Raw genomic sequence first — 136987 nt, forward strand, 5'->3', positions numbered from 1 at the left:
AATAACCATTTAAATGGACATATTCTATTCTAAATAAGCAACTAAATCATCTGATCAATACCCTGTAGATATCACCGTTCAATAGGTATATGTTTATCTTTGTATTGGTACCAAACTGACTGATCATGACATAATCAATACATACGTGTATAGTGACCCAGACCCTCAAAATGTCAGCTGATCAGACGCCAGGTAATCGTCAGCTGATCAAGTTTTATAAAAATAAAAAAACCTCCACCCAATCGGCACGTCAAGGCCCACCCCTCAGCTACAGCCAGCCAATCAAATGGCCTCATTCTTTTCATTGGTTTAAAGACTTGACTCCTGTTACTTGAGTTTGAGGTTTGTGAAATATTGATTGTGCAGGTTCGTCGTACGCCAGGAGCTCCGTGGTAACGGCGGTGAAGTTCACCATCTCTGATCAGCCGCAGCCCATCGACCCGCTGCTCAAGAACTGCATCGGTAAACATTCTGATCGACCTATTGATTATTGATTTCCACTGAAATATCAGCAAAACATTGAAGACGGATTTATTAGTTTAATTTAATCTCACTTGCTATATTTTTGAGTTACTTGAAACATTAGCTGAAGTTCTGCTTCACTCACCCCGTCCTTCTCCCCCCCCCCCTCAGGTGACTTCCTGAAGACGCTGGAGGACCCCGACCTCAACGTGCGCCGCGTTGCCTTGGTGACGTTCAACTCGGCCGCCCACAACAAGCCCAGCCTGATCCGGGAGCTGCTCGACTCGGTTCTGCCCCAACTCTACAACGAGACCAAAGTCCGGAAGGAGCTGATCCGAGAGGTGAGGACGCCACGGCGTGCGCGGGCTGGGCAGGCGTGGCGTGGATTGGTCGGTGGCTAAGTGTGCGTGTGCAGGTGGAGATGGGCCCCTTCAAGCACACGGTGGACGACGGGCTGGACCTCAGGAAGGCGGCGTTCGAGTGCATGTACACGCTGCTGGACAGCTGCCTGGACCGGCTCGACATCTTCACCTTCCTCAACCACGTGGAGGACGGGCTGAAGGACCACTACGACATCAAGGTGGGCGGAGCCAGTCCCAGGACACGCCCTCAATGAATGTTTATTCCAGCCACCGGGGGGCGGTGCAGCCAATTGGACATTTTTTGGGGGCGGTTGTGTTTTTTTTCCTTTTAAGACCTTTTATGATTAGAACTGAATAAATCTCACCCCCCGCCCCAAATGGCTCCTATGAAAGCACAGGAGAGGGAAGGCCCCCACTCGTTAACCAGCGGCCCTCTGGTCGCCAGGGCAACGGCGTCACTGCTCAAATACAGGGGATACGATCAGGGGAGAGATGATGGTGGTGGTCGTCCCTTTAGATGCTGACCTTCCTCATGCTGCTGTTGGTGGTGATGATGATGGTTTTTGATGATGATGATGATGGTGGTGGTGGTCGTCCTTTTAGATGCTGACCTTCCTCATGCTGCTGTTGGTGGTGATGATGATGGTTTTTGATGATGATGATGATGATGGTGGTGGTCGTCCTTTTAGATGCTGACCTTCCTCATGCTGGCCCGGCTGTCGTCTCTGTGTCCCAGTGCCGTCCTCCAGAGACTGGATCGACTGGTGGAGCCGCTGAGAGCCACCTGCACAACTAAGGTAGACCTGCACCAGTAAACCCCATCGGGGGGGGGGGGGGGGGTGTATTTAATCAGAGTCCTTTAACATCCTCGTTGTTGGTATTTGTTGTGTAGTAGATGTAAGACGTGGAAATACTGCGGCCCGTGTCTCTGCAGGTGAAGGCGAATTCGGTGAAGCAGGAGTTTGAGAAGCAGGATGAGTTGAAGCGGTCGGCCATGCGAGCCGTCGTGGCGCTGCTGACGATCCCCGAGGCCGAGAAGTCGCCGCTGATGTCGGAGTTCCAGTCGCAGATCTCGTCCAATCAGGAGCTGGCGGCCATCTTTGACTCCATCCAGAGGGACTCCAGCTCCGCCAACATGGAGTCCATGGACACCAGCTAAGAGCGACGGACAAACGCATTCCCCATGATGCAACACGCCCCCCCCACCCCCACCCCTCTTATTACTGCCCCCCTGCTGCTGGAGCGCAAACCCTGCAGCATGTTCCCATAACAGGACACGCACACACACACACACACACACACACTTACACTTAGTGACACACCTAGTAACGATGTTCCATGATGCATTGCACTGAAATCGGCTGTGGGAAAAGAAGGAAGCAGACTGACGAACCGTGAAAACTCACACGGACAAAATCAAAGAACAAAAAAAGAAAAAGATGTTCAATCTGAGGCTTGGAAGCTCCTCCCCCTTCCTGTTTGTGTTTACTTGCGAGGCCGTCTGATTGGCTGATCTCCCTGTTCGTCTTTTCTTTTGGGGTTACTCCAGAAAGTTCCACAGGTGCTGTGCTGTAACCTGATTGGACGCTGCTGAGTGACTGACAGTTGGCCTGTTATCAAAACTGACCAATGGGATAACGGCCTTTTATTGGCTGAAGCTGTGGTGACCAATGGGAGAAGACCTCTCTGTTTGGTCTGTTATTTTTTGTGAACGATGTTGGCAACCAATAAGATGTTTAAGTAGGGGTGTGTGGGGCTGAGTGCGATAACGGGTGGGCGGGGTTTTTACAGTTTGTGGACCAATCAGCTTTCTTTGTTTCCCCCTGATTCAGTAGCCCCGCCCCCTACTCCCTTTGCTCCTTTGGAGGGAGGAGGGGACAGATTATTGGACCAGGTTTCCATCTGACCCAGCTGGATTTGGACCGCTGTGATGTCCGTTGCCACGGTAACGCGATGCCCATTCAGTCTGACCGGTTTCGTTCTCTGTGCTCCTGGTCTGGTTTTGATCTGGCGAAACCGGTTTGGTCCGGTCGGGACTCTCCACTGTTGTTTATCGCCCAAGAGAAATAAAAAAGGGTCCATTTCTGCCTGGCTTCCTCCTTCCGTCTCATTTCTTCTTGTGTCGCGTCATGCGAGCAGCGAGAGGCTTCGGCTCTGAGCACCTTCACGCAGGCGTGAGACAAATAGACCTTGATAAATGACAAAGTGCCTTCAGTGTGATAATCATCCGGTTATTTCCATCCACAATAAACAGTTTGACATTTCATGAAAACTAAAGTCCTACAGTATGTCTTCCCTTGATATTAAATTGATCAGTGTGTAAATATAAATACATGTAATAAGTAACGAACAATTTGCGCACTGAAAATCTAAAGTGGGGTTATGAATTATGCCAAACTGTACTTCTACCAGAGATGTGTGAAAGTATGAGGTGAAGTCCAGGAGCAGCAGAGGGAGCCAGGACGCAGTTCTCCTCACCACCCAGCAGGGGTCCTGGTGCACTTTGATGTGATCAATCCAAACCACTTCCTGTCCAGGCGGCAGAGCGCCGCTCTGACTGGACGATGGTGACCCCCGTCGGGGCGGCAGACCAAAGGGGGGACGCTCTTTGGTCTCCTAGCAACGGCTGAACTGCTGCGTTTATTCTCCTCTTTGAGATGCAGTGATTCTGTTTGCAGGTAGAAACTCTCACTGATTGTAATGAATGTTCCTAAAGCTTTTATTCAGAAACATTCACATCACTTTTTGTCTTAATGTCCCTGTAAGGCCTTTACTTTGAAATGAAGATGAGATATTTGTTAATTGCTGTTTCTAATTATTCAAAATCACTATCAATCAGTTTCCCATCAAAGCTTAATACTACATTTTTATATACGTGTATGTGTATATATTTAGTTCTCACTTGTATTCAGATTTTAATTGAAATTGGCACTAATTCATTATTTCTTCAAATGAAGTATACTCAACTTAACTTTTTTGACTTTCTAATCTAATCTGAAAGGTTTTGTTTTCATGACAAACAGTGTAGAAAACCCTCTTAACTGTCCTAAATAAACTCTTTAAAGTCCCGAGGTTCTCACAGAACTTGTGATGATGTCATCGATGTGGGTTCAATAGTTCATGCAGACGGAACCTGGGTCACATTTGACTGTTGTGCTGATAACACATAACACTTTTACACTTTTACTTTGTTGTGTGTACTTTTACTTAAGAGCACACTCACTGAGGAAGTGTCAGAAAGGGAAGCAGCTCGGGTGGGGGAGGGGACGCTATTCTTGGTGACTACTTCCTGTTTGGGTGTGGCTTCACAGCAATGTAGTAAACAGTGTGTGTGTGTGTGTGTGAGGGTGTTCCCGAAAACACGCTCCAACACGCTAAGTTGCTCTCTTACTCTGCAGTAACACACGCACACACTCTGAGGATGCTGTGGTTGGGTTAATCACATCCAGAGTTGCTTTGACCTTTGACCTCTGGTGTGACCAACCACCAACAGCAGAAGAAGTGACTCGTTAACACATATCGAGAGTCACATGATCATTTTCGACACAAGTGAGACGTTTATATTTGATCGAGTTAATTAGTTTGCTTAAAGAGGTATTCAGAGAGTACAAATATACCACAACTACCTTTGGGATGTATCACATTAAAAGGTACACTGTTTATACCTCTGGGATGTAGAAAACTAAAAAGTACCGTAACACTTCTGAGTTTTTCCAAGGAAAATAGAAGCCAATGTAACATAACTGCTTTTAGTATTTCTACTCCGCAGAAAACTACAATACAGTTGAAACTACACGAAAAAAACAGGAGCCAAAAGGTGACGACGTTAACAGAACCCGGATGTAAGTGTGAAAGGCCGGTAAAATAAAAGTATCAATTTCTGATATTACCAAATTTCCTGTCACGTTGACACCAACTTTATCATTCTATGAAGCATTTGTTTCATGTTCATATTTTTGCTTGCTGAGTCACCTTTTTTGCAAAAAAAAACATGCATTTTAGCTGCTTTGTACTGCATATTAACGGAAGATGAATTATATATCTTTCATCATCTAAAGTATTTTTATACTAGTTAACTTACTATAATAACACTTCAGCACCAACGTATTAGTATCACGTCTTAATTTGCAAAATGAGAAGCAAAAATGTATGCTTTATTGCGTTTTTGGAATAATTGAGGTGATATATTATATATGTATATATATAAGTGTGTATATATACATGTATATATGTAGAAGATACGCCAAATTAGTGGAGGTTCCAAAAATAATATTTTAGCATCGTGAGAATCCTTTCAATAGGATTTTCCATTTGTACTATTTATGTTGTTCTTTTATTGTGAAAGGGTTCCCCAGAAGCACTGACGTTCACTACGTGGAACTTGACGTCAACGCGCCGCGGCGGCAGGAGGGAGCGGCTCTGGTAGAGCGACGTAGAGAGAGAGCGGGAGAGAGAGAGAGCGAGAGCGAGAGCAGCGAAGCGGGCGGACGGACGGGTGGATGACTGTAAGTACCGCGGCATTTCTCTCTTTTCCTTCTTTCCCTCCCTTTTATTTAATCCCTCCATCACGTAGATGTAGCTTAACACGGGGCGGACCGGGACAGATGGGGTTCACGTCGGGGGGGGGCGACGACAGGCTGGTGCCGAGTCGAGCCGGGCCGGGCCGGGCCGGGCAGGGTGTGCGGAAGCGACCGGCGGACAGACAGACAGGCGGACGCAGAGGCAGACAGACAGCTCCGTGGGGGTGATACTGTGTGTGTGACAGACAGCGGAGCTAACAACATGGCGGCGGTGTGTCCGTCCGTCTGCACGCCGTTTAAAGATCCCCGCTTGACACTTCCGCCCCCCGCTCGGTTCCTCCAGCGGGGCCCTGCCGCCAGGTTTGGCCGGGTAGGGAGCAGCGTGAGGCGGCCGCGGAGCTGCAGAACTCCCGCTGCTCTGCTGGAGGAAAAGAAGAGAGGAAGTAACTTAACGCAGACTGCGTTGATCCTGTCTGTCTGTCCCACTGTCTGTCGTGTATGGACAAGGCCTGGTTTGATTTAGAGTCAGAATCAAACCAAGCCTTGATAAATAACACACACACACACACACACACACACACACACACACACACACACACACACACACACACACACACACACACACACACACACACACACGCGCGTCCCCTTAGTCAACCACAACTAGGTGGGGCCTGTCAATACTGTGTTTCTTCTCCATCAACTTTACTTTAGTAGATGAACATCACGCTGCTTTGAGTGATTGATTATTAATACTTGATTACTACAGAGATCATCTGACTGATTGATTTAAATCCAGGACAGTCACGTGACCACCTGTTTGATATATAATAAATGTATCATAGATGTCTTCTAAACTTTGGGATCCGTTAAACGAAGCTTTGCCTGAAATCAATATATATATATATATATAAGAAATATATTCTGCTTCTTTGTTTTCAGGCACTTGTAAGTGAGAAATTTTAGTCCGATAAAAGGATCAATCTAAGGGCATCTCTCAGAGGAATTGATCATTAAAACGAGCTTTAACAAAAAGCTTTTTGAGGATATTAATCACTTTGAACAAAGCACCTCTTCTAGAGGACTACGATGTGTAAATGAAATATCCGATGAATAGATATTAATGTCATTATAGTTCATATTATATACAAACGGTGCATTATTTAACATTGACTATTTCTTTTTAGTAAACGTTTGATCTTCACGAGGTTAAAATGTAAATATATTCTGTGATGGTAAATCAATCAGGTTTTAGAAAGAATAATCAGAGTCATCTTTGTTGTTCACACATTTATATAAATATACAAGAACCATAGTTAACAAAGACAACGTGAAGAAGTAGAACAGGTGTCCACTGAGGGGGACACTACAGCAGGGACACTACAGCAGAGACACTACAGCAGAGACACTGAGGAGACACTACAGCAGAGACACTACAGCAGAGACACTACAGCAGAGACACTACAGCAGAGACACTGAGGAGACACTACAGCAGAGACACTACAGCAGAGACACTGAGGAGACACTACAGCAGAGACACTACAGCAGAGACACTACAGCAGAGACACTACAGCAGAGACACTACAGCAGGGACACTACAGCAGAGACACTACAGCAGAGACACTGAGGAGACACTACAGCAGAGACACTACAGCAGAGACACTACAGCAGAGACACTGAGGAGACACTACAGCAGAGACACTACAGCAGAGACACTACAGCAGAGACACTACAGCAGAGACACTACAGCAGGGACACTACAGCAGAGACACTACAGCAGAGACACTGAGGAGACACTACAGCAGAGACACTACAGCAGAGACACTACAGCAGAGACACTGAGGAGACACTACAGCAGAGACACTACAGCAGAGACACTACAGCAGAGACACTACAGCAGAGACACTACAGCAGAGACACTACAGCAGAGACACTGAGGAGACACTACAGCAGAGACACTACAGCAGGGACACTACAGCAGGGACACTACAGCAGAGACACTGAGGAGACACTACAGCAGAGACACTACAGCAGAGACACTACAGCAGAGACACTACAGCAGAGACACTACAGCAGAGACACTACAGCAGGGACACTACAGCAGAGACACTACAGCAGAGACACTGAGGAGACACTACAGCAGAGACACTACAGCAGAGACACTACAGCAGAGACACTACAGCAGAGACACTACAGCAGAGACACTGAGGAGACACTACAGCAGAGACACTACAGCAGAGACACTACAGCAGAGACACTGAGGAGACACTACAGCAGAGACACTACAGCAGAGACACTACAGCAGAGACACTACAGCAGAGACACTGAGGAGACACTACAGCAGAGACACTACAGCAGAGACACTACAGCAGAGACACTACAGCAGAGACACTGAGGAGACACTACAGCAGAGACACTACAGCAGAGACACTACAGCAGAGACACTACAGCAGAGACACTGAGGAGACACTACAGCAGAGACACTACAGCAGAGACACTACAGCAGAGACACTACAGCAGAGACACTACAGCAGAGACACTACAGCAGGGACACTACAGCAGAGACACTACAGCAGAGACACTACAGCAGAGACACTACAGCAGAGACACTACAGCAGAGACACTACAGCAGGGACACTACAGCAGAGACACTACAGCAGAGACACTACAGCAGAGACACTACAGCAGAGACACTGAGGAGACACTACAGCAGAGACACTACAGCAGAGACACTACAGCAGAGACACTACAGCAGAGACACTACAGCAGAGACACTGAGGAGACACTACAGCAGAGACACTACAGCAGAGACACTACAGCAGAGACACTACAGCAGAGACACTACAGCAGGGACACTACAGCAGGGACACTACAGCAGAGACACTACAGCAGAGACACTACAGCAGAGACACTACAGCAGAGACACTACAGCAGAGACACTACAGCAGAGACACTACAGCAGAGACACTACTTCTTCTTTGTCATTTTTTAGTTTTGTCCTTTCATCCTCTGGATTGTTTACTTGAAAGTAGACATCTGTATTAAAATAGAATGAATAGGAATTTGCGTCACCATAGCAACCCGATTGGCGCCATCCTTCCTTCTGTGAAGTGAAAGTATGAAAGGGTTCAGACACACCATTGCATTCTGGGGAAAATAACACAAATGGCAATTTGTCAGAATGATAAGTGAGAGATGTTAATGTTTTGGTCCTGATGTCACTCACTTAACCACACCCACTCTCTGCTCATCACCATGGTAACCCCTAGTGCGCGTGCGTGTGTGTCTTGTTGCTGCAACAGCAAACACAGCGAGGCATGACCAGTATGTAAAAGCCCACATGAGGGCACCTAGCAACAGTAACCAGGAAGAATTCCACCGCTGTGCGTGATCACGTGACCTTCCTCTGTTTTTCATGAACACACAACCAGATGAATGCTGGGTAATTGTGGGCTGTGTACCTCGGTTGGTGTTTTGATCTCATCAAACACTTGGAAATGATTCAGTATTGAATTAAGAATACATCAGATTGAATGTTTACATTTAAGTAATCTGTCTCTGTCCTGTCTCTGTCCTGTCTCTCTGTCTCTCTGTCCTTCTGTCTCTCTCCCAGCAGACAGACAGACAGACAGGATGCGTGAATACAAATTGGTAGTTTTAGGATCAGGAGGAGTTGGAAAGTCGGCTCTGGTAAGTAAATCTTCAGCAAACTTCATCTCGTTAAATAGAAATATGAAAGACATTCACTGATATTTATCAATGCTGCTTTAAATAGAAGTACATTATAATTGAGATACTACAGTGGCGATGGTGGCGCATGGCGAGTAGTGCAGTGCGCTGGGGGCCGCAAGTTTGGTGGTACGAATCCCAGCTGCCCCATGTGCCGTGTCCAAGTGTCCCTGAGCAAGACCCCTGACCCCCAACTGCTCCCCAGGCAAAAAATGTAATGCACGGGTTATGATGCAATGTACGTCGCTTTGGATAAAAGCGTAAATAACATGTAATGTAACGTAATATAATAATCAAAACCTTTTGGAAGAAACTCATCCAATTACAAAATCTATCCCAATTTATTAAGTTATTACATTTATATTTACCTCGCAGATTTATTTTATTTCAAAATAATAAGTTGATTTGGTCACTGCTTCACTTTGAGGCCTCAACTCCAAAAGGATCCAAATATATAACACTGCTGGATGCAGCACACACACACACACACACACACACACACACACACACACACACACTACAATGAAGTGCTTCAGTCGGTGTATAATGGAGACGTGTCAGTGTGTCCCATTAATTCCATTCTAGTGACTTCCAATGAGAACAGAAGTTCCATTAACCGGACTGGCCTACTTCTCTCTGCCTGTCTGTCCCTCTGCCTGTCTGTCCCTCTGCCTGTCTGTCTGTCTGTCCCTCTGCCTGTCTGTCTGTCTGTCCCTCTGCCTGTCTGTCTGTCTGTCCCTCTGCCTGTCTGTCCCTCTCCAGACCGTCCAGTTTGTCCAGGGGATCTTTGTGGAGAAATACGACCCGACGATAGAGGACTCCTACAGGAAGGTGAGACAGCTTCAGCCCGCCTGTGTCTCTCCTGATGGGACACGAGATGCTAACATTAGCCGCTAGCTAAGGACATATCAGGCTGCACAAAAGAGGAGAAAGAATATAAACAATCAATGAAAACCACAAGTCAACGTAATTAAAACTGGGCGATTTTAAGGCTTTATGTAAAACGATTCAGTTATGAAATATAAATGTATAAAATATCACATGTTTTAAATATCTGAGTGAATCTTTGTCTCTGTGCAGCAAGTCGAGGTGGATGGACAACAATGTATGCTGGAGATCCTGGACACAGCAGGGACAGTAAGACCCGTCTTGTCTGTCTCTTTGACCACCTGTCTCTCTCCCTGTCCACCTGTCTGTCTCTTTGACCACCTGTCTCTCTCCCTGTCCACTTGTCTGTCTCTTTGACCACCTGTCTCTCTCCCTGTCCACCTGTCTGTCTCTTTGACCACCTGTCTCTCTCCCTGTCCACCTGTCTGTCTCTTTGACCACCTGTCTCTCTCCCTGTCCACCTGTCTGTCTCTTTGACCACCTGTCTCTCTCCCTGTCCACTTGTCTGTCTCTTTGACCACCTGTCTCTCTCCCTGTCCACCTGTCTGTCTCTTTGACCACCTGTCTCTCTCCCTGTCCACTTGTCTGTCTCTTTGACCACCTGTCTCTCTCCCTGTCCACCTGTCTGTCTCTTTGACCACCTGTCTCTCTCCCTGTCCACCTGTCTGTCTCTTTGACCACCTGTCTCTCTCCCTGTCCACCTGTCTGTCTCTTTGACCACCTGTCTCTCTCCCTGTCCACTTGTCTGTCTCTTTGACCACCTGTCTCTCTCCCTGTCCACCTGTCTGTCTCTTTGACCACCTGTCTCTCTCCCTGTCCACTTGTCTGTCTCTTTGACCACCTGTCTCTCTCCCTGTCCACCTGTCTGTCTCTTTGACCACCTGTCTCTCTCCCTGTCCACCTGTCTGTCTGCAGGAGCAGTTCACGGCGATGAGAGACCTGTACATGAAGAACGGTCAGGGCTTCGCTCTCGTCTACTCCATCACGGCTCAGTCGACCTTCAATGACCTTCAGGACCTCCGGGAGCAGATCCTCCGAGTGAAGGACACCGAGGACGTACGACCCCTCACACTCACACACTCTCACACACTTTTTGCTCTGTTAGTGGAAAAATCAATACCACAAATTTAAGAATTTAACATTTAGTTTTTGAACCATTTTGTCCAAATGTGTAAAAGTCATCACATTTCCAGTTGTAACCTCCAACTGATGTAACTAGATAATTGTTATAAATTATTATTGGATTAGTCTGTTCATAGTGACGTCTCTATGGTGACCTCATGAGAGGTCGATGGGTGACTCCTGCTGGTCGCGTTGTGGTACTGCAGTTACCTGCAGAACCTCACAGTGAAGATACACCTCTGGTGTTACCTACCAGAGCAAAAGCGCCTGCTCCTTTTGAAACGTCCACCCAATCAGTGCTAGGCTAGGCTAAGCTAACGTAGGCTCAAAATGCCGCAGGTTCCCATGATCCTCGTGGGGAATAAGTGCGACCTGGAGGTGGAGCGGGTCGTCGCCAAGGAGTCAGGCATCGGCCTCGCCCGCCAGTGGAACTCCTGCGCCTTCCTGGAGACTTCGGCCAAGAGCAAGATCAACGTGAACGAGGTGACCCCCCCCCCCCCCCGCACGCACGCACACATGACTCAGAGGGTCTTGCGCATGTTTGTTAACGGGTTATATTAATGTTTATGTGTACATGCAGATCTTCTATGACCTCGTGCGACAGATCAACAGGAAGAGTCCAGTTCAAGGGAAAACTCGCAAAAAGTCCAACTGCCAACTTCTCTAATAACAGGTACGTGTCTTTTAATACATTGATTGAAATGAACTCAAGTGTGAATATTTAATTGATCTTCTCTCTCAAGTTTCCCGCCAACCTGACCGACAACCAACCAATCACAGGACATCTTCCAGCTGGCCAACCCCCCTCCCCCTTTTAACACAACCCACATCACCATCAACGTCAGCCACCCCTGAACCCCGTTGCCGTGACGACCACACTTCCCATCCCTGTTCACCTCGCAGTCCAAACAGACTGTTGCCTTGGAAACACTGGAACCAAACTCCAAAAGACTGCAACCGGCCATGATGATGATGATGAAGATATTGAAATGGAGGGATGGGATGGGGGGGGGGGGGTTGTCCAAACAACTGCCCATTTCCCATCATGCTCTCTGCTAGGCCACTTTGCCGCCTTTGCCTTTAATTTGACGTGTTCATTTTTTTTCCAACTGGCCTGAACCTGTGGATCCATTCAGTGATTATTATTTGTATTATTATGATTATGTGTGGAAAAAAATATATAAAAGTCAGTTAATGTTTTTAATTTTGCGGGGTCCGGGGGGTTAGCGGGTGCAGCAGGTCAGGTGGTCAGCTCGCCGCGCGCCGCTTACTTAAGCTAGCCGACAGCTTGGCAAAATCTAGAGAAAATGCTAACTTTCCAAATATGCTTATTGCCACAGCTTTAATTACGCTTACGTAGGTTGAGGCGCTCTGGTTAGCATCGCAGCGTTTTGTCAGGTGTGAGTATTTTAAATACATTCCTCAGGAGGACAGAATGCTAACTATGCTAACGCTCTCCTTGTGGAGTGTCAACATGGAAAAGCTAACAAAGCTAAACATGGCGCTTGTAAACAGCGATGCGTTTCCAAACATCAAAATAAAACTTGAGTATGGAAACAGCCAATGTCAGATATATTTGGTGAAGCTAACAAGGCCACTTAAAGTGAACAAATGCCACCTGCCGTGCACCTGTGCTAACCGTTAGCGTAGCAGCGCGGCGAGCTGACTCCAGACCTGCTCAGGGTGGACATGTTGCCTTAGTCAGCAGACTCACACTGGTCGTGTGTGTGTGTGTGTGTGTGTGTGTGTGTGTGTGTGTGTGTGTGTGTGTGTGTGTGTGTGTGTGTGTGTGTGTGTGTGTGTGTGTGTGTGTGTGTGTGTGTGTGTGTGTGTGTGTGTGTGTGTGTGTGTGTGTGTGTGTGTGTTCTGTCGGGCAGCCAACAGGTGTTGTTGATGTGATTATAAATCAAACTGTTACCTGAATGTTAACTCAATCGAGAGGGAAGTGCTGTAATACTCAATGCTACCACGTTAGCATACACTGGGCGCAGCGGTAGCTAAAGTGTTAGCATGGACGCCCTCTTCCGTCAGTGTTTCTTTTTTAACAGTAGCGGCCATTGAAAGCGCCCGAGAGGCCGTAGTATGCTGGCTTAAAAGCGGAAGCCCCGCCCCCTAATATATTTGTGGGCGTGGCCTGTGAAGCATCAGCCACAAAAAAAAGGAACGTTTTGCTTACCTGTCTTTGTGTGAAATGTGAGGCTCAGTGACCACTGTGAGTACTGCTGTGCAGTGTTGTACTACCGGGACGTAGTACTGACCCTAACCGTCAGTATCCGGTATCCCGCAGTACACCGTCATGTAGCATGTTGATGTTTGTCAGTTCTCAGTCTGACCTCCGGGGGGCGCTGCGACTGTTTGCATGCCCAGCGGGCCGAAGGGTCTGCTTGCAGCTGTGATGCATCATTGCAAATGAAAAAACTGGTTCCATGCTAACACGCTAGCATGCTAACAAATAGGCAGGCCAGTGACACTTTTCGGGGAAACTCACATCATGACTCCTAGATGTCCCACCTGTCCTCAGCCAATCAAATCAGCGCCTGCGACCTCTTTGGCTTCCGGTGTTTGTACCTGCGGAGCATTCGTCAGTTCATTGTGACTTCTGTGGCAGTGATGATTGACAGCTCAGCCCAAACTTGTGTGTGTGTGTCTGCATGTGTGAAGAAGGTTGGGCAGATCCAGAGGCCTCAGGATGCTCGGTTGTCAGACATTCTTTCACAACGTTCCACTTTGGGAGGGTCGGCCCTCGAAGACGTTCCCGGTGTTGAGATTGTGACGTTCAAACTTTCTCGCTCCACCTTTCATACAAATTGTCCAAAGGATCCCGATGGTTCTCTCGAGGTTGTCTGACAAACGTTATTGTGTATTTTTTCACTTTTTTACAGCGAGGCTAGCGGTTTCCCTCTGCTTTCATTCTTTGTGCTAAGCTAGGCTAAATGCACCCTGGACCTATTTCTGAAGAGATTTAAGCTCTTCCCATCTTAGTTTCTGTAAAACGTTCAGAAGTCGCACCGAAGGGACGAATGCGACCGCAGCCAAAAGGCAAACTGAGTCATTTAAAGAAGAAATGATTTTACATTACTGAAATAATCTGCTTCATTTTCTCTGTATGGCATGACCAGTGAAATGTAAAAGGAACCAGTTCAGCCAGTGCAAACACCTGGTTGAATTCCCGTTTCCAGTCTGCTGAATCATCTCGGAGTTTTAACTGGGAAAAGATTGGTCTGAACTGGTTTCTTCCCGTACAGAAAGCCTGAGGGGGGGGGAAGCCAAATGTAAACTAAAAACTAAAAAGCCTTAAATGAATAAAAGTGGTGCGATTTTGTAACAGCAACAGTGATGTGGACTCATTCTGGATTAGATTTAGAGACACACTAAGCATAGATGGAAATGTTAATATAGTTTGACAAAAACAAAATCTATATCGACTAAAATCCTCAAAATATTCACTGTTGGTTTGTTAATGTTGTTGAGGGGTTATCATTAAAATAACTACATTTATATTACTGTATTTTTTTAGGCTTTAGAATGATTACTTATCGGGTCGTTAGACAGTAATTATAATTATTTTATTCTGGTTTTTGAGGGGCCATTATTTGTATTTGCAAAAGGGCTCATTATTATTATTCAAATATTTACCACCCCTGTTATTGCCTTAGGTCTTTCGGGGGGGAAATGACTATTTTGAGGGGTCTTTATTTCATGTGTAAACGGAACGAAGAAAGTGACGTCACGCCGGACGCTGAGCTGCCATGGCAACGGCGGCCGCCCGTTCCTGTGACCGGAGCTGGGGCGCAGCCGCCTCGCGTACCGGTCCACCTGGTTAACGGGTGGAGCTCCATCAACCAGCTAGTTAACGAAGTCCAAGCGATGACGAAGGAGCGACTTCTCGCGGTGTTTCGTCGGTGGCGGAAGCGCCATGACCGCCCGCTTCAAGGTAAGCAACAGGTGTTAGCATAGCTAGCCCAACGAACGGATGCTAGCGAGCCTAGCTAACGCTACGTAGCCGACGTCTTCTCACTGCGATATTCAAGGCGGGTTGGGACTAAAAGTGGCCGCTTTGTCCCCCGGTGCACGGGTCCCGGTCCCGGTGTACCGGACAGAACCGTGCGGGACACCGCAGAGATTAATAGGATGTAATCGGATGTAACGTTAACGAGCTAATCCAGCTAACAGGTGTTCTCCATTCTGGATTGTACTGCAGTGACGTTAGACGGTGTTCATTTAACAGTACAAGTGCTTCAAGTATACCTCTGGGATATAATCTACTGAAAGTACTATGTGTAGCTCTGGGATATAGTATAGCACAAGTACTTAAAGCACCTCTTAAAGTACTATATGTAGCCTGGGGATATAGTTTAGTAGAAGTACAATGTTATACACACATGTATAGCTAATAGATATTATTGCAATAACAAAGTAATTATCAAGACCAACATTATTTTGTTTTTCTAGCTGCTTTTGATTGTTTAATGGAAATATTAATGATGTCATTTTTTAAACCGCTTCTTTGACATTAAGTTTAATTTGACCAATATTCAGCAGCGACTAGTTGGATTCATGAAGTCTCACAACACAGCATCAGCCGATTGTGTGTTTGTTTCAGTGTCCCAGTGAATACCAGAAGAGCTTCAGGGCCCCCCGGTCCAGAAGTGTGTGTCCTCAGCGCAGCGCCCCATTGGCCGGTCTGCGCTCCGACCAGATGGGTAGGAACCCTCCAACGGGCTCTGATTGGACAAACCGTAGTCTCCTCTGTCTTTGTTCATTTTGTCCGTCTGCCTGTCAGGTATCTGCAGAGAACCGGCTCTCCAGCGGCGTAAAAGGCTCGGTCCTGCTGGTCCTGCTGGTCCTCCGGATCCACAGAACTGCCTCCCTGAGCCCGGTGCACCTCCTGCTGGTGGGAAACCTCTATTACACATGTTCTAAACATACATTAAGAGCTACTGGTTAGCGTGCTACAATGCTCATGTTTATGGAATGCCGTTTTAGTCAAAATTAAATAAATGAACAAATACACGGTAATGCATAATGACACTGCATTTCATAATAAATAAATGAATAAAAACACGGTAATGCATAATGACACTGCATTTCATAATAAATAAATGAATAAAAACACGGTAATGCATAATGACACAGTATTTCATTTCACGTTCTTATATGCAAATCAGGGGGCGTGGCTATCTATCACATTCAGAACAGACGACAGAGCCGTGTGACGTCGACACCGCTAGCGAACGCGGAAGCACCCCCCCCCCCCCCCCCCCCCCCCGATCGAATTGGGTCGCCGCTTGTCATTAAGGGGTAAAAGTGGGTCCCGGAGCCAGACAAGTTGAGAACTACTGGGCTAAGGGACGTGAGAGTGTTGACATAATGGAAGACATCGGTGGGCTCCGAGATAGCATGCTAGCATTAGCGGATCAAATCGATCAACATGGGTTATCTGCAGATACTATTTTGACACATATTGAGGGTTTTCTGGAAGTACTAGGGCTTGCGGTTCCGACTTCGGCAGCTCTAGACAAACGGCCCACCAGTTGAGAAACACTGCCTTAGCCAGCCCTTTTTGCACACGTCTCCGTTGTCTGTTCTGAATGTGATAGATAGCCACGCCCCCTGATTTGCATATAAGAACGTGAAATGAAATACTGGGTCATTATGCATTACGGTGTCATTATGCATTACCGTGTTTTTATTCATTTATTTATTATGAAATGCAGTGTCATTATGCATTACCGTGTTTTTATTCATTTATTTATTATGAAATGCAGTGTCATTATGCATTACCGTGTTTTTATTCATTTATTTATTATGAAATGCAGTGTCATTATGCATTACCGTGTATTTGTTCATTTATTTAATTTTGACTAAAACGGCATTCCATACATGTTAGCATGTGAGGTAACAAGTGTCCTCCTCCTTCATCACCAGCCTCTAAGAGTCTCTCAGCTCACAGGAAGAAGACGGCCCTGGAGCGTAACCCTCCGACACCCCCCGGACCACGAGCCGACCCCGGATCGGGGACGCAGGACATGGGACCCGCTGCAGACCCTGGATCAGTCGAGCCAGGAGCTGCTGGAAAATCTGGTGAATACATATGGCATAAATCTGCTTTTGTTATTGTCTCACTTATAGTCTACAAATATTCAGAGTATTTATGCTTTTGCTGTCCCCTCAGCAAAGCCCCGCCTCTCCGAGCTCGACAGCCAACCCCAGCCGAGCCAACCTCTGACAGCGGCGCCTGACGGACAGGCCAAGGAGGTCAGCCAAAATGTAGCCGTGTACAGATTCACCTCCTCCAACACAGGTGTGTCTCTGTTAGACTCACCTTCATTTGTGTCGCAGGTTCAGCATGCTCTGCGCTGGAGGGCGGGACTTAAAGGTCAAAGGTCAGGAATTCAACGGTCAGAGTACCGCAGACAGTTCGGCTGGAAGAAACCTGCAACTGCAGCTTCTCCCATACTGGCTGCAGAACAGGTACACAATTATAGTGATGATAATAATACTGTGAATCCAGAGGGAGACTTAATGTAGTATCTGCCCTACATATATATATCATTATATACTCCTGTAGTAGTAGTGGTAGTACTGCTGTGGATCCACTAGATGGAGAGGTCGACTGCTGTTTTGGAAGCACAGCATCACTTCTGGTTAAGGATGTAACTAGTTCATTTCTCACTAGTACTTAGACTAAAGAAAACTGCAAAATCTGTAAACAAAACATTATATAAATTATATATCTATATAAATTGACAGTAAGATGCATGTAGAATCTGTAAATGATGAAAATGTTCATTTGTTCACACTACAAATAACCGTAGCTGACCTTTGACCCTCTCTGCAGATGCTCTACTCCGGCAGCAGGTGTGTGCCGCCCTTTAAGAAACACCCCATTACCTTGGAAACGGAGTATAGGCGCAGCTTCCGGGGTCTGGCCCCCCCACCCGAGCCCCGCCTCCGGGAACACCTGGAGCATCATCAGAGAGCCCCGCTGTTCCACGTGCACATGGTACTCACACACACACACACACACACACACACTGTATAATATAGTAAGAAAACTCGGTTTGGTTTGTGATGCATTGATGGAACTTTTGAACCATAGTGCGTCTGCTCTTCCTGATGTCATTTAGCTTTTCACAATAAAAGTCCTGACAGAAGTCTCCTCATCTTCAGACCAACAAAAAGAGGAGGGAGGAGTCAATGAGGAAGACCCGCCCCAGAGAGGATATCCCCGCTCCAAATAATGATCCCAGGTGTGTGTGTGTGTGTGTGTGTGTGTGTCATGTTTAATAATGTCTGTCCGACAGAGTATGAGGAGCTTTTTGTTTTCCCCTCCACAGGATCCCAGAGGGAGGCGGAGCCACGGATGGCGACGCCCTGCAGGTCAGAGTTCAGACTAATCGAGGGGGGGGGTGCTATTTCCCGTATGAAGCTGCAAGCCAAATGAGATGTTGCACTTTTACTTAGCCTAGCTTAGCATTAGGATGGAAGTGGGGGAAACTGCTAAGCTAGCGCTAGCTGAGAAGTACTCAGAACTTTGACTTGGAAAAGAATAAATTCCACAGTTTAGAAACACTCCCTTTTTATCCTTATTAGCTCCAAATGTGTGTGTGTGTTGGGGTTTTTTGATGGTTACCTGTCCTATATCTTGAAGTACTGCAAAGTAAAAGTACCCATTGTGGTGAATATTGATCCCTGTAATGTTGCAGATCATCACCTGCGCTCTGAGCCGTGCAGAATGGAGGTCATCTGATCACTTTGATTGATGTGGTCGTCGGGGGTTTTGATCAAACGCTGCCCGCTAACAGTTAGCCGCGCTGCTGCTCATGGAAAAGCAGCGTGTCAGCCATCAAACCACACAGCTTCATTTCAGGGAAACAGCCCACTGCTATTCACACACGAAGGTTCCCACCAGCTGAAGGGTTTCGGGGGGGGGGCGGGGGGGGGTGGGGAGGGGGCTGCTTCTTCGAGATGAATCTGCTTTCTGCCTGAAATCAGCAGATATTTAGGAAACTTCAGCGAGTGAAGCATCCTCTGCAACCTCTGAAACCAATGAGAGCACTTTCACGCCTCGTTGTGCAACGCTGCCAGCGATACGAATCACAACAATCCTTATCAGTTTAGCTGTTTCTGTGTTTTTGTTCCCTCAAAACCAAAAATGCTGCTCAACAGCATCGCTACGTCGATAAAACACTGTTGTCCTGATAATGCTTCTCAGCCCTAAGAACAGGAGCCCTAATGCTGCAATAATTTACTAAATGAACATCATGCTGCATTGAAGAAGACTTGGTCACTACACAGAAGTAGAGTCATTTCCTCATAGACGTCTATGGGAGCAGAGGAGTCGCCCCCTGCTGGTCACTACACAGAAGTAGAGTCATTTCCTCATAGACGTCTATGGGAGCAGAGGAGTCGCCCCCTGCTGGTCACTACACAGAAGTAGAGTCATTTCCTCATAGACGTCTATGGGAGCAGAGGAGTCGCCCCCTGCTGGTCACTACACAGAAGTAGAGTCATTTGCTCATAGACGTCTATGGGAGCAGAGGAGTCGTCCCCTGCTGGTCACTACACAGAAGTAGAGTCATTTGCTCATAGACGTCTATGGGAGCAGAGGAGTCGCCCCCTGCTGGTCACTACACAGAAGTAGAGTCATTTCCTCATAGACGTCTATGGGAGCAGAGGAGTCGCCCCCTGCTGGTCACTACACAGAAGTAGAGTCATTTGCTCATAGACGTCTATGGGAGCAGAGGAGTCGCCCCCTGCTGGTCACTACACAGAAGTAGAGTCATTTCCTCATAGACGTCTATGGGAGCAGAGGAGTCGCCCCCTGCTGGTCACTACACAGAAGTAGAGTCATTTGCTCATAGACGTCTATGGGAGCAGAGGAGTCGTCCCCTGCTGGTCACTACACAGAAGTAGAGTCATTTCCTCATAGACGTCTATGGGAGCAGAGGAGTCGCCCCCTGCTGGTCACTACACAGAAGTAGAGTCATTTGCTCATAGACGTCTATGGGAGCAGAGGAGTCGCCCCCTGCTGGTCACTACACAGAAGTAGAGTCATTTCCTCATAGACGTCTATGGGAGCAGAGGAGTCGCCCCCTGCTGGTCACTACACAGAAGTAGAGTCATTTGCTCATAGACGTCTATGGGAGCAGAGGAGTCGTCCCCTGCTGGTCACTACACAGAAGTAGAGTCATTTGCTCATAGACGTCTATGGGAGCAGAGGAGTCGCCCCCTGCTGGTCACTACACAGAAGTAGAGTCATTTCCTCATAGACGTCTATGGGAGCAGAGGAGTCGCCCCCTGCTGGTCACTACACAGAAGTAGAGTCATTTGCTCATAGACGTCTATGGGAGCAGAGGAGTCGCCCCCTGCTGGTCACTACACAGAAGTAGAGTCATTTCCTCATAGACGTCTATGGGAGCAGAGGAGTCGCCCCCTGCTGGCACTACACAGAAGTAGAGTCATTTCCTCATAGACGTCTATGGGAGCAGAGGAGTTGCCCCCTGCTGGTCACTACACAGAAGTAGAGTCATTTCCTCATAGACGTCTATGGGAGCAGAGGAGTCGCCCCCTGCTGGTCACTACACAGAATGCAGCTTTAACACTTGAAGCTTTGACTTCCCGCCTTCGTCCAAATGTAGATGAAGATGTTTGAAAGTGGCAGCCTGTGGGTGTGGCCTAATTCCGCTGGTTGCTTCCCGTCCAGGTGAGGGAGCTGAGGCTGAAGGCCTCGTCCTACCGCCGTCGGGCCTGGGGGGCCAATTTTGACAGAGACCATCTGAGCCAGCTGCTGTCCGAACACAACGTCCTGTGGGAGCCGACGGACACCACAGACCCCCCCACGCCTCACCTGACCTTTGACCTCCTCGCTGACCCGGGCAGCAGCGGCACCTCCCCCGTGGAGGCCCTGAGCCCGGCCAGGTGAGGGAGCTCAGAGGAGCCCACGCCGTCCCAAGCTGGACACCGAGGGGAAACACTGAAGTGTGGTTGTGCTTCCAGAAGCTCCAGTAAGAGGCCTTCTGTTACGAGCTCCACCCACCGAAACACACCAACACCTCCAGGTCAGGCCACCAGAGAAGAAGGAGAAGAAGGAGAAGAAGGAGAAGAAGAAGGCGACAGGTAGGTGTTTGAGTAGGAAACCAGCGAGCCCCCCTTTGATGATGTAAGAACATTGGAGGTCTGTGTGCAGACGTTATTCCTCCCATGTAACAGCAAGGTCCGTTTGTTTGTTTGTTTGTTTGTTTGTAGTGAGGAGGGAAGGTTACCGACTCCGAGGCTGAAGATGAGACCGGTTCAGAGAACTCACCATGACCTCACCACGCCTGCCACCGGTACACACAACGCCTTCTGAGTCACTGACCTTCTGACCTCACACCTGTAGATGCTTCAGAAAGGCTCGCTCTTTTTATTGTTTTTTTTGTATCTGTTTCTTTTGACCTCTGACCTCTAGGAGGAGCTATTCTGGTGGGAAAACTGAAGAGCAGTGCCGAAGCTTCTCCAAACAAACAGGTAATATTATTGTACATCATATTATATCACTATACTGTATCATAATACTTTCTATAACGTTATACGTTACGTTTCAGAGGTGTGGGTCAGATGTTTCCTTGGCCGACAAGCCAGTCCGACTGAAGGAGGCGTGGTCTGACAATGGCCCCGCCCAGGCCCACACTGGCCCCGCCCTAAACCACAAGCAAGCCACCAGTCCTGCCTCTAAACCAATCAGGACGACGCAAACAGCCCCCATGGCCCCGCCCCCACCACACTGTATCCGAGGCACGCTGAGAAACGCCGACTTCCAGCACAACGGTGAGACACTCGATCAATTCCACTATTCATGGATCTGTTTTCTACAGCTAAAACCAAACATTTATAATCCATCAATTCATATTAATCAACAAATTGATTCGTTCAAAAAAGTCAATAAAACAATTTAAAACGCTGAAATGTAAAATGTCTCTTCTGAAGTTTGTATCAAGTCACAAAAGAACCTGTTTGATCCGATTGTTTGTTTATCTTTGTTTTGATCAAGATCTCCCACAAACAGACACACACACACAGGGGTGGTTAAAGGGGGTTAAAGGTGGTTTTTGTTACCACGGTTACGTCCCATGGCAACACCTGCGCCTGTAGTAACTTCCTTGGTCCGGGTCTCCCAGGTGAGCTGGGTCTGAGGTTCAGGGAGCTTCGGTGTCCAGGTGGAGGCTGCTGCTCTGATGAAGGTGAGCATTTAAAAAAAGAATTGACTTTCATTATTGATTATTGTCATCACTGTTTGAAACCTTTCTCCCGTTGCCTAGACGACCGGCTGTCGGTGATGTCGTGGCGCTCCGCGGCCTCCTGCTCCGCGGCCTCCGTCGTGCTGCAGCGCGCTCAGAAGAGACAGGAACACTTCTGGGGGAAGAGATGACCTTTGACCTCCAGGGCCTTTCAGAACATCGATCAGTTGAACAGTTGTTAGAATAACGTCATTTAATATGTATTTTTTACACAGTAATAGATGTTTTTATAAATTGGGTCATAATGTTTGTGTAGTAAGTTTCTCTGATACATAAAGCATCAAATGGTTGACCTCTGACCTCTGACCTCTCGTTTGTTTCCTCCTGACAGAAGGATGTTTCTCTCTCGACATCACAAAAACTTTTCTCTTCCTCTGAATGGCTTCAACGCGTCCTGATGAACTAATCATTTAGTATTCAAGTTTTTACTATGAAATGACATCACGTCAAACTAAATTACCTACAAGAACCACAATAACTGATTTAATGTCTGTAGACTCAAGTTTAACATTTGTAATTATAACATGTAAATAAAACAATTTTCTACTTGATTCCCAAATGTTGAGGTGTGAAGATGTCAGATTTCAAGACTATATGAAATAATACTGTCACATTTAATTTAATCTTTGGCAACAAATGTGTTGAGTTTTTCATAAAAGACACATAATAGAAAAGAGATGATGGTGATCAATGAAGTTCGATTCAATCTGTTTGTTGATCTTTGCATTGATCTGAATCTGCGACAGAAGACAAATGTAGAAGTAAAATAAGAATGTTCCTCTGAGGTTTGGAGCAGGAAGTAGCAGAGTGTACAAGTACCTCAAATATACTTCAGTACTGTACATTTTAGTAATATTTTTAACATCACTAAATATATTCTATGTAGAAAGAACAAACATCGGCATCACTTCCTCTCACAGCCGATCACCTGGCAACCTGACACATTTACACACACACACATACACACACACACTGTAAATTCCCCTCATTGCATCGACAGACGGAACAAAGTTCTCTCCGGTGATGATGTCATCCTGTGACGTCATCACCGTGGAACAACAAAGATCCGTAGTCCAGTCTGGAAGATTCAATCTTCAGGAATATCATTTTTTACCTTCTTAGAAACTGACTCTTTTATGTATTACCTATAATACACACAAGTTTTCACTTATCTTTTCATGTAATTGGCGTCTGAGTTTGCGGCTGCTCTTAGCTCCGCCCCCCTCATTCCACACATCATCTGAACCAATGGAGACATCCAGGATGCTCAAAAGGTTTGTCCTCAAAGTCTACAGAAGGACGTCCTCTTTGTATTATTTATTTCTAAATATATTGTACGTGTTAATTTACGGTAAAACATTTAATTGAATGGAACAAAATCCCCAAATACAAGAGAATGAATAAAACCGCATAGATAAAGACAAACATTCATAAATCGGAATAAATAAAACCTATAATCAACGGATGCTCTAAACATCACAAGAACAAATGAGATAAATTTGTATTCCTTACATTTGTATAAACTAAAGATATTATGGTTGCTGGTGGTTTCCCTTCTGTTCACTGGTTGCTCCACTTCACCTCCTCACTGCGTGTTGCAACAGGTCTTATTACGCTTTCTGTGACACACTAGAAATATTAGAAATTACTTTTGTGCAATAGAAGCAACAACTGATGAGAAATCAGAGCGGAAACAATTTGATGTGATTGTTGTAAATCGGCTTATTTGATGAAATTGCACTTTCATGTTTCTTGTTCTTCTGAGTTTGTTCTCTACGGTGGAAATGCACTTATTGTAAGTCGCTTTGGATGAAAGCCTCAGCTGATTGACATGTGATGGAATGATTGATTTAAAAATACGGTAAAAATCTGTTTGTTTTGTGTTACCTGATTACAGTGGAAACGCATGTATCCGTCTGTGAGGTATTCACACGCACACAAACAAGATGAATCCTAAAAATAGAAAGAGAAACTCAATCCTTTAACAACACAAAATGTTGCAGGAGATTGACACCAGATAGAAAAAGTGTTTTTAAAAAAGGGGGGAAAAACCTCTGTGACATTGAACGTTCACCCAGAGTCTGAGGTCACGACACCATCATCACGGCCTCATGGAGGTGTGTTCCTCAGCTGGCTTCCTACAGCTGTATGAATCTCTCTCAACGCGTTTGTTTTCTCGGTTTGGATCGATTGGTGGTGACAGGAAGAGCCTCTCCTCGCTGGTTGGCTGCAAAGGTCCACAGAATCTCTTCCCATAGTCAGTCTGAGATCCACTCGGGGGGGGGGGGGGCACTGTTACTGCGTCTGGGGGCAGAAGGTCTCTCGTGAAGTGGATGCTCTGTCGTGGCGTCCCACAGGGCTCGATCCTGGGTCCCCTGGTTTTTCTTTATTTAAAAGGGGACATCATCTCCATGCTGAGTCCCAGAGAAGCTTTAAGCTCCTTTGACCATTATGCAGCCTTCGTTTCATCACCGTAATACTTGACTTCTCTCTTCGGAGAGATTGCATGAAGGACTTCATATTGATTTGATTTCTTCTTGGAGCAGAGGCCCTGAAGTCTAAGCTGCATTATTGTTTTCAGAATCGTGCTTTCAATTTGTTTATTTAATCATGCAGAATATTATTAACATTAAAAAGAAAATCCTGCATCTGAAAACATAAACTCTGTTTGTTTTCGGTATTGCATCATGCTTTAACCTGCTGTCATTAGATGATGAACAATGATGCTGTTGTTAATCATTACAAACATAATAACGCACGTACTCGGGCTTTTTGGACGAGTTGGACGAGTTTTCCTTCCAAGGGGGAAGTTTATGGAACATCTCGTCTAGCTTTTGAGGTTAGGGAGGGTGTGTGTGTGTGTGTGTGTGTGTGTGTGTGTGTGTGTGTGAGGAAGTGATGTCACTGGAGAAGTACATGTAGATTTTCTTTTAGAAAATCGTTGACAAACATTATTTAGTGTTTGTCGTCACTGACTGTTAATTTCCTCCCTTTGTGAGTGACAGTAAACACAGATTGTAACAGCTCAGCACTGACCGTGCGTGTGTGTGTGTGTGTGTGTGCGTGTGTGTGTGTGTGTCTGTGTGTGTGTGTGTGTTGGGGTTTTTTGATGGTTACCTGTCCTATATTTCTGCAGCGGTGGGCGGAGGACTGATTTGTATAAAAAGACGCGGCTCCAGAAGTCTTCACACCAGCATCCACTGACAGGTGAGCAAACACACACACACACACACACACACACACACAGATGCAGTGGTTTAATACTTTAACGTTTTATTTATGAACCTTATTAATTATCTAAAATCTGTTTTCTGTCTTGCAGTGAAAGAAGAAAATACTCTGACTCCGACTAACTCGTCCACCTGAACCATGAAGCCCGCCGCCGCCACGCTCGACTCTTTCCTCCGTCCGGCCGCCGCCGTCCTGGTGCCGCTGCTCCTGATTGGCTGGGCCGGGGCCGCGGCGCTCCCATTGGACAAGCCGCTCAGCCAGCCGCTGAGAAGCAAGGAGACGTACCAGGCCGTCCGCGACGTGTCGCTACATGTGAGTGGTCAACTTAGAACGAAATGTTACACTGGTTTGCTTATTGGGATTAATAAGTTATATTTTTAGTTTTTGCATTTTTAATCATCTCACTTTTTGAGTTGAGATTTGTGATATGTTAACTATTATATATTATTATTTTATTCATCCATTAACTTGTAAGCAGTATTGTATTGCAACGTGAGTTTGTTCCTTTGCTCAAAGGCTTCATATTTGATTCAATATATTTTATATGTAGAAAAGGAACCTGCAAAGTAAATTTAAACACTTAACAGTTTTTCCTGTGCCGATGTGATGGGTTTCGGGACAGAGGATGTTGCATGTGTACAGACTGTAAAGCCCTCTGAGGCAAATTTGTAACTTGCGATTTTGGGCTATACAAAATAAAATGAATTGAATTGAATTGAATTGAACACTTTGAGGAGCGTTTCTTAGCATTACTGATGCTAATGCTAATTGATCTGTTTTTCCCGCCTCTCCAGGCTCAGACCCTGCAGACGGTCGAAGACTCCAGCCACCGACTGATGCCCCGAGTCAACACCAGCCAGGTGAGAGTTGTTTTGAAGCCCCCCCCCCCCCCCCTGGTTACTACCAAGAAAGGAACAATTCTAACATTGAACTTCTGACCTCGGCCTCTCAGGACCACCTGAAGATCTGCTGCCTCCACGCCAACATCCTGGACTTCTACCTGAACAACATCCTGCACCAGCGCGACAACATGCACCCCAAAATGCACCGGCTGAAGACCGACCTCCACCGCGTCAGCGAGGACCTGCAGACTCACGGCTGTGTGAGTGTCAGACGCGGCGTTGGGCCGGCTAGCTTAGCTTAGCATGAAGATTGGGGGATTGGAGCGATGAAGGAGAACATTGATTCAATGGAGATTATGAATCCGATGCTGCCGATCTTTTATGCTAAGTCATCATTCGTACTTATGCCACAGACAAAGCAAAGCGCTAACCGCCGCTAACTGCCGCTAACTGCCGCTAACTGCCGCTAACTGCCGCTAACTGCCGCTAACCGCCGCTAACCTTCCCTTCCCGCCTGTCCCTGCAGAACGTGACTCACTTCCACGAGCATCATCACGCTGTCGAGTTTCGCAGGAAGTTAAAAGCGGTGAGAAATGGTTTTAAATCTATCACATATTTATTGTCTTGAACTAAATAGCGATCTTTGCGTCTCTAACGGCGGTCTTTGTCTCTCAGATGGACGGAGAGCAGGGGATGATCAAGGCGGTGGGGGAGGTGGACATCCTGTTCTCCTACCTGCAGGACTTCTGCATCCAGCCGAGGAACCGCACCAAGTCCGACTGACTCGCCACCTTCGACCACTTTTATACTCATATTTATTATGGAGATCTTTCATTGAAGAGCAGTTTTTTGATACCGTATTTAATTTGATTAGTTATTTATGTATTTATTGATGCGTGTTTATGGCTTCGTATCATGAAGGAGTTTCAGTATTTAAACGTTACACTCAATAAACTGTTTGTTACGATATTCACCGAAAACGAATAAAATTTGCTTTTGAATATGAACGTTGGCTCGTCTCTCTGCTGGTGTACTAGTAGTAGTATTACAGTTTTACAGTTTTGGATCACTTACACACTAAAATAATAATAAACTAAAAGTATTACACTATTAGCAAAACATTACACTCAAGATGCAAAGCATCAGCCCATATTTGCACAACATTGTCAACCTCTACACACAGTGATTTGCAAAACACTAAACACACTTAACATACATTACACACAAAAATCTATCATGAAGTCATGTCCTTGCAATACCAAAGCACTGACTGTCAAATGAGCACACTGTCCAACCAATTGCTTCAACACAGTCATCAGGTGTGCAAACACCTGTTTGCTTAATTGTAAACACACCAGTCAGGTGTAAAAGCACTATAAAACGCAGCAGGTGAGTTCATTGGTCTTCAAGCACAATGGAAAGAGTAAGACGAGGACGAGGACGAGGACGAGGACGAGGACGAGGACGAGGAGGAAGCGGACCCAAGAAGGGGCTCAAAGAGGACCGAATCTGACAAATGAGATCCGCGCAACACTGGTTGACCACGTTGTCAACCACGGCCTGACGCTGAGGGAGGCTGGACTGCGAGTTCAGCCAAATCTAAGCCGATATACAGTGGCAAGTGACTTTCGACTGGAAAATAGGTATTGTAAAAATATCATATCAAAAACGTCTGCACGGTTTCAGTAACTGCTTAGAGTACTGTATTCTATGCACTATCAGCACTTCTGTTACCTTTTCTTGTTTATTGTTACAGTTTTTTTGGATCGCTTACACACTAAAATTAAAAGTATTACACTATTAGCAAAACACTGCACTCAAGATGCAAAACATCAGCCCATATTTGCACAACTATAAGCACATTGTCAACCTCACACCTGTTGCAAAACTCTACACACAGTGATTTGCAAAACACTAAACACACATAACATACGTTACACACAAAAATCTATCATGAAGTCATGTCCTTGCAATACCAAAGCACTGACTGTCAAATGAGCACACCGTCCAACCAATTGCTTCAACACAGTCATCAGGTGTGCAAACACCTGTTTGCTTAATTGTAGACACACCAATCAGGTGTATAAGCACTATAAAAAGCAGCAGGTGAGTTCATCGGTCTTCAAGCACAATGGAAAGAGTAAGACAAAGACGAGGACGAGGACGAGAAGAAGGACCAGGACCAGGACGAGGACGAGGACGAGGACCAGGACCAGGACCAGGACGAGGACGAGGACGAGGACGAGGACGAGAAGAACGACCAGGAAGAGGAAGACAAGCATGTGCTCAAAGAGGACCGAATCTGACAAATGAGATCCGCGTAACACTGGTTAACCACGTTGTCAACCACGGCCTGACGCTGAGGGAGGCTGGACTGCGAGTTCAGCCAAATCTAAGCCGATATACAGTGGCAAGTGTGATAAGAACATTTCGACTGGAAAATAGGTATTGTAAAAATATCATATCAAAAACATCTGCATGGTTTCAGTAACTGCTTACAGTACTGTATTCTATGCACTATCAGCACTTCTGTTACCTTTTCTTGTGAAATGATTGTACTATTGTATACTGTTTTTTTTTTCTACATAGGATTGAGGGTCAGGGACGACAAGGGGGAAGACCTCCTATGTTCACAGAACAGCAAGAGAGGGAGATAGTAAATCTGGTTTTGGCCAACAATGCTATAACACTCAAGCAGCTCCAAGCTAACATTGTCAATGACCCCGCCATTTTCAACGATATCCATCAGGTCTCAACATCAACACTGGCACGCATCCTAAAAAAAAAACCATATTCAAATGAAGCAAATTTATAGAGTGCCTTTCGAGCGCAATTCCGAAAGAGTGAAACGAGCGCGGCATGATTATGCAGAGGTATGTATTCACTTTAGCAGTGTGATCTTGCATACTGTCTCATCATCTTTTACTGTAACATGTCTACTAGATCTACACTGAACTACACCATTTTGCCTGACACTGTTTTTCAGAGAGTTTTACAAATGGATGGAGAGGAGATCCAGCATGAGTTCATTTATGTAGATGAGGCTGGGTTCAACCTGACGAAAACACGAAGGAGGGGAAGAAACATCATTGGCCACAGGGCTATAGTCAATGTCCCAGGGCAACGTGGGGGTAATATAACACTCTGTGCAGCCATTACACAGCATGGGGTCCTCCACCGCCATGCCCATATGGGCCCTTACAACACAGCACTCATTCTTGCATTCTTGGACCAATTGCACAACATAACTGCATTAAATCAAATCGATCGTATGCAATACATTGTTGTCTGGGACAATGTGTCTTTCCACCGCTCTGCTCTGGTTCAGAACTGGTTTCAGCAACATCCACAGTTCACAGTCCTATACCTTCCACCATACTCTCCATTCCTCTACCCTATAGAAGAGTTTTTCTCTGCTTGGCGGTGGAAGGTATATGATCTCCGTCTCCAGGCTGACGTACCCCTCATCCAAGCCATGGAGGACGCCTGTGACCAGATGGAGGTTGCAGCAATGCAAGGATGGATTCGTCATTCAAGACGTTTCTTTCCAAGGTGTCTTGCTAATGACAACATTGCTTGCGATGTTGATGAAATTCTCTGGCCAGATCCAGCTAGGCGAAGAGACAATATCTAGTTTTTTAATGTAATGTTTTTTTTTTCATTTACAATACGTAAAGTGACGCTTGGTTACAGTATTATGGATCTCCATGTCAACATTTTGGGCGTGTTGAGAAATAAATGAGTATCTTCAATCAGCAACATTGGTCTTGTGTAGTGTTTGGTGAATTTACATTATATTTGTACTTTGTTGATGTAGTAGCCTACTCTAATCATAAGAAAGTAGAAGTGCTAAAAGTGTTTTAAGTTTATCACAGTAGAGTGTAACTCGTGCAAACAGAGTATAGTAATGTGAAACGTGTGTGCTTCATATGGTAACAAAGTGTGTTTTTTAAAAAGAAGTGTATAGTTTTAACAAGTGTGTTTAATTTTGCAAAGGATCTTTAGTGTTGTGCTAATTGTGTGTAGTGTTTTGAAAACACGGGCCCTGTTTTGAAAATTGTGCTTTAGCAATCCAAAAAAACTGTAATTATTGTACAATTTTTTTCTACATAGTATTGTGGGTCAGGGACGACAAGGGGAAGACCTCCTATGTTCACAGAACAGCAAACGAGGGAGATAGTAAATCTGGTTTTGGCCAACAATGCTGTAACACTCGAGCAGCTCCAAGCTAACATTGTCAATGACCCCGCCATTTTCAACGATATCCATCAGGTCTCAACATCAACACTGGCACGCATCCTAAAAAAAAACCATATTCAAATGAAGCAAATTTATAGAGCGCAATTCCGAAAGAGTGAAACGAGCGCGGCGATTATGCAGAGGTATGTATTCACTTTAGCAGTGTGATCTTGCATACTGTCTCATAATCTTTTACTGTAATATGTCTACTAGATCTACACTGAACTACACCATTTTGCCTGACACTGTTTTTCAGAGAGTTTTACAAATGGATGGAGAGGAGATCCAGCATGAGTTCATTTACGTAGATGAGGCTGGGTTCAACCTGACGAGAACACGAAGGAGGGGAAGAAACATCGATGTCCCCGGGCAACGTGGGGGTAATTTAACACTCTGTGCAGCCATTACACAGCATGGGGTCCTCCACCGCCATGCCCATATGGGCCCTTACAACACAGCACTCATTCTTACATTCTTGGACCAATTGCACAACATGACTGCATCAAATCAAATCGATCGAATGCAATACATTGTTGTCTGGGACAATGTGTCTTTCCACCGCTCTGCTCTGGTTCAGAACTGGTTTCAGCAACATCCACAGTTCACAGTCCTATACCTTCCACCATACTCTCCATTCCTCTACCCTATAGAAGAGTTTTTCTCTGCATGGCGGTGGAAGGTATATGATCTCCGTCTCCAGGCTGAGGTCCCCCTCATCCAAGCCATGGAGGACGCCTGTGACCAGATGGAGGTTGCAGCAATGCAAGGATGGATTCGTCATTCAAGACGTTTCTTTCCAAGGTGTCTTGCTAATGACAACATTGCTTGCGATGTTGATGAAATTCTCTGGCCAGATCCAGCTAGGCGAAGAGACAATATCTAGTTTTTTAATTTAATTTAATTTTTTTATTCACAATACGTCAAGTGACGCTTGGTTACAGTATTATGGATCTCCATGTCAACATTTTGAGCGTGTTGAGAAATAAATGAGTATCTTCAGTCAGCAACATTGGTTTTGTGTAGTGTTTGGTGAATTTACATTATATTTGTACTTTGTTGATGTAGTAGCCTACTCTAATCATAGGAAAGTAGAAGTGCTAAAAGTGTTTTAGGTTTATCACAGTAGAGTGTAACTCGTGCAAACAGAGTATACTAATGTGAAACGTGTGTGTTTCATATTTGAAAGTGTGTTTTTAAAAAGAAGTGTATAGTTTTAACAAGTGTGTTTAATTTTGCAAAGGATCTTTAGTGTTTTGCTAATTGTGTGTAGTGTTTTGAAAACACGGGCCCTGTTTTGAAAATTGTGCTTTAGCAATCCAAAAAAACTGTAGTACTATTAGTAGCAGTAGTCGTACTGGTAAAACTAGTTGTAGTATTATTACTATTATTGGCAATAGTAGTAGTAGCAATCGTAGTAGAAGTAATAGTAATTTTGTAGTTTTTTATATAATTATTGTGAATTTATAATAAAGTTAAAACATCATATATATATATATATATAAAAAACAAAAGTATCTGAGATTTTAGTTTAAGAGCTCTTTGATCCTAAAGTCAATAAATACACACAGAGCAGTAAAACGTTGCGTCAATCAATCAATCAATCATCAATCAAACAATTACAAGTGATATTTACTGATCTGAGGCGGAGTCAAACAATCACAGTGTAATTCTTCTGATTTCATTGAAATGTACGAATTATATGTGTTCAGAAATTAAATCAAATTATATTTAAATTGCATTCAAACGAAAGTGTTATGAAGGAATTCTGTCTGTAAAAATAGGTAAAGAAACATGAAAAATCCCCAATATTTGAATAGATGATTCCTATTATCTGTACATGATCAGTTTTATGAGATTATCTGACAACACACACACACACACACACATGTGCACTTTATATCAAACTGGTGCAGAAACCTGCAGCAACCTCAAGAAGACGAGACCTACTTTCAATATTGTGGCATTTGTCTTAGCTCATTGTGTGTGTGTGAGTGTGTGTGTGTGTGTGTGTGTGTGTGTGTGTGTGGGGGGGGGGGGGGGGTATGACTCGTCACCCCTTTCTTGAACAAATAATTTGTTCTCAGTCATTTAAGGTTGCGTCTCCATATTGTCACTAGTCTCACCTGCAAAGAAATTAAATGATTTCAGAAACCAAAAGAAACATTTGAGAAGAACAGGAAGTGATGCTGATGATGATTGTTTGATAAAACAAACAGATGATTAAACATTATTTAAATTACATCACATGTCATTTAGCTGATGTTTTTATCCAAAGGGACTTACAATAAGAGCATTTCAACCATAAGGAAACTCAGAAGAAACAAGAAAGTGCAATTTTCGTCAAATAAGCCGATGTACAACTGGTTCTAGATCAGATCCATTATGAGTCCAGTTTAAGGTCTACGGTGTGTTAGTCTTTAGTCTGAAGAGGTGTGTCTTTAGTGTGAAGATGTGAAGGCTCTCTGTGGTCCTGGATGAGGCAACTACTGGTAACCAGTGAAGAGTGGAGTAGTGGAGGAGTGTGGGAGAACTTAAGGTTGAAGACCAGTGGAGCTGCTGCATTCTGGATGAGCTGCAGAGGTGGAATGGAGCAGGGAGACCCGCCAGGAGACAGTTACAATAATCCAGGAGATGACAAGAACCTGAATCAGTACCTACGCCTCTTTCTGAGTGAGAAGGGGTCGTGTTCTCCTGATATTGTAGAGCGTGGCTTCAGGTGGTGAGTGGACCTCCACTGAGAGATGTCAGGCAGAGATCTGCGTGAGGGAAGGAGAGAATTAGTTGGGTGTCATCAGCTGAGGTAGGAGAAACCATCCGAGTGAATGACGGAGCCGAGAGAGATGGTGTAGATAGAGAAGAGGAGGGGACCCAGGACGGAGCCCTGAGGAACTCCAGCAGTAAGAGGACAAGGTTTCAACACAGATCTTCTCCAAGTTACCCGGTAGGTGCATCCATCAAGGTAGATAAAGAAGAGATTAATACAAGTCTCTTTGGGGTCTAAAATGGACATTTAGATTTTCATTCACCCACCTGTCCGTCCAGCCCTCCATCAGGTCACATGACCTCTATATAAGCCTCTATATTCACCTGTCCCCACCTCCCTCATTAGGTCACATGACCTCCTCACCTGCATTTCATCCCCATTGTTAGTCTCCCACTTCGGTCTCCTGCTGGACGAGGGCTAGATTGGAATCGTCAGATGTTCTCAGGAAGGTTCCTCACTGGGAGAAAGGAAGTGAAGTAAAGTGAAGTAGTGAAAATGGCGCCATGATAAGAGCTGTTGAATGTCTCCAATACAAAGAAAAGGAGCTTCAATGGTTCCTTTCTTAGCTCCTTGAGCATAGGATTCCTTGGGGCAGCGGTATTTAAATAGTAACGTATCATTGGTCCGTTCAGGAGGAATAACGATCATGACGTAGAAACGCAGATCATGTGAGTAACCGTTAGCGTGACTCATGTATGTTAATAAAGTTTTACTTTGAAGCTGGTCGTCTGCCTGACTCACACCGTAACGACACATGAAGGCATCTCAGAGGCTTCTTTGTAGCCTGCATCACAACTACGCAGCTCAGTGGAAGTGGAGCCGATCCCTAAACACCGCCTTGTCCTTTCCTAACTCCTCCTCAACGCTCCTAACCACCTTTCCTTGACCCCTTTTTCCACAGAGGTCCAGGATTAGGGGTTAGGAAAAGACATTAGGAGGTCTCTGCGGTCCATCAGGACCAAGACCTCTCGCCACACAGTTTTTTCCTGTCATTAGTTGGTCTTATGAACCGAATACTCTGCACAGTGGTTTCTCTCAGCATGCAAACATATGGACATACATTCGTGTTTTAGCCTACTTCTCCTTTTGTATTGTTGTTCTTTTGTATTGTTGTTATTTTATTCTTATATCGCACCAAGTCAAATTCCTCCATGTGTAACACATCTGGCAATAAATGGCTTTTGATTCTGAATCTGATTTCAATTATAATTCAATTCCAGCCAATAAAAGCTTGTCATGTTGACTAAGGAACAGTTAAACTAAAAACCAAATCTTTTCCACATAACATTTTTCATAAAATAAAATGTAAAAAGTTTTCTATCCATTGAGCTCCTACAAAAAAAAGCATAAAGGAGAATGAGACTTTGAACAAAAGACAAAAACATTTTGGGGAAACTTAAAGAAAAGTCCGGTGCAGAGCAGGACGTGTGAATTTCTATGATCCCTGCTGAAGGGAGGCAGTCTTACCTGTGTGACATCATCACTGGGGATTTCCCCAGGCAGGTGACACCAGGATGAACAGCAAACTTCCCACCGCGCGTGTGTGTGTGTGTGTGTGTGTGTGTGATTAGGATCATTTAGCTCAGCTCTTTGTGCAGAGCAGACAGTAACAGGAAATAGATCACATGCTGGCGTCACCTGTAGAGCTGCACAAACACCTGAGGCCCCCAGATAACTCCAGGTTATTCACGCCTGCAGTTACTTCCTGGTTCAAAAGTGGGACCTTCTGATATGCTGTTGCCTCATTGTGGTCAGTGAGGCAACAGCATATCCAGGTGCGCTAACTCTACAACATGAGCCTGGTTCATTTTGAGCCCGTATTCGTTTAATTTGTCATCTTGGCAACATTAAACTACAGCTGATTGGTTCCCCAGAAGCTCCTGTTTGTAACAACAAATGAAACATAAATGTGGCCATTGTTTAATTCAATTGCTTCAACCTGTTGAGATAACTAGCTTCGTATTCACCCTCAGGCCTGAAACCTTTTTACTATGCTACATCTAATAATAGCATGTGGGATTGTCCGTCTCACCTATGGGCGGGAACAGGTGCTTTAAATCCTCCTCACAATGACGTCACGTCTGTGAGGCAAGTGGGGAAAACACATGTCAATGTTTGACTTTCTATTCTGGCTCTGGAATGTTGGAGCAACGCTGCAGTTCAAGGTCTATTTTTATCTCTTGAATAGCAGAAGAGGGATGTAATTGCTGCAGGTTGTGTGTTTTTACCTCATCCAACCAGCAATGTGTAGCTAGCGTTCTCTTTGTTGTTGTGTTAAAAAACAGACATTTAAATTATATTCTCTTTAAATTTACTGAATCTCTTAATGTAGACTTTTAATACAATTTAAATTGCATAATTTATGTAATCATGTATTGATTAAAGGTTCTTTGACGTTAGTGCTATTTGGCAAACATTAGCATGCTAACATGCTAAAGTAAGACCTTGTGTTAGCCCTCTGCCTCACAGCGTGGTTATTTACTTTCTTCATCCATCATTCATCCTTCATTCATTCTTCATTCATCCATCATTCATCCATCATTCACCCTTCATTCATCCTTCATTCATCCTTCATTCATCCATCATTCATCCTTCATTCATCCTTCATTCATCCATCATTCATCCTTCATTCATCCATCATTCATCCATCATTCATCCTTCATTCATCCTTCATTCATCCATCATTCACCCTTCATTCATCCATCATTCATCCATCAATCATCCTTCATTCATCCATCTTCACCCTTCATTCATCCATCATTCATCCTTCATTCATCCATCATTCATCCATCATTCATCCTTCATTCATCCATCATTCACCCTTCATTCATCCATCATTCATCCTTCATTCATCCATCATTCACCCTTCATTCATCCATCATTCATCCATCATTCATCCTTCATTCATCCATCATTCATCCATCATTCATCCTTCATTCATCCATCATTCACCCTTCATTCATCCATCATTCACCCATCATTCATCCATCATTCATCCATCATTCATCCTTCATTCATCCATCATTCACCCATCATTCACCCATCATTCATCCATCATTCATCCATCATTCATCCTTCATTCATCCATCATTCATCCATCATTCATCCATCATTCATCCTTCATTCATCCATCATTCATCCATCATTCATCCTTCATTCATCCATCATTCATCCATCATTCATCCTTCATTCATCCATCATTCACCCTTCATTCATCCATCATTCATCCATCATTCATCCTTCATTCATCCATCATTCATCCATCATTCATCCTTCATTCATCCATCATTCACCCTTCATTCATCCATCATTCACCCATCATTCATCCATCATTCATCCATCATTCATCCTTCATTCATCCATCATTCACCCATCATTCACCCATCATTCATCCATCATTCATCCATCATTCATCCATCATTCATCCATCATTCATCCTTCATTCATCCATCATTCATCCATCATTCATCCTTCATTCATCCATCATTCATCCATCATTCATCCTTCATTCATCCATCATTCATCCATCATTCATCCTTCATTCATCCATCATTCACCCTTCATTCATCCATCATTCACCCATCATTCATCCATCATTCATCCATCATTCATCCTTCATTCATCCATCATTCACCCATCATTCACCCATCATTCATCCATCATTCATCCATCATTCATCCATCATTCATCCATCATTCATCCTTCATTCATCCATCATTCATCCATCATTCATCCTTCATTCATCCATCATTCATCCATCATCCATCATTCACCTCGATGGATAAAGTCGAATGGAAGAGTTGATGGAATTTTCCGTTAAACAAACGTACTTCTGCTGGAAACTGGAGCGCCTGTAGAATGAGCTCTCTGATGACATCAGGACTGCAGAGAGCCTCTACATCTTCCGTCGAAAACTCAAGACACACCTTTTTAGACTCTACCTTGAGTGTGTGTGTGTGGGTGTGGGTGTGTGGTGTGTGTGTGTGTGTGTGTGTGTGTGTGTGTGTGTGTGTGTGTGTGTGTGTGTGTGTGTGTGTGTGTGTGTGTGTGAAGAGGTTTTGTTGGAAGCCGTCTGTTGACCGGAGGAAAGACACCGTCTCGTTATCGGGGTCAAACTCATGAAGTCGAGTTAAAGAAAAAAACTACCTGCAGAGTCACTGCTTCCCGGCTAAGTCGACCAAAACCACAACCTACTTCTATCTGACCACACATCTGAAGGGTGCTTACCAAAGTGAACCAAAGGCAGGGAAATCGGATCAGACTTCTTGCAAAATACCATGGACGCAAAAACCTATTATTCGTCATCAACGTTTCTCAGACGCTTTGAAATGTCACAAAAGTCAAAGGTGGAAGCCGCAGATCCTCAGGCCTGACGACAGAAGAATTGATTCTGTGTAGTGACCAGCAGGGGGCGACTCCTCTGCTCCCATAGACGTCTATGAGGAAATGACTCTACTTCTGTGTAGTGACCAGCAGGGGGCGACTCCTCTGCTCCCATAGACGTCTATGAGGAAATGACTCTACTTCTCTCTTGATTTATTCCCTCAGTAAACATTGTAAACATGAGTTTATGGTCTAAGTCTCTAGTTTCAAGTCTTCTTCAATGCAGCATGATGTTCATTTAGTGAATGATGGTCCATTTAGAGTCAAACAGACCATGAAGCAGGGGATGCTTTAGGGCGGGGATACACAATGATTGACAGGTCTCGACCGGAGTCATTCACTGGTTCTAAAGCCAACATGGCGACATTTAAACAACATTTAAACTGGAAGCTTTTTAACGCCGAGTGACGTCACCACAACTGAACTTCTAGTCTACAGTGTCTGCACTTTTGGTCTTAGAGGGTCTCGATGCATTTCCCAGCATGCACCGCAAGGGCCGATCACCTGCTAATCAACAGGATGATTTGACAAAAATCCTTCCTGCAGAGAGGTCGGTGTGGTTGCTTGACCTGGATACTGGTCTGACTTTGACACACACGCTTTTCCATGACCTGAGCTTTTCTTCATTTGACTCAAACATGTATTCATCCATTTCTTCTTCTACCTCTTCTTCTTCCGCGGCGCCGGCGTGCTGACTCGGTCTTTAATCTGCGTCGGATGGAGAGCAATCTGGCGCCTTCTGAAACTCGCTAAGGAGGGAAACAAATCCGCCGAGTTAGAGTTTCCTCGGCTGCGTTCGACCGAAGCCGCAACCTACTTTTATCTGTCTGCACATCTAAAACACCAAAACCAGGTTTTCACCAAGAGCCACCCGTTAAAACCAACAGGAAATGACATCACCATCGACTCCGGCGGTCGGGAGTGGGAGGAGAAGAAGAAAGAACAGAACTAGGAGGAGAGGGAATGAGGGGAGAGGGAAAAGGAGATGATGGTAGGAGGAAAGGGTATCAAGAAGGAAGGAGGCAACAAAGAGGAAAACCAACAGGAAATAAAACGAGAAGAAGAAAGGGGAGACAGGAAGGATGGAACGAAAGAGAAGAGGAGAGTTTACAGAGCGTTAAAGAAAGAGAGAAAGGGAAACAAAGCAGAAAAAGGGACAGGGATGAGAAGTAGATCACATGTCATTTATCTGATGCTTTTATCCACAGTGACTTACAATAAGTGCATCTCATCCACAGAGGAACAAGGACCAAGAAAGTACAACTTCTTGCAATAAGCAGATGTACAACTTGTTAGAGATAAGAATCAAGTCCAGTTTAAGGTCTACAGTGTGTTAGTGTTTAGCTCTTTGTGGTCCTGATGTCATCAGAGAATAAAGAGGAGAAAAAGAGGAGGAGAGGAGGAGGAGACTGTAGATGACAAAGATTGAGGAAGCAAAAGAAGAGAGAAAAGGAGCAGCGGGGGGAGGGGCCAGTAGAGGAGGAGAGGAGCAGTCACATCAGCAGGGAGAGTTCTGGGTAACTTTCTGCTGTGACTCAGGGATGTTGGAAATTTCAGAAACTCGAGAGAGGGGGTCAAAGAGGAAGAAGGTGAGGGGGAGGAGGTATAAAGGTGTCAGGGAGGAGGCACCTGCTGCAGTTGAAGATGTTCCTCCTCCCCATCAGGACCTCGGCTCTGGCGCTGCTCCTCGGCCTCGTGGTCGTCGGGATGAACGCGGCGAAGCGACCCCTCACCTGCCGGCAGGAGATCCCTCCGGGGCTGATCCGAGACCTGTGGAGCCGCACACACCTGCTGATCAACAAGCTGCCGGTAGGATCAATACCTCTGATCGGTTAGCAACCAGCCAAGATCAATATATTGGTTTACTACTTTAAGACATTATCAAAAGACTTATTGATGCGTCAATCCATAGCTAAGTTGTTTATTTTTATAGATCTGTAAAGAGTTTATTACATTTTATTTTATTTTTATTTCATATGATAAAAATCATAGTATCTGTTATTGATTAGTCTCTCAAAATATCAGGGTCATACTAGGTCAATAATAACTCGTATTGATACTGCAATGCCTTTGGTTTACCACATGTAATCTGATCTGAGGTCATGATTCATATTGATGAGTATCAGCTGATGTTCATCTCACACAGGAAGTGAAAGTAAAAAGCTGCAGTTCTGCAACCAGATCAAAGTGTTTGATCAGATCAGAGAGCAGAGGAAAACTTTCACATCATACTTTGAGACTACTAGTAATACCCACTAAAGCAGTGGTTCTCAACTGGTCTGGCTCATCAGCCCTCAGGGAGCGGTTGTCTTTGCGGCCCCGACTCAAAACATGGACGGACGAGCCGGCAAAACAACCGACACTCCGCTGCATTAGAAAAAGTCCCTTCAAAATAAAATCACATGAATTATTATTATTATTATTTTTTTTTTTAATTTTCCCATGCAACGGCCCGCGACCCACTAAAAACGACCCACCAGTTGAGAACCACTGCACTAAAGTACATGTACAAGTACTCACAGTACTGTATCATTTAGTCACTTTAACTTGAGATGCAGTTATTTCAGTTTTTGTGCATAATGAGTTTCTGGTAATACTTCTAAAGTACTTTAGTAGAAAACAAAATGCATAAAATATTTCTTACAAAATTCAATATTGTTGGTGATATTTTAAATATTTCAGCCTCTCGTTTTTATTCCTTTCAATGCAAATGTAAATGATATTATTTTATATATCCTTTGTGTCTACTCTCTTTTACACTTTAAGTAGATTAAAGGAACCTCGTTTTGACTTTTGAAGAAAAATGCCATAAAAATCCGAGTAAAGGTGAATGTTTGTATCCGCAGAAAGAAGCAAACAACCTCAAGAGACTTCTGCCCAAGTTCTGCACCGACTGTCCGGAGGTCAGAGATCAGTCCACATTCTTCACATTCTTCACATTCTTCACATGTGTTTAGATGTGTAAAATGTTCTTTTTTAGATGTGGATTTCGATGCTGAAGCTGATTGAACCTGTCTCTCTCTCCTCAGCGTGTGATTGGCTGGCTGGAGATGAAGGAGCTGATGGACGTCTACCAGAGGAACGTCTTCGGCAGGGTCCACGTCCAGAATCTCCTCCCCCCCCACTACAACGAGCTGCTGTACCGCGTCCAACACACACTGCAGCACTGCGTGAGTACACAAGTACACACAGTTACACACTGCAGTACTGCGTGAGTACAAAAGTATGAACACACTTGTGCTCAGACACACACACAGAATACCCAGGCACAAGTACACCCATGACACGCGTGTACTTTGTGTTCAGGTTTCTTCCTCTAAATCTTCAGAATGGTTTAAAATCATCAAGAAACTGGAAAGAAAAATCCAAAAGGTAAATATTTACATTTTGTACAACAACTTCTAGTACCGGTACTTTGTACACGATAGTGTAGTAGATATATAGATAGTATAATTGCCATTGCTCCTGCTATACTACCAATAACGTGCACTGCTACTACTATTATTGCTAAGTATTACTCCTTTGGGAATTACAAGCACTTATTTTGTTAGATAATACTAAAGGTAGTACTACTCATAATTCTCCAGGCACTGGTAGTATTATTGACGCTACTACTACTGCTAATACTAGTGATACTACTTACTACAGGCATGAATACCACTTGCATTACTACTTGTATAAGTAGTAGTACCTTTGGGTAGTGTACCTACTTACTCTGTGAAAACATCTAATACTTCTAATACTACCTGTACTACCTGTACCTCAGAGGAGAGTCAAAGGAGCGCTGAAGGCCATCAGAGAGTTTACCTTCATCCTGAGGTGGATGGATGAGCTGAGTCAGCACCGCACCCACTAGAGCATCTTCATCATCATCATCATTACGACCAACCTCTTCATCCTCATCATCATTACGACCAACCTCTTCATCATCCTCATCATTATCACCAACCTCTTCATCCTCATCGTCATTATGACCATCCTCTTCATCATCAATATGAACAACTTTTTCATCATCATCATCATTTTGACCAACCTCTTCATCATCATTATCTTTGTGACCAACCTCTTCATCCTCATCTTCATCATCAAGTTCGGGAATATTACCATTTTTTACGGATTGATTTGTTTTTTAAATATTTAAATTTCTATTGAAATACTCTATTTTCTAAATAAGTTATTTTTTCACAAAGTATTTATTATATTTGCGTGTTTGTTAAAATAATTGGTTTGTGTTGAATTTGGATGAACAAAAGTATTTTTATATGAATGATTGTATGTTAATATTTAAAGTGGAATAAACTAGATTTGAATGGATTTTTGTACTCCGTTGCCTCCCTCTGCTGGTCAGGAGGAGCTACTACAACACGAGGACAGGTAGTGACGTCACAAGGAAAGGAAGCAAGGCAAAGGAAGCAAGGGAAAGGAAGCATGAGAAAACAGGTCAAGTCAAAGGAAACAAAAGGGAACAAAGAGCGAAAAGGGAAAAGAGAAAAGAAAGGACGAGTGTTTGGAATTTCAGGTTTATGGAATTCTGAATTTAAACAACGGTTCAAAGGCAAAACTGAGTCACGATTTGTCCGCTTGACACTCAGCAAAGTCTCCGCCCCCACTCCGCTGACTCGGGAGGTGAGACGCTCGGCTTTGGCCTCCTCCAGCGTTTTGTTTTGGGACTTTAGAAACCGAATGAAAAGTCTTCAAAACTGTTAGCTTAAATGCTAACTGCTACTAAAAGTTTAAAACCTCTCACGTACATCAGAGGTCAGGGGTCATCCAACTGAGCGGCGCTGCGGCGCTGCAGGTGGGAAATTCAACCCTCCACCGCACCAAGGAGGATGTGGTGTGTGTGTGTGTGTGTGTGTGTGCGTGTGTGTGTGTGTGTGTGTGTGTGTGTGTGTGTGTGTGTGTGTGTGCGTGTGTGTGTGTGTGTGTGTGTGTGTGAGGAAAAATACCCGTCTGGTTCAGACTTCTAGGAAACACAGAGGAGATGTAGGAGACCCCACCAGTTAATTCCAGTGTATTAACATTACTTAGAAAGCCAACTGGCAGTTGCGTATGTGTTTGTGTGTGGGTGTGTGAGTGACAGGGTGGCAGAAATTATTCATCCAGTCTACAAAAAAAATCTTTAGACTTTTTTCATCTGTAATTTTTTTTTTGATTTTTAAGTTCTCAAATTCTGCTCATGCTTTTGATTTAAGTTTCTCTTCTTTAACCCAACCGGTGTAACCATGGAAACAAACGCAGTGTGTCCTACGCACTGTTCACGACTTACTTTGAAGACTCGAGTATGGCATTTCAGACAATCAAGAGAGAAGTAGAGTCATGTTCTCATAGACGTCTATGGGAGCAGAGGAGTCGCCCCCTGCTGGTCACTACACAGAAGTAGAGTCATTTCCTCATAGACGTCTATGGGAGCAGAGGAGCCGCCCCCTGCTGGTCACTACACAGAAGTAGAGTCATTTCCTCATAGACGTCTATGGGAGCAGAGGAGCCGCCCCCTGCTGGTCACTACAGAGAAGTAGAGTCATTTCCTCATAGACGTCTATGGGAGCAGAGGAGTCGCCCCCTGCTGGTCACTACACAGAAGTAGAGTCATTTCCTCATAGACGTCTATGGGAGCAGAGGAGCCGCCCCCTGCTGGTCACTACACAGAAGTAGAGTCATTTCCTCATAGACGTCTATGGGAGCAGAGGAGTCGCCCCCTGCTGGTAACTACACAGAAGTAGAGTCATTTCCTCATAGACGTCTATGGGAGCAGAGGAGTCGCCCCCTGCTGGTCACTACACAGCTTTAACTCATGAAGTGTTTATGATCAGATTGTGTCTACATATAAGTATACACAGGGTTCGAAATGAGGGGGGTCTTGGGGGTCCCGGACCCCCTATAAGTCATTAGGGACCCCTAATTAATAATTAATTAATAAACCCCTATTAGAATTTTTTTTTTAGATTTTGGGGGGTCCCCGACAAATATTTTAAAAAATGATTGTGAAAAGGTCTTTAGTGACTTTTTATATTCATAACAATAATTAACTTATTTCCTAGTGTAATTGGGCAGCAATCAGGGCAGCCAATAGCATCACAGATTGTTGTTGTGGTCTAAGGCGCAGACACGTCGGTTATTGTTGAACGCGGCAAAAACGAAGCCTCACAAAGAGTGAAATCCCTCATGAAAATCCTGTAAGTGCTTCGATTATGTTTATATCTCCATAATAATTGCTTCTTATAGTAAAATATTTGGAGTTGGTGTTCCTATATCAAAAGTTGCATTAACTAACTCAGATAGCCAGTGTAACGTAATGATTAGAGTTTCTTGCTGTACGTGTATGAAGCCAAACAAGCTGCCAGCTAACAGCAGCACATTCACAAACATATTGATGAAAATCTACGAAACGAATCACAAATCCATTGCAGCGTTCACGATTGTATGAGTGCTCTCTTAATGCTCTACGCAGTGAGCTGTGGAGAGTCACAGGGTCTCCTGTGTGGATTTACTTGATGATTTTAAACCATGAAAAACATCCCAAGACCATTATCCCACCTTCAGAATATGTCAATATAATTTTGCCTGCAGTATAGTGTAGCAAGGTAGTCTTCAGTATTTTTTATAGTTACATTTTAGGGGACCCCCCAAGAGTCCTAAGTCATTACCTGAGTATACATATATAAATATAAGTAGTTTCAAAGTTTTTAAATGTTGCTCTGAAAGTTTCACAGATCAAGATCGACAAGTCAATGAGGAATAATCGTAAACTCGATGTCCAACAATATGATTTTTTCCACCATCGAATTGTCTCTAAGCGTACTGTTTACTTCAATGGAACATATATTCATATGTAACTCCTATGATTCAGAGGAAAACCTGAAACCACCAAAAGACACAGATCAGCGGGAAAATCTGTCGAGATGACTCAGCACATTTTGGGGTAAATCGGAACTTTGCATTGTGGGTGATGCTGGAACATAAGAAATATAGCAATATACTTACGTGCTTTAAGCTTCAAGTCCCAAAGGATGCACATTTCTATTTACTTAGTTCACATATTTGTTTGATGTTTCCTCACACAGGTTTAAATTAAATGAAAAGCAAGAAGCCTAAAATGAGCTGCATTGAGGTGTCCTCAGATGTCCTCTGAAGCCTGGAGACCTGATGGAGCAGGTCACACATTTCTTTCGTCGAAACACATTGCAGTTATGAGCTGATTAGTGTCTTTATGCTCTTCAGACCTCTAAGGTTCTTGCAGACAGCTTGTGTACATGCAGCTTGCACACAAAATGCACATTAAGCCAAATGTGGGTTTATGCTGCAAGTAACCACACACACCTACACACACACACGCACACACACACACACACACACTCAGTGATGTCACTAGCTTAACCTGAGGCTAGCGTGTTTTGCTATGCACCAAATGTAAAATCTGAGCCTGGTCCCCCTCCCTGTGTGTGTGTGAGAGTGTGGTCGTGGATGGAGGTGAATGGAAACCTGACCAGGGAGTCTCCTGTGTGTGTGAGTTTAGCAGCAGCACGGCGAATTTTAGAAGAAATCTGTTCGTCGATGCCGTTGCTGAAAGCCCACAAACCACATCGATGCACAACCACACAGAGACACAGACACACACACACCGTGAGACAGGCAGGGACGCAGACGCCTATATATACGTAGACCGTAGGTCAACAGACAGCATCACCGACTCGACTCAGCCCTCCGCTCTTCTTGCAGAACAAACCACGCTGCGCCGAAGTCAACATGTCTCAAAAGGGGTCTTCTCTCTGTCCACTGGTCCTACTGGTCCTACTGGGAGCAGCGATGGCGGGTGTGATTCCTGATTTACTCGTTTCCGAGAAATTGCACGAAACCCTCAATTCCATAGCGGACGTGCTGGTGAGTTTTCCCGGGGCGTCCCTCAGGGCTCCATCCTGGATCTCCTGGGGTTTCAGTGCTTGGTGACTAAAGGGATTCGATTCAAAAGAACGGCTTAATTTCAGGAACCGGTCTTCAAGAGAAGATAGATGATGACCTTTGGTTTATGTCATCGATGACCTTTTACAACATTCAGATCCTTTTAGAAATCAAGGATTTTGATTGTTTTATTGACCATCATTTGTCGTATTAGTAAAAGAGGAAATAACACACAATAATAGATCAACAAGTTGCAGAATGTCAAGTGCTCACTGACTTTCCGTATTTCTGTGTACTGCAGGTCTAATAAAGTGTATCAGTGAGGGAACGTGTTGCTTAAAACACTTGAACAGGAACACAAATATTGAAGTGTGTTTGTTGTTTGTGTTTTAGAAGCTGAAAGAGTCGGACGTCGGAAAGAAACCGCTCTTTGATTCTGTCATCAAGTGCAACTCGTGCCAGGTACACGCCTCGCGCCTCCTGGGCTACTTTGACCTTCCATCCTGCACCTTCTGCTCGTTGGACCTTCTCCTTTTGTCCTCATCGTGACGTTGGTGTTGACTCTACTGAACTGTCGCCCACAGAGAAAAGCGCAGGTGATGAACGCCACCCTCAATGTCTACAGCCGGATCTTCTCCAGCCTCCTGCAGAGCGAGCAGCAGGCCAGGGTCCCTCTGCTGGACCAGCTGAAGTCGGAGGAGAGGACCCTTGTGAAGTCGGCCTTGGGGAAGCTGAAGCAGAAGATGGAGGTTCTGGGGAGGTGCTTTGGCCAGCTGAACCCCGACAAGGAGGACGTGCTCAGCAACCTGATGAACATAACGGTGGGTGTCGGTCAGACCTTCCAGCCTGGTACAACAGCAGAATATTCATATTTGTAGATTGTTTCAAGGATTAAAGTTCTGCGTAGTTGAGGGCTTCGCCAATCTGAGCATTTTCATTTTATTCCTAGTATTGCGCTGAAGCTTTTAAATCCTTTAAAATAGATTTTTACATATATATAAACTTAAGAATGTAAACAATTAATAAAAATCACAATTAAACAATTAATGATGAAAATGATTCCATTGTGCTTTTTGTTGGTGTTCATCATTAATGTCTCCTTGCAGGTGGACGACCCCTTGGTCCAAAGAAAGGCTCTGGCTGAGTTTAAGTCGGTCTACCAGGCGGCCGCTGTGATTGGCTCCTCCAAATGTGGACACGCCCACTCCTCCTCTGATCATTGACGTCACATTTATCAGCAGCTCTGACTCAGAGTTGTCTCTCATTTGCATAATCTAATGCTTTTTGTGTTTATTTATTTTTCATTCTATTACACACTTTTACAGTTTGACATATTTATTTAGTTATTTAAAAATGTTTTACTTCAGGTCGGTTCTCAATCCAGTCACTTTTTATTTCGTAATGGTTTAATGTATTTTTTATAAACAATTAATTTAAATTAAGTTATTGATGTCATTTTAAACGATTGTTTGAATAAAAACAGAAATCAGCACCAATCAAAGCTTCATTTTATATTTTCTACACCATTTTCCAATTTTTTTTAACAGGAGAATATTACTTCTCTGGTGCTTTCATCCGTTTTCCAAAAATCACGTATTTCAAAATGTTGCAAAGGAAGATGATGGTGAAGACGATCTTTGTATTGCAGAAGAGTTCATTTCCCTCCCAGGCTCATTTGACCTTAAATTAAATCATAATTTAAAAACTTGGAATGTTAACAAAATTATTAGAACTATGAGGTAACACGAAATGAAAACAAGTAAAATACAAGTATCTCAAAGTACTTCACTCCATAAAAAACAAGATTATAACCAACTTTTAAAAAGAGAAAGAAAAATACATACGGAAAAAATAAAGAAAGTAAGAAAAAATAAAGCAAAGGAAAAAAAACGACACAAAAAGACAAACGGTGACATCACAGTGACATCACTGTGGTCCCCGGCTCCTGCACCAATCACACGGGGGACTTCCCCTCAGTGACGTAATGTGTTTTATGACACATTTGACATGTTTTAGCGTCTTTGAAACAGTTTGAGTTTTTACTGAATTTTGACTCAATCCATCCGTCTCCTTTGTGTTTGTGTTCCATAATGATAATAATAAAAAATATATAAATGATGAGCAATGAATCTGTTTTTTCTGAGATCTTTTAATTTCTCCATGAATTTAGTGGATTTGTGTCTCGGAGGTGTGACGTGTGTGTGTGTGTCTGTGGGGGAGGTGGGGGGGGGGGGGGGGGGGGGTGCGTGGGGGGGGGGGGGGGGTGCGTGGGGGGGGGGGGGGGGGTTCCCCTCCACAACCAGAGGACGGGGCTTTTCTCGCCAGAGAGAACCAGTGACGCAGAAACCAGAAGAGGAAAGAGAGTTCTGAAGAACAGAATCATGGGGTGGAGCGAGACGCAGAAGCCTCGTGTCCATCGGATCCTCTGATCATGTGACCTGCAGAGACGTCCCGTGTTTAATAGACAGCGGAGGATGAATTTTGCGCGTTTGTTGCAGTTGCAGAGACCTTGTTTGAGTCGACCAGCATCCCAACTACCAAATATTTAGTGTGTGTCCAACAGACCACAAAGCACGTCGTCCTGCAGGTAAAACGTTAAAACTTCATTTAAAACCCAGGGGGTTTTATTTTACTTTTGACATTAATAAAAGAAATAAACATGTCAAAGTTAAATAACTTTTTAAATGAGGATGCACGACACTCAAAGGGTGACATGTGTGTGTGTGTGTGTGTCTTCCTCACACAACAGGGGTTACTAATTACTCAGGCATTACCCGATGTTTGTCTGGTTCACCCTGAGAATAAAAGTCATATCTTTTGAATAAATGTATTAAATCAGGAACCTCAGAACAAAAGAATAAAGTCAGCAGTGGAAAATCACCAAGTTTAGATGGATATTTGAAATGAAACCACTGTAAATTCCCTCAAAACTGAAACAAAAATCCACTTGTGAAACCTCTTTGCAAGTGTGTGTGTGTGTGAGTGTGTGTGCGTGAGTGTGCGTGTGTGTTCCCCACGTAATGCATGCATCCTCACACCTGCAATAAAAAGATGAACCGTGCAAAACGATTCGATATAAAGAAACACAACGAGCGTCTGGTCCAAAGTCACTGGAACGTGTGAACTAAAGGGTCAAACAGACCATGAAGGAGGAGATGCTTTAGGGCGGGGCCTAACGCTGATTGACAGGTCACTAAAGCAGGGGATGCTTTAGGTTGTCTGTTTTTTGTCTTTTACACTTCATAAAAGTTCATTATTATAAAATTGGTGGCTCCCTCTGTCCAGTGAAGTCCCTGAGACACTCGTCTGGTGTCTCTTTGTTCTTCTCTTGTCTTCGATGCAGCCTGCAGAGCGTGAGCGGCTCTTACTGCTCCTGCAGTTCCTTTCTATTTGTTTCCAAATAATGATCTGATATGATATGTGTATTTATATATTTATATAAATAGTGTAGCTGACAGGAAAAGCCTCATTCAGTTTCCATTAAACTCTTCTGGGCATTACACACACTTCACACCCAGCCAGGGTGTCAGCTACATGACATCATTTCCTGTCATCGTCTGGCCCTTCAGCCTCTGCTGTTTCTTCATTACACCATTGAGTTTGAAAGGATCCATAAAGTTCAGGCTGCTTTCATCAAGTTTGCTGCTGTCCCGTTTAAAAATGTGTTGTCATTTGTAGATATTTGAAGGTGGCGAATCAGTATAAAGTATAAATGTTCATCCTTCACGTTGCTCGTTGTGTCCGTCCTGCGTTTCTTCATTATTTACCTCTTCATTCATTACGTTCATTACACTCATTTCTGTCTTATTCAATGCGTCTTTCACTCAAAATGTATTCTTCTGTGGTTTGGTAGAAGATCTCAGGGGTTTGATCATCGCGCTCCTACAAGTGTCCTCGAGCCAGACCCCCCCCCCCCCCCACAGTGCTTTGTGTGCACTTCCCAGCAGCGCTTCGCTCCGGCAGGGGTCACACCCAGGGGTCAAAGTCATGTGTGTGACCTCGCCTTAGAACGAAGGGTCCGTCGCTTCCACTCGAACGTCTCCATGCGTTGGGCTGCAGGGCCGAGCAAGCGTCCCCAGTGAGACCAGTGACCTGCGCCCTGCACCCGGCCCATGTGGGTCTGCAGCTCGCTGTTCGACATGCGTAGGTGGGAGACCCCTCACACACTTCTATGAAGTTTGGTGATTTAAAGGAAACAGCAGAACCACATTTTCACACCTTGCGCTGCTTCGCTCTCTCTCTCCCTCTCTGTGTCAGTGTCTCTCTCCCCTCGCGTCTCTTATAAAGCTTCACGTGAAGTCAAACTGCTCCACACGACTCAACCACGAGTCCCTCGACCCTCAGAGACATCGGGTCCTTTGTGCTCCTTAAGCGGGGAATCGTAGGCTCGGGTATCGAACCGGCGAGCAGCGGGTGTCACTGTACAAGCGGTGATTGAGATGGTTGCCATGGTGACAACGGTGACGGCGGTGGTCAGTTTGACCCTGTGGTTGATCACGTCTCAGGTCCGAGGCGCCTACATCCCCTCAGACATGAACGAGACCATCCAGCACCTCCTGGGTTACTATGTGAGTACTGCAAGCTACTACTACTACTAGTACTACTACTGTGCTTGTACTACATTGGTATTTGTTGTGTAGTACTTTAGAAACTGTGAGTTTCACCACAAAAATGGTTTACTTTATGTACGTTCTCATTTAATTGAATGTAGCCTTCAGGAACCGGGGTGTTGACTTCCTTGATGGTGCATTCAAGGACAATCCAACTTCTGAGTTTCAACAGTCAGTGGTGAAGGATAACTTCCTCAACTACCGTGTTTACGCTGTATTTTGGTCTTCTCTGCTTTGCAACAGATGGCCGACATATTTAAGATGTCAGAGTGTCCTTGAATGCACCACGAAGACCAGTATTAAAAACTTTAAATTGACAATTAAGAGCAAAAAGAAACTAAAATTAAATGAAATTAATATGTTTGGTTATTGGTTATTATTTTATAAACTCTTGTTAACAACAAAACCTCATTACACATTAATGTTCATAGTTTTACTATAAGATATAAATCCCTTTAACACTTTGCACCTCTAACAATGATTTATGTCTGTTTTTTGCAGAAGATTTCAAAGAAAGACATTTTTAACGGGAAGCCCGTCTTCTCCAAAGATGCAGTGGCCGGTGAAATGGGGGTAAATAAAAATCTACATTTGGGAGCATAAAGTCCGGATGTCGACTGAAATGTGACCTTTAAAACAACAGCTCAATTTTTCTGAAATGCGTTCTGTCTGTTTGGGATCAGAGGATTAAAAGCTGCTTCACGAGCTGAAGACACAACTCTTTCTTATTCATTCTTTGGGCGAGCGATGCTAGTCGTTTGCTTCCAGTCTTCATGCTAAGCTAACAGACACAGAGAAACCTTTGACCTCTGCACGCTCTCCTGTCGGCCATCTTTGTCATTAATGGCTGAGTCAGCAGCACCGAACAGGTTCTTTATTGCACTGTTGAGGTTCTTGTGGTTTTTTCCGCTTCCTGGTCGCTCCGTGCTCGGTGGTGTGGTTACCAAGACGAGATGCACATGAGGTCGAGGCTTTGCTAGCCGGGCTGTAAATAAACCTCCAAGTAGATGGAAATCAGATGTGGATCAGAAGGTCTTAAAGTGGACCAGGACCTGTTTGTCCTCGGGATCACGCTGGGTTTAACGTCTCCACGGCGACGCACCCTGGAAGCTTGTTGCTTTCTGATGAGCTGAAACCCCGTTGAGTGATGTGGGAGTTTGATTCTAATGATTCAGATTCAACGGGTGGCATTTCCCTTCAGACCCACAATGCACCTCATTCATCCCCAGCGTGGGAAACCACAGAGCTTCTCTCCACTGCGTGAGCAGGTCTTCACAAGTTAGTCAGGCCTGAGAACCCCCGTCTTTCACTTTTTTAAAGGACGACCTCACAGAAAAGATGTTTGATACCATCTGTTTTTATGAGGCTTCCTTCCTGAAGACCTCCGGAGGTTATTTGGATGAGACAAGTTGTTGAAAGAGGTCCACAAAGACATTTTCCAAATGCACGACCCATCAGTGAAGCTGTAATAAAAGCGATTTGAAGATCAACATCACCAAGGACACGTTTTCTGCTTTCTCTCTTTTAGGCAAAACGGGTGTTTATGGGCGGCGTTTTGGAGACATACGAAGAGCTGCTGGGCCAGATGCTGAAGCAGCTTCCCCCCCCGACCCCCCGGGCAGCCGAGAGCAACGAGCGTCCTGCCGCCGCCGACCCCGGAGACGACGCCAGGGCGGAGCTCACCTACATCCTGGACAAGGTCCAGAAGCTGAGAAAGCACCGCTACCGGGAGCAGGAGAAGTTTCTGCTGCGACTGAGCGCCCTCAAACACATCCAGGTAGGGCGACCAATACTCGCTGAATTAAGGCTTACTGAAGGTCTACGTGGTCTACAAAGGCCTTGAAGTAGGATTACTGAAGGTCTAAGTGGTCTACAAAGGCCTTGAAGTAGGCTTACTGAAGGTCTAAGTGGTCTACAAAGGCCTTGAAGTAGGCTTACTGAAGGTCTAAGTGGTCTACAAAGGCCTTGAAGTAGGCTTACTGAAGGTCTAAGTGGTCTACAAAGGCCTTGAAGTAGGATTACTGAAGGTCTGAGTGGTCTACAAAGGCCTTGAAGTAGGATTACTGAAGGTCTAAGTGGTCTACAAAGGCCTTGAAGTAGGATTACTGAAGGTCTAAGTGGTCTACAAAGGCCTTGAAGTAGGATTACTGAAGGTCTAAGTGGTCTACAAAGGCCTTGAAGTAGGATTACTGAAGGTCTAAGTGGTCTACAAAGGCCTTGAAGTAGGATTACTGAAGGTCTAAGTGGTCTACAAAGGCCTTGAAGTAGGATTACTGAAGGTCTACGTGGTCTACAAAGGCCTTGAAGTAGGATTACTGAAGGTCTAAGTGGTCTACAAAGGCCTTGAAGTAGGATTACTGAAGGTCTACGTGGTCTACAAAGGCCTTGAAGTAGGATTACTGAAGGTCTAAGTGGTCTACAAAGGCCTTGAAGAAGGATTACTGAAGGTCTAAGTGGTCTACAAAGTTTGTTTGGACCACAAAGGTCTCACATCTTTGGAAGGTCCATCATAAACGTGAGATGCTGATGAACTTTGTCGTTTGACCCCTGCAGAAGGATGACCTTCTTGTCCAGAGCAAAGCATTGTGGGAGCTGCCGTGGCTGTACGAGGAGGCGAGCTCATTGGGCGAGAGGAGGAGGAGGCGCCGGCAGACAAAGAGAAGCAGACGTCCATCAGGACGTTAAGTGATGGATCAAAAACGGATGAAATAAGATGAGGAACATTAAGAAAACAGAAAATATATTAAATTTGAACCGGCGTCCAGTTTTAAATGTTTTTCTGTATTAACGTTTCAAAAGATATTATTTATCAGTAGATATATATATATATTTATTACAGTGACAATAAGCCTAAAACATGTTGTTGTCGTTTTATACTTGAAAGAAGCGTAGCGGTTTAATCCTGTGAAATATTCATGGAACCTAATTATTTGTTTTCAACTTAATCAATAACCAAATCAATCAACTATCAGGAAGTACTTTCTACTCATTTTTTACACAAACTGAAGATTCAATGCTTTTAATGAACTTCAAAGAGAATCTTGATTTATTTATTTGTTGGTGGTAGAAAGTACGCAAGTTAAATACTAAGTACTACGAGTGAATATACAGGTGAAGTACTGAACTGTGCAGATACTACTACACTCTTCAGGGATATTTGTATTTTACTGACAGGTTTTCTATATTTATTGTGTATTTAATGTATCTATTTAATAATCACACTGCTGTAGTGTTGATTATTTATTGATTTTATTTATTGATTGGCTCATGAAGACGAAATCACACCGAATAAAACTAAATGAACTGCACCTTCTTCTTCTGTGGTGATTCTCAACCATCAAAAGGCCGTAAAACCTTCCTGTCCTGCTGAGCCGTGATTGGTGGATTCTGCCCCTCCCCCCCCCCCCTCAGCACAGAGGAAGGTGAAGCTCTCAGATGTGATGATTTTCTAAATCATCAGGTTTTATGTAAAGTAAACTATGGACCTTTGTACCTGGGGGGCAGGTAGCGGTGTGGTGCCATGGCGCTGCTTCTGTACTCCATGTCACCTGGTTGTAGATTAACGAATGACTGCTTAAAAAGGCCCAATAATATAGATATGAATATGATGAGAGGTGTAGATTAACATTGATTCATTACACTACAAACCGGCTGTGGGGGGGCGGGGGGGTGGGGGGGGGAGGGGTATTGCTGCAACCTTCCTCCAACCCCCCGCTGTGACCTCACTTCTGGTAAATTGCAGGTGGTTCCTTTACTGTAACTGCGCAGCCACCTTTTACCCACAATGCACTGCGGTGGCTGTGCTTCCCCAGCCTGCAGAGCCGTGCAGAGAGGAGCTTCAGGGCCTCTTCAGGGCCTCTAGATGTTCAATCCAGGTGTTTATCAGTGGAGACGCAGACTGTCAACAACACACTAAACAAGACAACAAGAGCAGATCAATAAGTGACAATGATCCATTTCAAATGAATACTGAACAGGACCAAATATTTCCCTCAGAGATGAAGTAGAAGAAGAAAGTACCACAGGAGAGAGCCCCCTCCCACACACACACACACACATGCCTTTTAATTGTGTGGTTGTTTGTGTGGGGGTTTCAGTGTGAGTCAACTTGTTGCAGAAGCTGCTGCTGAAGAAAAGAGCCGCTGACGCTGTTATAAATGTGTGTAATTATTTCTACATGAATACACATGTTTACGTGTCTATATGCTAAAGGTGTGAATATTAACACAACAATAATAAGTGCTTCATCTTCTGTACAAGCAGGTTCTGAAAGTGCTTCACAATGAAAGAATGTTAAAGACCATTAAGATAATAAATATAAATAATATATAATCATCAAACAATGAATTAATGGAACAATAAACCATCCGTTAAAGATTAAAGTAATTCTTATGAGGAGATTATTATTATTTACCATTTCAAAATGATTATGAAAGTACATCTATTTTAGATCTTATATTTTCAGACTAATGTTGTTAAGCTAAATAAAATGTTTTAAAAGGTTTGATGTGTGTGGAGAGACGATGTGATGATGTCATAGAACATGATTAATGCACATGGACATTAATGCAGCAAAAAGAAGAGGAAAACCAAACTAACAGATGATTCGGGCTTTTGTTGGAAGGGTTTTTGAGGAAAGGTTTTTCCTCCAAGGTTGTAAAGTTTCAGTGGAGATGCTGACTGTAGTGTCATGACACACACTCACACACACACACACACACACACAGACACACACACGCCTCAGACAGAGATGCACTGTGGCATTTCCATGAAACTATGAGTTGTTTCCTGTTGCAGAGGAAGCTCTGAGCAGGTTCACAGTGACCACAAAGGCACCAGAAACAAAAGAGAAGAAGACTCAACATGCAAATTTAACATTATGGATCAAGAATTGTTCATAGTTTTAAAAAAATAAGCAAAAGAGAATATTTCTCAGTATTAGTACTTGGAGATAAATATAGGAAATAATAATTTCCATATATGAATATTTATAGTTTTTTCAAATAAAGGGAAATAAAATACAATTCATAATACTGGTGGTTCTTAAAAATTAATAAAAGTAATTAAAGCTGCACCTCTGCTCCCATAGACGTCTATGAGGAAATGACTCTACTTCTGTGTAGTGACCAGCAGGGGGCGACTCCTCTGCTCCCATAGACGTCTATGAGGAAATGACTACTTCTGTGTAGTGACCAGCAGGGGGCGACTCCTCTGCTCCCATAGACATCTATGAGGAAATGACTCTACTTCTGTGTAGGGACCAGCAGGGGGCGACTCCTCTGCTCCCATAGACGTCTATGAGGAAATGACTCTACTTCTGTGTAGTGACCAGCAGGGGGCGACTCCTCTGCTCCCATAGACGTCTATGAGGAAATGACTCTACTTCTGTGTAGTGACCAGCAGGGGGCGACTCCTCTGCTCCCATAGACGTCTATGAGGAAATGACTCTACTTCTCACTTGATTTATTCCCTCAGTAAACATTGTAAACATGAGTTTATGGTCTCAGTCTCTAGTTTCAAGTCTTCTTCAATGCAGCATGATGTTCATTTAGTGAATGATGGTCCATTTAGAGTCAAACAGACCATGAAGCAGGAGATGCTTTAGGGCGGGGCCACACACTAAGCTCCTACAAATAAATTAATCAGTTTCAATCCAGGTTTCTTGTTTTCAGTTGTGTTTTCATTTAAGAACTTCCCAGATTGTTTTTACTTCATGAAAGTTAATTAAACCTTTTTTTTCAGATGCCGACGGCCCAAATGCCAAAATTGAAGATTAAAAACGGCAGCCCACAAACCGATGGGTGACCTCTATGTCTACTCCTTATTTTTTGAAAAGCCAACACAGTTGTTTATGGCTTATCAGTACCAGACCGGCCCATAAGTGTGATTTGATTGGACACACAGGACGATGAATTACACAAAGCGTCCAATCAGCAGCGAGAGAGCTTAGGTGAGTTACAATGCAGTACCTTTCATGGCCACTAAATGGTGCTCTATGAAGACCTTGTAATGAATGGAATAGAAAATACTTATTTTAAACTGCACTTATGTTGATGTCAAAATGTTGTGTTTAGAGAATGTTGAAGTCTACTAAGTTCGTAGACTGTTAAAGCATCGGGATGTTCAACAGGCTCCCAACTGATCCACAGGAACAAGTTCAAAGGCATTGAAGTATACTACAAGATTTATCTAATGACCAACAGTCATAACAAATTTTACAATAACAATACTGTAAAACTCTCTGCTGGCATCAGGAGGAGAAACTATGGAAGTACAAGCAGAACACAGAGCAGATCCACTAGTTTCATTATTAATCTTCTAATGAAATCTATTGATTACTACTAACTACAGTATTGATAATAATTACAATTAGATAATGATAATGACATTATTAAGAAAAAAGGATAACAATGATGAAAATAATAATGATAATAGTAGTAGTAGTAGTAATAGTAATAATGAAATAACTGTGTGATGACAGCTTCTAACCACCAGGGAGCAGCAGATCCTGATGTGTACTGCAGGTACTGTAACTACAGTAAGACTGAGTCAACGTAGTAAAGACACCGAGTCAACATAGAGAGACAGAGACGCTGGAAATAAACTGACCTCTGGCTTGACAAATCTGACACCTTGCGAACACACACACACACACACACACATATACACACACACACACGCACACATAGTTTTCCATTGGTCCTGACCTCGGAGAACCTGAAGCAGATCAGTGAGCGTTTGCTGGAGTTCATTTGAACAGAGAGACAGTTTCCATAACTGGTCCCATTTTATTTAGGTTCCAGAAGCTTGAACCTTCGACACCAACAAAGAACTCTTACTAAAAGTACTATCACGGTTTAAAGTACTTTGAGTTATTAATTTAGTAATGAGTCCATTGCTATAAGCTTACGGATGGTAAAGGTGGACATCCTGGTCTTTAAGACTGATGCAGAATGTTATACCTGGTCTAAAGGTCTTTGTCGAGGGTAAAGCCTGGTCTAAGGGTCTTTGTAGAAGGTTAAGCCTGGGTTAAGGGTCTTTGTAGAAGGTTAAACCTAGTCTAAGGGTGTTTGTAGAAGGTTAAACCTGGTCTAAGGGTGTTTGTAGAAGGTTAAACCTGGGTTAAGGGTGTTTGTAGAGGGTTAAACCTGGGTTAAGGGTGTTTGTAGAGGGTTAAACCTGGTCTAAGGGTCTTTGTAGAGGGTAAAACCTGGTCTAAGGGTCTTTGTCGAAGGTTAAACCTAGTCTAAGGGTGTTTGCAGAGGGTAAAACCTGGTCTAAGGGTCTTTGTAGAAGGTTAAACCTAGTCTAAGGGTGTTTGCAGAGGGTAAAACCTGGTCTAAGGGTCTTTGTAGAAGGTTAAACCTAGTCTAAGGGTGTTTGTAGAGGGTAAAACCTGGTCTAAGGGTCTTTGTAGAAGGTTAAACCTAGTCTAAGGGTGTTTGCAGAGGGTAAAACCTGGTTTAAGGGTCTTTGTAGAAGGTTAAACCTAGTCTAAGGGTGTTTGTACAGGGTAAAACCTGGTCTAAGGGTCTTTGTAGAAGGTTAAACCTAGTCTAAGGGTGTTTGCAGAGGGTAAAACCTGGTCTAAGGGTCTTTGTAGAAGGTTAAACCTAGTCTAAGGGTGTTTGTAGAGGGTAAAACCTGGTCTAAGGGTCTTTGTAGAAGGTTAAACCTAGTCTAAGGGTGTTTGCAGAGGGTAAAACCTGGTCTAAGGGTCTTTGTAGAAGGTTAAACCTGGTCTAAGGGTCTTTGTAGAAGGTTAAGCCTGGGTTAAGGGTCTTTGTAGAAGGTTAAACCTAGTCTAAGGGTGTTTGTAGAAGGTTAAACCTGGTCTAAGGGTGTTTGTAGAAGGTTAAACCTGGGTTAAGGGTGTTTGTAGAGGGTTAAACCTGGGTTAAGGGTGTTTGTAGAGGGTTAAACCTGGTCTAAGGGTCTTTGTAGAGGGTAAAACCTGGTCTAAGGGTCTTTGTCGAAGGCTAAACCTAGTCTAAGGGTGTTTGCAGAGGGTAAAACCTGGTCTAAGGGTCTTTGTAGAAGGTTAAACCTAGTCTAAGGGTGTTTGCAGAGGGTAAAACCTGGTCTAAGGGTCTTTGTAGAAGGTTAAACCTAGTCTAAGGGTGTTTGTAGAGGGTAAAACCTGGTCTAAGGGTCTTTGTAGAAGGTTAAACCTAGTCTAAGGGTGTTTGCAGAGGGTAAAACCTGGTTTAAGGGTCTTTGTAGAAGGTTAAACCTAGTCTAAGGGTGTTTGTACAGGGTAAAACCTGGTCTAAGGGTCTTTGTAGAAGGTTAAACCTAGTCTAAGGGTGTTTGCAGAGGGTAAAACCTGGTCTAAGGGTCTTTGTAGAAGGTTAAACCTAGTCTAAGGGTGTTTGTAGAGGGTAAAACCTGGTCTAAGGGTCTTTGTAGAAGGTTAAACCTAGTCTAAGGGTGTTTGCAGAGGGTAAAACCTGGTCTAAGGGTCTTTGTAGAAGGTTAAACCTGGTCTAAGGGTCTTTGTAGAAGGTTAAACCTAGTCTAAGGGTGTTTGCAGAGGGTAAAACCTGGTCTAAGGGTCTTTGTAGAAGGTTAAACCTAGTCTAAGGGTCTTTGTAAAAGGTTAAACCTGGTCTAAGGGTGTTTGGGTGATGAGAACTTCTGCCTTTGATATTTTGATAATACTTTATTTTACTCGAGTATTTATGCAGGAGGTATCGAAAGTTGACCAGTTTAAAAAAGACTTGAGTACTTTTGTTAAAGCAGTGGACAGTGGCAGTGGCTTGAAAAGTCAACATCAAATCAAATTTACAACCTTAATTTGAAATTCTGGTTCCTGCAGATAAAGTACAATCTGAATGATATCAAATTCTCATCTCAAGAGTCAAAAGTCCAAGGTTTACACCTGCAACGCGAGTGGACCCGGTTTAACATTTGGACAGTAAGTGGATATTAATTTGGACCCATAATCCCTTGCAGCAAGTCACACACTATCAGGTTACAGGTGTGTGTGTGTATGTTCCTGCTGAGCTGGATTCAGATTTAAATAGAAACACACACATCAGAGCTGCAGCTCATGATTAAACCTCCACAAAGCGACCGTCTCTCGTCCAGTGTTCCTTCAGGTTTATGCCTGAAGGAACACTTATATTTACTGTATTTAATCATTTTTTACATCTTCCGTTATCCCTATTTTAATAAACACAATTAAAAAGCAAAACAAAATTGAACGCAACTAAATACGATTAAATTGAATGTTGTTTTGTTTACTTTAGTTTCCTTACGATGCATTAAATGATTCTGTGATGGATGGGTATAAACAACCCAGCTGACCTCTGCACTTCTAATCGAATGTATTTGTGTGAAACCTTTGTTACCTTTATCGTTAAAATCACCATTGTTTTGAGGAAGTGACTCACTGATGGATCGATCTAAAAGACAAGGGCAGCACGTTGTTATCTCAGCTCCACCGTCAGCCAATCAGAGGCCCAGGTGAGTCAGCAGGTGTTCAGGCAGGAGGCAGTGGTGAAATGTGTACTAATGTGTATTAGTACTTCTGCATTGTCAGTGTAATAAACTAGTAAAAGTACTGCTGTTGATTTATTTTAGACAACGTAAAGACTTTTGAGTGTGCGATGCATTGAGGACACCTGCACTCCAACTTAAGCTCTCTGCAAAGCCTCAGACAAAAACAGCCTTTTTACTTCGTAGTTGTTAAAAGTTTCTGGTCTACTGTTGCCTCTATTATTGAGTTAGTGTGGGATGTTGCGTAACTTTTGTGTCTCAAAGGGTTTGTTTCGATTCAAGTCCCAAAATAACACAAACACACTAATCAAAGAAGGCAGCGCCTCCCGTGCTTTGGGAGGTAGAATTGCTGTTTTTGCAAATGGAGTCTGGTGGAACACTACAAAGGGATTCTGAGTATTTTAGGTAGTTTCTTTTTTACGTGGCTGAATTAGGTTTTTAGAGCCCTTGAGCCGGGCTGCGACTGCTGCTCTAGGCTGATAGCATGTTGGCTCGACGCTAGCTTCTATAATTAGCAGCCATGTCCTTCCTGCTAATCCCCGCCCAACTAATATGGGGCACAGCTGCTCCAATCACATGGCTGCTCCTCGTTACCATGACAAAGTCATTATCTCGTCAATGACAGGCGAGAAAGGGAATCCATCCACGTCACATCTAAGCTGTAACGAGAACAAACAGAGTTTCTGTTGGTCTGTCGGTTAATAATGGTTTAGATTAGTTAATCTAAATTTGAATTGTATCAAAATGCAACATTTGGGGTTTTCTATTATTTTAAATAAATTATGTTTTGGGCCGTTTTGAAAAACAATTTTGTCACCGAAGTTTTGGGAGAAAATGGCGGATTTGCTGTCATTTCATTTACACAAATACATTATGATGGAAACTAAATGTTAGTTGCAGCCAGCGTCAAATAAAGCTGAATCGTGTCAACCAAAACATATCAAAATGGTCTGTGATGCAAAGACAGAAAGGCCCACAAAACTGAGACTTTTAATGTAATTTGAGCTGGATGCTAACATCGGCATGCTAACGATGATAATGCTAATATAGCAGGTGTAGTGTTTATTATCGTAGCTAAGTGTGCTCACATTAGCAAATACAAGCAAATATATTCGCTTTGCCTGTATTTCTACACAAACCGAAGCATTGAAAAAATGAAATCCAAGGTCAAGTGACTACCAAAGTAGTATTTATTTAGTGAGTATACACGCAAGTGCTGTTGGATTTTAGCGTCTTCTGCCATGTGTGTTAATCCAAACGCCGCTAATTACTAATTACTTCTTGCCTGTTGTCATGCAACGTCCCCTGAGCTGTGATGTCACATTATCATCCTTCTCAAAACACTGCATTCATTAGCGCCTGTGAGTGAGCCTCCTGGGTTGTCATGGTAACCGCCTTCTAATCACAGGACTTTTAATTGCCAATGATTAAAATACTTTTACTTTGGTATCAGAGTATTTTTTATTCTAAAACCTTGAAACAGGATTACATCAAAATTGAAAATCAAAAGAATTGAAGTAAAAGAATTTCGAACATATGCTTTGTGCGTTTTTTCTCAGAGCCGACTCTGAAAGAACAATACATGAAGATGAACAATGAAATTGTTTTATTAATAATAATAATCATTTTTCCACCACAATAAAATTGAACCAAGGCTCACTAGAAAAGTGTTGACTTCTGTGTTCTGTACAGTAGATACAGTACATACAGTACAAAACTGGCTGCAGCGTGGCACAGCAGTGCACCGCCCTCTCACAAAAAAACATATTATTCAAACATTTATTCAACATATTTACAGATAAAGTCCACAATAAAACCAGGCTGGCGAACATCACAGTAATCCAGCGCAGCTTTACACCAACAGCGTAACCCTAACTCTCCCGCTAGAAACAAAAAATGGCTATCATGGTAACGAGCTGGTAGGCTAGTTAGGCAACCTTGCTAGCTTGGCAACAAAAGGTGGCAGGCTAATTAGGCAACTTAGCTAGCATAGTAAGACGCTGGCAAACTAATTAGGCTACCTGCCTATCATGGTAACTAGCTAGCAGACTAATTAGGCTACCTGGCTAGCGTGGTAACAAGCTCACAGACTAATTAGACTATTTAGCTAGCATGGTAACAAGCTGGCAAGCTAGTTAGGCTACAGGCTTCTGAATGCTACCAAGATGTCAGTTAAACCAGACTTCATGATTCTGTGAGACTGCAGCCTGTTATAATAGAACTTTTTGAAAACATAACGCTATCGCACATTCTCCTTTCCGTACTTGTCGTGCAGATGTTAGCTTCTCTTGTTGCACTTCTGTTCACTTGCCTTCTGCTTTCTGTCTTACTTCCCGACCCGTCTGTCTGTTTGAGCAGCTAGCTCTCAGCTAGCTTTGTAAAGGAATGCACTTTGGTAGATTCAAACCAAATGCCCTGGGTGTTAGTCACAACAATGACAACAAAAAATGATAACAGTGCTAATCATAAAAACAATAACTGAGCAGTCTGAGGTACCAACAAATAAAAAAAGTAGTAGGGACGCATCGATTGCCAAAGCGAATGAAGTGTTTAAATATAAAAGTGAAAATGTTGGCAGTGTTGGAGTACCACACTCTGAGACGACAAGGTGGAAATTAGCCCTGTTTATATTTGTAATCGCTTTAAAAAGTAACTACATTTATTTTCTACAAAAAGGATGTTTTTGTTGGGCTTTGTTAGCACTTAAACTTTGTTGTCATTAATAGTTGCGTAGAAAATGGAGGTTGTATTAAAGTGATTAAATTTGTGCTCACTCAAAAATAGTGTTTTTTAAAAACTTTTTAATAACAATTTCTTTCCCCTTGACACAGTTGGGTAAAAAACAAACAACAAAAACAAACATCGATGTCGGCACACAACTTTACAATCGGTGCGTCCCTGCTTTTAAAAAACACTTTAATGCTAAAAGCTAACAGGGATGAACTCGTAACGTGCTACTAGCGGTTGGTTAGCAGTAAGCTAGGGTTAGCTTCACTGTAGAGAAAACAAAGGTCAGTGCAGCAGCTAGCGCCTGGACGCTAGCGGTCATTCGGCTAGTGTTAGCTTAGCCCTGTCGTCAGCAGGGGTTGTCGCCAGTCCATCTCCGAGGCGACAGGCGGCTGATATGTGTCTGTACATTGTGCAGCCATGTTTCACCCCCCCTCCGCAACACACACATACGCACTTAATGTCAGTGTTAATCAGATTAAAGCTACATACACAGTTTGTGCGTTGGCCACCGTCGTGACTTGGTAGATTGAAAAGTAACTGGTGAGCGGATAAAGTTCGGGCTTCCCTGGCCTACTGCCATGTCATAATTGTGATCACCTGTAGTGTATTTTCATCACTTCACGTTCCTCTTTTTCTGGCGGCTGGGAAAATATAGTGTTAAGCCTTTTACTAATAAAGACCTTGTTCTACTGGCCTTTATATTTTTAAAGGAATATTTTCTCAACACAACCAACCCATAACTTTAATAATTGTTGTCAATTGTTAATCATTTATTTACTTTTCTCAGTTTGTGTTTGATTGTTTGAAACAAAACCATAATATTTTAGATTTAAAATCATCTATTGCTTCATGGTCACACTTCTCTATGGAGTTGTGTTTATTTTGTGTGAGGTCAGAGGTCGCGAGGGGTTCACAGGGTGTCTCAGGGCTTTGCTGAAACGAATCAACGAGGACTTCGGCCGCCAAAACTGACTTTGACACAAGTTTCAATTACATCTGAATGACCTGCCCACCGATGTCACCGCAAATGTCTTGTTTGTGTGTGTGTGTGTTGTGGGGGTTAGTGTTGTCATGGCGACGAGATACTGAAGGCACAAGGTTACGACTCCCAGCGCTCTCTTTAAAAAAAAAATTAAAAAACACAATCAACCAATCAAATCCTTAAAAAACAAACATATAAACATTGGAGCGGACCAGCAGGTGGTGTCAGTGTTTTACACCATCACCTCCGTCTGTGTTACACGTCACTGTTGTCCCATGTGCAACAGTACATCACTCCTCCTCCTCCTCCTCCTCTTCATCAACCGCCCCAGTACGACTTGAATTCCTGTGGTTGCGTTCAGGATTTTCTTTCATGTCGATATAGGTTTGTGTGTGAGGGAACAAGCTTTAAGAAAAAACCTTTTGCTACGTCAACACACTCAAACTCACACACACACACACACACACACACACACATTCAAGTATACGGTATGAACTGCACATGTAGTAAATATCTAGATTAGATTCATAAATATTAAATTGTTGTAAATAAATAACTCCCCACCCTCCCTCCCCGATCACATTGATAGCTTGACTAAACATTATTGTTATTTTTGGATTGTTTTCATTTCATCTGTACCCTGAACACTGTGTACTTGTACTACGAGAGAAAACTCGCTGTGTAAATCCATGTTAGAGATAGCATAGATAGCATCAGGACCCAGTCACACCAGGAAGTGGCAGATTCCTTCATTTTATGTTAGCGATAAAGCTACATATAGCAGCCACTTTAGGGTTCGGGGTTGGAAGGAGGTGGGAGCGTATCCCAGAATGCATCGAACATGACGCCAAAGACCGCAAAGCAGGGTATGATTAAGGGCGGAGCTACACGCTGATTGACAGGTCCCTATTACAGCATTTAACAACTTTAACCCCTTCACAGTGTGTTTTTTACTTCATCAAAGGTAATTGTAACAGATTGGTCTCTTAGAAACGTTGGCATTCCGTTGTATTTAGCTCCGCCCTTATGTGCCGCTAATGGTTCCAACAACCAAGATGGAGGACTCAACCGTGACTAGGTCCACTTCTTCTATACAGTTTTTTATAATGTTTTTTGTGTTTTTTAACTGATATGTTCAATGTCTAAATTCTCCACAGAAGTGTTTTGTTACTTTGAGAGAAAAAAAAACCTGAATTGAAAGCAGAGCACCGTTGACTATCAGTCACATGCTAACGTTGCGTTAGCTAAGTTGATCCTCCCTCTTATGATGCTCCCCAGGCTTTCGCCCAGAATAAAAACCACAACATTGTCGCCCTAAATAATTAGCGAGGCAAAAGCATCCAGTTTAACCTGGAAAGAAGCATCTCGATACAAACAGCTGAGTCTTCTTGGAGTTCTCAAGCTAGTGGGCGATCTGCTGCGGGGCTAAAGTTACATCATCCTCAGACCCAAAGCCTCCATGCAGCACGGTTTTAATTGATTATTGGGGAAACACATCCAGCTGTGGATGCTACATCTTTATGGAAGATTTATATATTTAGCAACTTGTTTTGTGCTGACGAAGAGTTTTATCAGCACACTGAAAAAAAAAAATTTAGCTTGTCTTTCCATTTAGCAATAATTCATCAAAGTGTCCATTTGAAAATGGCTTCAATTGTTAAAATATTTTCAAAGCAAATGGTCCTGAATAGTGGGAAGTTGACAACCATTATATAGTTATTTTGCCATCGTGTCTTTGAGGTTGTCATTGATTTAATGTCAATGTACCTTGGGTTTAGCTGATTGAAAACTGCAGCCACAGTTATATTTTTTCAGACTTTGGTTGCTGACCTTCCCATTTCTTTTCAGATCAGGGCCTTTGATTTTAACATGACTGTCCCTGCCCATTAAACTTCTTTTTCATTCCCATCTTCACAGCCCTTTCATATCCTTATCGATCAGGTTTGTTTGATCAAAGAAGGAAGAAAATGGATGGGACTTAATCCGATCACACAATCAACTCTTCTCTTCTTGCTAACCTTCTTAAAACAAAAAATAAAAGGCTTAAAAACTCTCCTACGTCTGTGATCGTAAGGCTGGGCAGTGCTAACAGGCTATGGCTAAGAAAAGGCTAAGGCTAGCCACCAGACTGCCAAAAAAGGCAAATAGTTAGCCAGCTACAGGTAGCTGACTGCTTCAAAGTTTGTAAATTGTTAGCAAAGTGACACCATAAGACAAATAAACAACTAACTAGTGGTAATTAACCAGTCAACAGTTAGCCAGCTGACTGACACCAAGCTAGCATGTCAACACAAGCCAACTACACACTTTAAAACAACAGATAGCTAAGAAAGTTAGCCCGCTAACAGGTCGATGGTTCAGTTAGGATTGATTCATTGTCATTCAAGTAATGACAAGTGCGACATGTTCCCTAAACTGATCCATAACAAAATGATTTCGTAGTGATATGAGACAAAGATTAGCATGCTAATCGTTACCTTTTGTGCAGCTGTTTTTTAAGTATTACAAGGAAATATCTGACTTATTTGTCACTAAAGCACAAACATCTTCAACGGTAAGCAGATAAAACCTTGTAGGACAGATTATAAGAAAGTTGTTTTTGGTGTCGATTTATCAGATAAAAACATTCTGTGGTAAAAACATAAGAAAAGCTTTGTTCCCTCCCTCAGCACCATGTTGTTTGACGTGTTTCGGAGTGTTTCGGAGCTACAGGGTGGAGTGTGCTGATTGTCTGAGCAGCCAAACTGGTTTCCCGGGCGGTTTAGCTCACGAGCACGGCCTCATGACTCCCAGCGCGGCGAGCGTTGGGGTTGCGCCCGCTCTCAGCTCACCAGCTTGGGCAGCACCGTCCTGGGCTGGATGTTCCCGTTGGCGTCGGTGATCGCCGCCAAGTTAGTCCTGGTTTTGGAGGAGGAGGCGGTGGTTGAGGAGGTGGTGGCGAGCTTGGACAAGGAGGTTATGGCGCCGTCGGCGGTTGTGGCGGGGCCGCGTTTGGAGGAGGAGGAGGAGGTCTTGTCCCCTGGCGCGGTTCCCGTCGGCGGCTTGGGGAGTCGCCTTCTCAGCCACGGGTGGCGCAGCGCCTGGCTGGGCGTCATCCTGAGCACCGGGTCCCACTCCAGGCACTGCTTCAGGAAGTCCAAGAACAGCGGGTCGTCTGCTCCCTTCAGCGCCGCGCTCCAGTCCTTGCTGCCAGGCGCGCCGCGCACCTTCCCCCGCCGCGAGCGGCCGGCGTTGAGCACGGCGGTGCCGTCGGGCAGCGTGGTGACGGTGCAGTAGCGCGGGTAGCCCTTGGATGACACAAAGTTCTTGGCCCTCTTGGAGGCGTCGAGGAGCTTCTGGCTCGGCATGCCCAGCAGCTCGATGATGCACGCCAGCTGGTCGGCCTCGTCCTCGCCCGGCAGCAGCGGGTAGCCGGTCAGCAGCTCGGCCAGAATGCAGCCCAGGGACCACATGTCGATCGGCATCCCGTACCTGGAGCCTAGAGGGCAGCGACCTGGCCGTTAACACCTGGAGTGGCTATGCTACTCCACATTGCCCTTCACATGTTCCCAATCGGATTTTAGACGTATTTCACAACATATTGGATTATGTTTTTTATTTAATTCGTTAAGATTCGTTATCCATCACAAACAACATTTACTGTGGCTGTTAAATGTGTTCGATGAGATTGGAAGCTTAGCTTAGCTTAGCATAAAGGCCAGTAACACCTGGCTAGGCTTTGTCCAGCAGTTAGGTGGTTACAATTTGGCATTACGATTACATAAGGCGATAACATGTGATTCGTTAACGTAGGAAAAGATTGCAAAAATACTTACCTACAATTCTTTGGTAAAAGATTGAATATCGATGTATAATTACGTTGCGTTACGTTGTTGAAGAGCAGCTCCGTTAACTGAGCTGTGCTTCCTGTTCTTACCTAGAATGACCTCCGGCGCTCTGTAGAACCTGGACTGGATGTAGGTGTAAACTCTCTGATGTTCGTAACAGCTGGAACCAAAATCTATAACCTGCAGGGGGAGAGAATTGGTTTCAATAGATGGATTGATGACTAAGACCAACACAAAGGTCCAAACCTCCACATCTCCGCCCCACCTTGATGCCGCTGCGTCCCTGCTGCTTCAGCAGGATGTTCTCGGGCTTCAGGTCGCAGTGGATGATGCGGTTCTTGTGCAGAGAGTCCAGACACTGCAGGATGGAGTGGGCAAACTTCCTGACCAGCGGGAGGCTGAAGCCCTGGAACTTGTTTTTCTTGATGAGCTCGTACAGGTTCATGCTGAGCAGCTCGAAGGTCATGCAGATGTGGTTGCGGAAGGTGAAGTTCTCCAGCATGTGGATGACGTTCATGCTGGAGTCCTTGTCTTGCTTCCTCAGGTGCTCCAGGATGCGGATCTCCTCTGCTGCCTGGCGGTGGAAGCGCTTCTCGTTGCGGACCATCTTCAGGGCCAAGTGGGTCTGAGACCGGTGGTCGAAGGCCTTCACCACCTGCAGCGGTGAGGAGGAGCACGGTCGTATTCAAGAGTGATTTACAGTCCCAATGGTCAATTCTATTCTCCTTATCAGTATAACTAGTAGCCGGCACATGTCTACTGTACTACTAGTAGTACTGATGGTACTGATGGTACTACTAGTGCATAGTGGTACTGTTACTACCTGTCCAAAGCTGCCCTTGCCAATGACCTTCAGGACCTCGTAGCGGTAGGCGATGTGGTCGTGTGGAACGTGGATGTAGGATCCCTGATCGTCATCGTAGCCGCCGTTGTTGGCTCCGCCCAGGACCCCCGACCTCTTCTTAGCATTTGGGCCGACGAAATACACTGTTGGGGGGGAGGGAGAGGGCGGTGACTGGTGGACGGTACCAATGGGATAATTCATTTTCTACCTGTGGGGGTGTCGACCCGCTCACCTTCGGGGTAGCTGAAGACCTCGTGGTGCTCCAGAGAGGACATCTTGGACATGAACTGCTTCATGGCCTGCTCTGGTGACAGGCAGGGCGGCTTCGGCTTGCCCTCCGTCGACTTGTTGGAAGAGGCGCTGCCCTGCCGGCAGTGGTGGGGGGGCTCTGGGGCGGAGGGCTGGCGGTCCGGCAGCGGGAGGCCCGGCCGGGTGGAGCCGAGAGGAGCCAGGCCGTTGGGCTGGGAGGTCAGCACCGGACGCTTGTTGGTGTTCTCCTCGTACAGCTGGGTGACCTGAGACTGAGACGACAGCTGGACGGCCTGCGACATGGCAGCTCTCGGGCCTCCCTGAGGAGGAGGAGGAGGAGCATAGAAACGTAAGAGGAGGAGCAAAAGAGATGTCAGAGGAGAATGAAGAGAATGAAGGGAGGACGGACAGAGGGAGGAGGAGAAGACTATGGTCAGAAGATGAGGGGAGGAAGCTTATCAGGTGAGAAGAAAAGGACCAAGAGAAGGGAGGTGAGTAGCAGGAAGGAGAAGGCAATAGACGTGTGAAGTTCAAACCGTAAGAAGGTTTGTGACGTTTTGAAAACAACTGTTAAATCCCTGATGTTCTTGAACACGACACCAGAGCCTGTTTGTGTGGTTACTTAATAAATGAATAATGTGTCACCTCGTTCACTCTAATCAATAATAACAAGAGAGACAGCTGTCTCATTGTCGCTCGCTAGGTGAGTCACTCCCCGTCGCCGTGGTGACCAACACACCTGTGCCCTTTCAAATAATAGACCACCACACACACACAGCAGGTCTTTGACTTGAGCGGCAGCACACACACACATCAAACATGTAAATGTCCCGCCTCTCTCTTTAAGATGATTGATTATCTGATTGGTTTTGCCCGAAGTTAGGATTTATTTTTAGAAAATAAACAAAAGCCGTAACAGGGAAAATCTGCTAATCCTAACATTCACCTTGGAGTTGTATGGAGTACAGATGCTGGATCATATATGTGTATGTGTATATACACAGATATAAATGGTGGACTATCAGAGCCTGCAGTGAAATGAGTACTACATGAAAGTAGCGTGGTGTCATAGACACAGCGTGCAAAGCTGTGTTTCTTAACAGACTCCCTCACAGATAGCGTCGTACCGTCAGGTTGTGGTTGCGGAGTCGAGGCAGCGCGCCGGGCGACGTCGTCTGAGAGCCACCGTGAGCCGGAGAGAAGACCGGCTCGCCCACTTTGCCTGAAGATATAATAACAGAAATACAGAGATTTAGTATTCTTTTATTTGTGTTACATTAAAGGTCATTGCAAGAACACAGTAAAAATATAAATACATAAATGAACAATAGAATAAAAATACAAATATATTTGTAATTCTGGTAGCATACCAAAATGTACCTTCTTGACACGATTTAAAAACATCATCTTTGGGACACTCTTACTAATACTACCATTTTACACAAGCAGAATACTGAATGCAGCAGAGTAACACGGCTCCATCAGAACACCGCCAACATGTTTAGTCGGGTCGCCAGGGCTGACCTGTGAACGACATGAAGGAGGGTCCGGCCTCTCAGAGGACACGGTGTGTCCATCGATGTCCCCCCTTAACATACCGAGCGTCACATGAGACGGACACCAGGCAGGGTTATGGTTTCCCAACACGCTCGTCAAGCTCCCAAAATACTGGAAAGCGATTGGAATCCGTCCCACGGAGGCCGAGGAGCGACTATCTCAGACACGTGACCTCAGTGTTCTGAGGAGACAAAGAGGGTCGACCCGACACAAACCAAAAGGGTTCCGGAGGTTTCTTCAAACCAGAGCTGCTGATTGGTGGAAGTTTGTCTCGATGCTAGCGAGCAGTAAATGTTTCAGTGTAATGGTAAGGGTAACTGATGTTTGTCATTGACCCCAAATAACTTACATGATCCAATCTACTGGTTTTGGTTTTTTAGTTTGGTTAATAATGTAGATTTTTATCACTGTCCTATGAATCCTACAAACTGTGAAGATGTCCTCACCTACGTGGACAGAGCTACTTCTTGTTGTGAGCTGTACCCAGCATGCAGTTTTGCTGGGTAATTTGATAAAAATACAACTATTAATGTTACAAATGGTTTATGTGGGTTAAAGAGTGTTTATTGCGGGTTATTCATTGTTGTTATAAAGTTAAAACCATGACCCATAACACGTAAGACAAGAAGACTGATCTGTTGTACTACTTTTTACAGGTGTTCCTTGTGAAGTGGACGATATTATATATTATATTATAAATAACACTGAAACCATAGCTGCAACCTCCTTTAACCCCTGCATGTGTCCTCATACTGTGGTCAAAGGTCAGAGGTCACGGCGGACCCCTGTCTTCATGGGGACGGTTGATAAGCCTTTGAACAGCTTCCTCTTCCAACATTCTTATCTGGTTTTGCCACAGAATCCCAATCTGGGTCCAAATAGTTAGAGTAAAGTGACTCCGATGTATCTTCATGGATTCATCGAGTAAACAAGCAGATGAAGCTTTAAGTGTCCAGCGGGACAGATGGCCTGTGCCCTAATCCCGCTAACGAGCGGCTAACGAGAGGCTAACAGTGACGCATCGACCTGCTGTAATCCGGCTAATGACCGAGGTCACAGATAAATCGTCCCAGTATTCTGACGCTTATCAATACATCAGACACACGGCGAAAGGTTTCCAGCTCATCAGATGTAAAAATATCTCTAATATCTTTGAATATATATGAACATTGATGAGCATCTTTAGACAGTTCAAAGGTTCAGAGGATGAATTAAAATGACAATGATCCGTAGTTGAGACATTTTCCCTCTGTAAAGTCTCACCTTATTTTTATTTATACAAGCTGTAGATTTAATTGTTTGAATGACTAAATGATGAAGTCACAAACTGCATTAAAAGCAGTCTGATTAATTGATGATTAACATTTATCACCTCTCTCTCTTCTGCAGGTTTTCTCCATAATTCAGAAATATTTACTTACTGTCACAGAAAACAAAACAAACCGCGAATAAAGAAAAATGAGAATGAATGAAGTAATTTTTTCTTTAAAAAATGACTCCAGATGTAAGTAATCATTGATAAGGATTCAATGAATCGCTCTACCAAAGATAGTGATCATTATTTTGTATCATCATTAACATAACGGTTATTTCTAATAATAAGGTGGCACTGTTTATAAGAGCAAACACACACTACAGGAGTGTGTTTAACTCCACTGTACTGTGCACGCTGTGGAGCACGCTGCCGTGTACACAGACCAGTACCAGGAACCAGCACACATGCAGGATCCCCAACAGGCGCTCTGAATGCGAACCCGACACCCGAGCTGGGAATGTCGAGCGCGCTGACATGCTGCTCGACAGAAACAAATAAAAAAATACATCTGCAGCAACATGACCGCACGCATGCAGATTACAAAGTCCACCCATTGTAGATTAAACTGGCCGCTGTTAGGATTTATATTTTTTCAGGACCAAGTTGTAAACTATCTACCGGTTCTGAGTTTCCACGGTAACAACAACTACATTGAGTATAATTAGAAGTCTGAAGGCCTCCTTCTCATCCTCAAGTCCTTGTGAGAAGTCCCTCTTCTACAGCAGCACGGAATGTTCACTTCTCTCTGCTGCATTTATTCAGTTCACAACAAGAAGCCACGTCTGCTCCCATAGACGTCTATGAGGAAATGACTCTACTTCTGTGTAGTGACCAGCAGGGGGCGACTCCTCTGCTCCCATAGACGTCTATGAGGAAATGACTCTACTTCTGTGTAGTGACCAGCAGGGGGCGACTCCTCTGCTCCCATAGACGTCTATGAGGAAATGACTCTACTTCTGTGTAGTGACCAGCAGGGGGCGACTCCTCTGCTCCCATAGACGTCTATGAGGAAATGACTCTACTTCTGTGTAGTGACCAGCAGGGGGCGACTCCTCTGCTCCCATAGACGTCTATGAGGAAATGACTCTACTTCTGTGTAGTGACCAGCAGGGGGCGACTCCTCTGCTCCCATAGACGTCTATGAGGAAATTACTCTACTTCTGTGTAGTGACCAGCAGGGGGCGACTCCTCTGCTTGTTTGATTTGTGTGTTAAATCATTTAAACTCTTCTGTGCTGGGTTTATATTTTCACTATGTATTCTCAATATTATTACATCACATGAAACCTTTACAGTTTAAAACTGGGAGATGTAATAGAGATGCATAAACTGTCCCACAGGAGACAAAGAGCCTCTGGCTGCAGACTCAAACCACTAATGAACTGGTTATGAAACCAGTATCATGGACACGTGGTAAAGTGGAGGAATGAGAGACCACACGAGAAGCATAGAATACATAGTGCTAAAATCTACAAATATATGAGTGAATAATCAAGGATAAACAAACAAGGTCAGTAATGTTCATTATAATAAAGTACATATAGTTATATACAGTGTACTGACGGCCCTTTGTTCTAAATACTACATGGATCCTCCTTGCTGTTTATTCTGCGATCTGTCTATTTGTATATTACTTGTATATTACTTGTATATTACTCTCATAGACTTCTATGGGAGCAGAGGAGTCGCCCCCTGGTGGCCAGGAGAGAGAAGCATTACATGGGGGTAGTATACCTCCACCTAAAATACGTCTTTGTACTACAGTTTCTTACATATAGTAATACAGATACGCTTAGATACTGTATATAATCCCTACTAACGGTCTGTAACATTAATATTTACATCTTAACTGAGTACTAATGACTATATTCTATCAGCACTCCTTTTACGCTCCATTATGGTGGAAAGCTCCTGTGAAATAACGTTAAGTTGACAAAGCAGCAGTTAGCACAAAGCTAAAGAAGACTAACGTGTAATAATAGCTCCCTCACGGTGGAGATAAAACCCCAGAACCACTGACCTTTGACCCCTGACCCAACCGAGCCCGAGCTTTAACTTCTGTCTGCCGAGCCGCAGGCCAGAAATCACCCCAGAAACCGAACAAACACACGCTGAAAACACACCAAAACGCCCGGAATGACACCGCACGTCGCCTCCGACACACTGCCGGAAAGACCCGGAGCGACGGTGCGTTGTTACGGCGTTATTACGCGTTGTTACGCCTTGGTAACCGTCAATAAACACACGGGAAACGCTGCTTTCTGCTGCTGTCACTTCTCATCTGTTAGCTCGCTAGCTAAAAATAAACCCAACGGTCGGTGGAGCGGCTCCAACGGCTCCGCCGAGCGGCGACTTAACGGCGGATTGAGGCGGTGGCGGGTGAGGGCTGAGGCGGGGGGCTCGGGGGGGGGGAGCTCGGGGTTCGGCGGTGTGTCCACGCGACATTGGCCTGGCTCAGGCGCCCCTCGGGCCGGCTACAAAGGTTGTGCTCACCCGCTGGGAGGACCGAGGTTCCGGGCTTCTTGGTCAACATGGCGGCCGCTCCTCTCCTCTGGACACGGACGGACGGGGGACGGGACGCCTCCTCTTCCTCCTCCGTCGGCTCCTCCTCTTCCTCCTCCCTGCTCCTCCTCTACTGTACTGTAGTGCAACTACAGTATGAGATCAGGTGTAGAATACTATGTATAGTATGGTATGCTACTATGGTGTACTATATAACAGTAAAGTATAGTGCATATCTAATATGGTATCTGATATAACATTAGTAGTGTTTTAATATAGTAATACAGTATTGTATATCGGTATAATATAGTACTGTTGTTTTATAAAGTACTATTGAATACTTTTGTATAAATATTATATAAATTTAGTAGAATACATTATAAAGGAAGTGCAATTTTTTGTAGTTCCTTTTTGCATTTTTTGTCACCTCTTGCATTGGATCTTTAGGTTTAAAGGCCTCTAATCCTCCTTGGTTGTTGAGTCGTGTTTTATTTTGCAACCACGGAACAGGAAGTGAACACGTCTGGACTATATATCTGATATCTGAAACCTGTCAATCAGCGTTAGGCCCCGCCCTAAAGCATCCTCTGCTTTATGGTCTGTTTGACTCTAAATGGACCATCATTCACTAAATGAACATCATGCTGCATTGAAGAAGACTTGAAACTAGAGACTGAGACCATAAACTCATGTTTATTTCCAGAGGAGTCGCCCCCTGGTGGCCTTTGGAGAGAATGCACCACATTGACTTCACTCTTGAGAATCAGAGTTTTTCTGATACCGGTGCACTTTTCCACTGACATAGGCAGAATGTCACTACACTTACCTATTTACATGTTCCCACCAGCTCTCGGCAGAAAAGCAAAACCGTTGTCAAATATTACTGCAGGAAACCATGGCAACAGTACTGATTCTTCTCAATAGGTTGGTGCCGATGAAGGCCGAGGTGCTGCAGGCCGGACCGGTGCTCTTTTTACGGCGTTCCCTGCATGAGGACTTCAACAGCTACACAAAGTGTGATTGTTTACTTGGTTTCCTGGAGACCATCAGCATGTTTACACTAGAAACACAGGAGAGAGAGTTAGTTGACACTTGTGCGTGTGTGTGTGTGTGTGTGTGTGTGTGTGTCTGTGTGTGTGTGTCTGTGTGTGTGTGTGTGGTCTCAGGTTTCACCGATTTTTGTTAAATCACAAAGAACACTTGCACATTCACACGAGCATCACCACACCTTCTTCTTGAGTGTTTTTCATCACGAGGTAAACATAACTATCATTATTACTATCATCGTTAATTTAAAAAACACAGATTAACAGATTATATACCCAACCTATATTTTAATTTCTGACTCATAAACGCATCAGCAATTCATATTCATATTTGTGAACTATTGTTTAGTTAGTAACTTTGGCATGATTTTATTTTATCGAATGTATGTGCTATTTATTCATAACACGTTATAGCAGTTAATCACTGGAGGTTAAAAAAAATGAAAGGAAAAAACTTACAAGAAAAACTATTTTTTTAAATGTGTTATTTTAGATGAATAATCAATGTCTGTTTAGAGCAGACTACTGATCTAGCGCTCCAGCCACGATAAACCGAGGACTTCACTTTATTGTGAAAAACAACGCCGAGTGGACTCGGCGACTCCGAGACGTTCCAAGATGGCGGCCGGGCGAGGGTCGTTCTTACTGAGCTTCCTGGAGGGTTTGAGCAGGAACCGAACCGAGCCGAACTGCGGCCGAACGGCTCCGGCAGCACCACAGTCGCGTGCTGCACCGGGTCCGACCGGAAGCGAGTCGGGTCCAACGGGCGGGAAGAGACAAACGAACCCGCCGAACGGGGAGGTTTGCAGGTGACACCAGAGGATTTATTTACGTTTATTCAAAGAGTTAAACTACTTAATTATTCCACATTGTTTATTCCTCTGCTTTTATTTGTAATCCAGATGGAAGGAATATGAAACCGATTCAACTTCTCCGTCTGTAGACAACTTCATGGAAAGGTACCACAGCTTTAGTATTGCTAATGCTTTACATAAATAAATGTAATGTAAATTGAGTAAAAAAAAGAGAATGTTAATGTTAATCTATTTCTACCACCTGACCTGTCGAGGGGTGTGGCCACCACCTGTAAACTATCCCCTCACCTGTCCTTTCTCACCTTTTTCTCCAGGCTGCCGCCCGAGATCGTGCTGAAGATCCTTTCGTACCTGGACGCCTCGTCGCTGTTCTGCGTCAGTCACGTCAGCAAAACCTTCCACCAGCTCGCCGCCGCCGAGTGAGCCAGAGTCCACTCATGTAGATACCTGCAAATCAGACAATAACATGTTTCTAATGTGGCTTCGTCACAGTCCTTTTTGTGGCTTTTATTGTGAAGCCGCTTGATGGCTTTTATTGTGAAGGCGCTTGGTGGCTTTTATTGTGAAGGCGCTTGATGGCTTTTATTGTGAAGGCACTCGATGGCTTTTATTGTGAGCCAATTTGACATTTCTTTTCCCTTTCAGTGAAATCTGGCGTGAGATCTACGTCTCCGATTTTGGGAGCCAATCATGGAGGCCGAAGCCGGCGGCTGATGCGTCTCCGGGGGTCGACTCGGCGGCGGCTCGGCCGGGTCATTGGAAGAAGACGTACTTCAGGACGATCGGACAGGAGGTGAACAAGTGGAGGAGCAAGATGAGAGACGTCAACCCCAACAGCGGTTTGCCTCGGAGTACGGAGCGGGTCCTCAGGTACCACAGGAAGTCACGGCTGCAGCGTCTTTATGACAGACCTCCTCTGAGGAGAAAGACCAGTCCAAGAGACGCAGCGGGACATGAGACGGTTTTCTGAACTTTTCTGAATCTAGAATCAATGGATCTTGGTATTTGGTGTATTGTGTGGTATTATTGCGGCTGCTATCGGAGCCCCTGGTTTGATAAAGCACCTCAGAGGTGTCTGCCTCCCCCCTGAAGGAGCCTGAAGGTGAGCTGGCAGCTGACGCTCACCTGCTGCTCCGGGCGGGAGATCACGGTGGAGCCGAGCCGGGCCCACTTCTTCCAATCCTCGGCCATCGTCTTCTTCTCTGGAGACGGACGCCTCCCCCGACTCGGTCAGGTCCGAAGCCTCCGCCTGTACGGAGTCAGGGAGGGGAGGAGCCTCCGGGGCGGGAGGTGAGACGCCCCGCTACCTCGACCCCCTCCACTGGTCGTCCACCGTCAACAGTGTGAATAAAGCTTTATCCGTGACCTCCACTTGACCCCCCCCTCCTCAGGCCCGGCTGGCGCTCTCTCATCCTGCAGCTGGACGCCAGGACTCGCTGCTGCTTTTTCGGCAGAGACCAGCTGGTGACTCTGAGGCGTCTGCAGCCCGCCGTCACCGTGGCAACCTGGAGGGCAAGTTTTATTATTATCATTCCATCACATGTCATTTAGCTGAGGCTTTTATCCAAAGCGACTTACAATAAGTGCATTTCCACCGTAGAGAAACAAACTCAGAAGAACAAGAAACAAGAAAGTGCAATTTCATCCAATAAGCTGATTGAACAATCACATGGAATTTTTGGAGTTTCCGCTCTCATTTCTAATCAGTTGTTGCTTCTATAGCACAAATCTCTCAAAATAATATCTTTAGTTTATACAAATATAAGGAAGAAAAATGTATCATTTGTTCTTGTGATGTTTAAAGCATTCGTTGAGATGATTTGTAGGTTTTATTTATTCCGATTTATGAATGTTGTCTTTATCTATGCAGTTTTATTTATTATCTTGTATTTTGGAATTTTGTTCCATTCAATTAAATGTTTTACCGTAAATGAATATGTCCAATATATTATAAAGAACAAGTAACAAGAAAGTACAATTTTCATCAAATAAGCAGTTTCAAAACATGTTATAGATTAGAGCCGTTATAAGTACAGTTTAAGGTCTACAGCATGGTACATGAGAACCAGTGATTTGAACTGGATGAGGCAGCCACTGGTAACCAGTGAAGAGAGGAGGAGTGGAGGAGAACTTAAGAAGTTTGAAGACCAGTGGAGCTGCTGCATTGTGGATGAGCTGCAGAGGTGGAATGGAGCAGGGAGACCTGCCAGGAGACACTTACAGTAGTCTGTTCTGATGTTGTAGAGCGTGGACCTACGGGATGGTGATGTCGCTGTGATGTTGGGAGTCAGGTGTCACATCGAGGTTCCATCAGTCAAAGGGGGCAAAGTTAACAGTCAGGTCCTTTGTGGGAGAGTCTTACAAGTAGTTCAGTCTTGTCTGGGTTGATCTTCAGGTGGTGAGCAGACCTCCACTGAGAGATGTCAATCACACAGGCAGATTTGTGTGAGGGAAGGAGAGAATTAGTTGGGTGTCATCTGCATATCTGCGGTTATTGTAAGTCGCTTTTGGATAAAAGCGTCAGCTAAATGACATGTAATGGTGGGAGAAACCATGTGAGTCAATGATGGAGCCGAGAGAGTTGGTGTAGATAGAGAAGAGGAGGGGACCCAGGACGGAGCCCTGAGGAACTCCTCATCATACCTTTTCTCTCTGGAAAAATCATCAAATGTGAGGAACCATGAGGAGACAACAATGATTAAACTGAGATTAAATAGCTATTTGCTCTTAAATAATATATTTGTGTCTTTGAGTATTATGAAAAGTGCTATACAAATAAAATGTATTTAAGATATTACTTTTTTGGTACCACAATGGGAAATTCTCAGGATTGAGGCAGCAAAGTGAACTAATATTATATTATTATTGCACTTTTCAAGCTTCAGCACAATTTATATTTCCCATTGACTTAATTAAAAGAGGTGAAGTTATACAAAATAAAATTAATAAAATAAATAAATCATTAATTAATTAGTTAATTAGCAATAAATGAGCATTTGAATCTGAACCATTTGGAAGGGCTAATGAACGCAGACACTAAGCTTTAATATCAAGCCGTCATGAAGATACAAGTGAAAGCAAATGTAAAGTAAACTGGAGGTCAGGATTCAATAGGGGAAGTGTTTAGTGCAATATTAGTTTCATAGTGTAGGAATGTGAAGTGAAACTGTTCTTCAATCATGCAATGCTCTGTGTGATTCAGCATGTCCATCCATGTGTTTTTATATTTCTTTTTAGGGTGAAGACACAGTCGCCTTCGTCATGGTCACACTGCACCTCCACAAACTGGTGGAGAGAAGTCTGCTGGGATCTCCAGTCTGGTGAGTCCCCCCTCTGCTGGTCAGAACACCTCAGCGCAGCTTGTATCTGCCATTTCATTTTCTATTTATTTACTTTTAAATGATATACTCTTTTAAAATGATATATTCATGATAATCTCCGGGGGATCTTCATTCGTCCTTTTTGTCCCTTCCTGCAGCCCGTACTCAGAGCCCCTCGGCCCGCCTCCTGTGGGGAAATTGGACCCCGAAGTCGGGCTGCAAGGCTACTCGCTGCACTTGGTCCTGCACAACACCGGCTCAGAGATCATGAAGGGGTACTTCCGCCAACTGTGCTGTTGCCCAGGTAACGTGATTACATGTGACCAGATTATCAGGTTATGTGATTACATGTGACCAGATTATCAGGTTATGTGATTACATGTGACCATATTAACAGGTAACGTGATTACATGTGACCAGATTAACAGGTCATGTGATTACATGTGACCAGATTATCAGGTTATGTGATTACATGTGACCTGATTAACAGATCATGTGATTACATGTGACCACATGTGACCAGATTAAAATTACATGTGACCAGATTAACAGGTCATGTGATTACATGTGACCAGATTAACAGGTCATGTGATTACATGTGACCAGATTATCAGGTTATGTGATTACATGTGACCAGATTAACAGGTAACGTGATTACATGTGACCAGATTATCAGGTTATGTGATTACATGTGACCTGATTAACAGATCATGTGATTACATGTGACCACATGTGACCAGATTAAAATTACATGTGACCAGATTAACAGGTCATGTGATTACATGTGACCAGATTAACAGGTCATGTGATTACATGTGACCAGATTATCAGGTTATGTGATTACATGTGACCTGATTAACAGATCATGTGATTACATGTGACCACATGTGACCAGATTAAAATTACATGTGACCAGATTAACAGGTCATGTGATTACATGTGACCAGATTAACAGGTCATGTGATTACATGTGACCAGATTATCAGGTTATGTGATTACATGTGACCTGATTAACAGATCATGTGATTACATGTGACCACATGTGACCAGATTAAATTTACATGTGACCAGATTAACAGGTCATGTGATTACATGTGACCAGATTAACAGGTCATGTGATTACATGTGACCAGATTAACAGTAACGTGATTACATGTGACCAGATTAACAGGTTATGTGATTACATGTGACCAGATTAACAGGTCATGTGATTACATGTGACCAGATTAACAGGTAACGTGATTACATGTGACCAGATTAACAGGTTATGTGATTACATGTGACCTGATTAACAGATCATGTGATTACATGTGACCACATGTGACCAGATTAAAATTACATGTGACCAGATTAACAGTTCATGTGATTACATGTGACCAGATTAACAGGTAACGTGATTACATGTGACCAGATTAACAGGTTATGTGATTACATGTGACCTGATTAACAGATCATGTGATTACATGTGACCACATGTGACCAGATTAAAATTACATGTGACCAGATTAACAGGTCATGTGATTACATGTGACCAGATTAACAGGTCATGTGATTACATGTGACCAGATTAACAGGTCATGTGATTACATGTGACCAGATTAACAGGTCATTTGATACATAATGTGAGCAGATTACAATGTACTTTATTTACATAATGTAACCTGATTAAAAGGTTATCTAATTACATCAAATAGGTCAGGATTGGCTAATAAAATATATTGTAGGCTCTGAGACTAATAATAAATAACATTTTCTAGATTTCTTTGAGAATTTCTTTCTCGCCATTTCTTACATTGAACCTGGGATTAAATAAACAGGCGGACCCCTCCTGCTGGTTTTGTGTGCTGATCAGGTGGGATCCAGCACGGCCTGCTGGAGATCAGGGTCATCAGCAGGAACAACGTGTCCCAGCACCGGTCGCTCTCTGGGGTCATCGAGCTGCCCTGGAGGAGCGAGGCCATGGAGGGCTCCGTGGAGGTGAGGTCTCCTCCAACAACACCACCTAGACACCTGGTAGCCACTTAGCTTAGCATGAGTAAAACTAAATATAAGATTAACGCTCTTCAGCTCTTCAAGAGGGGAATAAGTTATAAAACCAGGTTCACAAATCCTGGAATTTTAAATCACATTTTTTTTTCAAGAAGAAAAAATGAGGTTCAGTCAATATCAGCAGAAAAGGGATTCAGGCTGAACCTGAACACATCGTGGTAGTAGACGTCTGACGGGGGGGTCACATGGTTCAAAAGATCACGCCCCCTTCTATTACCCCCCCCCTCCCCCAATGTTCCTCTCGTGCATAGAACTGCTGCGTCATGACGCTGACTCTGCTGGATGACTCCCAGAAGCCTCTCTGGTGCGTCAGCTCCTCCGTCGCCGTCGTCGGGGCGACGGGGCCTCCGCCCCTCGACTACGCCGGCGAGCACTTCCTGATGCGCCACTGCGACCACGGGGGTCAGGTGACCATGAGGCTGGTCCGGCTGACGGAGCAGAGGCAGTTCCTCGTGGTCGACCTCGTGGTCCGCGTCGCCGTCGCAGCTCCTACGTCGATCGATGTGTTTGATCAGCGTATCGGAAGCTGCTATTCGTGATAAAACGACGTGTCAAAGCCTTTGTTCGCTTATTTGGCTCCGAATGGCGTTGGTGTGTCACTGCTTTTGGTTTCTATTACACTTGGAACGGAATATATATTAAATATAAAAATAATAATTTTGTTTCATTGTTCAAAAGTACGTCTTTTTCTGCAAGAGTTTAAGAAAAGAGGATTTATTTATTAGTTTGGACTTTTTTAGTTGAAGAAAAGCTTTAAAGTGTGTTTATTTGAATGTTTTACAGGAAGTCTTGTAATGTCAAGATTAAACCGTTCATAATATCTCCAGCTGTAGCTGCTTAATTTATTTGAGAGGGATCTGATTTCTTCACACGCACAAAGGTCAGTTGGGCTCCTCCAGATGATTCAATATCCTGTTAACTTCAAAAAAAATGTCCCAGTCATTGTCGTACCACATTAAAATTTGATCAAATGCAAATTCCTGTAAAAAAGTTTTGAATTATCTCAATCTCTATATATATATATATGTATACACACACACACACATTTGTGATACATTAACCAGTGATAGTCTGTAAGAATGAAACTAGACTAGTGAAACACTTCAGCTGTCAATCTGAAGATAACAAACGATGACGCTAATTCCATTTGGGAAGAATTTTTTTATTTGTAATTTGTTCATAATTCAGCCATATTGTGCAGCAATATTTGTATTAAAAAATATAAATTCCAACTTCCAAGTACTTTAGTTCCATTAACAAACAGCAGGCAAAGTTGTGTATTATACAAAAGTTCGTCCTTTGTTTTAGTTGAATGTAAAAAAATAGATATAATCTGATAGCCTATCATTTTAATATAAATGAATGTTTCATATTTTCCATATTTAATATATAGCTCAATTGGGAAAATGCCACATAAGATATTTCGTTTTCCCTTTTTTAAAACTAAGACCTTCAACCCTTTAGCACCTCTGAAAAGGAGTTTCCTTGCCAACAAAGATCAGAACCGCGATCAACTCGAATGATTACGGGTTTCAATTGACGGGACAGACGATCAAGGGGGCGGAGTTTATACCATCGTCGTTGGTGCAGGGACTTAAGTAAGGAACAAGCTTCTCTGAGAAGGAGCAGCTGGTGAAGGAGTAGAGAAGATCTTGAGCATCGACGTCGTAAAAGGAGACCAGACGCTCCTCACAATCCACAAACACTCCCACCTTCTGAGGAGGTTGATTCGGGGAGAGTTTCACTACTGATACATCGTTGGCCATGTACTCCCCGTTCCTCAGCCAAATCGTCCAGAAGCCCTTTTTGGGACATAGCTGAATTCCTCCCTTCCTGTCAATTGACTCTTTAACAACTCCCAAGGTCCAGGCGTTCTTGTTTTTAACCTGTACCTGGAAGTAAAATTTTCCAGACGAGAAGGTCTGCTCCCCCAAGACGTTCACGCATTTATAGAACCTCGCGGGGGTGTCCGGCAGAATCTTCCGCACATTGCCGTGGTATACTTGCTTACCGTCACCAGACAGGATGAGGCTGGGATGAGCCGTGTCGGGATCCAGAGTCACTTCCACCGCGAACTCCTGGACGCTCATCAGCTTGGCCTTCTTTTCTCCATCTTCTTTTTGACTACTGGGAGGGACGGGAGAAATGGTCAGAGGGGCGGAGTTTAAACCTTCGTCATTGGTAGAGGGACTGAAGAAGGGGTAGAGCTTCTCTGTGAAGGAGCAGCCGGTGAAGGAGTAGAGATGCACCGCGCCATCTACATCGTAAAAGGAGACCAGGCCCTCCTCGTAATCCACGAACACCCCCACCTTCTGAATGCGGCGACTCAGAGAGAGATCCACTGTTGGGCTATCGTTAGCCTCGTACTCATCTGCGTTCTTCAACCACAGTGTCCAGTAACCATTTTGAGTACTCAGCACGACGCTTTTTGCTCTGTTGATCGACTCTTTGGCCACTCCCACGGTCCAGGCGGTCTTTCCCTTAACCTGAACTTCAAAGTAAAATCTTCCTGAAGAGAAACTTTCCTTTCCTAAGATGTTAACGCATTTTTTAAACCTCTTATCGTTGTCCGGGAGGTTTTTATAAACATCCCCGCAGCTTACTTGCTTTCTATCATCCCACAGGATGAGAGCGGGATGAGCTGTGTCGGGATCCAGAGTCACCTCCACCGCAAACTGCCGCACCCTCTGAAGCTCAGCCTTCCTCTTTTCATATTCTTTCTTCCCACCAAACACTTGTTTTTTGACAGGCGAGATAATCAGTGGGGCTGAGTTTCTACCGCCACCGTTCGTACAGGGACTGAAGAACGGGTAGAGCTTCTCGGTGAAGAAGCAGCCACTAAAGGAGTAGAGATGATCAGCGCTATCTACATTGTAAAAGGAGACCAGGCCCTCCTCGTAATCCACAAACACCCCTACCTTCCGCACAGGGTGATCCAGGGAGAGACGGACTAAGGGCTTATCAACGGCCTCATATTCTTCATCATCCAAACAAATGGTCCAGAAACCAAAGCCAGGACCAAGTGTGATTCCTCCCTTCCTTTCAATCGACTCTCTGGCCACTCCTACTGTCCATTCAGTTTTGTGTTCAACCTGAACCTCGAAGTAAAATTTTCCAGATGAGAAACCCGGCTCCCCCAAGACGTTGACGCATCTGTAGAATCTCTCCGGGGTGTCCGGTAGAATCTTCCTCAAGTCGCCGTGGTATACTTGCTTCCCGTCACCAGACAAGATGAGGTTGGGATGCGCCGTGTCAGGATCCAGAGTCACCTCCACCGCGAACTGCTGCACGCTCATAAGCTCGGTCTTCTTCTTTTCATAATCTTCTGTTTGATCGGTGACGAAATGCGTTTTCAGATGTTGGTTGACGGGAGAGATGATCAGAGGGGCTGAGTTTTCACCGCCATTGTTAGTGAAAGGAGTGAAGAAGGGGTAGAGCTTCTCGGTGAAGGAGCAGCCGGTAAAGGAGTAGAGATGAACTGCGGCCTCTACGTCATAAAAGGAGACCACGCCCTCTTCATGATCCACAAACACCCCCACTTTCTGAAGGGGGCAACTCAGACGGAGATGAATGGGATCATCACTGTTGACTCTATACTCCTCTCCAGCCGTCATCATTAGGGTCCAGTAGCCGTTCTCTGGGTCCGCCTTGACACGTACCTTTCTGTTGATTGACTCCTTGGCCACTCCCAAAGCCCAGGCAGTCTTTTGTTTTACCTGAACCTCAAAGTAAAATCTTCTTAAAGAGAAACCCTGCTTCCCTAAGACGTTCACACATCTGGTAAATCGCTTGGGGTGGTCCGGTAGCGTCTTCCTCACATCGCTGTGATATACTTGTTTCCTGTCAGCGGACAGGACGAGATGAGGATGGACCGTGTCAGGGTCCAGAGTCACATCCACTGCGTACTGCTGGACCCACTTTAAATCTGGGTTCTTTCTTTCAGTCTTTTCTTCTTGGGTAACATCTAAAAAAAAAGGGCAGAGGACATGCAGGATTTAGTTAGTCATGCAGGATCCCCCCATACCTTTTATAACACAGCTTAAATGGAAATGGATTGAATGTGAGTTGGGTGGCCCATCTCAAAAAATAGGTCCGCACAAGTCATGATTTTAGTAAAAACTATATATGCTTAGGTTGAATTTTAAAGGCCAACCTGAAGAAGGTAGAATAAATCCTTACACGCTCTTGGAGATGCTCACCTCAGCAGAGTTGCATTTGCCAAAACATCTGGTTTGAGCATCTGTCTCTGAGGGGCCTATATATATATATATGGGCCGGGACATTAGCGCGTTAATTGCGATTAATTAATTACAATATAAATTAAGATTAATTAATTACACATAAAAATAACGCATTAAACATTTTTTACGCATTTTTACGCTTATTTTTTGCACCGCGGAACGTTTCTCACTGGATGAGTTTCGGAGGACCGATTATACTGGAGCACCAACTAGCGTCCATGACTTGAGACAACAACAAACCACAGTGAACATGAACGAAGAAGCTGACGAGACCGTGTCGGGTGGCCCCGTGAATGGGAAATCTTCTTATAATAAACACACGGATGGAAGCGTCGATAAGAGCGTGGTTGTGTGCAAGCTGTGCAACAAGGAATTCACACCGAGCCTCAAGTATCACCTCAACGCTAAACAACTAGCAGCTAGCGTGGACGTACAAGGACCCACACCCAACCCACACTGCACCAGAGGACTGGTTTAAGGACCAGGGTAACTAAGCCCACGTCTGACAAAATAACCAATGTTCTGAATGTACTTGAAAGTATTGGTCTACTTAAAAATACATAGTTTACAGAAGGTCTACTTACCTATAGGCTACCTGAATTTCTGAAAGTACTATATTTCTAAATATGCTATTGCTACACTGGAATTGGTTGAATAAAAATCCATGTGAAAAAAATGACTTCTCACTGTTTTCAGGTTCAATATTTGTATGTATAATATATGCGATTAATTTCAATTAATTAATTACAAAGCTTTTAATTAATTAGATTAATATTTTTAATCGAGTCCCGGCCCTAATATATATATATGTATGAGAAAGTTGAGATTCTATGTCTCTGTCCATCTGTCCTGCATCCGTCATAGGAGGTGTCCAGACCTCTCACTCACATTGGCCCATACCATTTCTATCTAATGGGTTGTTGAGTGAGACACTTTCCCATTTTTAGTTACCTACCAACTTACCGTTGCTGGTATTTTGGAATCGCTGCACCAGATCATTTCTGCCAACCTTTTCTAAAATCTTTGCGGTGATCTTCCTGGCTCCGGGTCCGCTATACTTCTGGACCATCAGATCCACCATGGTCGTCCTTATTGCTTTCTCCACTTTCTCCATTGGGAGGCCTGTATAGCCCTCCACGATTTCATCCTCCTTCATCCACCACTTGAATTCCTCAAACTCCTCTTCTTTTAAGTCCCGTAGAGCTTTCAAGAGCTCCTCTTTAAGTGACACCATTATGGCTCCCCTAATAGAAATAATGGAGAACTGAATCAGAAGGGTGGTTGTTGTAAATTATAAAAATAGGTAAATAGTTTTTCATATCATTTACAGGATTTTACAAATATAATAGGACGTAGATATAGTGTTACTCTCTTCATTTAGCACAGCTTCATTTACAAAGGTTTAAACCTTTTACCTCACAAACCTTGACCACAGTTCATCAGTGGATTACTGGAAGCGTTTGGTCCGCCGGAAACCTTCCGTCAAGAGAAAAGGATTCATCGTCATTCCCTGTTTCAAGACTGTGAGGTCAGACTATTCACTAGTTTATGGATCAGTAAGTAACTTCCATCAGTTTGGATTTACACGTGTTGCTTTATTGGTGTTGTTTGAGAAAAAAAGGGAAGCCCTCCATTTCTTGTCTGTGTTCCTCCTCAGAGCCTCGATAACCGCTGCTTCCTCCACGTGTTGAAATACCAAACGTTCCACAGACTGGAGATCTATGATCATACCCAATACCCAATTACCCGATTACCCAAAAGTGGTTGTTTCTGCTCGTCCAAACTCCAACCCAAAGTCCTGGGGGTTCTAAATGAAGGCCACCTGAAGCGGTTCCCTGTTCTTTAGGTACTAACTTGTTACGCGATACATGGGCCTGTGCAGAGGAAACGTGAACAAGCCGCTGAGTGAGGATTCATCTGAGAGCTGCAACGTAAACTCTTGGCAGCTGGAGGCTGCAGGTCAAACGAGGCCTCAGGCATATAGAGCCCTCTGCTGTGAAACCCCACCCTGCCTCATCGTTATCACCGAGTGCAAACAGCTGCCCCCGAGACTAAAAGTGAAACTCTTCCTTCTTTATCTGAACCACGTAGCACTTTATCAGCCCTTATGACGGCGCGTTGTAGTTTGTCTTTGTTGAACCCAGCGACTCACTGTAAGTCACTGGGTCAAAGCCTCAGCTAAATGTAATAGCATTGATCATTTCTGAGGCTGGGTTGGTTTTACAAAGCAGACACTAAGTTTGTGTAGCAGCAGCAACGCAGAGAAGCATCAACAATGTGAGTAACTCACCCTGCCGAGTCCCTCGGGTTCATTAACGTTGTGAATATTCCGTCTCTTCCTGCGTTCTAGCGGCGGCTGAAGAGGGCTGTGAAACGCCACTAAACGCTCTGCTTCCTGTTGAAGAAAGGCGCCCCCCCCCTCCTCCTCCTCCTCCTCCTCCTACTCCCTTCCGGACGCTGCTGGTTCTGGCTGCAGAGAGGAAACAGCCAGTTACATAAGAGCTCTCATCTCACGTGGTTTATTTGATCCAAACCAATAACATGTCAACATTCCACAGGCTGACAAATTAAAAGGATTCAACACAACGAGCTCGAAACAACGAGAACATTCTCCAGTTCACTTCTGGTGCCTCGAGTTGTCAGTAGTGGAACCAGGAGTGTTTTTCAAAGATCTCACCCGTGTTCCAGGGGAAGCTTCCTTCTGATCCACAGGCTGCATCGATCTGTTAATGTTCCACAGGGGAGTCATTCTGTTAACTATTAACTGTGGTCAAAGGTCGCTCCCAAAAATAAAACTCCACCCACTTAAGCATAACTTGTCTTTTTAAAGGTTTTGTGGAAGGAAGGTGAATAAATAAACGCCAAATGAATGAGAGATGAATTAAAGATTGTCAAAATACATCCTACCGCGGCGCCGTCCTCGCGTCACATGACTCGAGTACAAAGAAGCGCTGCTGAGGGATCGAAAGAATGCAGACCAGCAGCTCGCAGGTGTTCAGAGAAGACGTGATGTCATCATCAAAGAGGGAAGTACCAACGTCAGGCTTCATCAAAATGAGGAATTTAAATGAACCAAGACAAGATAAAGTAAGGTTTGTCATGTACAAAAAAGTACAGCATGTCAAGAACAAACGCTTTAGGTAACTTTGAAGATCATAGTAGATCCATAGAGAAGTTCAACATATAGAACATTCACGTTGTCACTGAGGAGGATGGTCGTGAACACTCCGCTTTTATTTCCCTTTATGACAGACAGAGATGGGGACTCGAGTCGCACACACAGTGACTTCAGACTCGAGCTTTGGGACTCATGAGCATCTCTGATAACAGACACAAACTTTAGGGGGACAAAAAAAACATTTTGAACAGTAAAAAAAAACCCCCACAGTAACGAGTTTAAAGCACTTTTAATAATAACAGCGTTGTGATAAGTGAATGTTTTATACTTTCTAATGGAACAAAACACTTTGTGAGGATCATTGTGTGAAATTCTCCAAGCAGCAGACAGCAGTGAACATGTGCACAGACACACATGTGTGTCTGTGCACACATGCACACATGTGTGTATGTGCACAGACACGTATGGAAGCTTGTTCACCTTCATTTCAGCTACATACAGAAAATAAAACCTTTAGATTTTAGATACGAGAATCATTCATGCGAGATATTAATGTAAGCTTCATATTGTTAAACGAGCCTCAAACATCACAAATTGTTTTTGACATCATTTTTCCAAATTCTTGTTCCTTTAGGCCACAAAATAGGAAATGAAATTGGAGTTAAAGGAACCCTCCAATATTTTCTACTAGTTTCTTTTAGTCCATTCAGATGATTCTACAGCACTTGTTGATGCTTTGAGATGCCACCACGACGCCTGTGACACTCCACAGTAAAGGTACAGCTAAAGTTACAGTAGTACTGAGGTCATGTGGTCATGGGGGGGTGGGGCCAGGCGAGGAGGGGGGCGGGGCCAGGCGGGGCGGGCGATCAGGCGGTGCTGATGGCGTCCTTCCTGCCAATCTGGCAGTAGAGAACCATAGAGAAGACTATCCCGAAGATCTGAGAGAGGAAGTAGAACCATTAGAGACGTTCTACGCTGAGTGTGTGTGTGTGTGTGTGTGTGTGTGCTCACCAGCAGAATGGCGATGGCGAAGGCGATCCCCAGCACCACCTCCATGTTTTTCTCTGTCAGAGTGATGAGTTGGGTGGAGCATGGCTGCAGGACAACAGTGATCAAAGTCATCTACACACACACACACACACACACATGCACATGTAGACACGTATGTGGCTCACCGTGCTGTACACGCCGGAGAGGCACTCCGGCACGGTGGCGTTGCAGCGACACGAGGGAGGAGTTACATCCCAGTCCGCCGGCCCGTTGGCGAGGCCGCAGCACTTCAGCTGCAAGACCAACGCCGCTGGTCATCAACAGCACGTGTGTGTGTGTGTACGTGTGTGTGTGTGTGTGTGTGTGTGTCTGTACGTGTGTGTGTGTGTGTGGGGGGGGGTTACCTTGGCCTGCAGCTTCTCCAGGTCGTCCCTCACGTTGGCCGGCTGCGATGACAGCGGCGTGAGTTTGTCCAGACGCTGCTTCACCCAGTCCTTCACCTGCAGACACACAAACCAGGTGAGCTCACATCCTGCCTGCGACAACACCGCGACGACGTCACTTCCTGTTTCACCTTCTTCCCCTCCACGGCCCCCAGGATGCCAGCAGCCAGCAGGAGGATGAAGATGACGAGGAGGCTGATGAAGAACTGTGGGATCAGAGGAGGAGCAGCACATTCGTACAAAATGATACAGAAGTCACAGTTTAAAAAGTCCATAAAACACAGTAAATATTATACGTAATTAAACTAAAATTAAAATGGTATTTGATAAGGTCGGGTCCCACCATGAGCAGCATGCAGCGGTTCTCCCTGATGGCCCCCCAGCAGCCCAGGAACCCCAGCATCATGATGATCACCCCGATGGCGATCATCAGGTCGATGCCCGGGATCGCCTCATTGGTGATCTGGTGAGAGACGACCAATCAGCATCTGATACGTAACCACTGACACCTGTGGGATGTTTACCAGCTTCTCACCACATTTTGATCCTTGTCCACCTTCAGGTAGATGGAGACGCCGAGGATGATGCAACCACTCAGCTGCAGGAGGACAGGAGACAACAGTGAGACACCAGGACCCAGACCACCGCGTTACCATGGAGACCAGCAGGGAGCGGCTCATCAGAGCTCATCAAGCGAGTGAGAGCAGATCAACGCACAAACACACAAACACACAAACATACAAACGTACAAACGCACAAACATACAAACATACAAACACACAAACACACAAACGCACAAACACACAAACACACAAACATACAAACACACAAACACACAAACATACAAACGTACAAACGCACAAACATACAAACATACAGACACACAAACGCACAAACACAAAAACACACAAACATACAGACACACAAATGCACAAACACACAAACACACAAACGCACAAACATACAAACACACAAACACACAAACATACAGACACACAAATGCACAAACACACAAACACACAAACGCACAAACATACAAACACACAAACACACAAACACACAAACATACAAACATACAAACATACAGACACACAAACACACAAACACACAAACATACAAACATACAGACACACAAACGCACAAACACACATACACACAAACATACAAACGTACAAACACAAAAACACACAAACATACAGACACACAAACGCACAAACACACAAACACACAAACGCACAAACATACAAACACACAAACACACAAACATACAAACATACAGACACACAAACGCACAAACACACAAACACACAAACGCACAAACATACAAACACACAAACACACAAACGCACAAACGCACAAACACACATACACACAAACATACAAACGTACAAACACAAAAACACACATACACACAGACGCACAAAACGCAGTTCAGAGTGAAAACCCTTTCATGACGTACAAAGGAAACAAAGGTTCTATGTTTGTTGTGTTGTAAACATGAAGCGATGGTGTTGTTGTCCTTCTCAGTAACAGCTGACACACTTTGTGGTGAAGATGATGATGATGATGATGATGAAGAGGAGGCACGTGTTTAGATTTGTGGGTTTTCACTAAAGGGGAAATTTAGTTTTGTTTTGTACTTTGTGTATTTCCTGCACAGACATGGTCCCTGAACGCAGCGTCTGTTGTTCATGGTTCTTCAGACTCGACCTCCACTAAAACACTAACTGTAGACCTTAAACTGGACTTAAAACGGATCTTATCTATAACATGTTCTGAAACTGCTTATTTGATGCAAATGTACTTTCTTGTTACTTGTTCTTCTGAGTTTGTATCTGTAAGTGTGGAAATGCACTTATTGTACGTCGCTTTGGATAAAAGCGTCAGCTAAATGACATGTGATGTAATGTAATGTAATCTAATGTAATGTGATGTAATGTAATAACATGTACAGTGATGGAGAACCATCTGATGTAATCACAGGTCAAACCTCATCAGAATAAAAGCAGCTTGAATTCTGTCATTTAAAGGTTTGTGTTAATATGTGAACGCTGTCTGTTGCTCTTTAGCTCAGCGTTAGCGACTCTGTCTTCGTCCCATCGGGAAGCTTCACGTGGCCACTAAAAGCTGCTGTATCCCCCCCCCATCATGATTATTAGGTAACGCATGGCGTCCCCTGACTGGTACGATCAGGTTAACATTGATTTACATCATTTCTGGGAACACAGACTGAAATAAACAGCAGCAGAACATTTGACTCTTTAGACTCAGTGAAAGGTGGAAACTTCTTGTCACAAACGGGTCAAAGAAGGAAACCGGGCCTCACAGTCAGTGCAGCAAGAGGCCGCTGAGGCCCACTAATACAGGAAAGACTGTGACTGGTGGCCCTTCACTAATGTCAACCAGGACAGCGTTACAACAGGTGTCAATCAAGTGCATCACATACGGTTTATATTTACTGTGTATAAGTGTATGTGTGTATATACATGTGTGTGTGTGTGTGTGTGTGTGTGTATATATATACACACAGAGCCCGTGTGAGGCGCTGCTCGCCGGTTTCGATAGATTCTGATCGCACAGCATCCACGCCCTGAAACTGAGAAACCTTTGTGTTCACAAATAATGGAGACGCACAAAACCTGTTTGACTCCACTGGAGCCACACAGGCAAGGGACTAAAGTTTAATAAAGCAGAATCCACCCAAAGACCAAGAGCCAGATGGACAGATAGATATAGATATAGAAGTAGAGATAGAGGTAGATATAGAGGTAGATAGATAAATAGATATAGAGGTAGATAGATAGATAAATAGAGATAGAGGTAGATAGATAAATAGATATAGAGGTAGATAGATAGATAGAGATAGAGGTAGATAGATAAATAGATATAGAGGTAGATAGATAAATAGATATAGAGGTAGATAGATAGATAAATAGATATAGAGGTAGATAGATAAATAGATATAGAGGTAGATAGATAGATAGAGATAGAGGTAGATAGATAAATAGATATAGAGGTAGATAGATAAATAGATATAGAGGCAGATAGATATAGAGGTAGATAGATATAGAGGTAGATAGATAAATAGATATAGAGGCAGATAGATATAGAGGTAGATAGATATAGAGGTAGATAGATAGATGGGTAGAACCGTGACTCGATAGAACAACACATTAATAAATGAACCCTGCATCATAAATTCAGTAAGAGACAAAAATCCTCCAAAGACAAACCAAATCAAGTTATTCATGTTATTACTAGTTAGTTATTAACTAAACAAAAAACACACGAATGACTCAAACGTCTCCAAAGTGATACAAACTAAACAGGAGAAAAGTTAAAAATGATCCTTTTGTCGACTCACCCAGAAAAGCAGGTTGAAGAAGAAGAGGAGGAACTTGACACATTTATTCACAGCCATGGCTTCTTGGGTCTTCACTCCTTCTGCAGCCAGCAGCAGCTTCCTGGAGGGGGGGGGGGGGGGGGGGGGGGAGGTTCTCCCTCAGCAGCCGGCTCGACCCGTTTCCACTCCTCCCTCCCTCTCCTGGCCCCTCCTCTCCTTCCCTTCGCCTCCTCCTCTCCTTAGTTTGGTTATTTGGTGGTCATTTATTAGAGTGGTTATTTGTGTTCGATAGCGCCCCCTGCTGGCTTCAGTGAGGAGGTTCACGCTGTACTTTTGACCTTGATGGACAAAATGATGTTGGCCCATGACTTGAACAAATGAAACCCAACAGGAAGTGAGACGCAATGAATTTGGTGTGATTGCACGTTGCTGGAGAATTGATCAGATCGATGTGGTCAAAAGGATCGAGAGGCCTCAGTGATTACAAGTCGCCGTTGAGGTGACATGAGGTGACATTTTGATCGTCACAGCGCCACCTACTGACAACTATGACAGTGAGCAGGATTCTGATCTCATCAAAGGGACACGAGCTGAATATTCACAAAGACAAAGGTTTGACACCCATTCTCTTTAAATCCTGCTGGAATGTGGATTTGTCATCAGAGAATTTCTTTGGCTTTAATGTACAGAAATGAAATTAAGTTTATTAAATCAAATAAATCGTAACTAAGGATAATTCATCTCATTCATTCATTATTTTCAGATTTCCATCACAATTTTTGAATATATTTGTACTTTTTAAGGACATTTGTAAACATTATATATTTGTACCAAACAATCCTACATTTAAAAAAAAAGTACGGTAAGTTTTTTAAACTTTTTTTTTGAAAATTTTTGGAGGTGATTTTTTTCTACTTTTTCCAACACAACATATTTCGAATATATTTTCAAAACAATTTTTTAACCTCAAATTTTGCCATTTTTAACTAATTAATATTGTTTGACTTTTTACCCCACATTTTAATATTTCCCATGATCATTTACACACATTTTACATATTTTTACTTTAAAAAAATATATTTTTGAAATTGCTTCCCCTATATTTTTTGACCCAATTTATTGTGACTTTTTCACACAAAAAATTTGCCTGTAATATATTCACTTTTTTCCAATGACATTTGGCGATATGACATACGATGACTTTACATTTTTAGTATTTCCGTGATATTGTTACTTTTCTGTCTGTTTTCCAGACTCTCTGAAGGAGGAAAGAGTGAACCCCCTCCAGAAGAAAACCACTACAGACCGGTCTCTCTTCTTCCCTTTGTGTCCAAAACTCTTGAAGGTGCATCTTTATCCAACTCTCCTCCTACCTCCATAGTAACAACCTCCTTGACCCCCACCAGTCAGGCTTCAAGGCGGGACGCTCCACAGAAACTGCTCTCCTCGCTGTCTCAGAGCATCTCCACGCTGCTAGAGCCGCCTCGGTCTCCTCTGTCCTCGTCCTTCTGGACCTTTCTGCAGCATTTGACACAGTGAACCACCAGATCCTTATCTCCTCCCTTCAGGAACTTTGTGTCTCAGGCTCTGCTCTCTCTTCTCTCATCCTACCTTGATGGTCGCACCTACCGGGTAACTTGGAGAGGATCTGTGTTGAAACCTTGTCCTCTTACTACTGGAGTTCCTCAGGGCTCCGTCCTGGGTCCCCTCCTCTTCTCTATCTACACCAACTCTCTCGGCTCCGTCATTGACTCACATGGTTTCTCCCACCATTACATGTCATTTAGCTGACATGCAGATATGCCGATGACACCCAACTAATTCTCTCCTTCCCTCACACAGATCTCTGCCTGTGTGATTGACATCTCTCAGTGGAGGTCTGCTCACCACCTGAAGATCAACCCCAACAAGACTGAACTACTTCTCTTCCCCAGAAAAGACTCTCCCACCAAGGACCTGACTGTTAACTTTGCCCCCTTTGACTGATGGAACCTCAGTGTGACACCTGACTCCCAACATCACAGCGACATCACCATCCTGTAGGTCCACGCTCTACAACATCAGAACAGACTATTGTAACTGTCTCCTGGCAGGTCTCCCTGCTCCATTCCACCTCTGCAGCTCATCCACAATGCAGCAGCTCCACCTTAAGTTCTCCTCCACTCCTCCTCTCTTCACTGGTTACCAGTGGCTGCCTCATCCACTTCAAATCACTGGTGCTCACGTATCATGCTGTGAATGGATGGGGTCCAGTCTCCATCCAGGACCTGGTGGAACCCTCCATCCCAACATCAAGCTGCTTGTTCCTCACTGAGAGCAGAACACTGGACTAGATCTCCACTCTTTGCTGTCGTGCTCCTAGATGGTGGAAGGAGCTCTGTGATGACATCAGGACCACAGAGAGCCTTCACATCTTCACACTAAAGACACACCTCTTCAGACTAAACACTAACACACCGTAGACCTTAAACTGGACTCATAATGGATCTGATCTATAACAAGTTGTACATCGGCTTGTTTGATGAACTTTGCTTTTTTGATCTTCTGAGTTTGTTTCCTTATGGTTGAAATGCACTTATTGTAAGTCGCTTCGGATAAAAGAATCAGCTAAATGACATGTGATGTAATTTTTTGACATTGTTTATTGTTTTTTTTCAACATTTTTTGACGCAACAGATTCAGATGTTTTTTCCGCAACTTTTTTTTCATGTTTGTTTTTATAAATTAGTGATTCAAATGATCTAAAAACAAAAAAGAAACAGCAAATAAACAATATACTGATAAAGACAGCTTATTTATTAAACGCTGGGGGGGGGGGCAGTATTAAGCTTAAATTATACCTGAAAGTTCACGTGTAAATGGGGGGCACAAGTCACAAGCGTCCGACATGTAGTGAAAACACGGGCTGAGTCTGGAGTGTCTTGGTCTATCGGGGCCACATCCCCCAGGCCAGGCCGGGCAGAACCAGCGCCACCAGGACGGAGGAGAACAGGTTGACGGCGTTGTTGTCCAGGATGGGCTTCCCACAGATGCGCCGCGTGGTGGCCGACTGGTAGCTCACCACCTTCCCGATGCTGGCGTCGTAGCCTGCGGGACACGAGACACCAGAAGCACTCAGGACCAAGGACGGAGCTGCACTGGGTCGTCTGAAGTGCCTTCGGGTTTGGTTCCTTACCCGAGTACTGCATGTGAGCCCCCAGGAAGGAGTCCAGCAACGAGCCCACCAGGCCGGCCGCGCCCCCGTACACCACGATGGGCCACTGGGGGTTCACCAGGTCCAGGTCGTTCACCAGCAGGAGCTGCGTGGCGTAGTAAGCCCCGCCCACCACCAGCCCCCCCAGGAAACTGGCCACCAGTCCCACGGTGGTGACGCCTCCGTTTGTGCCTGAGCAGAAGAGAGAGGAGGTAGATCCAAACGTCCCGTAGGAGGGAACCGACTGCTATCTTTACCACGGTCTTTGAACACATCGCGTGAGATGCTTCTTTTTTTAGTATTTTTAAATAATTATACTATTTTTAAAATATGCGTAAAGGTTTTTCACCTGCCGGGACTTCCTTCCAGGTGGTGATGAGTCTGGGCTGTGATTGGCTGAGGACGGGTCCCACCTCCGAGGCCCAGGTGTCCCCGCAGCTGCAGGCCAGCGCGCCCAGAAGAGAGAGGCACATCCAGGAGGCCGTGTACTGCCGGCTGAAGTCGATGGCCATCTCACCTGGGCCCACCTGAGGCCAGGGTCACATGTCAGTCACGTGACAGGCCCGAGGTCACGTGTCCCTCAGGCAGTTATCGCTGTTCACTCCACCTCAGAGGGGGATGTACTACGTGATGTGGTGTGGGTTGTGGTAAACTACCTCGATCATGTAGAGCAGGGCGAGCTCTGTGGGGACTCCTCCGTTACAGAACACCTGGATCCAGTTCCTCTGGCCGCCTGATCAAAAAAACACACGTTGACCCCACGCATCCATTTTAAAAGAGAGAGAACGACGGGTTTCTCACCTTCTTTGTACTCGGCGTCCAGCTTCCTCTTGTGCGCCCCCCCCCAGCGGGTGAGCTTGGTGGAGGTGATGAAGAAGGCCAGCAGGGCGGAGAAGAAGCTGTAGTTGGCCATCGTCAGCACGAAGCCGACGAGCAGAGCTGAGGAGCACCAGAGCTTTAGACCTTTACTACTGAAGCTCCTCCCACCCGTCTACGGATGAGAGGAGATCAGATTTTAATGTTTCACAGGAAATACGCTAAGAATCCCCAAAACAATGATGATACTTTTTAAAAGAAACTGTTGTGGATCTAAAATGCAGAACTTTCAATGCAATAAGAAGATGTGTGACGAAATAAAAACTCAACGAGTCACAAGTGATCAGCTGACACGCCCTAACCACGAGGAGAGACGCTTCTCATACGAGTCCATCAAAGGAGACATTAGGTCCCCGAATTCAGTTGAGGTTTTGTCTCCCAAAACAACGGAGGTTAATGGTATGAAACCAGTTCGTTTGTAGCAACTTTACAGACTGAGACTCTCATGTAAGAACATTCCATCATTTCTTAAGTCACTCTTAACCCTAAAAGAAACAAACCCAGGCGCTCAGAGACCCTGAGAGGAGACACAGTGCTCACCCCCCAGCGCTCCAGAGTAGCTCAGACTTTGTCTCTTCATCCCTCTGGCCGTCAGCATGAGGGGAACCAAGATGGAGAACAACCATCGCCACGGCGACACAGGCTGCAGTGTTCCTGGGAACATGAACACACAGCATGAGACCGCCTCCTCTCGGCTGGAGACCCTGGTGCTCAGAGACACCAGCACATTGGTCCACAAGGGCCTCAGAATCACAGTAGCGTCCTCACCGTAGTAGCTGCTGATGGCGATGGAGATCATCCAGAAGGACAGGGAGAGAGCCAGCGTGGCGCACAGCACGATCATGTCGGTCACCATCTTGAGGTACTCTTTCATCAACACGTCACTCTCAGAAGTCATGTTGACGGGCGTCCCGGGCTGCGGGACAGGAGACAGAGTGGAACCGTCAGCGGGACCTCGGGGGATTGACAGATGGGTTTCCTCACGTCGCCCTGCTGAGTTCTGCACCAGGCTCCATTTAAAAGAAATAGAACTGAATACATAAGCTGCATCGCTTGTACACAACCGACCACACGGCGGCTTGGTGGGAATCGGACCTCGTGTGCGCGGCCGCAACGTTCAGTGAAAACTCAAAAAGGCTCCCAGATTCAGCAGAAGGGCTTTGCTGCTTCTCCCTTCTGCAGCGCGGTGAATCGGATTTACTGCTGGATGAGAGCAGCGCTTCATGCGGATCTCCTCGGGGGGGGGGGACACGGCTCCACTTCTCATTCGTTCCAAATCAACTGGTTGAACTTCCAGATGAAACAGAAACCATTCATTCTTAAATGGCTTTAACCCAACTGGATGCTTTGTTTCTGCAGTTGTAAAATGTTCAACTGAAAGGTTTTTATGTGAATCAGGGAGCATAATATACCTAAATGACCACAGAAAGTCCCCTTCTGCCTCTAATGTTCATCTGTGGGGAGAAGTCCTGCAGTCCAACACTAAATGTACTAAAAAGCAATCTGAATAATAGAGGATTTGCTTTTACAAATAATTCACCTTTGTTTTTTCTGCATAATTGAAAGACATGAAGAGTCAAAATGCAAAGTCAGAAGCACAGAATGCATCACCTAGAATGACAACGTGAGACCGTCTGCAGATGAACGAGTGATACCAACATGTCACGTGTATAACAGAGTTATAGCGCATTCACATGTTTAGTGTCAAGTCTTTTGGACTTTGACTACTTCCACCTACACACCCACAGGACGTTAGCTTAGCTAGCCGTGGCTAGCAAACATCCTTTCTTTTTCAAGCGTGTTTCCATTTGAAGAACCGGTAAAAAGAGTCAAACAGGTGCTGTGTGTTCGGTGAACTCACCGCTCCTCTGCGCAGCCATCGCTGCTAGCTAGCTAACGTTAGCTCGTTTTAAAAACAACACTTTGTTTGCACTTGGGCTGAAATAATCTTTCCAGCGTGAAAAGCGGCCGCACAAGCTCGTATTTTTCTTTAGGAATCTAAATGGAGTAAAACGAGACGACTCCGTGTTACAGCGACACCTGCAGAAAACACCGTTATCCCTACAACTTCCGGGTCCATCACGTGACACTTCTCCTTCTTCTTCTAGTGTTTATTGGCGGTTGGCAAACCATCTTGTAGGTGCCGCCACCTGCTCCTGTGGAGCAGGAGTTTATGATGAAATAAAGAACAAAACCAAAAAACACAAAGATCCGTTTAACTGAATTTGTTTCTCTCAAAAACGGAATAATTAGTGTTTTATCCGCTTGATTGCCCAATAGACCTGACAATGACCAGTCCCGGTGTTTTCTTCTTCTTCTTCTCTAAAATCAAAGGTGGTTTGGCCGCCTAGCTTAGCATTACCACCACCTCCTGGTTTGGAGTCAGTTTGACAAGAGTAAACTTTTTAAATAACTGTCTCTCTATTACTAATACTATTATTTTTGTTATGACGGAAGCTGAGGTGACACCGATGGAGGTCTACATGCTGGAGGAGACCTGGTCCTCTACAGAGGACCAGGTCTACATTCTCAAACGTGGGTAGGTGGAGCCACTCCAGGAGGTGCGTGAGCTTCGTGTACCTTTGATAATTTTAAACTTGGTTGACGCGTAGCAGCAGCTGCTGAAGAGGTGCAACCCCCCCAAAGCGCTGTGTCGTCTCAGTGTTACCAGTTGAACGAATCCGACTCTGAGCCACTGAGCGCTGTGTATTACGTCTTTGTTTAACCCCAAAAGACTTTGGGGGGTACTACAGGTAGAGAGCCACTGACATCAGGAATCAGGAATCAGGAAACGTTTATTGCCATAATATGTTGTACATACATGGAAATTGTCTTGGCGGAAGGTGCATGAAGACAGTACAATAGTACATAGTACATAGAGGATCAGGACTACACTGAGACAGTGTCCTCATGTTTCTCCATGAAGATCAACGATCAGAGTACAAGCAGAGCTTTGTCCCCCCCGCCGTCACACTGATGATGGTGATCTCAGTCTGTGGAAGCCCTCGTGGTCACAGAGGAGCGACCTTCTTCTTCTTCACTCGTTAAACCGCCGCTTTCACGCTACACATCATGAAGCCCTGGCTACACAATGACCTGTCAGTCATTGTGTAGCCCCGCCCTAAAGCATCAACTGCTTTATGGTCAATTAGAGACCTGTCAGTCATTGTGTAGCCCCGCCCTAAAGCATCCTCTGCTTTATGGTCTGTTTGACTCTAAATGGACCATCATTCACTAAATGAACATCATGCTGCATTGAAGAAGACTTGAAACTAGAGACTGAGACCATAAACTCATGTTTACAATGTTTACTGAGGAATCATCTGTGCTTTTATTTACATGAAGTCCAAATATTTCCTCCAGAAAACGTCTGGATAAAGAAAATTGTATTGAGGAAGTTAAAAGTTGAGATTTCCCCTGAACGCAGTTTAAAGTTGGAGAAGCGTTTTTTGTTTCAGAGCGGTTTCCTGATCATCGTAAAAAGGCAGAAAATCACAGCCCCAAAAACTCTCCATTATTCAATAATCCTTTAAAAAGAGATTTTTCTCCCCTCACAGCAACTATATTCCTTTTTAACAAAGTCAAACTTTGTTTAGGTCTCATCTTCTTACAGGTTTTCCGTCCTTTCTCTTCTCCACAAAAATTATTCATATATTTCTACATAGACGTATTAGCAGTGCCAAGTTTAATTAAATTACTGCAAAACACCCAAAACATGAAAGAGAGAAGTTCACCTACCGAGCTGAGAGGAGGAGGAGGAGGAGGAGGAGGAAGAGGGAGTTCCGTTTGTGCTCATTTTGAGGAGACTTTAAAGGGGAGTAGAGACCCACCCCTGTAGAGGGGGGGGGTCAAATTGGGAGGGACGCCTGTGTGAAACACGCCTTGTGTTGCTTAGGATCAATACTGATGATATGTGAGAGTCCGCCGCCATGTTCCTAGAATGTTTGGTGATGGCGGGAGACAGAGAGCTGAGGGTTCATCCCGAGGAGAGCGTGACTGTCTGGCTCATCAGTGACCATCCTCTGAGGACCATGTCTGAACTCGGACAAGTGAGAAACTCTGAGGTTCGGGTGGAGCTGACGGAGGGGGATCCTAGTGGAGGAGATTCCAGCATGAGCGTGTGGTCCAGATGTCATTGTGATGAACCGGGTGCTCGTCGATGTTCACGCTGCTCAACCCTCTGAAGCAAAGAGTCAATGAAGAGTTTGTCTTAAGAATCAGGCCCGGGGGCCTCGTCAGAATCAATTGAGGATGTGGAAAGTTTCCAGGAAAAATCAGATTCCTAATTTGTTTTGGCTTTGAAGCCTTTTACTCAGAAACAAGCTGACTGACTCTGTTTTAAAGGGGGGGGCGGCAGCTGTAAAGATATATCAGGGAGAAAATTGTGGATCTGATTCGGTCTGATCGGTTTAGGGACTGTACATCTCAATAGATTTTTTATTTGATGTGAGCGAGTTTGTGTTAAGCATCTAAACGTTTCGTTCTTAGTTAGTGAGGCGCTTTTATTTTGGTAGTCTGGGCTTGCCGTAGTATTTACATCCACTAGAACCAAGATGGCGTCGGGCGGTTAGCCGGCTAGCCGGATGAAGGCACTTTGTTTCAAATATTGTTGTTTTAAGTACATATTGAAGTAATTTAGCGGCTTTATTGTCAAGATAAATGGTCTTTAATAATGTCAAGCTGTCGGTAAAAGCCGTTTTTTTATATCCTAATGATCTTTTTTCTTGACTTCCGTTGCTAACGCGTTAGCTGGCCGTTAGTCCGTCGCAGCATCTCAATGGCGGAAGCGATGGAGGAGCTGCGGCCCGTTCCCCGCGAGCGGGCCATCCTGGAGAGCTTCTTCACGCAGCTCGGCATGTTCTCCTTCGACCGGGCCAAGGACTACGTGGAGAAGGAGAAGGACGGCAGCACCAAGGCCGCCGGGCCCACCTGGGCCCCGCTGCTCGCGGCTCTGGCTCACCTGGCCGCCGCGGAGAAGGCCTACCACCACATGACGTTCCTGGGGCAGAAGATGGGTAACGGCATTAGTACCACAGTGTAATGTGTGTAATGTGTGTACTGCGTCCATGAAGTACGGCCTAATATTTGTCCTAATATTTATGAACGTGTTTAAAGCTGAATCCATTGACTTCAAAGAAGCAGCACATCAACACGTGTGTGATTACGGCCCTGGTTTTGAACATGGTCCCATTAATCAGATGCGAGGATAAAATAATCCTGAGAAGAATACGCGTTTTCATTCCCCACCACATGTGAAAAGGTCCTTGAAGGTGAAGCGGTTACTTGCCTCCAACAGCAGAGGGCGCTGCAGCACACAAACCGTCTTCATCTCCTTCCTCCCTGCAGGCGGCCAGAGCTTCTTCAGCCGCAAGGACTCCATCCGCACCATCTACGCCTCCCTCCACAACGAGCTGAGGAAGGTGATGACCTCGGGACGCCACGGCCAGCCAGGCTCCGCCTCCTACCTGGAGGACCTGCTGTCGCACCTGTCGGAGCAGCTGTGCCACTTCGCGCAGGCGCGCACGGAGATGGCCGACCTGTACGAGAAGATGCACTCGCTGGGCGGCCAGAAGAGCGTCAACTCCGAGGAGCTGGTGTGCACGCTGGAGGCCGTGCTGCACAAGTACAGCTCCAAGTGGGTCTGTTTGTTTACTGTGCGCACGCCACCAAAGACGCTTCGTTCGATTTAAAGAGGAAACGATCAGAGACATGGAGGGCGCCCACTGACATGCTCCTCCCCCTCCAGGTTTCACCACCCCATCCTGGGCCGCGTGGAGGAGGGCTTCCAGACGGAGGTGGACGTGGTGACCCAGCTGCTGCGCTGCCAGGCCCAGGTGTCGGAGTGGCGCTTCCTGCCGGCGCTGCTCAGCCTGCACGGCGCCACCTCCAAGCTGGCCGCCTGGGGCCAGCTGTTCCAGCGGCAGAAGGAGACCCGCAAGCACCTGTTCGGGGGCCAGTCCCAGAAGGCCGTGCAGCCGCCGCACCTGTACGCCTGGCTGCAGCGCTTCCAGGCGGCGCTGCTCGCCAAGTTCAGCTTCTACTTCCACGAGGCGCTGAGCCGGCAGGCGGCGACGGCGGCGGACATGCGGGCGCTGACGGCGCGCGCGGCGCCCGACTACCACGGGAAGATCTGCAGCTTCATCCGCAAGCACGACGCCAGCAACGTGTCGCTGGTGTTCGACAACCGCGGCTCGGAGAGCTTCCAGGGCCACGGGTACCACCACCCGCACTCGTACCGCGAGGCGCCCAAGGGCGTGGAGCAGTTCCCCGCCGTGGTGTCGCTGCCCTCGGGCGAGCGCCCGCTCACGCACTGGCCCAACGTCATCATGATGATGGGCGACCGCGCGGCGGAGCTCAACGCGCCCGACAAGGTGGTGCACTTCTACGACGACAAGGTGCTGAGCACCTACTACCTGACGCGGCCCGAGCCGCACTTCACGCTCGTGGTCATCTTCGACGGCAGGAAGTCGGAGAAGGACGCGCACATCGCCGGCTTCCTGCAGGAGATCTCCGGCTCGCTGCGCAACTCCAAACCGTTCAGCAGCCTCAAGCCGGGCTCCAAGGGCTGACCGGTGCCTCCCATGAGCTCATCATGGTTCTACTTTGATCAGAAGGAAGCACGTTCGTGGCTGAAGAACTTCCTCCAGTTTGAACTCTTAAACAAAATAACTTGAATAAATAAAGCACCTGGAGGTTTGTGGAATGTTGAAAGAAGAAAACTGGTGATGACTTGAATGCTAATTTATTCCGGGTTTATTTATAATATAAATACAACACATTGATTCCATTCATTTGGCTATATGAGCTCATCTCTTTAGCGAAGCTCGGTTCTTAAATACCGACGGACCCAATAGACAGAAAACCACGTCTCTGCTTTTAAACCATGAAACACATTCAACTGAAAAAGCAAACGTCCCGATATGAGTTAAAAAGCACCAACAGTCGTGGTGCTACATGCCGAGTACACGAGTCCTATTATACATCAAAGTGCAAAGTCACAATGGGTTAATGCTAGAATTCATAATTCAGTAATCTACTAAACACTTTATGAGTAATTCATTCAGAGTGCTGCTGCTCCTCGTTCAGGACATGCGTGAGTGGGTTCACCCCCCCCCCCATAACAAAAAGAACAGACAGGGATTCAAAAGAAAAAAAGGCACTTTCACATGTACACACACACACACACACACACACACACACACACACACAGAGAGATGTGTTCCACATTCAGTGTGCTTTTCAAGTTTTTTGTTGTTTTTGGGGAAGTTTACACACAGAAGCCCCCCCTCCCCCACCCTGTTAGCTTATTGTGAATTCTTAAGGTTGACTAGCAGGTACATCAGTGTGTGTGTACACACACACATACACACACACACACTACGTGGCATGCTTTTTGCACTTGGCGTGTTGTGGCACTCGAGGCGCATGAATTATCAAACATCACGACTCCCCACGAACAAGAACAGAGGCAGGACGCACGCACACACACACACACACACACACACACACACACACACACACACACACACACACACACACACACACACACACACACACACACACACACACACACACACTAAACCATAGGTCCCAGGGCGCCGCCCTGAACACAAAGCGGAAACACAAGAAGGCCATATTTTAAAAAGGTAGCACTCGTTGCCGTGGCGATTGGCGGCAGAAACTCGCCGAACATTCAGTCGATGGCGAACAGTCGTTGGGGCTCTGGAGACATTCGATAAACGGGTTTAGCAGCAGGAAAATCAAAAAATGACCGACAGCGGTCGCTGAACGTCTTGTTGCCGCGGCGACGGCGTCGGATGCAGCAGCTGATCTGGAGTCGCTTCGTTTATTCGTAGGAAAACAGCAGCTTTTTTTCTTTTTTTCTTTTTGGAGAATCGCCATGACAACACAGCCAACATTCACGTTACTGGAACTACATTTTCACTGGAGCTGAACTAACCCCCCCTTCACTTCCTGTGTCTCTTCTAGCTAACCTTTGATAAATGCTTCAACACACGGAGAAAGTAAACTCCTACACAGCAAGGTACACGGCGACCTGACGACACGTAGAATATCACACGTTATATTATGTTACTACATCAAACCCTCATTCAGTGGAACCCTGATCTCCTTCTGGCCCGCTTCGGATCACATGGTGCACGACTTGTCCGGGGGCGGGGGCGGGGGCGGGGTGCTGCTCTTGGGCGGGACCGCGGGTTTGGGCTTGAGGGCGGGGGGGCGCAGCGGAGCCCCCATGCGGGCCGGTTTGAAGGAGCCCAGGGTGTCGGGGGAGGGGTTGGTGGTTCGGGGGGGGCCCGGCGGAGGCCCGGGGAGCGGGCTCATGGGGCTCAGGGGGCTCAGGGGGCTGAGGGGGCTCGGGGTGCCGGGCGTCCCTGGGGTGCTGGGCGTGCTGTGGGGGCTGGGGGACTCGGAGGAGCAGGTGGTGCTCGGCCCGTTCTTCACCTGCTCCAGAGTGTCCAGCACCACGTCGGGGGCCGGCCGGCAGCCATGACGCTCCAGCTGCCTGAACTCCCCCAGGGCCACGGTCACCGTCTCCTCGATGTCCTGCAGAGACAGCAGAGACACACCTGCAGCACCTGGACAAACATCTGCTCCTTTTTAACTAGGGCGTGAGTGTGTGTGTGTGTGTGTGTGTGTGTACCTGGGCCAGCGTGTCGGGGTCCATGGCTCTGGAGCGGTGGGGGTCACTGAAGCCGTGCTGCCCGCTGCTGGAGCGGCAGATGGGCGTGTCCTCCGGCCTCCGCAGCGAGTCGTGCCGGCTCACCGTCATGGTCACGCTGGCCGCGGAGCGTCGGCGGCGCTCCGGGCTGTCGAGGGGCGGAGTCACTCCCTGGCCCCGCCCCAGCAGCAGGTCCCTGGGGCTGAAGTGACCCGTCACGGGGGGCGAGCTGCGCTCCATCACCCCCCCGTTCCCGTGGCAGTGAGAGTCGTTGGAACGGCCGAGGGGGCGGCGGAACAAACCGTCGGTCCGCTTCCTCCGGTGACTGTAAACAGGAAGTAGAAAGAGAGTAAACAGGAAGTACATAGAGGGGGGCCGATCACACAGGAAGTTGCTGCATTAAAATGGGGCTGCCACTTCCTGCATGTAAAGTGGTTATAAGCAGCAGATTACTTCTGGACCTCCATAGTGCCAGTACGTCATTGCACTAATACTTCAGTTAAGGTATTAATACACTGTGAGGAGCGACGGAGGATGAGGGGTGGAGGAAGTCACATGATAGACCGCATCATCAACAGCGTGATGAGATTCACGAGGTAATTTTAGAGGTGAGAGAACATTTCAGCTCCAGAGATCATCTCTGTGGTCTCTCATGATGGAGGTTCTCTCCCGTCACAGACCTGACGGAGGTTCTCTTACATCACAGACCTGTTGTAGGTCTCAAGAGGGCGGATGTCGGTGGGGGAGCTCAGCTCGCTCCGGCTTCTCTTGTCCTCGGTGCTGCTGCTTCCGCCGTCGCTGTCGTTCTTCTGGCTGAGCGAATCGGAGCCGACGTCGACCCTGAAGACGCAACGAGAGGCTCCGTCAGGACGGAGGAGATCAATAGGGTGGAGGTCACCTTCCGTTGTGGTCCTTTAATATGTATGTTTAAACGATAATAACTTATTTCATTGTAAAATAATGAACAACGTTCACGTCGTGTGTGTAGACAGGAATAACAGGTAAACCCTGCAGTGACTCGCCTGTCCTTCACCACGATGTACTGGTGGGGCACCAGGCCGCGGTGCCCGCCGTGCCGCCCCTCCCACCAGTCATGTGACGCGCGCTGTAAGAGCAGCAGGGACGCTCCCTTCTTGAAGGAGAGCTCGCGGGCCGACCGGCCCACGTAGTCGAACCTCGCCACGGCCTCCACGCCCTCGCCCTCTGCCGGGGAGAGAGAGAGGGGGGGGGGGGGGTAAGATAAGAGGACACAGAGGGGAAGCCTGTCAATCAACCGTCTCTGCGGCTTTGTTCCTCCCACAGATCCACCAATCAGAGAAGAGCATGCAAACAAGCCTTCTCTGTCAAATCGGAGGGAAGCAGAAGGAAGGGTGGGGTGTAGAAAAGGGAGGGAGGTGTCTGTGGAGATGTGTCTCCATGGCTGCTGTTGCCGTAGCAACCCCCTCTCCACCAGGACACACACAGAGAGGGAGTGTGTGCGTGGGCGAGCTGTGTGTGAAGGTCAAGGGTCGCCGTACCCTCGTCGCTGGTCTGGGTCTCGGTGCCGCCGTCGGGCTCGGCCTCCTCCAACGCCCCCGGCTCGCTGAACGGACTCTCGCTGCGCCAGGAAGAGAAGAAGAAGAGGCGTCAGATCGACACGGCGGGCAACAAAAGGGAGGAGGCACAGATGGAGGCGAGGCGGCAGGAAGTGTCTTCAGCCTCTATTTCTCACATGCTGTGTACTCATCGGCAGAGCTACAACCACCAGCGTGATCGAGGGTATCAAAGCGACTCATTTCTGTTTATCTGGAGTTGCATCACAGACACCAATATTTAATTTGGTCTCCACCACCTCCCTGAGGGAGATAGCTGTTACTTTAGCCGCTAAATGCTATGCTAATAATAGTAATAGCTATTTGCCACCATTAGCAGCTTCTGCAGGCGGCGGATGTGTCGGACCCTCTGCCCCCCCCCCCTCACCAGTACTGGTCTCCGGTCATGCACTTCTCGTAGACGGGGCCGGGCAGCTCCTTGGTGTCCGGGAAGATGTTGTCGTGGTTCAGGATCACCGTCTTCACAACCTCGTTGACGTGCGCCTGACAGGCCACCTGGTCCAGGGCGTCCGGCGTGGGCAGCAGGGTGGGGCCGAACACGATGGCCAGGTTCCCAGCGTCCATCATGTTCTCGTCGCTGTACTGGGAGAGGCTATGTAGGGGGGATACACAAGGCGTAGCTGTAGCTGGATACTCATTGTTCATTATCGTCCTCTGCAGAAACCACCAAGTCTTTCTCTCCTGTCAATCAACATCTTAATTAGCATGTAAGCCTCTAATTACTCCTCCTGCGTGTTAAAGGAGCTCGTCGTGGACAGAAAGGTGTGTTGCTCACTGGTTGAGGAAGGCGAACAGGTAACGCATCACCACCAGCGTCGCCCTCGGGACCCCCAGCAGGATCTTGCGGACGCACTGAGCCCTCTCGTACATGTTCTCGATGCCTGAAGGGACAGCGGCAGACGACTGAGTCGGAGCACAGACGAAGAGACGCTAGAGAGGACACGTCCTCTTCTGTGGGACGCACCTTCAAGGTCACATGTTAGCTAGCTGCAGACCTCGGGAAGGATTAAAGCATCTCCCACTGCGGGGTTCCTTTATACACAGAAGCATGTAACCGGGCCAGTAAGTGTGTAAGTGAGTGAGTAAATAAGTAACTAAGTGTGCCGGTGACTCACGGACGCAGGAGATGAGGTCGTTGAACCTCTCCTTGGGGAACAGCGGGTTCTCCAGACCCCGGAAGTAAAGCTTCAGCACCCCGGCCACCGAGTTGATGTCGTGGTTGCTCTCCTCGTCGATCAGCGGGTCGTTACCTAGGCAACGACACAGACACGACAGCTAAACCGCGTACGTCCTGCCCCCCCCCCATCCCCCGAGGGTCACGTGACCTCCTCACCTCTCTCGAAGGAGTTCTTGATGTCGTTGACCTCCACCTGAGACCCCGACACACGGAAGATGCCCTGGTGCTGAAGACCTGTTGGGATCAGTCACAGTGACAACAGCTCACGCAGGAACCGGTCCTCATCATTGTTTAATATTCATTGTTCCTACTCAAAGGAGTCTGCAGGGTCCACTACGAGACATGAAACCAGAGGACACCAGGACCCCAGATGGAGGCTCACCGTGCAGGTTGATGTAGCGGATGCAGCTCTCCACCAGCAGAGGGATGGCTTTGGTCGAATCCTGCAAACAAACACATCGGGCTCAAGGTTCTGGTCCTTGTTCTTTACATGTGATTCCAAATGATTGTCAAGTTCTTATCGACGACTCCTGCAGGTTATTCCAGCAGGTTCAGACCTAGGTGTTTGGGATGCTTTTTGGTAAAAGCCATGGAGGCTTTAAGGAAGCTGCATGGAGGCCAAATTGAGCCTGTTAAATTAAACTATTACAGGGGCATCTCTACCTGGTGCTTGCTGTGGGAGTTCTTCCGCCCACGACTGGAAAGAAGCAGAGAGAAGAACAGATGAGTCTCAGCTTGATAAAAACAAGGAAGAAGAGTGAGAAGGTGACGAGGAGATCCCACCTGGTGGTCAGCAGCTCAGCTTTATATCCTAGAGGACAAAACAAGAGACCATGACGTCACTGATCTCTGATCAACAGCCAATCAGTGCTTAGATCAACAGGTGGAGGAGCTAGTGACGTTAGCAGCATGGCTAACAGCCGCCAACGAAGGTTCACTTCAGTTACATCACGATGCGTTCAGGGTACGCTCGTTGGACATGAGAACAACACGATGCGTTCAGGGTACGCTTGGTGGACATGAGAACATCACGTTGCGTTCAGGGTACGCTTGGTGGACATGAGAACAACACGATGCATTCAGGGTACGCTTGGTGGACATGAGAACATCACGATGCATTCAGGGTACGCTCGTTGGACATGAGAACAACACGATGCATTCAGGGTACGCTTGGTGGACATGAGAACATCACAATGCATTCAGGGTACGCTCGTTGGACATGAGAACATCACGATGCATTCAGGGTACGCTTGGTGGACATGAGAACATCACGATGCATTCAGGGTACGCTTGGTGGACATGAGAACATCACGATGCATTCACAGGTAATATGTGAAATGTAGTTTTAATGTGAAATAAATCAGATTTTTTCTATGAACATGAACAGTTATTAGAGATGATTTATGATCTGTTCACACTTCACAAGCTCTAATTATTATTATTATGCATCATTAAAGATAATAATGAGTAGATTTCAATGAGGAGACTTTGTCCCGTTACCTTCTGCTAAAGCTTTCTTCAGTATGTCGTGTTTGGCCTGCAGCTTGGAAATCAGGTTACTTCCCTCCAGATACTCACGGAACTTCTGTGGATGGAGCAACAAAAACACGTTTAGAAGTCTGGTTGTGGAGAGGTTGGCGTTACGTGACGTCAGCGTGGCGTTAGCGTGACATTAGCGTGACGTTAGTGTGACGCTAGCGTGGCGTTAGCGTGACGTTAACGTGGCGTTAGCGTGACGTTAGCATGACGTTAGTGTGACGTTAGCATGACGTCAGCGTGACGTTAGCATGACGCTAGCGTAACGTTAGCATGACGTCAGCGTCACGTTAGCGTCACGTTAGCGTGACGTTAGCGCGGCGGCCCTCACGGTGAAGTAGAAGAGCTCCGTCTCCTGCTGGTTGGCCCTCTTCTTGGCCAGACTGGGCTTGTTCAGGTACCCGTCAGACACGCTGGACTTCACCGACTCAGAGGACGGGCTGTGGGTGAAGCTGTGGGAGACGTCGAAGTCCTCCAGCACCGTCATGTCCTGCAGGGTGGTGAGGGTGGCTCCCCAGGTCTTCTTCACCTGGAGGGGGGGGACGTCAGGAGGACGAGAGTCAAGCATCCTCTAGGATCTTCATCTACAGCAGATCTTCTGTTTCTCATGAAGCTTCATTCATGACGTAGACATTCAAGCTGGTTCTGTGTCAGATTAATGGCTCCATCATTCAATATTAACTTATTGTGTTCCAGTGGGTCGGAAAGACAACGTTCACTAGATTTCTGAATGTTGATTTAATAGAGAAAAGTTTAACTAATTTGATCCAATGAATCGCACGTTGATTTATTATAAATGAAGCCTTAAAATGAACGTACTGGTGTTTTGACAGACTTTGAAGCTTAATAAGAAAAAAGCTCAATAAAAAGACTTCAGAAGGTCAGAAGCTTTTCTTCATTTTTTTCTCTATGTTGTGAACATATAAACCATAATATCAGTTTCAGTACTTCGGACCCACCTCCTCGTTCTCGATCTTCAGGGAGGCCAGGCGGGTCTGCAGCTGCGTGAGGCGGAGGGTGAGCTCCGCCTGGAGCTGCGGCTGCGAGGCGATCTGGGTCACCTGACAGGAAGTGGAACAACGACAGGCTTGACGCGTGCGTCACTTCGCTGAGACCCAAAATACATTCACATGAATAATTGGGGAGCAGCTCATCACAGAGGAACATTTCAACGGGACTTAGAACCTGTGACGTAGAACCTGTGACATCACATCCAGGGTTCGTCAGCTTATTTTGAAAGAAGGAAACCATTAATATCCCGTATTAGAAATGGAACACTAGCGATAAGCTGCTAATGCCCTGATTCCTGTTTCTATAATATATAATGATGATAATTGAGTGTCTCCTAAATGACTGTAACATAAAGAGGATTCTGTAGCATCAGGCTAAAAGAAGAGCTACATGCTGGAGGTACTGACCGCGTCGCCCATGTGAGCCTGGAAGCTGAAGCGCTGGGGGGGGCAGAAGGCCGTGGGGTAGAGGCCCAGCAGACGCTGCCGGTCCCGGGCCGGGTCCAGGCCCTCCACGGCCCCCTCCAGGACCTCCAGGCCGGCCCTCCTGGAGGCCTCCAGGCTCAGTTCGGCCGACAGGTAGGTCCTGAGGGCCCGGCTCAGACTGGAGTGGTACCCTAGGTCACAGCACTGGGGGGGGAGGGAAATCAGTCGCAGGTACCACACAATGCCCCCCTCCCTCTAACGTTCACTCACGTCGATGATGTCGGGCAGGTCGTGGATGTAGTACTTGAACACGGAGGCGTTGGTGGCCTCCAGAGTCAGAAGGTACTCGTTCCTGGCTTTCAGGGTCTTCAGCTTGTTCTCCGAGTACTTTGCCTTCCTCTGAGGGAGGAGGACACTCATCAAGGACCCGGATGAGACGCCATTTCTATCATTTCTGCTTCATTCTTAATGCTTTTCAGAGGAGAAAGTATTCAGGGAATGAATTATCGATGACCAGCTCCAGTTTGTTTTATTGATGCAGCGCGGCGATGCTGGAGAACATCTGAGAACAGGAGGACTCACTGCCTGGAGGACGTGTCAAATCAGGATCAGCCAACGTCCACCATGGCTTTAGAGTATTTTTACCTCTTTACTTCATGGCGGGGGGGGAGGGGGGGGGGGGGGCGGAGCCTCGTCAAAGCCTCCAGACTCCATTCACAAACCCATTTGACCTGTGAGGAGAGTTCCTGCTGCTGCCTCCATCATCTGCCGCCTGTCCCACGGTGACACAAAGGCAGCGATGGAAGGGGGCTCTGGGGGGTGGGGGGGGGGCGACGTACTGGTTTTGTGGATGGAGTCTGGTGGCTTTGAGGAGAGATCCTGGTCTGACTGAGCCCCTCCCTTTGAGGGTGTGAAGCCTCCTGGGGGAGACGCACCTTCTCTCTCATCTTCTCCATCTTGCGAGCGGCGTTGCGTCTCTGGTGGCGCTCTTCTATCCGCAGGCCGAACACGGGCTCCACCCCCCCCGACAGGCCCTTCACGCGGCCCTCCTGCCGCTCCGCGTCCCGCAGCTTGGTCTCCGCGCTGATAGTCTCCACGTGGTACATGTGATACGTCTTCATCACCTAGGCAACCAGATGGAGCAGCGGAGAGGAGGCTCTTAAAAAAGGTCACGACCCCAAAATAAACGTGTCAGCGGCGCTTGTGCTTGAATGAACAAAGACTTACGGTGTAGAGCTCGTTCAGCAGCTTCATCAGGTCCTCCTGAAGCTGGAAGATGATCTCCTTACTCTACCAGGGGTCAAACACGTCATCGAGAGTAGAACCACGTGTTACACGTTACTCAGTGGGATCAAAGTACTACAGACAAAGTACATTCAATATTCTTCGTAGTATTTCCTTTAAACACATGTACTTCTTTTCGTGTATTCAAGAGCTTTCAGTCAATGAAACATGATCCATGAGACAGTAGAATCAAAGGATTCATCGATCGACCCCCCCCCCGGGACATTTATAGAGTTTTTTATCGGCCATAAAACAGCTCTTAACTACGGGTTAAGTGTCAGAGCCCCCCCCCCCCCCCCCCCTCCCCCAAAAGGGCACCGAGGCATCGTGGAAGCACAAAGGCCAGAAGAGCTTTAAAGAAAACTCATGTCGTCTGTTGGGGACTATTTCCTGCGGCGGATGGATCTGGTGCTGCGGTGATGTAACAACGTGAGACCGTATGTAGACTTTGGGGGGGGGGGGGGGGGGGTCTCACCCTCTTCAGGAGGCGGGCCGAGTCCTCGCTGATGTGCGTCAGGCGGGAGATGACGTTGTTCAGGTAGAGGTCGCTGAGGGTGGCGTGGTCCTTGCTCTCCCTCCTCACCTGGGGGGCAGAGGGGGGGGGGGGGGGTGATGCCTGGTGTTTCACACCCCATCAATGATCAGAAAAGGGCTCAACCCACCTGGTTGAGCAGCAGGTACCAGCAGTTGACGGGGGACAGCAGGTTCTGGTCCTTCCTGAAAAGAGAGAAACAGTTTCATCTCCTCCGCCTTCACGCCGGAGCTCGTGGCGTGCTGGCTCTTAGCTCCGCCCCCTACTTGTACTGCTGGTGGTCCTTGGTGCTGCGCGTCTTGGCCATGAACCTCTCCGCCAGCTTCTCCAGGTTTCGGGAATACTCGGTCTCGATCTCGGACTTCTTCCTGAAGAAGTCCTGCAGGTCCTGGAGCAGCTGCACCCGCATCTCCGTCTGCTGCTCCAGACATCGCTGCTGCTCCACCAGCTGCGCCCGGACATCTACACCCACACACAGAGCGCCGTGATGGGTTTGAGAAGCGGCTGGTTTAGAACAACACGTCGACGTGTCATCGACCTGCAGCTCATTGATGGACCATGTGATCGGCTCTGAGGAAGTAGACCCTGTCTGCTTTGATCCATCAGTGAGATCGATGCACGAGATGATCCTACACAGGAACCTGCTTCCTAAACCAACACAGGTGAAGCGTCTTAATGACACTTTTTCACAACGCCTTCATTTATTCATTTGCAAAAGCTTCATAATCTGTATGAAATGTGCTAAAAAGACACTAAAGGTTCTCTGTTCTCTTCTGATGCTCCTCCTATTTTTAATCCTTTAGAATTACTGATGAAGACGGTTTTATCTGTGAGGAGTCACCTTGAAGACCTGTGACCGCATCGCAGCACGCACGCACACACACACACACACACACACACACACACACACACACACACACACACACACGCACACACACACACACACACACGCACACACACAGCCTTGCAATGCCTCGCTGCTCGTGCTGTTTCAGAGCTCGATCTATCTGCAGGAGGAGGGAGAGCCGGTACAGAATACACAATGATAATAACACACACACACACACACACACAGACAGACACACACCGATCCCCGAGGGGACCCTATCCACTCCACTACCTGTTGTCTAGGCAACCACGCACTGCGTGAGAAGCATGTGATGAGGAAGGTGAAGACAAGAGCTCGGCTCTGCCACACATTCTCACACACACAGACACACACACACACACACACACACACGCACACACACACACAGGACAGGCTTTATAGGTCTTTGTAGAACTGCCACAGCCTGTATTCTATTTCTACTACTGTACGTGTGTGTGTGTTTATTGAATCAATTTAAAATGGCTTCCTGTTCCATGTGACTCTCCTTTAGTGAATGAGTAACTCTTTCATATTAAATGAACACATGTCAGCCCGCCGCCCAGGAGGGAATACTCTCTCCTGATTGGCTGGCGTGGCCACACAGGACTTCTTGAATACGGCGGCGGTCAGAGGTTTAATCACTCCTGTAAATTGGTGTCGAGCCTCTGTTGGGCCGCCAGTAACCATGGCAACGCCACAGATGCTTCAGAAGAGGCTGAGCGAAGAGAGGATGGACACGACGCTGTCGCTTCGGTGTTAGCTTAGCATTAACAGCTAAATCTGCCATAGAACACACCGTTTAATAGACCCTTTGCTAAGCCCCGCCCCCTCTACCGCCACTCTGTCAAGCTGCGTCACCTTGGTGACCACCGCCTCACTAACTGCAGACATTGTCGCTATGGTTACCATATATAATACAATATGCATTAGCAGGATGTGTCAGGATGTCAGACTGATGTAGAGAAATCAGAAATCTGATGTACTGATTTCTCCGTATCTCACCCATGAGACGTTAACTTCACTAAACCATGGAGGACTCCATCTTTAGAAGAACATCCGACCACCAGCAGGAAGAGAGGAAAAAAGAAAGGGGGTTTGGGGGGGTGGGGGGGGGGGCTCCAGCTAGAGCTTTAGCCGGCAAGGAGGAGGAGGCACCAACCAGCACCTGCATCAGGTCCACCTGCAGCATTTAGAGCTTGTTGGTAAGAAGCAGCGTGTCAGTAGGACTCCACAAGGTGTTAGAGAATAACTACCAATAACTCATTGGTCACCATGGCAACGCTCCATCCAAACCCTGGTCCAACGAGGGAAGGGTCTACTGTATGTGTGATGTACACTAATTGGTGGCCTTTTAATTTGGAACTTCAGAAACACTCAATGAAGAGTTATCATCATCATCTTCATCCCTCGGTTTGTCCTGTGGTATGAAGATGTGAGGTGACTTGTGACACCTGCATGCACACGCAGGCAAAAAGCAGGCGCCGCATGCAGCAGGACGCCCCCCCCCCCCCCCCCCCCCCACTGCAGGGGTCTTTTTCTCCTCTTTTTAGCATGGGCATTCTCTCATTAAGGCATGAAGGCTCCTCTCCTTCAGACCGAGGAGGCGTCGCACACACAGAAGGTGGCGCTTCATGACATCAGGAGAACACAAATATGTGGCGTCAGCGTTCTGCACGATGTGCTTGCTGCTACCTTTTTTCACGAGGCTCACCTCAGCAGGCTGACTCCTCCTCCTCCTCCTCCTCCTCCTCGTAGGGGAGAGCGGCCGCCACCTCCTCCCGTGTATACATTACACACCACCTCCTGAACGGACCAATCAGGAGCCAGAGCTTGGAGGCAGACTTGGAAGGCACATAGTTACAACGCAAGATCCATACGCTTGGCTCTCAGCAGGACGGCAGCGAGGGCCCGATGGGGCTCCATGTGAGTGGTCACCTCCACTCAATGCATCCCTGTGTGTGTGTGTGTGTGTGTGTGTGTGTGTGTGTGTGTGTGTGTGCAAAGGCCCCAAACCCCCCTCCACACACACACAAAGTGTGTAAATAAGGCGCACAAAACAACATCCTCCATTAGATTTAATCACACAATATCTGTCGATTCCTTTTGTGTGTTGCACTGACAAGAAAAGAAAGCACAGGGAGGTGGGGGGGGGGGTGAAGAGGAGTGAGGAAGTGAGGCTGAAGGGAAGGAGACAAGGAAGCAAAGCAATTGTGCCGGATTTTTTCTGAATGGAGCAGATTTGGGCGATTGGAAGCGAAGAGTAAACGAGTAAGTGGAGGGCTCTCGCTCAGAGATGGGGGTGATGGTGATGGTGGTGGTGGTGGGGGTGATGGTGGTGGTGGTGATGGTGGTGATGGTGGTGATGGGGGTGCGGGCGGAGGTGGAGTAGGGTGGTGCGCTGGGAGCCCCACGGTTGGCGGCTCGAATCCCTGCTGCCCCATGTGCCATGTTGAGGTGTCCTTGAGCAAGACTCCTGCTCCCCATGCAGAGCCGTGGGTGACGATGGCGTGTAAGTGGCTGGATGAATGTCATGTGACGTGAGGAGTGAACACGGAGGTGTGAGGAGCCATGTGGAGACAGCGGCTGTGCAGGAATGACACGTAGCGGTAGAAAGTCCGAACAAAGATGTCGCCTCAGAGGTCGGACATTTTGAGCCGAGCCCCCGTAGTAACCCCCCCCCCACACACACACACACACCAGCAGGTGGGGAGGGTAACGAGGGTCTTATGGCAGAAGCCCCCCCGGTACCAGCTGAGCTAAAAGGTCATTTGACTCGAACCGTTGCGGCGCCTGTGAAGGGATGGTGGTAACCATGGCGCCCGGAGGAGGAGGAAGGGAGGGTTGTCCCGCGGTCACGGCAACCACAATTTCAGGGGGGGGGGTTGGTCAACACCCTTAAACATGTCCCCCCCCAGCTTAGCACGCTTTCACCACTGGGACTGACTCAAAGGGTTACTACTAGAATAAAGCTAAGTAAAAACCCTGCACATGGCGGAGGTGATCAAGGGGGTCCACACCCCCCCCCTCCTCCCCCTCCCCCCCCCAGGCACCATGCAGCACTCAGGATGAACCCACAGATGCTGACGTCTCGCGGTGAGGTGTCAGCTCCCATACACACCCTGAAGGATCAGCGCGCGAGGAGGGTTGGCAGACAGGTGTGTGTGTGTGTGCGTGTGCACGCGCGAGTTGGCCGGTGAGTGTGGGCGCGCATAGGTGAGGGAAGGTGTGACCGGGAGGTCTTTCACGTTAAAATGAGCTCACCTTTCACTTGGCTCTCGTATTCCGCGAGGATCTCTTTGTCCTTCTTGCTCTTGGTGGAGTTGGACATGTCGTCGCAGCGGAGCGGCCGCAGCAGGAGAGAAAAAGAAGAAGAGGATGAAGAAGAAGAGGAAGAAGAGGAGAACCAAAAATCCCGGTTTATTTCCCTGCGCGTGCCCCGCCCGAGGCTCCACCCGCACACATGCTCGTGAGCTCCATCCAGTGCCGCAGCCGGTAGTGGCCCCGCACCTCCACGAGGAGCAGGATGGGGGGGGCAGGCGCGTGAAAAATCAAGCACACTTAGTGAGAAATTACCCGCACGTGACCGCAGCGCTCGCGAGGAACCGCACAAGACTCCAACAAGACAAATGAGAAGCTGCAGATGCTTCCCCGTTTCGTCTCGTGCAGCTCGAGCCAACGTGCATCTGCACTCGCGCGCATGCACGCACACGCACACGCACCGGTCTGCAGGGAGGCGAGGGCAGTCGGGCACACGCGCAGACACGCACCGCACGGTGTTTGATGACGTCTCTCACCCCGCCGTAACCTTTCACACGTGCAGCCGCACAGGAGCGTGTGTGCACGCGCGCGCGTACTCGGGCTGGCCAGGCTGAAGGCGCGTGACGATAAAACGAGTAAATGAAGCGCCTGTGAAGAAATGGGTGTGTACGCGCTGGGGGCGGGAGCAGGGACGTGATTGACAGCGCAGGTGACCACTGAGTCGCGGAGCATCATGGGCATTTATGAATGTAAGAGATCAGCTGTTAATAATGCTGAGAAATATTAGTGAAAAACGTGAGAATGTCCTTCTATCTGCTGCGCGCCACAACCACGTTCCCACAATCCTTAGAGCGTACCTATAATTACACCTGTGCACTATGACGTAACACATCCAGTCCACGTCCTCATCTCTGGGACAAAAGTCTCACACTGTATCTGTTCCTTTGACTTTCCAATCCCGTTTGATCCAAATCTTGTGTTCATTCCTCAAAGACATCCCTTTGTGGCCGTTAACTGATGGAGGCTGAATGGATGAATCCTTTCTCCTCCGCTCTCTGTCTCCACCTACAGGTGAAGTGGGAGGATGCACGTTAAGCATGTGTAACTGACAGGTACAGTAAGTAAGATGTGCTCCTATAGTCTCTGACAAAAGGTCCTGAAACATAAAATAATGAATACAATCAATAAAATACATGAAACGGAAAACATTGATTAACAGTTTGTTATTTAAAAGATGTTTTTTTGTGTGAATTTGGCTTTAACCCTTTTCTTTTCTCTCTTCATTTGGCGTATGGGACGGTTTGTGAGGACTGTGTTTTACTCCGGCTGCAGTTACCCTCCCCCTCATGGACGGGTCTGCAGGAATGGGGGGGCGACCTGTGTGTGTGTGTGTGTGTGTGAGTCACTTTATTTCCCATAAGGCAGCAGGAGAACACAAGACACTCCCAGTCCAACACACCAATCGCTTTTTTTTCACTTAATTTGTTGAACCTGAACCCGAAGTAGTGAAATATTTCTCAGGCAGAAATGAGCACGAGGACATAAAGAGGTTGACCTTCAACGTGCATCTTCTCTCTCTCACAACTTGATCTGATTGTCTGCACACAGCAGAACGTTGAGCGTGATGCAGCATTTATTCCGGGGGCTTTGGTGGCTTCCTGCAGTTTAAAGGTTGGAGCGTTCGCTCTGCGTCTGATCAGCTGATCCTCACGGGGGGGGGGGGGGACCTTCTGGGCCTCTAAGTGGAAGTGTTGTTCTCCTCAGAGCTGCAGACCTTGAAGACTACAGACGGGAGTCTGCAGGAGGTGTGAAGGATGAATATTTCATTCTTCACCTTCACGGCGGCGTCAATCCGTAATGAGCTGATAATAAACATGTCAGGCGTGTGCACGTGATTATGTAATATGTGAACGAGGTTAAGGCCAACAAAAGGTGAAGACAACACAACGCTGTTAGCATCTGGTGATTATCATAATAATATATATATATATAAATAATAAGGAAAAAATATTATTGCTACTTGAATAGATTTCTGTTGGTGGGTCAAAACCATTTGCTTCCTCTGTTTCTAGTCTTCGTGCTAAGCTACGCTAACCAGCTGCTCCGCCCTTTGGCATGATGTTCATTTAGTAATTGGTGCTCCATGAGGAGTCAAACAGACCATAGATGCTTTAGGGGCGGGGCCACAGGCTGATTGACAGGGCTCTTTGTCACGTTGGAATAAGAAATATGCTTTATTCTACAATAACGTAGTACTACGTCACATTCAGCAGATTCTTTCTGACAGAGCGAATCAAGCGCAGGCCTCCAGCCGGAGGCCGTGTGGGCGGAGCTTCGATGGCGTGCAGCAGAGATCCTGCGTTGAGCCACTGCAATAAAACGGGGATCAAACACAGATCACATCCCCACTGAGAGTTTGTGCTGATCCCTCACACGGATCCTGCAGCGCACTTTTAACACGTAATAACTATCGCGTGTGTGTGTGTGTGTGTGTGCACGTGTTGAGCCACTTTAGATGCCATTCACAGCTCGTCTCACGGGGAGAGGATGACCAGTAAGAAGTCACAGGATGTTCAAAGTGAGAGGGATCATAAAGAATAAAAGTCACTTGACAACTCAGAGTAGCGGCCTTCAAAATAAAAGTCTGACAGTTCAGGAAGTGTAGATGTAAGCTAACGGCTTCTAAAGGTCCCACAAAGCGATGACTGCGTCCATCACTCATAGTTCATTATATTAATAGACTTTATTTCTACAGAGACGTTCTGAACTGGAGTTAAAGGTGTGAACATCAAACACAGAGCCAAGTTCATACAAGTAGTTGTAGGGTTAATAAAAGTACCTGTGAAGAACATGTGGTCAGTCTACACGTTTTAAACCAATGAGATGTGTGCATAACTATTGGTTTTAGTGAGAGATGAAGTCTGCTAACTGACAGGTAAACAGACACGTGTAGAAAAACACTGTAAACCGTTAAAGTGATTATTGCAGCTCTGCTCAAAAGAACAGAGCAGATTGCACACACACACACGCACACACACGCACACACACACTCTCTGCATGCAGCTAGGTGGCGTTTTGTCTCCAGAGGGTTCATTCCGCTGCAGAGAGGCAACGGGTTACAAAGCTCCTCAAAGATAATCACAGACACACAAAACAGAGACACAGAGCGACTACAAAGAGGCAGAGGCAATGCACAACTACAGACACACAAAAGGAGATGCAGAACAAAGACACAAAACAACCCCCCCGTGACCCTAATGGACCCGATCCCGTGACCCTAATGGACCCGATCCGGAGGTGAGGTACAAAGTTCTTCTTCTTTGCTGCGTGCAGAAATAAAGGCGTGACGGGTCGCAGTTAGAAAGCAAAGAAACAGATTTCTGAACATCTTGCAGCATCTGCTGGCTGTACCTTTGCTCGACACAAACCTCCTCTGAACGTAAACACAAAGAAATGAAAGTGGCGACCTTTGACCCCGAGGTCCCGCCCTCCCCCTCTTTCCATTCGTGAGAGAAGCAGCAGCGTTCGACATAGAAGGATATCAAAAAGATTGGAATAAGAACACCAGAGAGCAACAGGTTCTGCCCAGGCCACACTGTCACATGACTAAATATGATGTGGGAACTATTGGGAGACACGCTCCTCGTTATCATCGCCATGGAAACCAGCGCCGAGAAAAGGGCCACTTTTGTACATTCCCTGAAAACATCCCTTTCTCTGAGTCCACTGAGTGCTCTGATGGACCAGTCGGGTCACTGCGGTGACATCCGCCTCCCGCCTCCTCTCGCTCGCCAAATCTAATTGTCCCAGTTCCAGTTGTTATTTGTCCTCCGCGCATGGATTAACCTTGTTTACGCTGCATCGTCTCAGCCTACATTAATGAGGCGTGGTAGGAAAAGTGATTTAAATAAAAAACAGACAGGTGGACAAATGTACTGGTGCCACTTTCACTGTAGCTAAAGGTTAGCTTAGCTTAGACAGAAGTCCCCACTCGCACCTTTATGTCTCACCCTTTGACACCAAGTGGACAGACGAAGCCCGGCGGCTTTCTGAGGAGATCAAATGACATCGATACAGTTCAATGACCCTTTATCTTAGGAGCTAACGTAGCGTAGGTGGTCAAGATGAACCTTTAAACTCAGATCCTTCCAATTCCAGAATGGACTCTCCCGAGACTTGGAACATTTTTGACTGTTGTGTCGTTTTAATTGCCAGGTTTTAAGACCCTTGAAAGTCTTAAAGCGTCGGTGCAGATCCATCACCAGGTCTTGTGACTCCACATCGGGCCGTTTTTAAGTCCTTTAACGGTTTTAATGGGTCAAAACACAAGCCGGGTTCCACTTCCTGTCTGCCTCGCTCTCAGGAGCAGAGCTTTATCACACACACACACACACACACACACACACACACACACACACACACACGTAGCAGCTGGGATGGACTCATTAACGCCGTGATGTCACGTCAGATTTAACACAGAAAACGAAACGAAGCCGCTCACTAACGACCAAAACACCAACATCCAAACCAGAGGCTCCGCTGGAATAACGACTCTCACAGAGGCCCATTGGTGTGTGTGTGTGTCCCTGGTTCTTCTACCTTTGTGAGGACCTCCTGGCCTCTAGAAGATGGGATCAGAGTGTGCCAGGTAGCCGTCACGTCCAGGTGAAGACAGGCGTCCACACTCACTCAAAGGAGCCATGTGAGGACTAAAGGGAACAAAAGGGACCTTTGGATGAGATCAAAGCCTCTTCTCCAGGTTCGGTGGAGTGTTGAATAATCCGCCAACCCCATGTTTCCACGTCGTCAGGTTGCTAGGCAACCGGAGACCAAAAAACAGACGGCGCCCGATTCTCTTGACATCAATCAATCAAGAGGGAGAAAGGACTTCTGCCGAGTCAACAACAAAGATGCAGCTCCGTCACCTGCTGTGAGGAAGGTGGAGAACTGTTTCATCCATAGGTTTTATGTAGTTTGTATTCAGATGTAGTTCAGCTTCAGGTCAAATGATGTGGTGACACTTTAAGCTCCTTGTATCACTTTCATAGGTCCAATACAAACATGGAATTACTGCTTTATGACAGTATAAGCAGCTAGAAGTGAATAAATATAATATATATGAATAAACTCCCTTCCATGAGTTGAATGATCTCATCTCCCACTTTGGACCATTTCCCAGATCCCCAAAGGATGAAGGATCTAACGTATCAGAAGCCAAGTTTCAGCTTCTTGGATCCTTCGTCCTTTGAGGTCTCTCAGGTTTGGCTTTATTGCCCCCCCCCCCCCCCCCCTTGCTGTGGATCCATGTGTGATGTGCTGCTGGTTTAAAGTTCAGGGTCAGGTGACCAGTTATTCTGCTAAAACAATAAAAGTCCATAATAATCCTTCACGTCTAATTTCAGAGCAGTGAGAAGAAAACCTTCCAAAATACACATTACAGAGTTTATTTGACTTTTGGTCTGTAGATCTCTGACAAACTCACCCAGAGGTATAATATCTCATTTGCATATTCAACGCATAATGCTCCTCTAAGTGAGGTTTCAGGTGGATATCTACTCTTTCATTCTTTGATGTACTCCCTCGGTGTCGTCATGTGACTGAACTTCTCTTTAAAAAGAGTTTCTTCTCACTCTGTGATCCAGGAATGTCCTTCAGCTCTGAGATCAGCTTCCTTCCTCTCTGGACTCTGGAGGTTTGTTCTCACCTCGTTCACACACTCTTTACACTACAGTTTACAAGATGATGTGAGGTGCTGCAAATCTGTTTCAGAACATCAAATAATGAAAGATCTCAGTGCTTTTTGAGCTGGATGGGGACGTATGTTTGGACCCTTTAAATAAATACCTGCATCCACCGTGTGCACAGCCTGGATTATAGATATTTCATGTGGCCTCATTGCCGTCATCAATCTTTGGCTCCCAACTGTTGTTCAATCAGGACGCGTTATGTAACGGCTGCATTAGGCATGAAGAACCCCCCCACGCCCCCCCCCCCACGCCATGCATACAGATTGCACATTAAGATACTAAGTGGAGGCCTTGAAGGGCAGCAGAGGGTCCCGCGTGCTGCTCTCGAGGTCCATGTACGAGGTCTCAGGGAAAACAATATCGGAGAAAGTCCTTTTCATGGCACCTGATGCTAAGGTGTAGCGTGTGGGCGGTGTTTAAGGAGAAGTCACCCATTGGCCAGTGGACTGAAGGGGGTGAAGCCTGTAGCCATCTTGGTTTTGGTTTAAAGTTTAAAGTCTAAAGAAGGTTTTTGGCCTTCACCACTTTGCCGTCATTCTGCAAACTTTTAACGGGGCTTTTTGGTCGAGATATAAACCAAAGAGGGTTTGGAATCACGATGCAGCTTCTCAAATAGGTTATTTATAGAGGTCATCTGTCAAAGGACTGCACGGCGTTGCTTTCCACGTTCTCCTCCCTCAAAGCAGCAGTTTGTCTCAATGCTAAAAAAACAAGCCCCGCCTCCGCGGTTATCAGGTTATCATCACGTAAACACATTAAGGCAGCGCACACACACACACACACACACACACACACACACACACACACACACACACACACACACGCATGGGCCGAATGGAGAGAAGGTTAAATCAATATCTGGCTGAGGGCGGTAATTCGATGCTAATGAGATGCATCCTGAATGTTCCTCAATCAACGAGAGGCTGCTGTGGAATTTAGAAGCTGATTAATTGATCAGCTGAAGAAGAAAAAAAACTCTAAATGTGATTGTGCAGCTTCTTGGTTTTTGTGTTTTGGTGATTAAAGCAAATAGTAAATGCATTTTAATCTAAAGTTTAAACACAAAAGCGTAAAAATATAAACCTGGCTTATGTTATGCTCATTTAGATTCGCGGTGAAAAGTAGCCATTTGCATCCTTAAAGCTTAAATGTATAAAAAAAATACGAATTCATGTAATATTTTCCCAGGTTTTTCTTTTAGGCTTTACTTCATTTGGTAGAGAAAGTGTGCGTGAGAGGTTGTGGTATGCGTGCGTGTGCGCGTAGTGGGAGGGTAAGAGGAGGAGGGAGGGGGGGGGGGGGTTAGGAGCCTTTAAAAGAAGCAGGATCTGCAGCACTGGAGCTCGGACTGGGACCCGGCTTCCTGCGCGCCACTAGCGGAGCGGAACCTGTGGGTCCAGTGTTTATTCGGTGACGTCGGACCGGGGTTCTCTCCGCGCACGTCTGGCTGACCGAGGACTTGGACCGGTGTTCAGGTACCGACGGGAGCGCACAGGCGGGCACCCAAAGCTGCGTGCGCCACCATGCTGTTCCCCTCGGAGAGCTCCTGCAACACCACGGGAGGGGACGGCAGCGAGGGGACGGGGGCGCTCGGCCGCGCCGGGGGGAACGGAACCGACCCGTTCGGGCGGAACGAGGAGGTGGCCAAGCTGGAGATCACCGTCCTCAGCGTCGCGTTCGTGGCGGCCGTGGCGGGGAACGTGAGCGTGCTGCTGGCCATGCGCAGCACCCGCAGGAAGCCGTCGCGCGTGCACCTGTTCATGAAGCACCTGAGCCTCGCGGACCTGGTGGTGGCCTTCTTCCAGGTGCTGCCGCAGCTGTGCTGGGAGGTCACCTTCCGCTTCTCGGGGCCGGACCCGCTGTGCCGCGTGGTGAAGCACCTGCAGGTGTTGGGCATGTTCGCCTCCACCTACATGATGGTGATGATGACCGTGGACCGCTACATCGCCATCTGCCACCCGCTGCAGACGCTGCGGCAGCCCACGCGCCGTGCGCACGTGATGATCGGCTCCAGCTGGGCGTGCAGCCTGGCGCTCAGCCTCCCGCAGTACTTCATCTTCTCCCTGAGCGAGGTGCACCCGGGCTCGCGCGTCTACGACTGCTGGGGACACTTCGTGGAGCCGTGGGGGCTGCGCGCGTACATCACCTGGATGACGGTCGGGATCTTCCTCGTGCCCGCGGCCGTGCTCGTGTTCTGCTACGGGCTCATCTGCCGCACGATCTGGAGGAACCTCAAGTACAAGACCCGGAGGAGGCCCGCGGAGGCCCCCGGGAACGGGGCCCTGAGCCGCAGCTCGGTCAGCGGCGTGGGCAACATCTCGCGCGCCAAATTACGCACGGTGAAGATGACGTTCGTGATCGTGCTCGCGTACGTGGTGTGCTGGGCGCCGTTCTTCACCGTGCAGATGTGGTCCGTGTGGGACAAGAACTTCTCCTTCGCAGGTGAGGAGGGGGGGGGGGGGGCAGCCACGTGGACCGCAGACGGGTAACCAAAAAAAAAAAATCAAAGTTGCAGATTTTTGTATATTGGACAAAAAACTGAAGAAAAAACCAAAATAAAGTGTCGTTATTGCTGTTTTGAATCAAGTTTGATTCGTGGTGTGAAGCCACATGCTGCTAAGCCAACACGCTGCAGGCTCCCTGAGCAGATACCTGGAGGATAAACAGGAGGTTTGTTTGTTTGTTTGTTTCCTGCAGACTCGGAGAGCACCACGGTGACGCTCACCGCGCTGCTGGCCAGCCTGAACAGCTGCTGCAACCCCTGGATCTACATGGTGTTCAGCGGCCACCTGCTGTCGGACTTCGCCCGCGGCCTCCCGTGCTGCCGCCGGCTCGCAGGAAGGTGGAGGCATCAGGACTCGGACAGCAGCCTGCGCCGCACCACGCTGCTGTCCCGCCTGCAGGCGCCGCGCCTCTCCGACCCCCCCCCGAGAAACAGCCCCCACATCCCGCTGGCACCCTGAGCCCTGGCTGCTGGGTGGGGGGGAAACTGTTGAGGAAAGTGGGGGCTCGTTTCCTCCCCAGGGGAGCTTTGATTATGACACATCTGTCAGACATGCAGATGTTTCATAGTCACAACACAAAGGTACCGCGGATGCAAAGGAGGTTTATTTATTCTTCATCCATTTATCATTTTCTATTTTCTATGTCGCTATTCTTCTAAATCAAGCACTTCAAACGGCAAAGATTTCCGTTTCCAAGTGGAAAGGATTCATGTTTATCTGAAAGAATTACGACTAAAGGCCAAAAACAAGAATAATAAAAAGTCAGACATATTTGGATTTAACTTGTGATTAAGAAGGAAAATTAGGATCCGTTGACAGGTCAAAGGAGGTGATGTTTGACCAGAAGAGGCTAGCACCCCGCTAGCTAACGTTAGCTCTCTGGTCATATAGAATATATACATAGATTAATAATGCTGTTTGAGTCTATGGGTTGAGAGCTTCTACACATTGTGTATGTTACCATTATTTTCATCACTTCCACCGGCAGAGAGCGAGACATGAAGAACAATGACTGTGTGAATGTACATGGGGCTCTATAGGGGGGGGGTGAACAGGTTTGTTTTTCCTCACAAATGTGTGGTGAGTTGCCAACATGAATCAGAGAGGCTGCAGCCTTCAGGTGCTGATAAAAAGAGTCTGAACCACTTTAGTGTTGCAGCACTTGACTCCAATCACCAGCCTGACCGAGCCGACGGGTGCAGCTGAGTCCGGAGGGGGGGGGGGGGGGGGGGGGGGGAGAGGAGGGGGGGGTCTTCGCCTCCAAGACTCTCTGTGTCCTCTCACAGTCCTCCACTCCTCCTCTCTTCACTGGTTACCAGTGGCTGCCTCATCCACTTCAAATCACTGGTGCTCACGTATCATGCTGTGAATGGATGGGGTCCAGTCTCCATCCAGGACCTGGTGGAACCCTCCATCCCAACATCAAGCTGCTTGTTCCTCACTGAGAGCAGAACACTGGACTAGATCTCCACTCTTTGCTGTCCTGCTGCTAGATGGTGGAAGGAGCTCTGTGATGACATCAGGACCACAGAGAGCCTTCACATCTTCACACTAAAGACACACCTCTTCAGACTAAACACTAACACACTGTAGACCTTAAACTGGACTCATAATGGATCTTAACTATAACAAGTTGTACATCGGCTTATTTGACGAAAATTGCACTTTCTTGTATCTTGTTCTTCTGAGTTTCCTTATGGTTGAAATGCTCTTATTGTAAGTCCCTTTGGATGAAAGCATCAGCTAAACGACATGTGATGTAAATGTTATGTAGTGAGGAGTTATGAAGCATCCATCTGCACCTGTATGAAGGTTTCCTTCAGAACTGAAGGTTTGTGCTCAAAGTATTGGATTCTCTTGTTGGGATGGCTGCATGCTGCTAACATCCAAACATCCAATGAGAAATCACAGAATCAGGTGTAGCTCACTGAGATCTATACATTCACACTAGTGGATCATTCTGCTTACTTTTCATGGTGCCATTTCTCAGCGTGTACACAAATATACATTTAATAATATCTATATTTACGTAACTGACTCAAGGACGGCTGTTTGCTTTCCTGAAGCATCATGGGAGTTGCAGTTTCCTAGAATGGATTAGATTGGGTGCGTCGGAAGCGTTTCGAGGCTCTGGGTCTCCTGATGGTTCTTTTCTGTTGTTTGAGCATGTTTGCATCCGACAGATTAGTAAGAAAAGGAGGGAAATGAGCTGAAATCAGTGGCTGGAATAAATCACTGAAACAGCTGGAAGTTTCCCTTTCTCTCACCGAAGGAATTTCCATCAACTTATGACAATCAATCAATCATATTGTCCATGGCACTATGGCAGAGCTGTATGAAGGCGATTGGGAGAAGGAAGTGTATTGTTCAGGGACAGGAAGTGTGGATGAATGTGTTTTTAAAAGCGAGCTGCTTTCATCATGGCGGAGGGGGGCGGAGCCTCTTCCTGTTTAAGTGGCCTCGATCATCCGTCACATCGCCAGCGACCCGTTTCCCACATTCTGATCTGAGCCCACGAACCAACATGCAGCCGAGGACAATGACACGCTGTAAACCATTTACTCATCTCTGATCCAATGTAGAACACAAGGCTTTCATTGGCTGTCACGACAATTAGTAAAGAAACATGTGATCCTTTATGTACATTATTACACATATATACATATATGTCAGTGTTGTTTTATATGTAATCACGTATTTTTGATGTGGTATTCATACTTTAGTCTAGTTTACGTATGTGGTAAAGCTAAACATGAGATATGTATTTATGAGTCATATTTGATGACTCTTGTCTCAGTTTATTCATCAACTGGTGTAAAATCCAGAGGAGCCAATGAACAGCAGCCTGAGCCACTGGATGGATGCCCCCCCAATGTGATCAGCCAGCTTCCTGTGTGGGCGCGAGGAAGAGCCGCTGTGGCCTGGACCTTCATCTGGGACCCCCCCCCCCCCCCCCGGGTTCAGAGCACACCTCACACTCTGGTGATCGCCCCCCAGAGATCCAACAGTTAGCTAAATTAAATAATGGATGAATAGATCAACTTGAAAAGTGGAAAAATATACAAACAAAAGATAGTTTAAATAGTGAATCGATTTAAATAGTGAAAATAGTCATTCAAATATATATATAGTGTATAAAGTGTTGCAATAGTTGGCTACAAGTACAAATGGTTGACATCAAAGCTAAAGGTAACCTGATAATACAGATATCTATCTAGCTATCGATGGACCATTGATTCTTTAGCTAAAGAGAGACAGAAATGGTGGAAGGTCCTGGTTGAAACATTCCACTGCTGATGGAATTAAAATCTGGTTTAAATCCTTCCAAAGGAGACGTTTGTGGATGAAGAGGCGCTGAGGTTCACGTGAGGAGCAACGCGGCATCCAGAGGAATGTCTTCTCTTATCATCTGTTGCTTTTATTCTCATCAACAAACATCCAGAGATTCCTCAGAGTTCACGTCTCTTGTAAAAACTCTGGGAAATAGATATTCACAACCTTAAATATTTAGCTTGTTTTGAAGAGTAGTGTTTATATGACAGATTTATGGAACTTTATGGAAGTATTTGGGAGGACTTTGAGGAATGAGACGTTTAACGCGACGTACGGACTTTAACACTGAACTTTTAAGCAGGTCAAGTGTCGAAATAACTCATCTAAATGTGCAGGTGGTGCTCGCGGTGCGACTCCTAACCGTCCAGTGGCCTCCATGAGACTCCCGAAGGACACGGGGACTTAAACCCATCACAGAAAGAAATGCACCTTAACCCCGAGAGATGTGACAGGGTTCAGAAAGAATAATATCAACATCAGATTCATGAGCAAGGAGCACATCAAATGCTGTAAAACCAAATTAAAAAGCATAACACCTGCACCTGTCAAGTTTCTATTTAAAGAAGAATAGAAGAATGTTGTATCAGCCCCCTTCAGTGGTCCTTCTATGAAGAACATTATTAGGAACACCAAGCTGAAGAGCTTCATGGTGCAATCAAGCTTCTCTTCATAAAGGTTGTGATGTTTGGTTGTAGTTTAAACACTTTTGAGTTGTTTGTTCCACTTCCTGGCCATTTTAAGGCTGCACTGTGTTGTGTTGTTCAATAAAAGTGATTTAAATGGACAAAAAACGTGTGTGCTAATATTCTGAAGTTAATTTTACTATTATGTCATTTTGAAATCATATTGCTCTGTTCACATCTAGTCTTCAAAAAACCAGAAACTTTTGTCCAAACTGTAATTATTAGTGAGTTTTAAAAGTTATTCATAGAATGTTTATTATTTTCATTGCTTTAGATTTTTGCTTCGATGTACAGATGCTTAAATGAACGTTAGCTATTAATGAATGTGGTATTAAATGAATGAACAAGGCTTCCCGTACGCGCTAAACGTGAAGCCTGACTGGTGGAGAGGAGAAGTTGAGTTTAACGTAACACAGGTGAGCAGACTGTCCACTTACCTGTGCTCCGCGGGTCCCTGCAGGTTCCCCGTTGGCTGTATGTGACGTCACGTTTCGCCCTCCAGCTAGCTAGCGTTAAGCTAGCTAACGTTGATGTACAGTTGGAGGTAGCTAACGGTAGCTAACGTTAGCCTCGGGCTTTGGGTCTCCCGGGTGATTAAATAGTGAAACGGGTTTAAATAACTTTCTGACTAACTTCAGCTTCGAGTAACCGATGACGCCGGTGAGCCGGCAGCCAATCAGATCGCAGCGGGACGTCAGCCCCACGCGGCACTTCTGCTTTCTGACGTCTGCTAGACTGAGCATGCGCAGTGCTGGTTTCCCACGCCACCGTAAACTATCAAATATACAAATAACAGCAATAAATGATCGCAAATGTGCAAAGTAAAACGTAAACAATACCAGGTGCTGCACAGGAGGAGTTAATCAGCGTTTGTTGCTTTACAGACCTAGGTTAAGGCAAAATATAATTAAACAATTATACACTGCGACTTGGCAATATATAAAATATTGTAAATTAGTCACATCATTTTCAGTTGAAAACTTATAAATAATATATAAAAAATATAAACATATATGTATAAACATATAAAAAGGTATTTAGGGATTATAATTGTTACTGGGACTTGAGGTTGGCACCAACCAAGTCAAATTCCTTGTGTGTCTGACATATTATTCCTGTTTCCTGAGATTTTCCATTTCATACAAAAAATGTCAGAACTAGATGCTAATGATGAATAACATGAAATAAGAAACACAAAATAAGAGTTTAATTGTAGCTCTTTTACAAAATACAAACATAATGTGTTCATTCACACACAAATCAGCCAATCATATCACATGATCTCAACAGTACTAGCCAATAGTAGCGCAGTGGGGCGGGACAATGCAAAACAGTTGATAAACGCAGGAGATTCCATAGAATGTGTGTGTGTGTGCGTGTGTGTGCGTCAGTCTTCCCAGGCGAAGTCGTAGGGCTGGAAGTCGTCCCTCAGCTGCTTGCAGCTGTCCTCCTCCTCCTCCCTGCTCTGTTTGCACTCCCTCCAGTCGGCTCGAGTCGGGATGTTCAGCAACACCTCGCTGGCCAGGACCTCCCTACACGCACACACACACACACACACATAAAAATCACACGCCAGATGTCCCAGATGTGTACTACGCATTTCAGATGGTATTTTGGAGGTAAGTGAAGAAGGTCTCACCTTCCAAACTGCAGAGGGAAGTGCTTCTGGATTCGGTAGTAGAGCTTCTCCCCCGAGTCCAGCTCCACGTAGAAGTACGGTGTCCCAGGAGGAGCAATCTGAGCCCAGACACAGTAACCTCAGACCCTGCAGTGGGGTCCAGGTGTGTGTGTGTGTGTGTGTGTGTGTCTTCACCTGTTTGAGGTCGGTGTGCTCCGGGATCTCCATCAGCTCCATCTGTTGCTCCTGGGCCTGCACCATGAAGGCCTCCTTGATGTCCTCCGTGGTGCAGCGGGCCAGCGGCACCGGGACCACCTGAACATGCGGGATGGACAAAATAACGGAGACACCTGCCAATGTGACGCAATGCTGCACGCGGACTACATCCCGAGAAACGGGTCATGGTTCCTTTGGGATGAAGCTTCCGGTCAATGTTCATCTAGCAGCTTATTGTGATCCCCCCCCCCCCCCCCCCCCCACACACACAGCAGCGCTCCTACCTGCAGCTGCAGGTGCTGGCTCCTGTAGTTCCTCTCAAACAGCACGCAGCGCTCTCCTCGGCTCTGGTAGAAGCTCTTCAGCGCCGCCTTGTACCGCTCCATCTCCTCCAGGACCTCGGAGCCCAGCTCCACCACCGACTGGTAGTGGCCGATGGGGAGGATCAGCATGTGCCGGGGGGTCAGGCTGCCTTTGGCCAGAGCCAGGTAACACTGGAACAAACAAGCAGACAGAGGGCTCGGCCTCGCTCTCCTCATGCGGGTCCCACAAACACCTCAGGTGTCAACTCACGTGGGTCCCGATGCTGATGACCAGGTGTTTCTCCACCTGAGGACTGGCCAGGCAGAACCAGCAGGGACCAGACGGCTGAGCTGCACACGGCAACAAGCAAAGAGGGCGCAATGTTACGGCCTCAAACAAAACACTTTAATACTGAAAGGAAGGCGAGATAAATACCATTATATCACAGACGTAGAAGTTTATCTTCATATTAATGTAACTTTAAAAAGGTGCGAAATAGCAGATAAAAAAACTACTCATTTATTTCAAATCTTGGAAGAAAAAAAACCTCGCCCCTTGTGGCTGAGATGAGTATTACATCAACACTCGTGCTGGGATGTTCCCCCACTCTATTGGTTTCAATCCAGTTTAAAGATTAAAGTAACGAATAAAATACATTTTTAAAGCCATAAAAACCACAGAAGCTATGCTTCCCCTGTACTGTTAGTCCGGGGGGGGGGGGGGGAGGGGACTCACGGGGCCTGCGGGGCTGCTTGTTTTGTCCATCAGGACGCCCATCTCGTCCTTCGTCCGAGTATCGCTTCCTGCCGCGGCCTCTAAACCCCGCCCCCTGCTTATTACTCAGGTCGAAGAAGAACTGATTGGCCGGCTCCTGAGCAGACAAACAGGAAGGACGATTTCAAAATAATGGCAACAGTTGTCACGGTGACCACCAAACTCTAATCAGCTCATCTTTCAGCTGGACTACTGCGACACATTTGAATTAATTTAACTCATAAATGTAATAGAAGAAACAATGTGGCCGATAGAAGCACACAGAGCCTCTGCGTACCTCCTCCTGGGTGGAGCTGAGGCTCGTCTTCAGCCGCTCCGCCCTCTCCTTGGTGGAGCGCCTGTAGGGGTTTTCCGTGACGTCCTGCGGCTGCTTCACCAGCTCTGAAGGATCCATGGTCTTCATCGGGATGATGTTGAAGGCGTACAAATACTGCAGACAGAGGGACAGGATGAGGTGGTGACACAGAGGTCCAAAGGTCTCTTCTTCGGTGGTGTCCACGCAGACACACCTTCTTCTTGGCGGGGTTGTTGACGGCGGCGAGCGCGATGAAGCGGCTCACGTGCTGAGCGTTCTCCTGGAGGATCACGTGATTCCTGGGAAACACACAGAGAAACACTCATGAAATACACTATTTATTATCAATTTTAGAATTACATTTTAACAAATTAGCGAAATGTTTATTTTTATTTAATAGATATCACAAATATAAATCACATTATACTCATTTAGCAAATAAATACGTCCAACAGAGGTAGAACAATAACATCTAGAGTTTGAGGAGACCTCATTTTGCTCCTTTGAGTCTTGTAGATTTATCGGGTTTCTCTGATCGGGTCTCAGTGGTTTGACTCTCGTGTTGCGTGAGATGTTTAAAATGTTTCACTCATTGTTGGACACTTGAACCTGGTGCTCCACCTCCAGGTGAGCTCTACCTGTAGGGGAGTCTCTCATAGTGAGCGCCCTCTAGTGCGGCGAAGTGGTACCGCGGCTTCAGGTGGTCGGCGAGCTCAGCGACGGCGCCGCTGCCGCAGGCCTTCGTGTTCACTTCCTGCAACACACACACACACACACACACACACACACACACACACACACACACACACACACACACACAAATTTAGTACAATTTATTGAAATCCTATTAAAATGTGAATAATGGATTTTAACCACTTTGAAGTTGATTTGATCTTAAATAAGTATAAAATATAACAAAGAAAGGGAACGTATTGACATTGTTTTGCAGTCCCAAAAGTACGCTTTTGTAAGGAGAGAGGAAGCGAGCGGAGGTTACCGGCGCGTTCCCGTACTGCCACACGCCGCGGGGCCACTGGCACGTCAGCAGCACGTCCACCCCTCGGAACTTGGAGCCGCTGGTCAGCGGGGCCACGAGGGCCGACAGGTCTTTGGAGGTGAAGCAGTGGGCGGGGGCCGGCTCCTGCAGGGCCTCCCGCCCACTGACGTAGGCAATCTGTAAGCCCGATACGCCCGTGAACACGCCGCGCCGCCCTGCAGACACACACACACACACACACGTGTTTGATGAGAGGGGAGGGTCAATGGATGGAGGCGGGGCCCCGCCCCCCCTCGCTGTGTTCCAGAGGCTTACCCAGGTACGTGATGTTTTCAGCCAGCTCGCAGCCTTCGGCGCCGGGGAAGCTGCGCACCGTCTCCTGGCTCGCCGCCCCGAGGACGTAGGTGTGGACGGGAGCTGCGGGGGAGGGTCAGCCAATCAGAGGGAAGAGCTTAACATCATCGTCATCAACTGGTGCCACATCTGGGTCCAGATGTTGGTACCTTTCTTGGCTCCGGTTTTGTACTGCTGCCACTCTGCCTCGGCCTCCGGCGTCGCCCCGAAGAACTCCCCGACGCACAGCAGCAGCTGCCAGGGGACAAAACCACAGCGCTGGGGTCAGAACCGTCACCTTCCTGCCCCCCCGCCCGTGGAGACGTCCCTGTGTGTCCAATGTCTCACATCGAACGGTCCCGCCTTCTTCTGGATGCTCTGCACTCGGCTGAACAGAGCGCTCAGCCGGCCGCCGACGTCTCCGCACGCCAAGCTGCACACACACACACACGCGCACACACACACACGCACACGCACACACACACACAAACTCAACTTGTCAGACTGAACCAACATGGAAGCGACAGAGTGCTCCTTTAAAGGCGTAGCAGCAGGTATTCTTGGTGCCACATTGGAAGCATCTCATGCTCCAGATGTGACAGAGGAGTGCGCGTGTGTTTTGCGTTACAAGGATGTGGTTTATGCTCCTGGATGATTGATTTATGACGTCATAGACGCGCGTGCGGATGAGCCCGGATCCTCGTAAACAGGGGGAATGATTTATTTCGGGCAGACACATGTTTAGAAATGCTCCCTTTGTCCGGTGGAGAAATCACATCAACGTTCAGAAGTAAAACACACGTTCAGCCTTCGGCCCGGTGAGCACAACACGTCGTTTCGACCGGCTAAAGGGTAGATGAACCAAATAAAAACGCACTTTGTTGCTAGCGTGTCGTGTCGTAACCTAACGAGCGTTTTCGTATTCGTAGACGTTAAAAAGACGTCTCTGTTTTCAACGTGATTTTACGTCCTTTCAACCAAAAGATGCTCGCTGGGACGTATCATCATTTAAAGAGACGGAAACAGGACTGAAGTGTTTGAGAAGTAGAACTCACACTCTCACGGGTTGTTCCGACATGTTTTCGGCGGTAGATTCGCTCTCTGTGTTCAAATGTGTAATTTGGATTTCTGCAGCTGGAACGTTTGGTTCGTCGCTGATATCGGTCCGGAAGACACACAAGAGCGGAACTACTATGCATTTAACAAATGGAACGCCTTTTTACAAAGGACATGTTTAAGAAAAGGCTCCAAATACATTCAATATGAATGTAGAATTTCAACATCTATTTGACGTTATTTTAATGAATACCAAACAAACAGTTGTTGTTGTTGTTGTTGGGTTGTTAACCGGAGAGATTTTAAAGTGGAGACTGTGGTTGCCAGGTTTGACACGTACACGTATATTCAGTTGTAAATAATTACAAGTAAGTAGGTTTTCGAGTTAAATTAATTTGGAAAGATGACTTTTGTTTATGTAATGTAAAATAGAAGAATTTGATAAAGTTCATATATAGCGTTGTACTGTATGTGCTATCCATTATTTCAATTAAAATAATTACAAACCTTATCAGTGTATACACATATTACTATCTCCGGTACTTTGTTACCTAACTTTAATGTATTACTTTTTGAAAATATGTTATTTTCAAAATACTATATATCCCTAAATCGTTTAGTTTCCATTCTCGAGATTATTTTATTTTAGTATTTTTATTCATTTCTAATAATGTATAATATATATTTCTCACATTCATCCAAGTTAAATGCTGTGATTAAAACCGTTATAAAACTACTACCTAAAAGCTATCTCATGAGGAAATGTGAATTGCTTTCATGAAATCCAACTGAAAGTCAGTCTGAAATAGTCATATTTATATCTAAAGAAGCCGCGTTTCACGAACCTCTCGTCTTACGGGTAATGCGGCGATGTGGCAACCCGGCGGGCCTCGGACGGTCCTCCATCCTGGCACTTACCTTCATCCTGGTAACTCGCAAGTCCCCGGACCAAAAACAGGAAGTAAGTAGCAGAATCAAACGTAAAATTCACTTTCTGTTTGCTAGTCGGGGCTCCGGTGGGGGGGCGCGGGCAGAGAGCTCGGCCCGCGGGGAAACACACGGAGGGCGAGCCGTCAGAAAGGCCGAGGGGACGCCATAAGCTGCATCTTGTCAGCGAACATGGCGCCGGAGATGTTTCTGTCTTTCATTTAGCCGGTTAGCTCGGAGGATGCTAACGGTTAGCATCGGGTGCTTTCCGTCTCCTGGCAACGCGATTTAACGTTAAAACGAATCCGTTTGCGCTGTGTTATTATTATATTATTACTGTGAGTGGAGGTGAGGCTTTACATCATCCCGTCACCCCTGTGTTTTTGACTGTGGTCCAAATAACGATCCGTGGGACATTCTGCCGAACTCCATGTAAAAAAGACCCATTCTACATCTTCCTGGTTACTGGTCCACAAATAAGCTTTGAGTTAAAGTTAAAGTTAAACCTCCCAAAGTGCCCGTTCTTTGGCGTATAGACTGTCAGACAAGCGCCACATATTCA

General features: G+C 46.0%; 15 protein-coding genes across 23 annotated transcripts in view; 9 read left to right on the forward strand and 6 right to left on the reverse strand.

Moving 5' to 3' along the window:
• Window positions 1-3605, forward strand: part of cand1 (cullin-associated and neddylation-dissociated 1) — a 12665-nt gene extending 9060 nt beyond the window's left edge. Inside the window, exons 22-26 of one of the 2 annotated variants that reach the window (XM_062559119.1) lie at window positions 367-462; window positions 634-803; window positions 878-1042; window positions 1514-1621; window positions 1759-3605. In XM_062559119.1, coding sequence (XP_062415103.1) covers window positions 367-462; window positions 634-803; window positions 878-1042; window positions 1514-1621; window positions 1759-1983 — 764 coding nt within the window. In that variant the 3' untranslated portion in view covers window positions 1984-3605. Of the gene's footprint in view, window positions 1-366; window positions 463-633; window positions 804-877; window positions 1043-1341; window positions 1490-1513; window positions 1622-1758 lie in introns of those variants that run through there. The other variant, XM_062559120.1, reaches the window with a different exon arrangement.
• Window positions 3606-5190: 1585 nt separating this feature from the next.
• LOC119210455 (ras-related protein Rap-1b-like) lies at window positions 5191-14410 on the forward strand. Of its 2 annotated transcripts, none has more exons than XM_037460479.2 (8): window positions 5191-5329; window positions 8958-9034; window positions 9836-9904; window positions 10154-10210; window positions 10877-11017; window positions 11423-11566; window positions 11664-11756; window positions 11827-14410. In XM_037460479.2, exons 2-7 carry the CDS (start codon window positions 8978-8980, stop codon window positions 11748-11750), a joined length of 555 nt encoding a protein of 184 aa, XP_037316376.1. In that variant the 5' UTR covers window positions 5191-5329; window positions 8958-8977; the 3' UTR covers window positions 11751-11756; window positions 11827-14410. The 2 variants fall into 2 exon arrangements, with proteins under 2 accessions (XP_037316376.1, XP_062415217.1); XM_062559233.1 differs by having other exon boundaries at window positions 5210-5329; window positions 8962-9034.
• Window positions 14411-14828: 418 nt separating this feature from the next.
• On the forward strand, window positions 14829-22664 carry mdm1 (Mdm1 nuclear protein). Of its 2 annotated transcripts, none has more exons than XM_037460476.2 (16): window positions 14829-15017; window positions 15687-15786; window positions 15867-15977; window positions 17012-17167; window positions 17259-17341; window positions 17426-17557; window positions 17925-18089; window positions 18257-18336; window positions 18424-18466; window positions 20793-21007; window positions 21086-21205; window positions 21335-21417; window positions 21537-21595; window positions 21673-21895; window positions 22246-22308; window positions 22387-22664. In XM_037460476.2, exons 1-16 carry the CDS (start codon window positions 15000-15002, stop codon window positions 22494-22496), a joined length of 1761 nt encoding a protein of 586 aa, XP_037316373.2. In that variant the 5' UTR covers window positions 14829-14999; the 3' UTR covers window positions 22497-22664. The 2 variants fall into 2 exon arrangements, with proteins under 2 accessions (XP_037316373.2, XP_037316374.2); XM_037460477.2 differs by having other exon boundaries at window positions 21089-21205.
• A 2570-nt stretch (window positions 22665-25234) lies between these two features.
• il22 (interleukin 22) lies at window positions 25235-27380 on the forward strand. Its single transcript, XM_037460478.2, has 6 exons — window positions 25235-25572; window positions 25688-25908; window positions 26391-26456; window positions 26549-26698; window positions 26965-27024; window positions 27114-27380. The coding sequence occupies exons 2-6, from the start codon at window positions 25735-25737 to the stop codon at window positions 27219-27221; spliced, it is 558 nt and encodes a 185-aa protein (XP_037316375.2). The 5' UTR covers window positions 25235-25572; window positions 25688-25734; the 3' UTR covers window positions 27222-27380.
• Window positions 27381-49946: 22566 nt separating this feature from the next.
• Window positions 49947-53638, forward strand: LOC119210893 (interferon gamma-like). Its single transcript, XM_037461394.2, has 4 exons — window positions 49947-50291; window positions 50835-50906; window positions 51862-52110; window positions 52887-53638. The coding sequence occupies exons 1-4, from the start codon at window positions 50163-50165 to the stop codon at window positions 53016-53018; spliced, it is 582 nt and encodes a 193-aa protein (XP_037317291.1). The 5' UTR covers window positions 49947-50162; the 3' UTR covers window positions 53019-53638.
• A 10058-nt stretch (window positions 53639-63696) lies between these two features.
• dyrk2 (dual-specificity tyrosine-(Y)-phosphorylation regulated kinase 2) lies at window positions 63697-73962 on the reverse strand. Of its 2 annotated transcripts, none has more exons than XM_037462264.2 (7): window positions 73831-73962; window positions 69594-69688; window positions 68450-68786; window positions 68197-68360; window positions 67639-68028; window positions 67463-67553; window positions 63697-67024 (listed from the first exon to the last, which is right to left on the reverse strand). In XM_037462264.2, exons 1-7 carry the CDS (start codon window positions 73868-73870, stop codon window positions 66369-66371), a joined length of 1773 nt encoding a protein of 590 aa, XP_037318161.1. In that variant the 5' UTR covers window positions 73871-73962; the 3' UTR covers window positions 63697-66368. The 2 variants fall into 2 exon arrangements, with proteins under 2 accessions (XP_037318161.1, XP_037318162.1); XM_037462265.2 differs by lacking the exon at window positions 73831-73962 and adding an exon at window positions 69991-72267.
• A 1261-nt stretch (window positions 73963-75223) lies between these two features.
• Window positions 75224-81865, forward strand: LOC119211395 (F-box only protein 15-like). Of its 2 annotated transcripts, none has more exons than XM_037462266.2 (10): window positions 75224-75694; window positions 75788-75844; window positions 76015-76119; window positions 76346-76570; window positions 76793-76990; window positions 77092-77212; window positions 78938-79020; window positions 79179-79324; window positions 80873-80997; window positions 81321-81865. In XM_037462266.2, exons 1-10 carry the CDS (start codon window positions 75504-75506, stop codon window positions 81606-81608), a joined length of 1539 nt encoding a protein of 512 aa, XP_037318163.2. In that variant the 5' UTR covers window positions 75224-75503; the 3' UTR covers window positions 81609-81865. The 2 variants fall into 2 exon arrangements, with proteins under 2 accessions (XP_037318163.2, XP_037318164.2); XM_037462267.2 differs by having other exon boundaries at window positions 75225-75694; window positions 80838-80997; window positions 81321-81476.
• A 651-nt stretch (window positions 81866-82516) lies between these two features.
• Window positions 82517-87739, reverse strand: LOC119211393 (uncharacterized). 2 transcript variants are annotated; one of them, XM_062559156.1, is made up of 4 exons: window positions 87601-87739; window positions 86726-86786; window positions 86274-86554; window positions 82517-85033 (listed from the first exon to the last, which is right to left on the reverse strand). In XM_062559156.1, the coding sequence occupies exons 3-4, from the start codon at window positions 86542-86544 to the stop codon at window positions 82602-82604; spliced, it is 2703 nt and encodes a 900-aa protein (XP_062415140.1). In that variant the 5' UTR covers window positions 86545-86554; window positions 86726-86786; window positions 87601-87739; the 3' UTR covers window positions 82517-82601. The 2 variants fall into 2 exon arrangements, with proteins under 2 accessions (XP_062415140.1, XP_037318158.2); XM_037462261.2 differs by lacking the exon at window positions 86726-86786.
• A 959-nt stretch (window positions 87740-88698) lies between these two features.
• Window positions 88699-93325, reverse strand: LOC119211396 (tetraspanin-8-like). Its single transcript, XM_037462268.2, has 8 exons — window positions 93229-93325; window positions 90400-90462; window positions 90208-90327; window positions 89996-90070; window positions 89826-89921; window positions 89607-89714; window positions 89443-89526; window positions 88699-89369 (listed from the first exon to the last, which is right to left on the reverse strand). The coding sequence occupies exons 1-8, from the start codon at window positions 93283-93285 to the stop codon at window positions 89298-89300; spliced, it is 675 nt and encodes a 224-aa protein (XP_037318165.2). The 5' UTR covers window positions 93286-93325; the 3' UTR covers window positions 88699-89297.
• A 2524-nt stretch (window positions 93326-95849) lies between these two features.
• tmem19 (transmembrane protein 19) lies at window positions 95850-99382 on the reverse strand. Its single transcript, XM_037462575.2, has 8 exons — window positions 99138-99382; window positions 98045-98192; window positions 97817-97930; window positions 97202-97339; window positions 97057-97133; window positions 96750-96927; window positions 96383-96592; window positions 95850-96294 (listed from the first exon to the last, which is right to left on the reverse strand). Exons 2-8 carry the CDS (start codon window positions 98172-98174, stop codon window positions 96134-96136), a joined length of 1008 nt encoding a protein of 335 aa, XP_037318472.2. The 5' UTR covers window positions 98175-98192; window positions 99138-99382; the 3' UTR covers window positions 95850-96133.
• Window positions 99383-101799: 2417 nt separating this feature from the next.
• Window positions 101800-103958, forward strand: kics2 (KICSTOR subunit 2). 2 transcript variants are annotated; one of them, XM_037461513.2, is made up of 3 exons: window positions 101800-102291; window positions 102623-102911; window positions 103023-103958. In XM_037461513.2, the coding sequence occupies exons 1-3, from the start codon at window positions 102054-102056 to the stop codon at window positions 103843-103845; spliced, it is 1350 nt and encodes a 449-aa protein (XP_037317410.1). In that variant the 5' UTR covers window positions 101800-102053; the 3' UTR covers window positions 103846-103958. The 2 variants fall into 2 exon arrangements, with proteins under 2 accessions (XP_037317410.1, XP_037317409.1); XM_037461512.2 differs by having other exon boundaries at window positions 102623-102915; window positions 103023-103929.
• A 23-nt stretch (window positions 103959-103981) lies between these two features.
• On the reverse strand, window positions 103982-118452 carry srgap1b (SLIT-ROBO Rho GTPase activating protein 1b). 2 transcript variants are annotated; one of them, XM_037461510.2, is made up of 23 exons: window positions 117643-118452; window positions 113780-113975; window positions 113644-113698; window positions 113457-113564; window positions 112925-112987; window positions 112633-112821; window positions 111968-112096; window positions 111680-111901; window positions 111221-111322; window positions 110593-110790; window positions 110226-110310; window positions 109509-109536; window positions 109389-109422; window positions 109108-109168; window positions 108882-108959; window positions 108664-108798; window positions 108324-108429; window positions 107916-108140; window positions 107474-107553; window positions 106979-107159; window positions 106656-106796; window positions 105939-106281; window positions 103982-105841 (listed from the first exon to the last, which is right to left on the reverse strand). In XM_037461510.2, the coding sequence occupies exons 1-23, from the start codon at window positions 117707-117709 to the stop codon at window positions 105425-105427; spliced, it is 3243 nt and encodes a 1080-aa protein (XP_037317407.2). In that variant the 5' UTR covers window positions 117710-118452; the 3' UTR covers window positions 103982-105424. The 2 variants fall into 2 exon arrangements, with proteins under 2 accessions (XP_037317407.2, XP_037317408.2); XM_037461511.2 differs by having other exon boundaries at window positions 106665-106796; window positions 117643-118444.
• Window positions 118453-124740: 6288 nt separating this feature from the next.
• LOC119210804 (arg8-vasotocin receptor-like) lies at window positions 124741-126561 on the forward strand. The gene is made up of 2 exons (XM_037461173.2): window positions 124741-125828; window positions 126084-126561. Exons 1-2 carry the CDS (start codon window positions 124910-124912, stop codon window positions 126347-126349), a joined length of 1185 nt encoding a protein of 394 aa, XP_037317070.2. The 5' UTR covers window positions 124741-124909; the 3' UTR covers window positions 126350-126561.
• Window positions 126562-131091: 4530 nt separating this feature from the next.
• On the reverse strand, window positions 131092-136038 carry cwf19l1 (CWF19 like cell cycle control factor 1). The gene is made up of 14 exons (XM_037461417.2): window positions 135498-136038; window positions 134791-134875; window positions 134613-134697; window positions 134425-134526; window positions 134110-134324; window positions 133751-133866; window positions 133327-133411; window positions 133095-133247; window positions 132779-132914; window positions 132314-132393; window positions 132025-132234; window positions 131720-131839; window positions 131546-131643; window positions 131092-131438 (listed from the first exon to the last, which is right to left on the reverse strand). The coding sequence occupies exons 1-14, from the start codon at window positions 135518-135520 to the stop codon at window positions 131294-131296; spliced, it is 1653 nt and encodes a 550-aa protein (XP_037317314.1). The 5' UTR covers window positions 135521-136038; the 3' UTR covers window positions 131092-131293.
• Window positions 136039-136216: 178 nt separating this feature from the next.
• The window catches only part of dmtf1 (cyclin D binding myb-like transcription factor 1), a 6037-nt gene continuing 5266 nt past the window's right edge, over window positions 136217-136987 (forward strand). The window contains exon 1 of the mRNA XM_037461416.2: window positions 136217-136459. Coding sequence (XP_037317313.2) covers window positions 136369-136459 — 91 coding nt within the window. The 5' untranslated portion in view covers window positions 136217-136368. The remainder of the gene's footprint in view (window positions 136460-136987) is intronic.

The sequence above is a fragment of the Pungitius pungitius genome, chromosome 2 (genome assembly GCF_949316345.1).
Source record: "Pungitius pungitius chromosome 2, fPunPun2.1, whole genome shotgun sequence".
In the NCBI taxonomy this organism is placed as follows: Eukaryota; Metazoa; Chordata; class Actinopteri; order Perciformes; family Gasterosteidae; genus Pungitius; species Pungitius pungitius.

What these genes read in the sequence shown, in the direction of transcription:
- LOC119210455 (XM_037460479.2), top strand. Translation starts at nt 8,978, where the DNA reads ATGCGTGAATACAAATTGGTAGTTTTAGGATCAGGAGGAGTTGGAAAG. An exon ending in GAGTTGGAAAGTCGGCTCTG is followed by an intron (nt 9,035 to 9,835) that starts GTAAGTAAATCT and finishes GTCCCTCTCCAG; the next exon opens with ACCGTCCAGTTTGTCCAGGG. An exon ending in GAGTGAAGGACACCGAGGAC is followed by an intron (nt 11,018 to 11,422) that starts GTACGACCCCTC and finishes AAAATGCCGCAG; the next exon opens with GTTCCCATGATCCTCGTGGG.
- mdm1 (XM_037460476.2), top strand. An exon ending in GCTCCAAATAATGATCCCAG is followed by an intron (nt 18,337 to 18,423) that starts GTGTGTGTGTGT and finishes TCCCCTCCACAG; the next exon opens with GATCCCAGAGGGAGGCGGAG. An exon ending in GAGGCCCTGAGCCCGGCCAG is followed by an intron (nt 21,008 to 21,085) that starts GTGAGGGAGCTC and finishes TTGTGCTTCCAG; the next exon opens with AAGCTCCAGTAAGAGGCCTT.
- il22 (XM_037460478.2), top strand. Translation starts at nt 25,735, where the DNA reads ATGAAGCCCGCCGCCGCCACGCTCGACTCTTTCCTCCGTCCGGCCGCC. An exon ending in TCCGCGACGTGTCGCTACAT is followed by an intron (nt 25,909 to 26,390) that starts GTGAGTGGTCAA and finishes CCGCCTCTCCAG; the next exon opens with GCTCAGACCCTGCAGACGGT. An exon ending in ACCTGCAGACTCACGGCTGT is followed by an intron (nt 26,699 to 26,964) that starts GTGAGTGTCAGA and finishes CTGTCCCTGCAG; the next exon opens with AACGTGACTCACTTCCACGA.
- LOC119210893 (XM_037461394.2), top strand. Translation starts at nt 50,163, where the DNA reads ATGGTTGCCATGGTGACAACGGTGACGGCGGTGGTCAGTTTGACCCTG. An exon ending in AGCACCTCCTGGGTTACTAT is followed by an intron (nt 50,292 to 50,834) that starts GTGAGTACTGCA and finishes TGTTTTTTGCAG; the next exon opens with AAGATTTCAAAGAAAGACAT. An exon ending in CAGTGGCCGGTGAAATGGGG is followed by an intron (nt 50,907 to 51,861) that starts GTAAATAAAAAT and finishes TCTCTCTTTTAG; the next exon opens with GCAAAACGGGTGTTTATGGG.
- dyrk2 (XM_037462264.2), bottom strand. Translation starts at nt 73,870, where the DNA reads ATGTTGACCAAGAAGCCCGGAACCTCGGTCCTCCCAGCGG. An exon ending in AACCTCGGTCCTCCCAGCGG is followed by an intron (nt 69,689 to 73,830) that starts GTGAGCACAACC and finishes TTATATCTTCAG; the next exon opens with GCAAAGTGGGCGAGCCGGTC. An exon ending in GGTCTTCAGCTACCCCGAAG is followed by an intron (nt 68,361 to 68,449) that starts GTGAGCGGGTCG and finishes CCCCCCCAACAG; the next exon opens with TGTATTTCGTCGGCCCAAAT.
- LOC119211395 (XM_037462266.2), top strand. Translation starts at nt 75,504, where the DNA reads ATGGCGGCCGGGCGAGGGTCGTTCTTACTGAGCTTCCTGGAGGGTTTG. An exon ending in AGGAGCCTCCGGGGCGGGAG is followed by an intron (nt 76,991 to 77,091) that starts GTGAGACGCCCC and finishes CCCCCTCCTCAG; the next exon opens with GCCCGGCTGGCGCTCTCTCA. An exon ending in CCATGGAGGGCTCCGTGGAG is followed by an intron (nt 80,998 to 81,320) that starts GTGAGGTCTCCT and finishes TCTCGTGCATAG; the next exon opens with AACTGCTGCGTCATGACGCT.
- LOC119211393 (XM_037462261.2), bottom strand. Translation starts at nt 87,623, where the DNA reads ATGAACCCGAGGGACTCGGCAGG. An exon ending in AACCCGAGGGACTCGGCAGG is followed by an intron (nt 86,555 to 87,600) that starts GTGAGTTACTCA and finishes TATTTCTATTAG; the next exon opens with GGGAGCCATAATGGTGTCAC. An exon ending in ATTCCAAAATACCAGCAACG is followed by an intron (nt 85,034 to 86,273) that starts GTAAGTTGGTAG and finishes CTTTTTTTTTAG; the next exon opens with ATGTTACCCAAGAAGAAAAG.
- LOC119211396 (XM_037462268.2), bottom strand. Translation starts at nt 93,285, where the DNA reads ATGGCTGTGAATAAATGTGTCAAGTTCCTCCTCTTCTTCTTCAACCTG. An exon ending in TCTTCAACCTGCTTTTCTGG is followed by an intron (nt 90,463 to 93,228) that starts GTGAGTCGACAA and finishes GTCCTCCTGCAG; the next exon opens with CTGAGTGGTTGCATCATCCT. An exon ending in TGGAGAAGCTGCAGGCCAAG is followed by an intron (nt 89,715 to 89,825) that starts GTAACCCCCCCC and finishes TTGGTCTTGCAG; the next exon opens with CTGAAGTGCTGCGGCCTCGC.
- tmem19 (XM_037462575.2), bottom strand. Translation starts at nt 98,174, where the DNA reads ATGACTTCTGAGAGTGACGTGTTGATGAAAGAGTACCTCAAGATGGTG. An exon ending in CGCCATCAGCAGCTACTACG is followed by an intron (nt 97,931 to 98,044) that starts GTGAGGACGCTA and finishes TCATGTTCCCAG; the next exon opens with GAACACTGCAGCCTGTGTCG. An exon ending in CCCTGCTCTACATGATCGAG is followed by an intron (nt 96,928 to 97,056) that starts GTAGTTTACCAC and finishes CCCTGGCCTCAG; the next exon opens with GTGGGCCCAGGTGAGATGGC.
- kics2 (XM_037461512.2), top strand. Translation starts at nt 102,054, where the DNA reads ATGGCGGAAGCGATGGAGGAGCTGCGGCCCGTTCCCCGCGAGCGGGCC. An exon ending in GTTCCTGGGGCAGAAGATGG is followed by an intron (nt 102,292 to 102,622) that starts GTAACGGCATTA and finishes TCCTCCCTGCAG; the next exon opens with GCGGCCAGAGCTTCTTCAGC. An exon ending in ACAAGTACAGCTCCAAGTGG is followed by an intron (nt 102,916 to 103,022) that starts GTCTGTTTGTTT and finishes CTCCCCCTCCAG; the next exon opens with GTTTCACCACCCCATCCTGG.
- srgap1b (XM_037461510.2), bottom strand. Translation starts at nt 117,709, where the DNA reads ATGTCCAACTCCACCAAGAGCAAGAAGGACAAAGAGATCCTCGCGGAA. An exon ending in AAGGACCACCAGCAGTACAA is followed by an intron (nt 113,699 to 113,779) that starts GTAGGGGGCGGA and finishes CTCTCTTTTCAG; the next exon opens with GAAGGACCAGAACCTGCTGT. An exon ending in ACCTGCCCGACATCATCGAC is followed by an intron (nt 111,902 to 111,967) that starts GTGAGTGAACGT and finishes CTCCCCCCCCAG; the next exon opens with TGCTGTGACCTAGGGTACCA.
- LOC119210804 (XM_037461173.2), top strand. Translation starts at nt 124,910, where the DNA reads ATGCTGTTCCCCTCGGAGAGCTCCTGCAACACCACGGGAGGGGACGGC. An exon ending in CAAGAACTTCTCCTTCGCAG is followed by an intron (nt 125,829 to 126,083) that starts GTGAGGAGGGGG and finishes TGTTTCCTGCAG; the next exon opens with ACTCGGAGAGCACCACGGTG.
- cwf19l1 (XM_037461417.2), bottom strand. Translation starts at nt 135,520, where the DNA reads ATGTCGGAACAACCCGTGAGAGT. An exon ending in AGAAGGCGGGACCGTTCGAT is followed by an intron (nt 134,698 to 134,790) that starts GTGAGACATTGG and finishes GTCCCCTGGCAG; the next exon opens with CTGCTGCTGTGCGTCGGGGA. An exon ending in GCCAGCACCTGCAGCTGCAG is followed by an intron (nt 131,840 to 132,024) that starts GTAGGAGCGCTG and finishes CCGCATGTTCAG; the next exon opens with GTGGTCCCGGTGCCGCTGGC.